The sequence below is a fragment of the Neoarius graeffei genome, chromosome 11 (genome assembly GCF_027579695.1).
Source record: "Neoarius graeffei isolate fNeoGra1 chromosome 11, fNeoGra1.pri, whole genome shotgun sequence".
In the NCBI taxonomy this organism is placed as follows: Eukaryota; Metazoa; Chordata; class Actinopteri; order Siluriformes; family Ariidae; genus Neoarius; species Neoarius graeffei.
Window position 1 is genome coordinate 69,688,313 of NC_083579.1, and position 144,179 is coordinate 69,832,491.

General features: G+C 40.9%; 1 protein-coding gene across 7 annotated transcripts; it reads left to right on the forward strand.

The window, feature by feature from the left end:
- The first annotated feature begins 11,771 nt into the window (after nt 1-11,771).
- LOC132894607 (hippocalcin-like protein 1) lies at nt 11,772-107,398 on the forward strand. 7 transcript variants are annotated; one of them, XM_060934671.1, is made up of 5 exons: nt 12,016-12,087; nt 12,246-12,307; nt 95,819-96,368; nt 101,235-101,340; nt 103,667-107,398. In XM_060934671.1, exons 3-5 carry the CDS (start codon nt 95,991-95,993, stop codon nt 103,762-103,764), a joined length of 582 nt encoding a protein of 193 aa, XP_060790654.1. In that variant the 5' UTR covers nt 12,016-12,087; nt 12,246-12,307; nt 95,819-95,990; the 3' UTR covers nt 103,765-107,398. The 7 variants fall into 7 exon arrangements, 6 of the variants coding, with proteins under 6 accessions (XP_060790661.1, XP_060790654.1, XP_060790659.1 ...); XR_009655661.1 differs by having other exon boundaries at nt 12,017-12,307; nt 103,667-103,819; nt 106,080-107,398; XM_060934678.1 differs by lacking the exons at nt 12,016-12,087; nt 12,246-12,307 and adding an exon at nt 11,772-11,814 and having other exon boundaries at nt 95,857-96,368.
- The last annotated feature ends 36,781 nt before the right edge of the window (nt 107,399-144,179 follow it).

Here is a 144,179-nt window from a genome sequence, read left to right on the forward strand (position 1 = left end):
ATTCCTCTTGCCAAGAAAAAAATACATACTAAAGACACACACACACAAAAAAAATACTCTTAATTGTCGCACTCCAGTGGCAACAAAAAACAAAGCTTGGTACCTTTATTTCTGACAGTGTTAGGGTTTTGCTGGGATTCGAACCTGGTTCGTTGGTGTGATAATCCAGCAAACCCCCACTAGGCCACCAGGGGGATGACTCAAATGCAGAGGCGTAAGGCGGAAGTAGAAAAAGAATCAAAAGGTTTATTTAAACTATATACACTATATACAGGGCAAAACAAAAGACAAAAAAAAACCAAAGAGTATAATCCAAAAGAAAAGCAAAGTGCAAAAATACAAAAGCTAAGAAGATCAAAAAACACAGTACAAAGGAAACTGGAGATAAACATAACAGCACAAAGACTCCGTGACAAGAGGACTGAACTCAGGGGTATAAATAGACAAACTAATTAAGGACACAGGTGAAGATAATTAGGCAATTAACACAAACTCAAAACACAGGAACAGTGGCGGCCTCTAGAGGCCAAAATGAACACGACATGAAAAGGAAATAACAGCGGCCTCTAGAGGCCAAAACAGTCCTAGTCCTAACAGACAGTGAGATGTATCGCACCCGCCGTCTGGATCCAAATTAGCAATAACTTGACATCAATCAGACAGAACATTTCAAGGAAATTGAAAAGCAAACTTTTTTTTAATAATGCATTCCAAATGGTAAGGAAATACTTTACCATGATATCGTACCTCACAATCCAGTAACACTCAAATGACAACATGCAAACGAGTCCCTTATTACTTAAATTAGGAAGCTCTACCACTTTCACGACAACTACAAGCTTTCAACGCTGATGGACTACAAAATAACACTTCTTAATATTCCCTTCTTCTTACGAGAGAGATGGCTGCTCATCAAAGTCATCTGAGATCTAGCCCTTTCTTGCCCCACTGAAGTGTGGGAAAAGGAGCATGAACAGATGCTTTGTGGAGCAGATCGCTTTCCTTTCCCTCATCAATGGCAGACTTATGCTCGCCTGGTCCAGGGTTTCAGAGCTTCTGCCAACTCTCAAAGGAGCTTTCATGTCTCCGACTGATGAAAAGAACGGAAGCCAACAGATCTTCGTCCTTGATTTGATGTAGTCTTAAGTAAACAAACTGCATGTCCTTGGAGGAAAGTGAAGCCTGTTTCACACTCACTTCTTGCACAGATATCTCAAAGATAAAAGATGTTTTTTATTTCGGAAAGATTACACTTCTTTGGCTAATTCAACTGTCCCGAACAAGATACTACAAGATTGGCATTTTAAAATGTCACTAAATCAGCTCCTTACACACTCTTAACTAATTACAACTACATTTTGAGCAAAATAGCTAAAAGCATATACCGTACCGTAGCTGTTGCACATCGTGTCCTGGCTTTGTTTTCACACTATTAGTTGATATTAGACCACTGTGTATTGTAAGCAACATCCATTAAAGTCCAGTGAATATTAATTTCCATCATCCCTATCTCTGAGCTTTGTTTTTCATCACATTTATACTTATTCTACATGCTTTAACATCTACTGAAGTGTATGCAGTAGTGCATAACCCTATCACAGCACTCTATTGCCATCTGGTGTACCTGCTTTAGAAATGTCATTATTTATTTATAATGCAAGGTGATTGGCTGTTCGGATCTTTTCAAGCAAACTACAGTATATTGCGTACAGTAGTTATATTTAGAAGAATGACAATCTTCCTTCATTGAGATACCTGAAGTGAGCCGCAGCATCTTTTTTTTTTTTTAACTCCTGCTCATGCAGCACTGGGCAGTTGAACGCAATGCACTTGGAGGGAAGCATGTCTCTATGTACATGTTGTCTTTGGCTTGTGTCACTCTGATCGACAGGAAAGAAGATACAGTAAGACCATCCCTCCTATCTACAGATTAAATAATTATGCTCTTTTCTGGTCAGGAATGGTTTTGATATCTCCTGACTATGGTTGTTCTTGGTAACAGTGGGATCATACAGTGGATATAAAAAGTGTACACAACCCATTAAAATGATAGGTTTTTCTGATGTAAAAAAATGAGACCACGATAAATGATTTCAAGACTTTTCCCACCTTCAATGTGACCTACAACCTGTAAAATTCAATTGAAAAATCTGTTAGGGGGAAAAACATCTCATCTCATCTCATCTCATCTCATTATCTCTAGCCGCTTTATCCTGTTCTACAGGGTCGCAGGCAAGCTGGAGCCTATCCCAGCTGAGTACGGGCGAAAGGCGGGGTACACCCTGGACAAGTCGCCAGGTCATCACAGGGCTGACACATACCGGTAGACACAGAAAACCATTCACACTCACATTCACACCTACGGTCAATTTAGAGTCACCAGTTAACCTAACCTGCATGTCTTTGGACTGTGGGGGAAACCGGAGCACCCTGAGGAAACCCACACAGACACGGGGAGAACATGCAAACTCCACACAGAAAGGCCCTCGTCGGCCATGGGGCTCGAACCTGGACCTTTTTGCTGTGAGGTGACAGCGCTAACCACTACATCACCGTGCCGCCCGGGGAAAAACATTAAAAAAAAAAAAAACGTACAATAAGCTGGTTGCATAAGTGTGCACACCCTTAAACTAATACTTTGTTGAAGCACCTTTTGATTTAATTACAGCATTCAGTCTTTTTGGGTCAGAGTCTATCAGCCTGCCACATTTGGCAATATTTGCCCACTCTTCCTTGCAAAAGCGCTCCAAATCTGTCAGATTGCGAGGGCATCTCTTGTGCACAGCCCTCTTCAGGTCACCCCACAGATTTTCAATTGGATTTAGGTCTGGGCTCCGGCTGGGCCATTCCAAAACTTTTTTTGGGGTCATTGTCATGCTGAAAGATGAAATTCTTCATCTTCAGCTTTCTAGCAGATACCTGAAGGTTTCGGGCCAAAATTGGCTGGTATTTAAAACTGATCATAATTCCCTCCACCTTGATTAAAGCCGCTGTTCCAGCTGAAGTAAAACAACCCCAAAACATGATGCTGCCACCACCATGCTTTACCATGAGTATGGTGTTCTTTTCATGATGCACAGTGTTGTTTTTGCGCCAAACATACCTTTTGGAATTGTGGCCAAAAAGTTCAACCTTGGTTTCATCAGACCATAAAACATTTTCCCACATGCTTTTGGGAGAGTTTTTTTTTATAGTTTGTTTGTCCACCCCCGGTGACAAATCCGCCCCAAGTATCTCAAGTCTCTGGATGTTGTGGGGCTGTCTTGGCTGACATGCCTTTGCAACATCGCGTGGCGGTCAGGGACAGTACCTCTGGAGTGGCAGACTGGGGTGGTGGTCTCTCTTTTTAAGAAAGGGGACCGGAGAGTGTGCTCCAGTTATAGGGGACTCACACTTCTCAGCCTCCCAGGGAAGGTTTACTCCAGGGTACTGGAGAGGAGAATTCGGCCAATAGTCGAACCTCGGATTCAGGAGGAACAATGCAGTTTTCGTCCTGGTCGCGGAACACTGGACCAGCTCTATACCCTTCATAGGGTGCTCGAGGGTTCATGGGAGTTTGCCCAACCAGTCCACATGTGCTTTGTGGATCTGGAGAAGGCATTCGACCGTGTCCCTCATGGTATTCTGTGGGGGGTGCTTCGGGAGTATGGGGTTTGGGGCTCTTTGCTAAGGGCTGTCTGGTCCCTGTATGAACGGAGCAGGAGTCTGGTTCGCATTGCCAGCAGTAAGTCAGACCTGTTCCCAGTGCATGTTGGACTCCGGCAGGGCTGCCCTTTGTCACCGGTTCTGTTCATAATCTTTATGGATAGAATTTCTAGGCGCAGCCAGGGGTCAGAAGGAATCCTGTTTGGGAACCACAGGATTTCATCTCTGCTTTTTGCAGATGATGTTGTCCTGTTGGCTTCTTCAAACCAGGACCTTCAGCATGCACTGGGGCGGTTTGCAGTCGAGTGTGAAGCGGCTGGGATGAGAATCAGCACCTCCAAGTCAGAGGCCATGGTTCTCGACCGGAAAAGGGTGGCTTGCCCTCTCCAGGTTGGTGGAGAAGTCCTGCCTCAAGTGGAGGAGTTTAAGTATCTCGGGATCTTGTTCACGAGTGAGGGAAGGATAGAGCGTGAGATCGACAGGCAGATCGGTGCAGCCTCCGCAGTGATGCGGTCACTTTACCAGCCCGTCGTGGTGAAGAAGGAGCTGAGCCAAAAGGTGAAGCTCTTGATTTACCAGTCGATCTACGTTCCGACTCTCACCTATGGTCATGCGCTTTGGGTAATGACCGAAAGAACAAGATCGCGGATACAAGCGGCCAAAATGAGTTTCCTTCGCAGGGTGGCTGGGCGCTCCCTTAGAGATAGGGTGAGAAGCACAGTCACTCGGGAGGAGCTCAGAGTAGAGCCGCTGCTCCTCCACATCGAGAGGAATCAGCTGAGGTGGCTCAGGCATCTCTTTCGGATGCCTCCTGGACGCCTCCCTGGGGAGGTGTTCCAGGCATGTCCCCCCGGGAGGAGGCCCCGGGGAAGACCCAGGACACGCTGGAGGGACTATGTCCCTCGGCTGGCCTGGGAACGCCTCAGTGTTCTTCCCGAGGAGCTGGCCGAGGTGTCTGGGGAAAGGGAAGTTTGGGCTTCCATGCTCAGACTGCTGCCTCCGTGACCCGGCCCCGGATAAGTGGAAGAAGACGAGACGAGACGAGACGAGACGAGATGAGTTTGTTTGTTTTTGCAAAATTTAGCTGGGCCTGGATGTTTTTCTTTGACCCTACCTCATAGTCCAGACATGGAGAATACGTGAGATTGTTGTCACATGTAGTACACAACCAGTACAGGCCAGAAATTCCTGCAGCTCCTTCAGTGTTGCTGTAGGCCTCTTGGCAGCCTCCTTGACCAGTTTTCGTCTTGTCTTTTCATCAATTTTGGAAGGATGTCCAGTTCTCGGTAATGTCACTGTTGTCCCATATTTTCTCCACTTCTTGATGACTGTCTTCACTGTGTTCCATGGTATATCTAATGCTATGGAAATTTTTCTGTACCCTTCTCCTGACTGATACCTTTCAACAATGAGATCCCTTTGATGCTTTGTAAGCTCTCTGTGAACCATGACTTTTGCTGAAGGATGCAACTGAGTAAATGTCTGAACTTTATTTGGGGTTAATCAGAGTCATTTTAATTGATGGCAGGTGTGAACCCCAAAAGACTGAATGCTGTAATTAAATCAAAAGGTGCTTCAACAAAGTATTAGTTAAAGGGTGTGCGCACATATGCAACCAGCTTATTGTACGTTTTTTATTTTTAATGTTTTTCCCATAACAGATTTGTTTGTTTTTCAGTTGAATTGTACAGGTTATAGGTCACATTAAAGGTGGGAGAAGTTTTGAAATTATTTATCGTGGTCTCGGGGTTTTTTTTACATCAGAAAAAACTATCATTTTAATGGGGTGTGTACACTTTTTATATCCACTGTAAAAGGTGGCCAATGTTTTATTTATCCTAGTTTTGTCAAATGAAACAGTGTATATTAGTATATGTAGCATGATTTTATTTTCAACTATAAAGGAAGCATTACTAAAGCAAAATCATAAGTCATTTTATTACCAGGGTGGGCTTCTGAGTTCAAAGCAGCAAACTTGACTGGCACACCACCATGCTTCAGAAATAAAATGGTATGACTCATTCACAGTTCCTTTCTCAACACTTTAATCATTCCATCACTCTGGTCCATGACTTTACAGCTTTATTGTGGCCTTTTCATTCTGAGAAATTCTGTTTCTGTGTTGTCCATGTTTCCATTCCTTGTGGACTCCACAGTTCTTTAGTTCATATTGTAGTATGTTTGGAGATTGGTATAATGTATATTTTGGGGTTGGGACGGTGGCAGATTTGATGCCTCCAGTATCCCCGGTATGATTCTGAGCTCTGGTTACTGTTTGTGCATCTCAGGAGATGTCTTGTGGGTTCTGGGGGTTACACCCACCTCCCAAAACATGCCAATTAATCGAAATTGCCCCTAGAGCTAGATGTGAATGAGTGCTGGGTGTGAATGCAGTGGATTAGCATCTCATCCAAGGATGGCTTGCACACAGTGTGACTTGTATCGGTTCCAAATCCACCATAGCCTTGACCAGGATAAAGCACTTACTAAAGATGAATAAATGAATGTTTAGGAGCATTGGGGGCTGTGTGGGAGCAAACATATGGACTATCTGGGTGTCCTTGAAGACTGGATTGAAAAATATTTGAGATATCTTTGCTTACTTCCAGGAGAATGTTTTTAGTTTGTCCAAAAGTTTTTCTTCATGAAAGAAGCTCTTCTCCAAATATTCACTCTCCTTTTTTTATCTCCTGCCAAGTTCATTGGTGTGTTTTGTGCTTTTTAAAATGTTGATTTTAACAGGAAGCACGGTGGTGTAGTGGATAGCACTGTCGCCTCACAGCAAGAAGGTTCTGAGTTCGAGCCCAGGGTCCGACGGGGGCCTTTCTGTGTGGAATTTGTATGTTCTCCCCGTGTCTGCGTGGGTTTCCTCCAGGTGTTCCGGTTTCCCCCACAGTCCAAAGACATGCAGGTTAGGCTAATTGGTGGCTCTAAATTGACCGTAGGTGTGAATGTGAGTGTGAATGGTTGTGTGTCTCTATGCGTCAGCCCTGCAATGATCTAGCGACTTGTCCAGGGTGTACCCTGCCTCTCACCCATAGTCAGCTGGGATAGGCTCCAGCTTGCCCACGACCCTGCACAGGATAAGCGGGTATGGATAATAGATGAATGATTGATTTTAACAGGTCAAATGCTAAGAATGTATTCATTTCATTCATTACATTTCTAATTTCTTCCTCATATTAGGAGATAGTAACAACAGACCCTAGATGCAAATGTCACACAAACAACTCTAGACCCATTGTTAGTTTTGTTGCTTATGTTCAATTACAGGACTAATGTCGCAGGTGCACATTAAAATATGCCAAATAAAGTTGACATTCTGCATTATAACAAAACAACAAGCTCAATTATTTAAAGACTACTTGTTTATGAGAGATCTTGCTGAACATCACCACCACTTTTTTAAAATTAAGTTTTCACAGAAAACTTTATTTCAGCCATGAAAAGTTCAGGACCCTTTATTCTCCCACACTAATGATCTCATATTGGGCGAGTGTTGTAATGAATTCTCCAGTGCCCAGAGAACAGAACAGCGTGGTTGGTGTGGTGACAGCCTTTCAGGCAATACTTTGCACACACTCTCTCCTGAGAAACATTATATAACATGCTTTATCCTATTTTCCACCATATGACTTTAATAGAAGTTTCAAGTAACAGTTTAAGAGGTTCTTTTGTGTTTTTGGTGTCAGGGAGGGCCTCTTCTTAGAGCTTCTGGAAAGAAACACTTTTTTTTCTTTGTGTGTGTGTGTGTGTGTGTGTTTTCTCTAAATCCTAATCTCAAATGGTAGCTTCTGCTATCTTTTTTATCACAGTTTTGAATGTGAATATTTGTAACTTAATTTACTAACAGTATTACAGTATATTTACTTCATATAGAAGAAGAAGAGCTTTATTCATCACATGTACACTTGTGAAACTCCTCTCTGCAATTAACCCATGAAGCAGTGACACACACATGTGAACAATGAGCACACACACATACGCAGAGCAGTGGGCAGTGATGCTACAGCGCCTGGGGAGTAGCTGGGGGTTAGGGGCCTCGCTCAAGGGCACAGCAGCCGAAGGCTACCCATGTTAACCTAACCGCATGCCTGTGAACTGCGAGGGAAGCCAGAGCACCCGGAGGAAACCCATGCTGAGATGGGCAGAACATGCAAACTCCACACAGAAAGGCCCCCATCGGCTGCTGGGCTTGAACCCAGACCCTTCTTGCTTTGAGGTGACAGTGCTAACCACTACACCACCATGCTGCTGGCACATAAATATGTATAACTATAATATTTATGTACTGTATCTATGCTAAATGATGTATAAAATCATAATCATCTTCAATAACTGTTTTATCCTAGTTTTGGTGGATCAGAAGCCTATCCTGGAAACACGAGGTGCAGGGCAAGAATACACCCCGGACTGGACGCCAATGTTCTCGCTGATGCACTGGGATTTCATCTAGGGTGAATTCTCCTGCATTGAGCTCAGTATTTCCAGGATCGGCTCCAGATCCTCCATAAGTGGATATGAACGGTGGTGTAGTGGTTAGCACTGTCGCCTCACAGCAAGAAGGTTCTGGGTTTGAGCCCAGCGGCCGGCGGGGGCCTTTCTGTGTGGAGTTTGCATGTTCTCCCCGTGTCTGCGTGGGTTTCCTTTGGGTGCTCTGGTTTCCCCCACAGTTCAAAGACATGCAGTTAGGTTAACGTGGGGCGCCCTTGGGCTGAAGTACTCTTGAGCAAGGTACTTAACCCCTGACTGCTCCCCGGGCGCTGTAGTGTGGCTGCCCACTGCTCTGTGTGTGTGTGTGTGTGTGTGTGTGTGTGTGTGTGTGTGTGTGTGTGTGTGTGTGTGTGTGCGCGCGTGTGTGTTCACTGCTTCAGATGGGTTAAATGCAGAGGATGAATCTCACTGTGCTTGAAGTGTGCATGTGACAAATAAAGGTTTCTTCTTTCTTCTTCTTGAAAAGTGGTTAGTGAAGATGAAAGATCCTGGTAGGGGTCATGGTGGATCTGGAGTATATCCCAGGAACACACACACACTAGGGTGCATCAGTTGCCCTCACTTTCATAAAATCTGATGCATTTTTGTTTGGGTGTTCCTTTTCACCAATAAAGACATCCTGTAAAATTTTTTGACCATATTCAAAAGTCTAATGGTGGCACCATGAGGTTCATTTTTTTGCCAAAAAACGCTTATTTTATGTTTTCGCGGAAGGTTTGAATCACAATGTTGGACTCCATTTATTGATTTCTTGTGACCCACCCAGAGATCATGTGAAGAACCTTTGCAAGGGATTGAGAAGCATTAATGTGATTCATAATACATTTGTATTGTTTAAAAGTAGTTGAACAATGATTCAACGAACAGCTAAAACTCAAACTGTGCTTGATAATATATTTAGAATATGTACTAAAAATGTGGATCTCAAACTGGAAAACTTCATAGGTGAAGACTCATGGCTGTTCTTTGCAGCTTTTGATATATTTGATGATCATCTGCTCTCAACACCAGTGTCACAATGGGATGGCTTGGCATCTTACCAGAGGACAAAGGCAACACTCACAAACTTCATTGTGACAAATGATGTGGCAGAGCGTGGGGTTAAACTAGCCCATGAGAAAGTTGGTTCTGCCACAAGAGAAGAAAGATTCCAGAACAGTGTGCAAGTTGTAGCAAAAGACAGAGTAATGGTTCCAAATCTGAGACGGCCACATAGGAAATAGACATTGAGAATTTGCTTCTTAACATTTCACTTGTATCTTCAGTTGTCTTGAAAACAGGTAATCCTGCATCATTACCGTATAACTTTAATAGGGGCTAGCATAGGCGGCAAGCTTAAAACCAGGGTTATAACATTGATAGACAATGCTAGTGACACCCTAAAATAAACCTCCAAATATTTTTAGACATTCTAGCAGGGCTTTGAACCAGAATTTTTTTCCTATTGGTTCGTTCCGAACAGAAATGGAATTTTAACGTTTCCGGTTTTGGGTTCCACCATTAAATAGACGTTCCCGAACCGGTTAGAACAAAAAAAATTCGTTCCCGGAACGGTTAATTACGTTCCCTGTCAGCTGTTTAACAAATGGCTATAAAATTATGTCTCTGTCTCATCCAGCTTAAGCCAAATGTAGGCTAATTCTATTACAACCTTCATTAAATAAGACAAGAAATAATTCAAAACAATTATTATTTCAAATGTTGGCGATTTGGATTCTCAGTATGTCTTCCCATCTACACAAACAGAAAAAGTGCCAAAAATGAAAGATAATTCGTTTAGTGTGTTACCAAAGGCTAGTCAGGCCCTATACAGGGCTTTCTACAAGCGCCGGCTGCCGGCCATACAGCCGACTACACAATTAAGTCCAGCCGGCTACTTTAATGACTATTATTTTTGTAGCCCACAGGTTCTACATATTAATTTTCGATTTTAATAAAATTAAATGTTTATCTAACGAACTGACAATAATGTCAAACTGAACCGCACTCATTTAAGTTGTGATTCGCGCTGTTTGTACCGATAATAACCACAAATTCCCCGCCGACTTTGCTGATCCGCGGCCCCGACATGCGGTGTGCGCGTGCGCGCACTCGGCGGAGGCAGTAGTGTGCGTGCGCGTGCACTCGGCGGAGTTTATTTTGTGTTTAACACCCCCCCCGGCTGGCTACTTATTTGTCATGGCTGGCTAGTATGAGCCTTAGTGGAAAGCCCTGTATGCACTGATAGGCTAACAGAGGTTAACGTCATTTAATGTTCGCAAGCCTCTCATTAACGTGGACAAATATATTGATATCGTGTTTGAAATTGATGTTTTTGAATAACGATAGACTGCAATATTTACCTCTTATTTAAGATGTGGAGACGTGATAGTAGTCCACCCTCCCACTCTCTCCATTCAGTCAGCGAACGTCACACAGGAAGTGAACCCCAGCGGGTCATAGAAACTTGCGCAGGAGAAGAATGACTTTTTTATTTGTAGGCTACGGAAACTTTGAGGAACGAAATAAAAACCGGTATTGACCGGTTACCATTATTTTTAATAAGCATTTCTGTTCCGGAACATAAAAAATAATAAAGTTTCTGGTTTCGTTTCTGTTCCATGTGAAATAGAAAAAGTTCCCGGTTTTCGTTTTCATTCCTTGAACCGGTTCAAAGCCCTGCATTCTAGACATACTGTCTACAGTATTTAAGATATTTGGTATACTCTAATAAGGTGCCATAATGTTTCATGAAAAGTGATCGAAATTTTGTCATAAAAGTCATAAAATAGCAGCTTTTTCCATAACTTTGAGCTCCTGGTGCCATTAAACTTTTGAATTTTGTCAAAATATTTCACCCAGTGGGTGTAGTGGTTAGCGCTGTCGCCTCACAGCAAGAAGGTCCTGGGTTCGAGCCCCGGGGCCGGCGAGGGCCTTTCTGTGTGGAGTTTGCATGTTCTCCCCGTGTCTGCGTGGGTTTCCTCCGGGTGCTCCGGTTTCCCCCACAGTCCAAAGACATGCAGGTTAGGTTAACTGGTGACTCTAAATTGACCGTAGGTGTGAATGTGAGTGTGAATGGTTGTCTGTGTCTATGTGTCAGCCCTGTGATGACCTGGCGACTTGTTCAGGGTGTACCCCGCCTTTCGCCCGTAGTCAGCTGGGATAGGCTCCAGCTTGCCTGCGACCCTGTAGAAGGATAAAGCGGCTAAAGATAATGAGATGAGATGAGATGAGATGAGAGATTTCACCCAGTGTGTTTTCTTACCAAAAGGAACATATAAACAAAAATGCATCATGATCGGAGGAACTTTTCATTTTTAGGGGGCAACTGATGCACCCTAACACACACTTATTCACACCTAGGGGTATTTTAGTGTAGCCAATTCACCTGCATGTATGTTTTTGTTTTTGGGAGATTGGATCAAATCCCTTGGAGGAAAACCTGGAGGAAATGGAGACAGACATGGGGAGAACATGCTAAACTCATGCAGCTGTGAGGTGGCAGTGTTACCTGCTGTGCCACCATCCAGCAGTTTCTATAGCCAAATTATGTCATACTTGTACTGCTGGTACAGTAATTTTTTTTTTTTTGAAAATGTAAAGTTAAAAGCAGATGCCATGATACACGGCAAACCATGATACTGGGCTGGACAGTTATAATAAGATGAGTTTCCATAGTAATGAGTCTGCAGTCGGGTGAGTAAATGCAGTCAGGAAGCCCATCTGTTGTTTATTATGGGATCCCCTTTGAGGAAGCTTGTTGATGCTCCCAGATCTCTCTTCATCAAACTAATTAAAGTCGTATCTTATGAAGATGATGATGAAGAGGATGATGGTATGACTCATATTCTCCGCCTCTAACTCATGTGGCGTCCGTTTAAACTTGTTGAGTCCAGTGTTCGAGGCAGTGCCGTGAAACCAGCAGCAGTGAGGCGCAGTCAGATCTTTTATCACAGCCCCTGTCCGTTTGTAAGTAGTTCAGACCGCCGCGATTATTATTATTCTTATTATTATTTTCCACGCTTCTATGGCTTTGCACTTTGTTGGACTTTTCGTATACCACTTACACATGTGCCCACGCCTGGTGTAGTAAAAGAGAGGCGGCCCGTTTTGTGTGTTTGCAAAAGGTTTTCACTGTTTTCATCGATTTGCATCTGTTAAACAAAAAGGATCATCCAGAGGGGAGCTGGTGAGTACGTACTGAACTAATTCGATATCATTTTACTCGACTTAATACGATATATTTGTTCCTGCAACAAACTGTTTCCCTGCTCTATGGAAGCCCGTTTACAGCACCATAATAATGAGAAGGTTTCTCATAAGACTGACTTAATATCTCATAATAATGGCTTACTATCTCAAAATACTGACTTAATATCTCATAATAATGATATAATGTCATAAGACTGACTTAATATCTCATAATACTGACTTAATGTCATAAGACTGACTTAATATCTCATAATAATGGCTTACTATCTCATAATACTGACTTAATATCTCATAATAATGATTTAATGTCATAAGACTGACTTAATATCTCATAATAATGATTTAATGTCATAAGACTGACTTAATATCTCATAATAATGGCTTACTATCTCATAATACTGAATTAATATCTCATAATAAGGACTTAATGTCATAAGACTGACTTAATATCTCATAATAATGGCTTACTATCTCATAATACTGAATTAATATCTCATAATAAGGACTTAATGTCATAAGACTGACTTAATATCTCATAATAAGGACTTAATGTCATAAGACTGACTTAATATCTTATAATAATGTCTTACTATCTCATAATACTGACTTAATATCTCATAATAAGGACTTAATGTCATAATACTGACTTAATATCTCATAATAATGGCTTACTATCTCATAATACTAACTTAATATCTCATAATAAGAACTTAATGTCATAAGAAAGACTTAATATCTCATAATAAGGACTTAATGTCATAAGACTGACTTAATATCTTATAATAATGGCTTACTATCTCATAATACTGAATTAATATCTCCTAATAAGGACTTAATGTCATAAGCCTGACTTAATATCTCATAATAATGGCTTACTATCTCATAATACTGACTTAATATCTCATAAAAAGGACTTAATGTCATAAGGCTGACTTAATATCTCATAATAAGGACTTAATGTCATAAGACTGACTTAATATCTCATAATACGGACTTAATGTCATAAGGCTGAGTTAATATCTCATAATAATGGCTTACTATCTCATAATACTAACTTAATATCTCATAATAAGGACTTAATGTCATAAGACTGACTTAATATCTCATAATACGGACTTAATGTCATAAGGCTGACTTAATATCTCATAATAATGGCTTACTATCTCATAATACTGACTTAATATCTCATAATAAGGACTTAATGTCATAAGACTGACTTAATATCTCATAATAAGGACTTAATGTCATAAGACTGACTTAATATCTTATAATAATGTCTTACTATCTCATAATACTGACTTAATATCTCATAATAAGGACTTAATGCCATAAGACTGACTTAATATCTCATAATAAGGACTTAATGTCATAAGACTGACTTAATATCTCATAATAATGGCTTACTATCTCATAATACTGACTTAATATCTCATAATAAGGACTTAATGTCATAAGACTGACTTAATATCTTATAATAATGGCTTACTATCTCATAATACTGAATTAATATCTCCTAATAAGGACTTAATGTCATAAGACTGACTTAATATCTCATAATAATGGCTTACTATCTCATAATACTGACTTAATATCTCATAAAAAGGACTTAATGTCATAAGGCTGACTTAATATCTCATAATAAGGACTTAATGTCATAAGACTGACTTAATATCTCATAATACGGACTTAATGTCATAAGGCTGAGTTAATATCTCATAATAATGGCTTACTATCTCATAATACTAACTTAATATCTCATAATAAGGACTTAATGTCATAAGACTGACTTAATATCTCATAATAATGGCTTACTATCTCATAATACTAACTTAATATCTCATAATAAGGACTTAATGTCATAAGACTGACTTAATATCTTATAATAATGTCTTACTATCTCATAATACTGACTTAATATCTCATAACAAGGACTTAATGCCATAAGACTGACTTAATATCTCATAATAAGGACTTAATGTCATAAGGCTGACTTAATATCTCATAATAATGGCTTACTATCTCATAATACTGACTTAATATCTCATAATAAGGACTTAATGTCATAAGACTGACTTAATATCTTATAATAATGGCTTACTATCTCATAATACTGAATTAATATCTCATAATAAGGACTTAATGCCATAAGACTGACTTAATATCTCATAATAAGGACTTAATGTCATAAGGCTGACTTAATATCTAATAATAATGGCTTACTATCTCATAATACTGTCTTAATATCTCATAATAAGGACTTAATGTCATAAGACTGACTTAATATCTTATAATAATGGCTTACTATCTCATAATACTGAATTAATATCTCATAATAAGGACTTAATGTCATAAGGCTGACTTAATATCTCATAATAAGGACTTAATGTCATAAGACTGACAATATCTTATAATAAGGACTTAATGTCATAAGACTGACTTAATATCTCATAATACGGACTTAATGTCATAAGGCTGACTTAATATCTCATAATAATGGCTTACTATCTCATAATACTGACTTAATATCTCATAATAAGGACTTAATGTCATAAGACTGACTTAATATCTCATAATAAGGACTTAATGTCATAAGGCTGACTTAATATCTAATAATAATGGCTTACTATCTCATAATACTGTCTTAATATCTCATAATAAGGACTTAATGTCATAAGACTGACTTAATATCTTATAATAATGGCTTACTATCTCATAATACTGAATTAATATCTCATAATAAGGACTTAATGTCATAAGACTGACTTAATATCTTATAATAATGGCTTACTATCTCATAATACTGAATTAATATCTCATAATAAGGACTTAATGTCATAAGACTGACTTAATATCTCATAATAATGGCTTACTATCTCATAATACTGACTTAATATCTCATAAAAAGGACTTAATGTCATAAGGCTGACTTAATATCTCATAATAAGGACTTAATGTCATAAGACTGACAATATCTCATAATAAGGACTTAATGTCATAAGACTGACTTAATATCTCATAATACGGACTTAATGTCATAAGGCTGACTTAATATCTCATAATAATGGCTTACTATCTCATAATACTGACTTAATATCTCATAATAAGGACTTAATGTCATAAGACTGACTTAATATCTCATAATAAGGACTTAATGTCATAAGACTGACTTAATATCTTATAATAATGTCTTACTATCTCATAATACTGACTTAATATCTCATAATAAGGACTTAATGCCATAAGACTGACTTAATATCTCATAATAAGGACTTAATGTCATAAGACTGACTTAATATCTCATAATAATGGCTTACTATCTCATAATACTGACTTAATATCTCATAATAAGGACTTAATGTCATAAGACTGACTTAATATCTTATAATAATGGCTTACTATCTCATAATACTGAATTAATGTCATAAGACTGACTTAATATCTCATAATAATGGCTTACTATCTCATAATACTGACTTAATATCTCATAAAAAGGACTTAATGTCATAAGGCTGACTTAATATCTCATAATAAGGACTTAATGTCATAAGACTGACTTAATATCTCATAATACGGACTTAATGTCATAAGGCTGAGTTAATATCTCATAATAATGGCTTACTATCTCATAATACTAACTTAATATCTCATAATAAGGACTTAATGTCATAAGACTGACAATATCTTATAATAAGGACTTAATGTCATAAGACTGACTTAATATCTCATAATACGGACTTAATGTCATAAGGCTGACTTAATATCTCATAATAATGGCTTACTATCTCATAATACTGACTTAATATCTCATAATAAGGACTTAATGTCATAAGACTGACTTAATATCTCATAATTAGGACTTAATGTCATAAGACTGACTTAATATCTCATAATAATGGCTTACTATCTCATAATACTGACTTAATATGTCATAATAAGGACTTAATGTCATAAGACTGACTTAATATCTCATAATAAGGACTTAATGTCATAAGGCTGACTTAATATCTCATAATAATGGCTTACTATCTCATAATACTGACTTAATATCTCATAATAAGGACTTAATGTCATAAGACTGACTTAATATCTCATAATAAGGACTTAATGTCATAAGACTGACTTAATATCTCATAATAATGGCTTACTATCTCATAATACTGACTTAATATCTCATAATAAGGACTTAATGTCATAAGACTGACTTAATATCTCATAGTAATGACTTAATGTCATAAGGCTGACTTAATATCTCATAATAATGGCTTACTATCTCATAATACTGACTTAATATCTCATAATAAGGACTTAATGTCATAAGACTGACTTAATATCTCATAATAAGGACTTAATCTCATAATACTGACTTAATATCTCATAATAAGGACTTAATGTCATAAGACTGACTTAATATCTCATAATAAGGACTTAATGTCATAAGGCTGACTTAATATATCATAAGACTGTATATATCATAAGACTGGCTTACTATCTCATAATACTGACTTAATATCTCATAATAATGGCTTACTATCTCATAATACTGACTTAATATCTCATAATAAGGACTTAGTGTCATAAGACTGATGTAATATCTCATAATAAGGACTTAATGTCATAAGGCTGACTTAATATCTCATAATAAGGACTTAGTGTCATAAGACTGATGTAATATCTCATAATAAGGACTTAATGTCATAAGGCTGACTTAATATCTCATAATAATGGCTTACTATTTCATAATACTGACTTAATATCTCATAATAAGGACTTAATGCCATAAGACTGACTTAATATCTCATAATAAGGACTTAATGTCATAACACTGACTTAATATCTCATAATAAGGACTTAATGTCATAACACTGACTTAACATCTCATAATAAGGACTTAATGTCATAAGGCTGACTTAATATCTCATAATAATGGCTTATTATCTCATAATACTGACTTAAGCTGGGCATACACTGTGCGATTTTTTCAATCGCGGTATTCAGCTGCTGCTCACACTGCACGAGTGAATCGCAGGGGTAAACAGCACGCAGCTTACGATTCCTGTTCTCACACTATACGATTCGATGCTTGGATGTGATGCTCAGATCCGATGCTCAGGATTTCAAACAGGTTTGATTTTCATCCAATCGATCAGGAGGAGGTCGTGAAGTGTTAATTGCTTGTCGTTACCCCATGTATACTACATGATCCAAGACGCACGATTGAGCCAAAACTCGGCCCGATCTCCAAAATAGTCGCACAAGTGAAAATCGTGTCAAAATCGGGCCAAAAATCGCACAGTGTATGGGCACTGTTAATATCTCATAATAAGGACTTAATATCATAAGACTGACTTAATATCTCATAATAATGGCTTACTATTTCAGAATACTGACTTAATATCTCATAATAAGGACTTAATGTCATAATACTGACTTAATATCTCATAATAAGGACTTAATGTCATAACACTGACTTAATATCTCATAATAAGGACTTACTATCTCATAATACTGACTTAATATCTCATAATAAGGACTTAATGTCATAAGACTGACTTAATATCTCATAATAAGGACTTATAATCTCATAATAAGGACTTAGTATGTCATAAGACTGACTTAATATCTCATAATAATGGCTTACTATTCTTATGGTTGCTGGAGGTGAAGTTTGGATCCAGAAGCAGAAAAACGCACAACAGACAGTAATCCAATAAATAAGGTGATTTAATCCAGGGAAAAAAAGGGCATGGCAAAAAGGTAGCAAAACAGGACAAAAACACAAATGGCAAAAATAGTCTGGGTAACAAGAAACAAAAACCTGACAAAAACACGAGACAGGTAAGGACAAAAACACTAAAGCAAAAAACCATGAACAAGAAAAAACCCTTGGTGCAAAAATCATGAACTAGAAAAATAGCTAGCGGGAAAACCATGAAAAGCATGAACGGCACAGAAACTGCTAGAGAAAACAAGACGATCTGGCAAATTCAGAGTCTGAGAACGGCCTTTAAATAAGCAGCGGTGAAAACCAGGAAGTGAGTTCAGGTGGGATAGAATTCCTGTCCCGGGTCCGGATTGGCGCTGGTGTGGGAGATCCGTAATCTGGATGTCCGGGGCGGAGCATGACAGTACCCCCCCCCCCCCCCCCCTCCCCCCAACGAGCGCCTCCAGACGCTTTAGGAAGAGCGTCGGGGTGTTGCTGGTGGACCTTTGAGATGAGGGTTGGGTCCAAGATGAACCTGGCAGGGACCCAACCTCTCTCCTTGGGACCGTAATCTTCCCAGTCCACCAGGTACTGGAGTCTTCTGCCTCGCCACCGCACCTTCAGCAGCTTTTTGACTGTGTAGGCTTCGCCGCCATCAATGAGCCTGGGAGGAGGAGGGGGTTTGGAGGGTGGGGACAAAGAGCTAGAGACCAGAGGTTTAAGCTGTGACACGTGGAACGTGGGGTGGATACGTCGCATGGTGAGTGGTAGTGCCAGTCTGACGGAACATGGATTGATTACCTTACTGATGAGGAAGGATCCTAGGTACCTGGGAGCCAGCTTGCAGGAGACGGTTCTGAGTGGCAGGTGGCGTGTGGAGAGCATGACTCGTTGCCCCACCTGATAAGTGGGTGCCTTAGAGCGGCGTTTGTTGGCCTGCCTCTTGGATGCTATGGTGGCGCAAATGAGTCTTCTCCGGACCAATGCCCACGTCCTCTTGCAGTGGTATATGAAGATCTGGGCTGAGGGTACGGCGACCTCCTGCTCTTGGTTGGGGAAGAGTGGTGGTTGGTAACCTAGGGAGCACTGGAAGGGTGAGAGGCCTGTGGCAGATGAAGGAAGAGTGTTATGAGCATATTCGACCCAAGGTAAGTACTTACTCCAAGAACCGGCATTCCTGGATGCCATGCACCTGAGTGCCACCTCCAAATCTTGGTTCACTCATTCCGCCTGGCCATTGGTTTGAGGATGGAACCCTGAGGAGAGACTACAGGAGGCCCCAATGAGTTTGCAGAAGGCCCTCCAGAACTGCGCAGTGAACTGAGGACCCCGGTCGGAGACGATGTCTGTGGGGAGTCCGTGTAGGCGGAAAATGTGAAGGATGAGTAATTCGGCAGTTTCTTTAGCTGTTGGAAGCTTGGGCAGAGGGATGAAATGGACTGACTTGGAGAACTGGTTGATAACTGTGAGGATGCACGTGTTGCAGCCTGAGTTGGGGAGTCCTGTGACGAAGTCCATGCAGGGCGATGTGAGACCAGGGTCGATGAGGAGTTGCGAGGGTTCTTAGCAAGCCAGCAGGGGGTCGATTGGCTGTCTTGTTCAGGGCAAAAAAGGTGCGAAACAGATATACAGATACACAATATTAGATGTTTGCAGTTTACCATATAATACAACCAGTTTATTTACAGCAGCATTAAAAACACCTTTCTTCACAGTGCAGTCACGGTAATGTCATAAGACTGACTTAATATCTCATAATAATGGCTTATTATCTCATAATACTAACTTAATATCTCATAATAAGGACTTAATGTCATAATACAGACTTAATATCTCATAATACTGACTTAATGTCATAAGACTGACTTAATATCTCATAATAATGGCTTAATGTCATAATAATGACTTCATATCTCTTAATGCTGATTCACTGTCATAATAATGACTTAATATCTCATAATAATGACTTAATATACCTTAATGCTGATTCAGTGTCATAATAATGACTTAATATCTCATAATAATGACTTAATATCTCATAATAATGACTTAATATCTCTTAATGCCGATTTAATGTCATAATAATGCCTTAATATCTCATAATGACTTAATGTCTCATAATCCTGATTCAGTGTCATAATAATGACTTAATATCTCTTAATGTTGATTTAATGTCATAATAATGACTTAATATCTCATAATGCTGATATAATGTCATAATACTGACTTAAGGTCTCATAATAATGACTTAATATCTCATAATGCTGATTCAATGTCATAATAATGATTTAATATCTCATAACAATGACTTAATATATCATAATAATGACTTAATATCTCATAATAATGAGATCCCTTTTTCATAATAATTATTTTTCAGACCCTCGTCATACTTATTCGGAATTAGCAGGAATCAAGCAGAATCAGCCGGAATGAAAATTTTTTCAAAATTCGTGCCACATTCGGGCGGGAATTTCAAACTGACCAACATTCTTACAGCTTTGTAAGAATGCCGTTTGAATACTTAGAATGCGCTTCGAACCCGCCTCGAATGATTCTTGCATATTCCGGGTGTATTAGCTTTCGAATGCAGTTCAAATGTAGTTGAAACAGAGTAGGAATACCTAGAATGCTGTTAGAATGCAGTAAGGCAAGGCAAGGCAAGTTTATTTATATAGCACATTTCATACACAGTGGCAGTTCAATGTGCTTTACAGAAGTAAAAGCAGAACAGTAAACAATAGAAAATAAAATTACATAAAATAATTGGGGAAGAAAAATAATAAGAATTAAACAATAGGAGAGGGCGGCACGGTGGTGTAGTGGTTAGCGCTGTCGCCTCACAGCAAGAAGGTCCTGGGTTCGAGCCCCGGGGCCGGCGAGGGCCTTTCTGTGTGTAGTTTGCATGTTCTCCCCGTGTCCGCGTGGGTTTCCTCCGGGTGCTCCGGTTTCCCCCACAGTCCAAAGACATGCAGGTTAGGTTAACTGGTGACTCTAAATTGACCGTAGGTGTGAATGTGAGTGTGAATGGTTGTCTGTGTCTATGTGTCAGCCCTGTGATGACCTGGCGACTTGTCCAGGGTGTACCCCGCCTTTCGCCCATAGTCAGCTGGGATAGGCTCCAGCTTGCCTGCGACCCTGTAGAAGGATAAAGCGGCTAGAGATAATGAGATGAGATGAGATGAGACAATAGGAGAAATAAAATAATAAAATGAAATAAAGTTCAAAAAAGGAATCAGCCTCGAAAATAATTATTATTATGGGTTTAACTCATAAAGCGTGCTCTTCCCGTGGCTCTTCCACGAGGATCACCAAAAATCGTCCCGCAGACAAAATCTACGAGGATCACCAAATAAAATCGTCCCGCAGACAAAATCTACGAGGATCACCAAAAATCGTCCCGCAGACAAAATCTACGTGGATCACATAAAGCGCGCTCTTCCCGTGGCTCTTCCACGAGGATCACCAAAAATCGTCCCGCAGACACAATCTACGAGGATCACCAAATAAAATCGTCCCGCAGACAAAATCTACGAGGATCACCAAAAATCGTCCCGCAGACAGAATCTACGAGGATCACAGTAACAAAGAATTAAAGTAAAAGTAAAATCATTAAAATCCAAGATTAAAAAGAAATTAAAATAAAGAAAGTAAAATCATTAAAATTAAAATAAATTATGTTAAAGGAAATTAATTACTTAGGTAAAAATTAATTAAAAAGTAAGAATATTAAGAATGCACTTCAAATGCCGTTCGAGTGCGGTTAAATTGCTGCCCGAATACCACCCGAAGTCTGGTCGGAAGGTGCCTCGAATGATGTACGAATTCACCTCAAATGCAGTCAGAATTTTTAGAATGCACTTCAAATATACTGGAATATATGAAGAATTTTTATTCCGACGGCATTCTGGTTCATTCCGCCTCTAGTGTGACTACCCTATCATAATTATGACTTATCTCATAAATATGACTTAGTATCTCATAATAATGACTTAATATCTCATAATAATTAGAAATTTTCCTCATAATTATGACTTTCTATCTCGTAATACTGAGATCCCTATCTCATAATAATTATTTCTCATAATTATGACTTAAGTTCTCACAATGACTTAATATCTCTTAATAATGAAATATTTTCCTCATTCTTATGACTTTCTATTCATAATAATGATATCCCTTTCTCATAATAATTATTTCTCATAATTATGACTTTGTATCTCATAATTATGACATCAGTTCTCATAATAATGGCTTAATATCTCATAATAATTAGTTTTTTTCTTCATAATTATGACTTTCTCTCTCATAACAATGAGATCCCTATCTCATAATAATTATTCCTTTACTTCTCATAACAATATCCAGCCACTGGGGGTGCATAAGCGTACTCTTGGTGCCGGTCCCAAGCCTGGATAAATTGGAGAGGGTTGCGTCAGGATGGGCATCCGGTGTAAAACTGTGCCAAATCTAACATGCGGAATGAAAAGAGAGATACCATACCGGATCGGTCGGGCCCGGGTTAACAACGACCACCTCTGGTACTGTTGGTCAACAGGGTGCCGGTGGAAAGTGTGCTACTGTTGCGCCAAAAAGGAGAAGGAGAAAGAGAGTGGGGAGGCGTGTTAGGAGAGAGCATGAAAGATGGAAGGGAAGGAGCTTAGAATTGAGGGTAGGAACACTGAATGTGGGAACACTGACTGGCAGAGCGAGAGAGTTAGCAGGTATGATGGAAAGAAGGAAGTTGGACATTTTGTGTGTGCAGGAGACGAGGTGGAAAGGAAGCAAGGCCAAGAACATTGGAGATGGATGCAAGTTGTTTTATTATGGAGTGGATGGAAAGAGAAATGGTGTTGGTATTGTTTTGAGGGGAGAGTTGGTCAACAGTGTGATTGATGTGAAGAGGGTGTCAGATAGAGTGATAGGCATGAAGTTGGAGATTCAAGGAGTGGTAATCAATGTTGTGTGTGCGTACACCCCACAGGTTGGATGTGAGAATGAAGAGAAAGAGTCTTTCTGGGAAAAGATGGATGAAGTGGTAGAAAGTATACCGAGGGAGGAGTGCGTGCTGACAGGAGCAGATTTCAGCGGACATGTTGGTGAAGGAAACAGAGGAGATGAGGATGTGATGGGCAGATATGGTGTAAGAGAGAGAAATGTGGAAGGGCAAATGGTGGTTGATTTTTCAAAGAGGATGAAATTGGCAATAGTCAATACATACTTCGAGAAGAAAGAGCAGCACAGGGTGACGTTTAAGAGTGGAGGAAGATCTACACAGGTGGACTACATACTCTGCAGAAGGGGTAACCTGAAGGAGATTGGAGACTGTAAAGTGATGGCAGGGGAGAGTGTAGCTAGATAACATCAAGTGGTCGTGTGCAGGATGAGCTTGAAAGTGAAAAAGAGGAAGCGTGAAATAGTGGAGCCGAAGATTAAGTGGCAGAAACTAAAAGAGGTTGAACATCAGAAGGAGTTTAGGGAAGAAATGAGACGAGCATTGAGTGGTCATGGAAGTCTGCTGGAAGATTGGAATACTACTGCTGTACTAGTAAGAGAGGCAGCAAGGAAGGTGCTAGGGTGGTCATCAGGAAGGAGGAAGGAAGACAAGGAGACATGGTGGTGGAACAAAGAAGTGCAGGAAATTATAAAAGAGAAGAGGCTAGCAAAGAAGAATTGGGACGAGCAGAGAGACGAGGAAAGCAGGTGGTTATACAGAGAGACGAGACAGAAGGCAAAAAGAGCTGTAGCGAAGGCGAAAGCAGATGCATACCAGGAGTTGTATGAAAGACTGGAGACCAAAGAAGGCAAGAAAGACCTGTACAGACTAGGGCTGGGTATCACCAGATACCTCACGATACGATACTATGGCGATATTTTGCCCACGATAACGATAATATCACGGTACAGCGATTCTGCGATAATCGATATATTGCAAGAAATTTCAACCACATCACGATATCTGTGTCACTGAAGAAAATCAGAATTTATTGACCACTGTAAAATTACATTTCACATACATAACTACACACTCTTGCCAGACATATATTTGTCTCTATTCCACTGCTGGCAAAACCAAGAGTTGCTTCACTACAACATACAGAAAATTCCCATTTCTGTGCTAGTATTATCAACTTTTCTGTAAGCATGGACGCATCAGTGCTGCTTAACAAGCAGAATCAAATTGTTTTATGAAAACTTAAAACTTGCACTGCAGACTGCACATACATTTCAGTGCTAACACTAATATCAATTTGTTCTTTGTAAAGTTGAGAACATATACCTGAGAACATTTAACTTGTGCTTATTTTGCAGGAACAACACACTGTCTGAAACACATTGAAAAGTGCAGTGGGCATCTTAGTCTCCCTGAGCACAATTATGAAACACAGTGCAGTGTGGGTCAGTGTCCACACACTGAAACTGAACTGAAACCTCAGTGAATCACGTTTCTTCTGAACTTTGAGTAAATACTCAAAATAAAATGCAGTGTCTCACACACACTAAAATTGAAAATACAAGATAAAGTGCAGCTTCTTGCCTTTGGCCTTAAATGACAAAATTAAGTTCACAGTTACAGTAAGTCACACATCACTGAAGTAGACGGGAGGACTTTGGCGCTGTCCAGTGTAGTTTGCTTCGGGTCGGGTTTCGGCGGCTCCGGCTGAGCTAATATGTCGGGGTGGTGTCGTGCTAAGTAAGTTCGCAAGTTTATTGTGTTACCTGAATATCTAATTGGAGCGAAACAGGTTTTGCAAAGTGTGTACTCTTTGTCCGGCTCACTGTTTTTTCTCCTTTCCTTTGGAATCCAAAGTGCCTCCAAACATCTGCCTTAAAGTTCGGCGGCGTCTCTAGGTTTACGTTAACAGCCATGCTTGCTTGGGTTTTTTTTTTCCTCACTGCAACCGCCAGGGAAAAAAGAGAAGATGAAGAGTGCCTTGCAGTGAGGGAGCGGCACAGCGACACCTCGCGGAGCGGAGGTGCGGAAGTCGTACTGGATTTACAACCCGTCTGAAACATGATTTATTATTTGAAAAAATATCGATATTCAAATTTTGAGTATCGATATTGAATCGGAAGACAAAGTATCGCGATATATCGCCGTATCGATATTTTTGCACACCCCTAGTACAGACTAGCTAGGCAGAGAAACAGGGAAGCGAGGGATGTACAGCAGGTAAGAGTGATGAAAGATGTAAATGGAAATGTGCTGACAAACAAAGAAAGTGTATTAAAAAGGTGGAAAGAGTACTTTGAGGATTTATTAAATGAGGAGAATCCCTTCTCATTTAATAAATTTAAAGTTGGTGAATTCAAGTACCTGGGGTCAACTGTGCAGGAAAATGGGGGCTGTGATAGTGAGGTGAGAAAGAGAGTGCAGGCAGGAGAAGGATTTCGGGAGTCATTTGTGATAGGAAAGTCCCAGCAAAAGTGAAAGGTAAGCTGTATAAGACAGTCGTGAGACCAGCTGTGATGTACGGATTGGAGACCGTACCCTTAACAAAGAGACAGGAGGCAAAGTTGGAGGTGGCAGAGTTGAGGATGTTAAGGTTTGCAATGGGAGTGACAAGGTTGGACAGGATAAGGAACAAGTACATCAGAGGGACAGCACATGTAGATAGCTTGGGAATTAAGCTAAGAGAGATGAGACTGAGATGGTATAGGCACATCCTGAGAAGAGATGCAGAGTATGTTGAAAGGAGAATGTTGAGGATGGAGCTGCCAGGCAAACGAAAACGAGGAAGGCCAAAGAGGAGATACATGGATGTGGTGAGAGAGGACATGAAAGTGGCAGGTGTGGTAGAGAAGGATGCGGAAGACAGGGAGCAATGGAGACGAAAGATCCGCTGTGGCGACCCCTAATCGGGAGCAGCCAAAAGAAGAAGAAGAAGAAGACTTCTCATAACAATGACTTACTGTCTCGTAACAATGAGATATTTTTTCTCATTATGACTTTCTATCTCTTAATAATTACTTCTCATAATTATGACTTAAGTTCTCTTCATAATGACTTACTACCTCAGTAATATCAAATCATAAATTTGATAATAAAGAGATAATGAGATGAGATGAGATGAGATGAGATGAAGTCATTATTATGATATGTCATAATTATGAGATATGTTCTGTTTATTATGACATACTATGTGACTGTGATCATAGTAAATGAACGATGTGTTCTTTTTTTTTTCCACCCAAGTGGTGGAAAAAGGCTTCCATACCCTGCTGATCAGTAGTGAAGGATAAACTTTCTTGTAGCACATTAGCGAGGAAACTACTGCTGAGTTGGAGACAGCTACTCATGTTTTCAACTTTCATTCCTCTGAATCGCATACATGTTGTTTTTCAAATGTTAAGCTGCATCCAACAAATGATTTCGTCTAATTTACCTGTTGGTAATGTCGTTATATTAGATGCTTCACATATTTAAATTAATTTACAGAATATATGGAATTGTGGAATATGTACTTTAGAGAGCTTTAACAACAGCTTGAGTACTTTTATGTATATTCCATATTTTCCTTAAGGACCTAATTTGTTTAAAACATCCTTCCAACTTGCTAGGCTTAGTGCTTAATCTCTGCTTATTCTAACCTCTTTTTGGAAGTTGATTATTCCTGATAAATCCTTGTCGCTTGATCAATTTTTAATGAAACAGGTTTGTCAAGGGCGGCACGGTGGTGTAGTGGTTAGCGCTGTCGCCTCACAGCAAGAGGGTCCTGGGTTCGAGCCCCGGGGCCGGCGAGGGCCTTTCTGTGTGGAGTTTGCATGTTCTCCCCGTGTCCGGGTGGGTTTCCTCCGGGTGCTCCGGTTTACCCCACAGTCCAAAGACATGCAGGTTAGGTTAACTGGTGACTCTAAATTGACCGTAGGTGTGAATGTGAGTGTGAATGGTTGTCTGTGTCTATGTGTCAGCCCTGTGATGACCTGGTGACTTGTCCAGGGTGTACCCCGCCTTTCGCCCGTAGTCAGCTGGGATAGGCTCCAGCTTGCCTGTGACCCTGTAGAAGGATAAAGCGGCTAGAGATAATGAGATGAGATGAGGTTTGTCAATTATTTGTTTGTGTGAACTGTTCAGTTACTGTGTCATTATTAAAACCTTTAGGATAGTCAGTGAAAGAAGAAACATATCTGTGAAAGGCAAAACACGTAATTAAAAGGAAACCAGCAGGTTGTGGATGTGTCACTTTCTTTAAAGGTACACTGGAATAGTAAATACTGAAATTTGGCAAGCAAGTGTGGCATGTGCCAAAGGCAACAAAAAAGATTCACAAGAGACAGTGACAGGAATAGTGCGAGGAAACAGTGTTATTTATATGCAGATTTATTTAACGAGTCTTCCAGGGTAAGAGGTAGATGGTCATAAAGTGCAATATGTGCATGTACATTGTGTGCAAGGTAGTCTGTACCCAAATTGCATTCTCAGTGATGAGACAGATGCTTTGTGGAAAGTATCTGATGCTGAAGCACTCCGTGTTTGTGCTCATGCTGCGATAGTATTTTCCAGATCACAGCAAAGAGAACAGACTGTGATGTGGATGATTGTGTTCCTCACTTCGTCCTTGCAACGCTTGTTGTAAATGTCCTGCAATGACGGAACGGCCACCGCATTGTGATTATGACCAGCTAACATGATCATAAATTAAATTGTCATTTTTAAAGGACAACTGAAGGCAATTTTTTTTATTATCAAAATTCTATTTATCTCATTTTATTAAATATAGGAATGCATTTTTGATCACTATTTTGTCACTGCTATAGCAAGTTATGAGTGTTTGAAATATGCTCTGTAATATATCAGTCCATATGTCAAAGCAACGGCCGTAAACGAGATTCGTTGAGACCTGTGCGAGACATCGTAGGACGGAAGTAAAACGTACAGTGGAAATCAAAGTGACCGACATCTGCCAACGTTGTCAAAAGACGCGTGCGCCCTCTTTCGAATGCTGATGTAATCAAGCCGGAAGTTTTGTTTGTTTTGATAGCAATCAGGAAAGTTTGAAAAAAGTAGGCAGTAATCCTCATTTCAACTCGTTTTTGTGCAATATTTTGTTGGGAAAACAATTTTCAAAATGGCGGCACTGACACCTGGCTGACACTTCACGTTTCGAATTCTCGCACAAGTCTCGTGAGGATTGCGCAGATAAGCAACGCCTGCCGTGGACCAAACAAACTAGATTCAACACGGCTAAAAACCGAATAGGCCGATAAGTATAATATTTAATTGCAATTAGTTGCCAATATGAGTCATGATATAAGGTTACTAAAACCGAAAACGTAAATGAATAACACGTTAATTAAGAAATAAAGCAAGTTTAAAAATGACTTCAGTTCTCCTTTAATACTTGGTGGTAAATCCTTTGCAGTCAGTGACTGCCTGAAATATGGAACCCAATACCATTTCTTCCCTGGTGAGGCTTTTCCAGGCCTTTACTGCAGCTGCCTTCTTGGGGTGTTTTGCCTTCAGTTTTGCCAAGTGAAATGCATGCTTAATTGGATTCAGATCAGGTCAGATTGAATCAGCTATTGCAGTACATTTCATTTGCAAAGAAGCCTTTATTTGTCACATGTGCATTCCAGCACAATGAAATTCTTTTCTTTGCATTTTCCCTAACAAGATACAGTAGAAAGCCATGATATGGCACCCCTGGAGCAAAGAGAGTCTTGCTGAAATGCCCAACAGCTTGGTGCTTGTTGGGAGCTTGGCAGTGCTTGGGCTTGAACCCCTGACCTTCTGATCAGTAACCCAGAGCCTTAACCATTGAGTCATGACTGCCAAGCTCTAATAACCATTGAGTCATTCCTTTGCCTTAAAAGTTTTGCATTGCTTTCAAAGTATGCTCTGAGTCATTGTCCATCTGCACTGGACGATCTTTTGAAGCATTTTCCTGAGCAGATAATATAACCCTTTACACTTTAGATTTCACCCTGGTGATTTTGTTAGCGGTCATATCATCAATGAATACAAGGAAGCAAATTCCACTGCCAATCAAACATACTTACACCATAAGATGAGGTGGTATGATTCAGATCATGGGCAGTTCCTTCTGTTTCTCTTCTCTTCCCATCATTCTGGTGCAAGTTTCTCTGTCTTATCAGTTGTTCCAGAATAATATGGGCTATTTTTTTTGACAAACTCTAATCTGGTCTTTCTGTTTTCGATGATTACCAATGGTTTACATCTTGTGGTAAACCCTCTGTAGTTACTCTGGTGAAGTCTTCTCTTGATTGGGACACAAATATGTTTACCTCCTGTAGGGTGTACTTAATCTGGCCAACTGCTGTGAAAAGGGGGGCCCGTTCACCCAATGTGTATGTACATACCCTCAAATTTGTGAATGCTGCACTTTGTATGTAGAAACTTTGCACTTTCATATTCATTATTCAATTTCAGGTCTAATATTTGTAATATGTGTGTGTGCGCATATATTACGTGTGGGGGTGTGGGTATGGGTGGCACGGTGGTGTAGTGGTTAGCGCTGTCGCCTCACAGCAAGAAGGTTCTGGGTTCGAGCCCAGTGGCCGATGAGGACCTTTCTGTGTGGAGTTTGCATGTTCTGCCCATGGCCGTGTGGGTTTCCTCTGGGTGCTCTGGTTTCCCCCACAGTCCAAAGACATGCAGGTTAGGCTAATTGGTGGCTCTAAATTGACCGTAGGTGTGAATGGTTGTCTGTGTCTATGTGTCAGCCCTGTGATGACCTGGCGACTTGTCCAGGGTGTACCCTGCCTCTCACCCATAGTCACCTGGGATAGGCTCCAGCTTGCCTGCGACCCTGTAGAACAGGATAAGCGGCTACAGATAATGGATGAATGTGTGTGTGTGTGTGTATTATGTATATATGCGCATATATATATATATATATATATATATATATATATATATATATATATATATTTGTAATATGTGTGTGGTAGGCAGGCAAAATAACCAGAACTTTGTCAATGTCCAAATATTTATGGATCTGACTATATTCATTCACCCATTATCCGTAACCGCTTATCCTGTTCAGGGTCGCGAGCAAGCTGGAGTCTATCCCAGCTGACTATGGGCGAAAGGCGGGGTACACCCTGGACAAGTCGCCAGGTCATTGCAGGGCTGACACATAGAGACAAACAACCATTCACACTCACATTCACACCTACGGTCAATTTAGAGCCACCAGTTAACCTAACCTGCATGCCTTTGCACTGTGGGGGAAACCGGAGCACCCGGAGGAAACCCACATGGACACGGGGAGAACATGCAAACTCTGCACAGAAAGGCCCTCGCCGGCCACGGGGCTCGAACCCGGACCTTCTTGCTGTGAGGCGACAGTGCTAACCACTACACCACCGTGTCGCCTGGATCTGACTATAATTGTAAACCTTTTTAGAAATGCTATTTGAAATGAATTTATGAATGATTTCAAAATAAAACAGTACAGCAATCCTATATGATTTTTAAAATCTCACTGGTTATTCAGAATAACCAGTGAGATTTAAAAAATCATATAGGATTGCTGTACTGTTTTATTTTATTTATTTTATCATATAGGATTGCTGTTCATGTTATTTATTTTACATATTATGAAAGATAAAACCCTTCTTTCTATTTGAATTAATGAGATCATGAATTGCTAAAAATGGATGCGCTCATTTACTGGGAACGAGGATTACCTTCATGGAGGAATATTTTTTAGGAGCAAGTGTTACAGCAGTATCAGTCCTGTTATGCATCGCAGAGTTTTGATACAGGCATTTATTTTATTTAATACTTTGTACATTTACTTTTGCTCAGTTTTACAGTTGGCCAGAGTGGGAGGAACACTTTATATAACTTATAGTTCTTTCTTTTGCTTTTTATGGCAGTAATGTTAGAAGTGAAAGTGGCATCCAATAAAAAAGAGAACCATTATGACTTCAGTCCCATTTTAGATATAGAACATTATGACTAAATTTCCTGTGCATATGCATGAATAGGGGTACTTTTCCATGTCAGCCTGCAATCATAGCTATCCATAAGGTTTCAGAAAGATGTTAGGTTCCTGTAATGTGGAATTAGATGTGTCAGTATGTGTGCAAGTGATAGTAGCTGTAAAAAATTAGCATGAGAAAGTGAGCAGAGGAATGATGGATTGTAAGAGAAAGAAATATGACTATGAAATTGGTGGGATCACTTTGGCTGTCAAATATAAAACAGAAAAATGTGCCCTGGTTTGTCTCCTAACAAATTTTCACTGATTCGCCGACATCTTTCCCTACAGTGGCGAGGTGAATGTTAGTTGAGTCCATGGGAAGGGATGGAGTGGCAGATAATGGGTAGATAAGATGCTGAGAGAGATTTTCTGTGAATGAACAGATGTGCAAAAGCCTTTTAAGGTCTGAGAGCTTTCATGAAATGCTCATACCCATGTGGTCACACCTTCTGGACAGGGATGAATTTCAAAATTATTAAATCCCGACACAAATGGGCTAATTTCTCATCCCAGTAGCTTTAGTCCTACATCAAACCAGTAGAAGTCATTAGCGTATTGCCAAATGAGGCGTATGTGCTTGGTTAATTATCTTTGGCATAAAGTTTGCTTGTTACAAAACATTCAGCCCTCACCAACTGAGAATATCAGCCCTCATCACTGTTGAAGACACCATTGCACATTACCTTTGCAGTCAGGATTTTGCTTTGTTTATTTTATGTGAAATGGAGTAGAGATAAAGTGCCATTAACCATGCTGTCATAGTAAATTTCACTGTTAATTAAAATGTTTCATACCACAATACTGTTGAATTCTCCAATCTGATTGAGCAGATGGTGCATTTTGTGTGATTAACTGTTGATAGCTGTTATAATGTACAGTGGTGCTTGAAAGGTTGTGAACCCTTTAGAATTTTCGATATTTCTGCATAAATATGACCTAAAACATCATCAGATTTTCACACAAGTCCTAAAAGTAGATCAAAAGAACCCAGTTAAACAACTGAGATAAAAATATTATACTTGGTCATTTATTTTTGAGGAAAATGATCCAATATTACATATCTGTGAGTGGACTCATGAACATTAACGTTAGCCAATGTGAGAGAGGCCTTCAGTTGCTTAGAAGTTACCCTGGGGTCCTTTGTGACCTCGCTTTGTTACGTGCCTTGCTCTTGGAGTGATCTTTGTTGGTCGGCCACTCCTGGGGAGGATAACAGTGGTCTTGAATTTCCTCCATTTGTACACAATCGGTCTGACTGTGGATTGGTGGAGTCCAAAATCTTTAGAGATGGTTTTGTAACCTTTTCCAGCCTGATGAGCAGCAACAACGCTTTTTCTGAGGTTCTCAGAAATCTCCTTTGTTCGTGCCATGATACACTTCCACAAACATGTGTTGTGAAGATCAGACTTTGATAGATCCCTGTTCTTTAAATAAAACAGGGTGCCCACTCACACCTGATTGTCATCCCATTGATTGAAAACACCTGACTCTAATTTCACCTTCAAATTAACTGCTAATCCTAGAGGTTCACATACTTTTGCCACTCACAGATATGTAATATTGGATCATTTTCCTCAATAAATAAATGACCAAGTATAATATTTTTGTCTCGTTTGTTTAACTGGGTTCTCTTTATCTACTTTTAGGACTTGTGTGAAAATCTGATGATGTTTTAGGTCATATTTATGCAGAAATATAGAAAATTCTAAAGGGCTCACAAACTTTCAAGCACCACTGTAAGTGATAACTGGAACTAGCTTGTTTCACAGGCTTTCCACAACATTAAAGGTAGTTATAACATAAAACATAAAAGGTATGCTGCGTCATTCTTTAATAAATACAAAATTGTAACCATTAGTAAATTACTGTCGTGTAAGAGGAATAAATCACCATGGGATGTGTAGCACACAATGCTCAAAGATGAGTCCATGTACGAAACATCTTGCCCCAGAGGCAAGTTAATAGAAATTTCAGAGAGACAAAAAGCAAGAGAGTGTCTTATGAGCACAGATGAAAATAACTGAATAATATCCTGGGAGGAAAAAAGGTCAGTAAGCTCTTCTATCAGGCAGGCAGAACAGAACAGGTCACAGTCGTGACAAATACTCACTGGACGGTACCAATAATTCAATAAGAAGTGTCAAAGCAAATTCAACTGTCGTAAAAATAAATTCACCGTTTGGTTATTCAAATCAAAATGTGTCTATGAAATGACAAAATACCTATTAAAACTACATCTGGCATAAGATCTAAAGACACCAAAGCAGTCAGGTTTCCTCAGAGACATGAGTCCTAATTGGTATTAGGACTTGTGAATGTATTAAATCATTTATCATTTACAAAATAAAGTCCAGTCCAAGTTTTTATCATAAAAATTACCTTAGTTTTATAAGGTTCTATCTGCATTTCATTATTCACCCAGATAGAACCTTATAATATGAAGGTCTAATATTATAAGGTCTAATATTATATTATAATAATCTACTAGGGCAGCACGGTGTAGTGTAGTGGTTAGCACTCTCGCCTCACAGCAAGAAGGTTCTGGGTTTGAGCCAAATGGCCGACGGAGGTCTTTCTGTGTGGAGTTTGCATGTTCTCCCCATGTCTGTGCAGGTTTCCTCCGGGTGCTCTGGTTTCCCCCACCGTCCAAAGACATGCAGGTTAGGCTAATTGGTGGCTCTAAATTGACCGTAGGTGTGAATGTGAGTGTGAATGGTTGTTTGTCTATATGTGTCAGCCCTGCAATGATATGGCAACTTGTCCAGGGTGTACCCCGCCTCTCGCCCATAGTCAGCTGGGATAGGCTCCAGCTTGCCCACGACCCTGCACAGGATAAGCGGATACAGATTATATATATATATATATATATATATATATATATATATATATATATGGCCCTAGAATGTCTTAGAATGGCCACTAACACATTTCGTAACAATTGTAAATAACCAATACAGTAGTTCTTCGGTAACGGAATTACATTCACAGCAAAATGTGGTAACCTTTTTAGTTGCAGTACTCAAGATAATGGTATTAAATAAAAATTTCACATTGTATGGGGTATCTTTCGACTCTAAAAAAACAGAAAAATTGGCTATCTTTAACTCTAAATGCAAAATCTTTTATGAGGAAAGAAAAGTCAGTAAGGGAATTGCGTCAGGAAAAAACTGAACTTTCATTTCTTAAATATCAAACCAAGATTTCTCTGAAGTGGCATTGCTATAATTGGGGTGATGATTTTTAAATATGGTTTTCAGTACATTTTGCCTTGGATTCCATACTTTAGCAATATCACTGAGCTGACAAGTTAAGTGTCAGCTCAGTGATAATTTCATAATTTTGGCTTCTCTGCTGAAGAATTGGCCAATACCCAGTGCAGTCTCAATCCTACAGTGGTGTAGCTGGGGGGGCCTGGGGGGCCCATGACCCCCCCCCTTTGTCGGACCATACATTTTTTCGATAGCCGCATAAGAATATTAGAAAAGCGGCCACTGTAATTTTTCTAACTTCTTTTTTTTTAACTAGATTGTCACCTCAGCCTCATTAGGGTTTCTATAACCTTGTATGGACATCCTGTGGTCTGGGTGCGAAAACCCAGTTTGTCTGAGTGTGTGCGGGAGAGGCGGATGTAATTGCAGATATGTTAAATAATACACAGTGCGATATGAGCATAAAGTGCGTGAAACACACACAACAGGCAAACCGTCCGAAACGGCAGGCAAAGTCGTAATCGAGGGAACAGGCAGGAGGTCAGTCGAGGCGCGGACAGAATATCAGAGGCAAAACTGTACAAGATCAAGGGACAAGAAACAGGAGTCAAAAAAACAGGAGGTCAACAAGGACAGGGAACAAGGCTCTGTAAGGCACACTAGACATGGTGTAATACTTTGCATCATCCTTGCATGGGCGCAGTCCTTAAATAGTCCAAACATAGTTCACTGATTAAAGACACGTGTTCTTTGTTAACGGCGCGCGTGCCGGAGCTCGTTAGGTGCGCACAGCCTGAAGCGCGCCTTCAGGTGCACGAGCCAAGGCGCGCAGGACTGATACAGTTCTGCGCAAGCATAACACGATCGCACTAGAAAGCATGGTCAAGCTGCCAGTGTAGCTGCGGTCTTTTTAGTTGCGAATTACGAGTATTTCCTCTTGTGTTAATAATTCGCCATATCAAAACAAGCGAAACTTTCCTCCTTCTTTCGACGTGAAGAGAGGTAAGCAATTTATTATATATATTTTTTCCGTCAAAGTTGCATTTTGCGGCTTCGAAGCTAAGTTTTAGTGCCGTTTCTAGAACACAACATCAAGAAAACATGGAAGAAACAGCAATAATGGAAGAGACGGTTTCTAAGCTACCTAAAACTAGCAATGGTAATTATTTTTGTTACATAATGTACTCAGGCTGCCAGTCAGTGTGTGACCCCCCCTTTGAAAAATCCTAGCTATGCCCCATCCTATGTACTCCTATCGCATTCAACAGGGAATGAAGATGAACATTTCCATTTGGGTTGTGTTTTTATTGCTGTTAATATAAATGCTTTTCTTATTGTACTGGTGTATTGTGCAGTTTGGGTTGACATCAGTTAATAACACTTTAAAACAACTTCCTTCATGTAAGTGTCATGAAAAATGCCCACATCATGCTTGGGGAAATGTTAGAGGCAGGAAATTTTGTGTGTGTGTGTGTGTGTGTTGTTTAATGATTAAGCAGCCTGCACGTCTGCAGTGTGTGGAGGACTACAGTGAACTTCTGGACAAGGAGAGTCTGTGTCAGGCCTGCTCTGTGTGGGGGAAATGACATTTATCCCACTGAGCCAGAAACACGCTATTCTCTATCAGCCTGTCATGCAAGGGCAAAGTTTTTGTTTCCTTTGAGTGTACTGATATACTGGCCAAATAAAATGCTAAAGAACTGTTGTATAAATCCAGATCCACATTAACAAAAGACTAGGGATGTAACCAAATACAAATACATTATTCAGACTGAACAGATAATCCCTGTGTCTGAAACCACTCACTACTCACTATATAGTGGACCATATAGCGAATTCGCCATTTTGTAGTGCTGTCTGAATGCATAGTGAGAATTATTACACCCTATATAGTGCACTCATAGTATCCCACAATGCATCGCAAAAAGTAATGTACAACTGATGGTCACTAACCAAGCAATATATCCCATCATGCATTGTGGTCGCATTGAAAATAAAAAAAGTGCGTTGGGGTGAATGGACGGAGGAAGAAACACATTATAAACGGATATTCAAGTACAATTAAAAATACTACGAGAATAGAAAAACGCTAAAATAGAATAAGAGATAAAATACAAGAATAAAAGTTAGAGTGCAGAGCGAGGAATTAATCAAAAGCCTCAAATTTGATTTAATAAAAGGCAGCGGCAAAGAAGAAAGAAAGAAAGAAAGAAAGAAAGAAAGAAAGAAAGAAAGAAAGTATTCAGCCTTGGTTTAAAAGAACTGAAAGCTGCAGGTACTTTGTATTTATTAATGTAGGAAATGCGCTTAGTATAATATGGATTTATTACAAAAACACATGCATGTATTTATTATTTTGAAAAACCACCAGCCGACTGATCTGGCACGTTTTAATTGTGTGACAGTAATGACGTAAATAACGGTGCGACGGAGTAGTGTCTGAAAGTGTTTTTTCATTTTACCAATGAGCTCACGGTATAGTCCTCTATAAAGTAATTCCCTATATAGTGAGTAGGGAGTAGTGAATGAGTGAGTGATTTCGGAAACAGGGTTTGTCTACTCGACAGCTACATATACAGATAGGAATTGGAAGTAGACCATTGGTGTGTTGTTGTTGTTGTTGTTGTTGTTGTTGTTGTTGTTGTTGTAAAATAGAAAAATACCAGGAAGGTGATGGAACCAAATATTGTGAACATTGCTGAGGCTGAGGAACTGTCAGAGCCAGGATCACACAGTGATGCCATTTCTAAATCTTGTTTAGAAATTTGTGTTCCCATGGACTTAGTCATAGGGTTCATATTTAATTTCAAAAAAATAATAAAATCAAGATTAAGGCCATGCCGACTTCAGGTTTAAATCCGAATACAGATAACTGATATCTGGAGTGCTAAACAGATACAAATAATGCTATTGCATTGTATGCCTATTATGGACATACAATCCTGATTCCAAAAAAGTTGGGACAAAGTACAAATTGTAAATAAAACCAGAATGCAATAATTTACAAATCTCTAAAACTGATATTGTATTCACAATAGAACATAGACAGCATATCAAATGTCGAAAGTGAGACATTTTGAAATTTCATGCCAAAGATTGGCTCATTTGAAATTTCATGACAGCAACACATCTCAAAAAAGTTGGGACAGGGGCAATAAGAGGCTGGAAAAGTTAAAGGTACAAAAAAAGGAACAGCTGGAGGACCAAATTGCAACTCATTAGGTCAATTGGCAATAGGTCATTAATATGACTGGGTATAAAAAGAGCATCTTGGAGTGGCAGCGGCTCTCAGAAGTAAAGATGGGAAGAGGATCACCAATCCCCCTAATTCTGCGCCAACAAATAGTGGTGCAATATCAGAAAGGAGTTCGACAGTGTAAAATTGCAAAGAGTTTGAACATATCATCATCTACAGTGCATAATATCAAAAGATTCAGAGAATCTGGAAGAATCTCTGTGCGTAAGGGTCAAGGCCGGAAAACCATACTGGGTGCCCATAATCTTCGGGCCCTTAGCCGGCACTGCATCACATACAGGCATGCTTCTGTATTGGAAATCACAAAATGGGCTCAGGAATATTTCCAGAGAACATTATCTGTGAACACAATTCACCGTGCCATCCGCCGTTGCCAGCTAAAACTCTATAGTTCAAAGAAGAAGCCGTATCTAAACACGATCCAGAAGTGCAGATGTCTTCTCTGGGCCAAGGCTCATTTAAAATGGACTGTGGCAAAGTGGAAAACTGTTCTGTGGTCAGACGAATCAAAATGTCAAGTTCTTTATGGAAATCAGGGACGCCGTGTCATTCGGACTAAAGAGGAGAAGGATGACCCAAGTTGTTATCAGCGCTCAGTTCAGAAGCCTGCATCTCTGATGGTATGGGGTTGCATTAGTGTGTGTGTGGCATGGGCAGCTTACACATCTGGAAAGACACCATCAATGCTGAAAGGTATATCCAGGTTCTAGAGCAACATATGCTCCCATCCAGACGACGTCTCTTTCAGGGAAGACCTTGCATTTTCCAACATGACAATGCCAAACCACATACTGCATCAATTACAGCATCATGGCTGCGTAGAAGAAGGGTCCGGGTACTGAACTGGCCAGCCTGCAGTCCAGATCTTTCACCCATAGAAAACATTTGGCGCATCATAAAACGGAAGATACGACAAAAAAGACCTAAGACAGTTGAGCAACTAGAATCCTACATTAGGCAAGAATGGGTTAACATTCCTATCCCTAAACTTGAGCAACTTGTCTCCTCAGTCCCCAGACGTTTACAGACTGTTGTAAAGAGAAAAGGGGATGTCTCACAGTGGTAAACATGGCCTTGTCCCAACTTTTTTGAGATGTGTTGTTGTCATGAAATTTAAAATCACCTAATTTTTCTCTTTAAATGATGCATTTTCTCAGTTTAAACATTTGATATGTCATCTATGTTCTATTCTGAATAAAATATGGAATTTTGAAACTTCCACATCATTGCATTCCGTTTTTATTTACAATTTGTACTTTGTCCCAACTTTTTTGGAATCGGGGTTGTATATCTATTGGTTCATGGGAACAACACAAACTGGAAAGATAATGAAAGAAATGAAAGAAAAATGGGTGTAGTTAAAAAAGAAAAATTCTTAAACTCGAAGTCATTTAACACATTGATTGAGCAGTTACTATCCAAGAATTATAGGAAGCCACACATCATGCCACAATGTCACAAGGAAGCCACACATCATGCACACATACACACACGTACACCAGACTGTTTCACACTTCACACAGGAAATCTTCCATGCTTAAACAAGGCGTCACTCTTCCTCTGTCAGGGTTTCCGTGCAGTCATTTATAGAAAGGGAGCTTCTCTACGCTGCTCTGGCAGGAAACAGGGATCAGACATGGCTGATTTTTCAGGCAGTGCTGGAAATGGTGGGTGGATTTTTCTGAGGTGTTGATCAGCTAACGAGTCGCTCCATGTGTCAAGCTGTTTGCATGACTGTTGTTTTGTGAATAAACAATTGAATGAATGTAACCTAATTACAGCAATGGCACTATTACTTTACATATTTTACACAGCAATAGAGCATGTTTTTTTTTTTTTAAGGAACTGAACTGTACTGAAATGAGGATCACCATATTCATTGAAAATCTGGTTTTAATCTTACCAAAAGGAGGGTGAGTCATCAGTAATTATATGAGATGAGCTGTACTTTAATTAACTGTGCAGGTCAAGATCAGCTAATGGTCTGGTTAAGACCCTGCATAAAATAATGCTGAAAGGTCTTGAAGTTCTTAATTGCAATACTTTAAATAGTAGTTTGAAGATGGAGAAAAATGTTTGACAGAGCACACATTTATTAGTCTGAAACCCAATATTTTGTGCAGTCATGGTCGTGGCGTGGTGCTGGTTATTGTTAATGATTTCTGTTGTGGGTCGCCTCAGTATCTTGAAATCTTGATGCGCTGTTGCTCAAAGCCTTGGTGGCTTGCATAATCAATTCAGGCTAACAATGCAGAGCATTGCCACCTGCCACATCAGTGTGAACAGGTAAAAATGTAGACTAGACAGGGCGTTCATGATCCCTTAAAGGAACAGTCCACCATACTTCCATAATGAAATATGTTCTTCTCTGAATTGAGACGAGCTGATCCGTACCTCTCCGAGCTTTGCGCGACCTCCCAGTCAGTCAGACGCGCTGTTACTCCTGTTAGCAATGTAGCTAGGCTCAGCATGGCCAATGGTATTTTTTGGGGCTGTAGTTAGATGCGACCAAACTCGTCCACGTTTTTCCTGTTTACATAGGTTTATATGACCAGTGACATGAAACAAAGTTCAGTTACACAAATTGAAACGTGGCGATTTTCTATGCTATGGAAAGTCCGCACTATAATGACAGGCGTACTAACACCTTCTGTGCGCTTCGACAGCGCATTGATACCTTCACTCCTCTTCGGGCACGGCCAGACGGGCGAATGCCCTGGTCTGTCCGCCCTGTCTAAAAAAATGGTACAACTCAAGCCCCATGGTAAAATTGGGACTTTGTCATTTTTCCGCATGAGGCCCATGGTAAAACCACACTTCCAGGAGGGGCTGCCGTCTGCCTCCCAAGCCAGCCGAGAGCGCTCCTCGTCGGGCACGGCCAGGCGGGCGAATGCCCTGGTCCGTCCACCCTGTCTAAAAAAAAATGGTACAACTCCTGAGTGAAGGTATCAATGCGCTGTCGAAGCGCGCAGAAGGTGTTAGTACGCCTGTCATTATAGTGCAGACTTTCCATAGCATAGAAAATCGCCACATTTCAATTTGTGTAACTGAACTTTGTTTCATGTCACTGGTCATATAAACCTATGTAAACAGGAAAAACGTGGAAGAGTTTGGTCGCATCTAACTACAGCCCCAAAAAATACCACTGGCCATGCTGAGCATAGCTACATTGCTAACAGGAGTGACAGCGCGTCTGACTGACTGGGAGGTCGCACAAAGCTCGGAGAGGCACGGATCAGCTCGTCTCAATTCAGAGAAGAACATATTTCATTATGGAAGTACGGTGGACTGTTCCTTTAAAGGGGAACTGAAGTCATTTTTAAACTTGCTTTATTTCTTAATTAGTGTGTTATTCAATAACGTTTTCGGTTTTACTAACCTTATATCGTGACTCATATTGGCATATTATACTTACTGGCCTTTTCGATTTTTAGCCATGTTGAATGTAGTTCGTTTGGTCCACGGCAGGCGTCGCTTATCCACGCGATCTTCATGAGACTTGTGCGAGACTTCAAACGTGAAGTGTCAACACCGCCATTTTGAAAACTGTTTGCACAGCGGCCCGATCGCCATATCATTCCAATTTAGATTAATTTTGAGATTTGCCAGCTTCATCAGTGATGGAGATTATTCCATACGACTTCAAACCAGGGCGGCACGGTGGTGTAGTGGTTAGCGCTGTCACCTCACAGCAAGAAGGTCCTGGTTCGAGCCCCGTGGCCGGCGAGGGCCTTTCTGTGCGGAGTTTGCATGTTCTCCCTGTGTCCGCGTGGGTTTCCTCCGGGTGCTCCGGTTTCCCCCACAGTCCAAAGACATGCAGGTTAGGTTAACTGGTGACTCTAAATTGACCGTAGATGTGAGTGTGAATGGTTGTCTATGTGTCAGCTCTGTGATGACCTGGCGACTTGTCCAGGGTGTACCCCGCCTTTCGCCCGTAGTCAGCTGGGATAGGCTCCAGCTTGCCTGCGACCATGTAGAACAGGATAAAGTGGCTAGAGATAATGAGATGAGAATGAGACTTCAAACCAACGTGGAGTACAGAAGAGTTGGAAAGACAACAGGATAAGGACTAGTCTGTCGTGGTGGTATTTACGTCGTACAGTTAAAACGTGCCAGATCAGGCGGCTGGTGGGTTTTCAAAATAATAAATACATATTGTACTGAGCGCATTTCCCACATAATCCTCACTAAGGTTTCGGACAGCACTACAAAATGGCATCCCCACTATATAATGCCCTATATAGTGAATAGGAGCGATTTTGGACACAGGGAAAACTTCCGGCTTGATTACGTCAGCATTCGAAGGAGGGCGCGCGCGTCTTTTGACAACATTGACAGATGTTGGTCACTTTGATTTTCGCTGTATGTTTTACTTCCGTCCTACGATGTCTCACACAGGTCTCAGCAAATCTCGTTTACGGCCATTGCTTTGACATATGGACTGATATATTACAGAGCATATTTCAAACACCCATAACTTGCTATAGCAGTGAGAAAATAACTGTCAGAAATGCATTCCTGCATTTTATAAAATAAGATAAATAGAATTTTGATAATAAAAAATTTGCCTTCAGTTCCCCTTTAAGGTTTACATGTTCTAGATACTGACTTCCTTAAAGCAAGACAGCTTTTCGATTTCATAAAATCGGTGAAATTTAGTTCCCTCTGAAATTTGGTCATTATGATATCTGTTTATTTCTGTAATATCTAAAAAAAACCACACACACAGGCCATTCGGTGGCTGTGAAGTTATTTAATTTGAGGGGATTAAAGCAAATAATGTGAATGAAATTGCTCACTGCATGCAGTCAAGCAGACAGAGGAAGCCTGTGCGCGCATACACAGGCTTACTTTCTTCTTCTTTTGGGTTTTACGACAGCTGGCATCCACAGTGGTGCATTACTGCCATCTACAGGTTTACCTTTGACCATGCACTGACAGTTCCATCATTCTGTCGCTAAACGAACAGCTGATCACACCGAGGTGCCCACTGACCACCGATATTTATTAGTTTGGTCCTGCATTTCCTTTCCTTCACATATAACATAACGTCTTTTCTTCTCACTTTCTGTTACTGTAATCAGTCTTTCATGTTTCATTCGCACACTCACGTCCGCCGTTGTTCTCTTCTGTTTCAAATTTGTTTCCCACAATGCCTTGTATGAACGGGGAAAGCCCACCACGTGATGCAGTGATGTATGACATAGTATCTTGAATTGGGTCATGGTGAAGCAGGAAAAAATAGAGGAGAATTTAGGGCCACATGGCTTGAAATTCATTAATTGTTCTATTTAAAAAAGCTAATAAAATTGGAAGTCTGTGATTTGAATTCAATAGCTTTTGGTCCACTAAACAAAAATAATTTGGTGTCGGGGAAAATTCTTTTTATGACCTACACTTGAAAAATCTGAAATGCAGTCTACCTTCAAAGGTGATTTATTCAAGTTGTCCCTGTTTGGCCTTATTAAACACCAGGGTTGGTGGTTAATAAAGAACACCACCATTAGGTCAGTGCTCCAGCTGATATCTTAGTGCACAAGAGTAAAATACAAGGGAATCGCATTTCTCATAGACTTTGTTGGAAATGGTCATTATTCTTAAAGTCCATATGGCAGTACTTGCTATAATAAATATTCAGTACCATAAGGTACTTATATATAGCCTTTATCCCCAACATGCACCTATACATAACTTTATGTAAAAATATAATTCTGTTTTTAGCCAACATTCACGCTAGAAGAAACGAGGGAAAAACTATGTATGAATGTCTTGTCTACATGACAAGCCACCATGGGTGGCATGGTGGTGTAGTGGTTAGCATTGTCACCTCACAGAAAGAAGGTTCTGGGTTTGAGCCCAGTGGCTGATGGGGGCCTTTCTGTGTGGAGTTTGCATGTTCTCCCCATGTCTGCGTGGGTTTCCTCTGGGTGCTCTGGTTTCCCCCACAGTCCAAAGACATGCACGTTAGGCTAATTGGTGGCTCTAAATTGACTGTAGGTGTGAATGGTTGTTTGTCTCTCTGTGTCAGCCCTGCGATAACCTGGTGACTTGTCCAGGGTGTACCCCGCCTCTCACCCATAGTCAGCTGGAATAGGCTCCTGCAACCCTGTACAGAATAAGCGACTACAGATAATGGATGGATGGATGTTATAAGCAGTTTTCCTGGTAAAGATTTTAGCTCGGGAACTAGCTAATCTTACTTAAACAGTCATCAGGGTAGCCAACAAGCAATATGTTACAATAGTCCAATCTAGATGTTTTTCAGCATCTTGCTGAGTTAAGATCAACCAGCATCTAGCTGCCTGCCAAGGCTGTCCATTAAAATGTTATGGTCAGTAGTGTCTAATACTGTGTGTAGTGTCAATGTTACTACATATCAAAATGTTATTAAATAGCAGCTCATTTCAGTCATTAAGCTACAGCATAGAACACTTTAATGTCTGCTAAAATTCAAACTCTATGAAAGCTATAGTTACGAAAGTTTAAAAGGCTGTAACAACTTTGATATTTGTGGACAGGATATTTGTCTATATGACCACAGTGGCAATGCAGGTTTATAGTAATCTTAAAATCACATCATTTTATTTGTATAGCACCTTTAACAACAGACATTTTTGCAAACCAGTTTTACAGAAAAATAAAGACTTTAAACATATGAGCTAATTTTATCCCTAATAAATTTATTTATCCCTGATGAGCAAGGAAAAACTCCCTCAGACGACACAAGGAAGAAACCTTAAGAGGAACCAAACTCAAAATGGAACCCATCTTCATCTGGGTGATAACAGATAGATAGCGTGATTATTAATAATTTGCTTCTATAAGTGTGTCCTATATGGTCAAAAAGTACAACTGTGTAACCAGGAAATTCATTATAGCTTTGACATGAAGTCTATTTTGTTGAAGTTATCAGCTGATCATTGATGGAAACTTGAGTGCAAGACTGTTCATGACAACTGCAGTCCTAAAGTTAGCAAGTCAGCTGTAGTCCTCAGAAATAAATGTATTACTGTAAGTGTCCAGAGCGACTTCCAAGTGTGTCTTTCAACTGTCCATATGGGGCCGTCCTCCATAGGAGAGATGTGATGAGACTCCAGCCAGATATTCACAACAGATATTTCCATGTTTTATATATATATATATATATATATATATATATATATATATATATATATGGTGCATATACGGTGGCCCAGTGGTTATCACTGTCATCTTTCAGCAAGAAGGTTCTGGGTTTGAACGTCACAGCTGACTGGGGCCTTTCTTTGTGGAGTTTGTGTGGGTTTACTCTAGTTTCCACCCACAGTCCAAAGATATCTGGATTACATCAACTGGCCATAAATTGCGCATATGTATGAATGTGAGTGCAAATGCCTGTTCGTCTCTGTGTTAGTACTGTGATAGATTGGTGTACCCTGCCTCTCACCTGAAGTCAGCTGAGATTGGCTCCAGCTCACCTGTGACCCAAAATGGATAAGAAAATGAATGAAATAAGTACAGTACCAGTAAAAAGTCTGGACACACCTCCTTAAAGTTTTTTCTGTATTTTGACAACAACCCTGATTCCAAAAAAGTTGGGACAAAGTACAAATTGTAAATAAAAACGGAATGCAATAATGTGGAAGTTTCAAAATTCCATATTTTATTCAGAATAGAACATAGATGACATATCAAATGTTTAAACTGAGAAAATGTATCATTTAAAGAGAAAAATTAGGTGATTTTAAATTTCATGACAGCAACACATCTCAAAAAAGTTGGGACAAGGCCATGTTTACCACTGTGAGACATCCCCTTTTCTCTTTACAACAGTCTGTAAACGTCTGGGGACTGAGGAGACAAGTTGCTCAAGTTTAGGGATAGGAATGTTAACCCATTCTTGTCTAATGTAGGATTCTAGTGGCTCAACTGTCTTAGGTCTTTTTTGTCGTATCTTCCGTTTTATGATGCGCCAAATGTTTTCTATGGGTGAAAGATCTGGACTGCAGGCTAGCCAGTTCAGTACCCGGACCCTTCTTCTACGCAGCCATGATGCTGTAATTGATGCAGTATGTGGTTTGGCATTGTCATGTTGGAAAATGCAAGGTCTTCCCTGAAAGAAACGTCGTCTGGATGGGAGCATATGTTGCTCTAGAACCTGGATATACCTTTCAGCATTGATGGTGTCTTTCCAGATGTGTAAGCTGCCCATGCCACACGCACTAATGCAACCCCATACCATCAGAGATGCAGGCTTCTGAACTGAGCGCTGATAACAACTTGGGTCGTCCTTCTCCTCTTTAGTCCGAATGACACGGCGTCCCTGATTTCCATAAAGAACTTCAAATTTTGATTCGTCTGACCACAGAACAGTTTTCCACTTTGCCACAGTCCATTTTAAATGAGCCTTGGCCCAGAGAAGACGTCTGCACTTCTGGATCATGTTTAGATACGGCTTCTTCTTTGAACTATAGAGTTTTAGCTGGCAACGGCGGATGGCACGGTGAATTGTGTTCACAGATAATGTTCTCTGGAAATATTCCTGAGCCCATTTTGTGATTTCCAATACAGACGCATGCCTGTATGTGATGCAGTGCCGTCTAAGGGCCCTTGACCCTTACGCACAGAGATTCTTCCAGATTCTCTGAATCTTTTGATGATATTATGCACTGTAGATGATGATATGTTCAAACACTTTGCAATTTTACACTGTCGAACTCCTTTCTGATATTGCTCCACTATTTGTCGGCGCAGAATTAGGGGGATTGGTGATCCTCTTCCTATCTTTACTTCTGAGAGCTGCTGCCACTCCAAGATGCTCTTTTTATACCCAGTCATGTTAATGACCTATTGCCAATTGACCTAATGAGTTGCAATTTGGTCCTCCAGCTGTTCCTTTTTTGTACCTTTAACTTTTCCAGCCTCTTATTGCCCCGTCCCAACTTTTTTGAGATGTGTTGCTGTCATGAAATTTCATATGAGCCAATATTTGGCATGAAATTTCAAAATATCTCACTTTCAACATTTGATATGTTGTCTATGTTCTATTGTGAATACAATATCAATTTTTGAGATTTGTAAATTATTGCATTCCGTTTTTATTTACAATTTGTACTTTGTCCCAACTTTTTTGGAATCGGGGTTGTATTTTCTACATTGTACAACAATACTGAAGACATCAAAACTATGAAATAACATCTGGAACATATATGGAATTATGTGGTAAAAAAAAAAGTGTTGAAAATCTCATCTCATCTCATCTCATTATCTCTAGCCGCTTTATCCTTCTACAGGGTCGCAGGCAAGCTGGAGCCTATCCCAGCTGACTACGGGCGAAAGGCGGGGTACACCCTGGACAAGTCGCCAGGTCATCACAGGGCTGACACATAGACACAGACAACCATTCACACTCACATTCACACCTACGGTCAATTTAGAGTCACCAGTTAACCTAACCTGCATGTCTTTGGACTGTGGGGGAAACCGGAGCACCCGGAGGAAACCCACGCGGACACGGGGAGAACATGCAAACTCCACACAGAAAGGCCCTCGCCGGACCCAGGGTTCGAACCCAGGACCTTCTTGCTGTGAGGCGACAGCGCTAACCACTACACCACCGTGCCGCAGTGTTGAAAATATGTAAAAAAAAAAAAAAAAGTTGTTATCTACTTCAGCACTGGAAGCTGCAGATCTGTTGAACAGTGATTATACGTAAGATAAGCTTGGAGCCAAATGAAATTATATATACTGTACCAGTCAAAAGTTTGTACACACCTACTTATTCATAGATTTTTCTGTATTATAACTATTTTCTGCATTGTTGAACAATAGTGAAGACATTAAAACTATGAAATACGGTGGTGCTTGAAAGTTTGTGTACCCTTTATAATGTTCTATATTTCTGCATAAATATGACCTAAAACATCATCAGGTTTTCACACAAGTCCAAAAGTTGATAAAGAGATCCCAGTTAAACAAATGAGACAACAATACTTGGTCATTTATTTCGTGAGGAAAATGATCCAGTATTACATATCTGTGAGTGGCAAAAGTATGTGAAGCTTTGCTTTCAGTATCTGGTGTGACCCCCTTGTGCAGCAATAACTGCAACTAAACATTTCCGGTAACTGTTGATCAGTCCTGCACACCGGCTTGGAGGAATTTTAGCCCATTCCTCCGTACAGAACAGTTTCAATTCTGGGATATTGGTGGGTTTCCTCACATAAACTACTTGCTTCAGGTCCTTCCACAACATTTCGATTGGATTAAGGTCAGGACTTTGACTTGGCCATTCCAAAACATTAACTTTACTCTTTTTTAACCATTCTTTGGTAGAACGACTTGTGTGCTTAGGGTCATTGTCTTGCTGCATGACCCACCTTCTCTTGAGATTCAGTTCATGGACAGATGTCCTCACATTTTCCTTTAGAATTCACTGGTATAATTCAGAATTCATTGTTCCATCAATGATAGCAAGCCATCCTGGCCCAGATGCAGCAAAACAGGCCCAAACCATGATTCTACCACCACCATGTTTCACAGATGGGATAAGGTTCTTGTGCTGGAATGCAGTGTTTTCCTTTCTCCAAACACAACGCTTCTCATGTAAACCAAAAAGTTCTATTTTAGTCTCATCCGTCCACAAAACATTTTTCCAGTAGCCTTCTGGCTTGTCCATGTGATCTTTAGCAAACTGCAGACGAGCAGCAATGTTCTTCTTGGAGAGCAGTGGCTTTCTCCTTGCAACCCTGCCATGCACACCATTGTTGTTCAGTGTTCTCCTGACGGTGGACTCATGAACATTAACATTAGCCAATGTGAGAGAGGCCTTCAGTTGCTTAGAAGTTACCCTGGGGTCCTTTGTGACCTCGCTGACTATTACACGCCTTGCTCTTGGAGTGATCCTTGTTGGTCTACCACTTCTGGGGAGGATAACAATGGTCTTGAATTTCCTCCATTTGTACACAATCTGTCTGACTGTGGATTGGTGGAGTCCAAAGTCTTTAGAGATGGTTTTGTAACCTTTTCCAGCCTGATGAGCATCAACAACGCTTTTTCTGAGGTCCTCAGAAATCTCCTTTGTTCGTGCCATGATACACTTCCACAAACATGTGTTGTGAAGATCACTTTGATAGATCCCTGTTCTTTAAATCAAACAGGGTGCCCACTCACACCTGATTGTCATCCCATTGATTGAAAACACCTGACTCTAATTTCACCTTCAAATGAACTGCTAATCCTAGAGGTTCACATACTTTTGCCACTCACAAATATGTAATATTGGATCATTTTCCTCAAGAAATAAATGACCAAGTATAAAATTTTTGTCTCATTTGTTTAACTGGGTTCTCTTTATCTACTTTTAGGACTTGTGTGAAAATTTGATGATGTTTTAGGTCATATTTATGTAGAAATATAGAAAATTCTAAAGGGTTCACAAACTTTCAAGCACCACTGTGTGTATATATATATATATATATATATATATATATATATATATATATATATATATATATGAAACTAGTGATTGTGAGCACCAGTGTAAAATAGGGAAAAAAGTAACACATTAGTTGAGATGTTGCTTCTGGTTTAAAACGGGATTAATCTACAAACTTGAAGTACCTGATAGATGAGATTAATATTTGGTGCACACCTGTTACTCTGTTTTTCATAACACACAGGATGTTCCAACTAGCACACAAAACTCTCATTGTGTATTCTTCTGCACCCAAGATCAACTTCTTGCTTGGCAATGCTCTGAACTTTTGTCTCTGTCTATGCTTATTTGCTGTTATGTCTTAACCAATTTTCGAAGAATATATGCATTCCTTTGTTCATATTGACCAATTATGTTTGCCTCAACACACCCTTATGTGTAAATATATACTCATGGTTGACTAAACTGAGAAACATCTCTGAATGTGGTCTGTGTGTCAGTTATGTTACTCCCAGGCCTGTGAGGAAACCAGTCGTTGAGCGGCAGACACACAAGGATTCTTAATCCAATCTTCTATTCTCAAAACTTGGATGCACACAGTTACAGAATCTAACACTGGTTTTTGTCCATTGTAGGTTAAGTGTCCATTACAGTATATGGCCAAACGTTCCTGACCATCACACTTATGAGTTTGTGGGACATCCCATTCCAAAACCATGGGCATTAATGTGACTCTGAGGGCACTGATGTTGAATGAGAAGGACTGGCTGGTAAATCATTCAGATTCATCGTAAAAGTGTTCTTTAGGGTTGTGGTCAGGGCTCTCTCAGGGCTAATGGGGTCCACTAATCCTCCACACCAAACTTGTTAAACCATGTCTTTATGGGCTTCGCACTGTGCGCAGTCTTTGCACAGTCATGCTGCAACAAGAAAGGGCTTTCCCTAAACTGTTGCCACAAAGTTGGACGCAACTTGAAATTTTCTAAAATGTCTTTCTATGTTGTGTAATAAGCATTCTCCTTCACTGGAACTAAGGGAACTTCACTGGAACCAAACCCTGAAAAGCAACTCCAGACCATTATCCCTCCTCCACCTTTACTCAAACTTTACTGCTGGCATTTCAGGAGGTATTGTTCTCCTGGCATCCACCAAACCCAGATTCATCCATCAGGCTATCAGATAGTGAAACGTGATTCATCACTCCAGAGAACATGTTTCCACTGTGCCAGAGTCCAGCAGATGCATGCTTTACACCACTCCAGCTGATGCTTGGCATTGTGCACAGTGATCTTAGGCTTGTGTACAGCTGCTCAGCCATGGAAAGCTACTGATGCACAATTCTTGTGCTCATGTTGCTTCCATTGGCAGCTTGGAGCTCTGTCGTGAGTGTTTATTAAAAAGAGAATAGGTGGTTTTTACATGCTTCAGCACTCAGCAGCCCTGCTCGGTGAGTTTGTGTGGTATACCACTTTGTGGGAGAGCTGTTGTTGCTCCTAGAAGCTTATGCAACTTAAAGTTGACCAGCGTAGATCTAGCAGGGCAGAAATTTCACAAACTGACTTGTGGCAAAGGTGGCATTTTCTGATAGTGCTATGTTTTAAAATAAGTGAGCTCTTCAGTATGACCCATTCTATTACCAGTGTCTTTGCATGGCTATGTGTTTAATTTTATGTACCTGTTAGCAATGGGTGTGGTTAATATTTGGGACTAATCTATCCTTTGTTCCTTGAGCATTCTATCTGGCTGCCCACGTCTATCCATATTTTAGTCTATTTTAGTCCCTATGCAAGAGGCGGCACGGTGGTGTAGTGGTTAGTACTGTCACCTCACAGCAAGAAGGTTCTGGGTTTGAGCTCAGTGGCCAATGGGGGCCTTTCTGTATGGAGTTTGCATGTTCTCCCCGTGTCTGTGTGGGCTTCCTCTGGGTGCTCCAGTTTCCCCGATAGTCCAAAGACATGCAGGTTAGGCTAATTGGTGGCTCTAAATTGACCGTAGGTGTGAATGTGAATGTGAGTCTGTATGTGTCAGTCCTGCGATGATCTGGCAACTTGTCCAGGGTGTACCCCGCCTCTCGCCCATAGTCAGCTGGGATAGGCTCCAGCTTGCCCGTGACCCTGCACAGGATAAGCGGTTACGGATAATGGGATAATGCATGGATGGATAATTCCTATGCACATCTCTGTCTTGCACACCAAAACCATGTTGCTCATTATATGAAAACACCACCAGATGCAGCAGTTCTCTTTCTTTTTTTAACATTCCCTTGCTGCTTTCACGTTGATGTATGCCATAATAAACACCTGAATAATAATTTCAGTATTTAATATCCTGTATGGGGGGGCGGCGCGGTGGTGTAGTGGTTAGCACTGTCACCTCACAGCAAGAAGGTCCGGGTTCGAGCCCCGTGGCCGGCGAGGGCCTTTCTGTGTGGAGTTTGCATGTTCTCCCCGTGTCCGCGTGGGTTTCCTCCGGGTGCTCCGGTTTCCCCCACAGTCCAAAGACATGCAGGTTAGGTTAACTGGTGACTCTAAATTGACCGTAGGTGTGAATGTGAGTGTGAATGGTTGTCTGTGTCTATGTGTCAGCCCTGTGATGACCTGGCGACTTGTCCAGGGTGTACCCCGCCTTTCGCCCGTAGTCAGCTGGGATAGGCTCCAGCTTGCCTGCGACCCTGTAGAAGGATAAAGCGGTTAGAGATAATGAGATGAGATGAGATATCCTGTATGTGCCTACATTCTCTAGCAGTTCATGGATGGTGTTGTCTTAGCAATTAGAAAGTACAAAACACTAAACTCAGACATGCTACTAATTGACATCTGTTGCTTTTTTGTGTTATGCTTCTGATATTGCATTGAAATTATTTGTGACTTTTAATTCTGAGGATAGCAACAATTCATAAACAGCAAAATACATTTTCTCCTCACTATTGTTCACATTCAATTCACTGTAAGAATTCTGGATTGCTGACTATATCCTGCATGTGTGTGTTGTTCGTATCCACCATGCAGTGTAGTCCTGAGGCCTGGTCAGGTTACTCTTACTCCATTGTGGGTTGACCTGGATGAGTGAATACCTGAGGATATGCATTAGTGATGAGAGCTTTGACTGAGTTGTAGCTTTATTCTCTCTCTCTTCTCTCTCTCTCTCTCTCTCTCTCTCTCTCTGAGACCAGATGGTGTGAAAGAAATTGCTAAAGGGGATTGGGAGTAGGGGGGAATGAAGCCATTGTTGTTTGATGTGAACATATGGCTGGTAGCATCCAGTTCTTGTAACCATGTTGATGAATGGTTGCTATTCAGTGGAATGCATCCCTGTTAGTTCATCAAAATGTGTATGCAATTTCCTTCTCTTTTGTAATATAATAATATAATGATACATTTCAGGTCAAATGAATGCAAATCAATTACTTGATACCCTATGGTGCAATTGCCTTTTGGCTGCAGATCAGTTTCTGCAGCTTAATCGAGTCTACAGTATTTCTGAGTTGTGAAGGGGAAAAAAGTGGCTAGTGTTTGTACATACGTGGGCTCTTTTCACAGTCTTTTGTAATAGTTTAAGGTGTCAAAAGTTTTCTTTTCACACACAGCAGTCACCTTTCCTTTTTTTTTTTAATAAATACACCTCTACAGAGTTTCTCCGCTGAAGGTCACACGTGGTGGATTAAGAGTGAGAGGCTCAGCGGGAGAAAGAGAGAGGAGCTGACAGCTTGGGTTCCTCTCGCGTGGTGTAACAGCCTGTGTGTGGGAAGGAGTTCACTGCCACAATGAAAACACCACTGAGTTATTATAGGCCAAAAACCAGAGGAATCCAGAAATGATAAAATGAGATAAGAATGAGGCAGACATGGGTGAACATCTTGGCAGAGATGCTCTTGTGGAGGTTTTATCCAAATTTCAAACAGTAGTATGAAGGAATACAGTAAAAAGAGTCCAGAGTGGTGCAAACATCTTCAATGTAGCCGTTACATTTTCGATTATGACTTCTTGCTACGGAAAGGACCCAGAACATAAAAGATATGTATTTTATTCAGGGAGCAGTTACTTTTGCTTTGCACTGACTTTATCCAGGTGAACTTTGACCTGTGACTTTGGTAGCTATTCTATTGTGAGTCACTAGAAACCAACTAGAAGTCTGGTCTGTGGTCTCTTTGGGTTGGTAAAGAAATGGAGAGCCTGCTAATTATCTCATCTCATCTCATCATCTGTAGCCGCTTTATCCTGTTCTACAGGGTCGCAGGCAAGCTGGAGCCTATCCCAGCTGACTACGGGCGAAAGGCGGGGTACACCCTGGACAAGTCGCCAGGTCATCACAGGGCTGACACACAGACAACCATTCACACTCACATCTACGGTCAATTTAGAGTCACCAGTTAACCTAACCTGCATGTCTTTGGACTGTGGGGGAAACCAGAGCACCCGGAGGAAACCCACGCGGACACGGGGAGAACATGCAAACTCCACACAGAAAGGCCCTCGCCGGCCCCGGGGCTCGAACCCAGAACCTTCTTGCTGTGAGGCGATAGCGCTAACCACTACACCACCGTGCCGCCCCCTGCTAATTATTATTATTATTCGGCAGTCCATCGTTACGATGATGACTGTGAAGTCATGATTTAAAAAAAAAAAAATATATATATATATATATATATATATATATATATATATGCTTGGCATGCTCATTTGTGGGCTACAAAACCCGCTTTCGAGCGACAGTATCGTTCGCATCTTTCACACTTGAAAGATGTGGTCAATGGGGAGTTTGAGTGTCTGATTTTATGTCTTTCCAAGTACTTTTCCTCTCTAGCCATTTCCTCCTCTTTGATGGCCCTCACAGTAACAGAATGCCAATGGCTTCTGTCCATAGCTTCACGTTCCCATGTTGAGTGACAAATGCTACTAGTCTTCATATGACACTTCAGCACATCTTTGAAGCGAAGTTTTGGGCGACCACACTTCCTTGTTCCACAACTTAACTCACCATAGAATACCAATTTTGGTATACGCGTGTTAGGCATCCTTTGCACATGACCCACCCACCAAAGCTGGGATGCTGTTATAATAGCTTCAACACTAACGGTTTTGGCTCGTCTGAGAACTTCCACATCAGGGATTTTATCTTGCCATTTTATATGGAGCAGTTGCCTTAGATGACATAGCTAAGTTCTCGTCAGCTTTATGATGTGTCTGCGATAAAGGCTCATGCACTCTACTGAATATAACATTATTATGATTATTGGCTTTATGAAATAGTGGTTATGCGAGTTTTTTTTCCTCGCCGTTTTCTCACTGTTGTTTGGCGCACATCTGAAAACATCTGTTTCGAGCAATGATATATGCTAAGGCTTTGTAGTAAAATTTTTATTTTTTCTTTCTGCCTGCTAGGAGATCTTAAAGGAACAGTCCACCGTGCTTCCATAATGAAATATGCTCTTATCTGAATTGAGACGAGCTGCTCCGTACCTCTCCGAGCTTTGCGTGACCTCCCAGTCAGTCAGACGCAGTCAGACGCGCTGTCACTCCTGTTAGCAATGTAGCTAGGCTCAGCATGGCCAATGGTATTTTTTGGGGCTGTAGTTAGATGCGACCAAACTCTTCCACGTTTTTCCTGTTTACATAGGTTTATATGACCAGTGATATGAAACAAGTTCAGTTACACAAATTGAAACGTAGCGATTTTCTATGCTATGGAAAGTCCGCACTATGACAGGCGTACTAACACCTTCTGTGCGCTTCGGCAGCGCATTGATACGGAGCTCAGATATCAATGTGCTGCCGAAGCGCGCAGAAGGTGTTAGTACGCCTGTCATTATAGTGCGGACTTTCCATAGCATAGAAAATCGCTACGTTTCAATTTGTGTAACTGAACTTGTTTCATATCACTGGTCATATAAACCTATGTAAACAGGAAAAACGTGGAAGAGTTTGGTCGCATCTAACTACAGCCCCAAAAAATACCATTGGCCATACTGAGCCTAGCTACATTGCTAACAGTACTTTGTTATTGTTCACCTCTGTGTATTACTACTGCAATTGTAGTTAATATACACAAACCCCATTTCCAGAGAAGTTGGGATATTTTCTAGAATGCAATAACAACAAAAATCTGTGATTTGTTAATTCACGTGAACCTTTATTTAACTGACAAAAATACAAAGAAAAGATTTTCAATAGTTTTACTGACCAACTTAATTGTATTTTGTAAATATGAACAAAGTTAGAATTTTATGCCTGGAGCACATTCAAAAAAACTTGGGGAGAGACATTATTACCATTGTGTTACATCATTTTTCCTTTTAATAACACTTTTTTATAATACATAGGGCCAAATTACTCAATTCTGATTGGTCAATCAAGGAGGGCTTTTTTCCTTAACACGGGGCCGTATTTCTGAAATGCTATTGGCTAGTTCGTTGCTTGGTTACTGTTACAAAAATTAGCAAATTTTGTCAACAAAATGGCTGACTCTGCTGACTTAGCAATGCCGCGTTTCACTATATTTGACGAAGAAATGATAAACCAATTGAAAGCTGCAAGCGAAAATGAAAATACCAAAAAAAGTATGAATTTTTGGCTTTCCGTGTTTAAGAAACGGGCCGCAGAAAGACAAATAAACGACTCTCTAGTGGCACATGAATGCTGTGGGTTAGACATGGTGCTATCGCAGTTTTATGCAGAAGTGAGGAAAGAAAATGGGGAAAACTACAAACCAGACTCTCTTAAAGTAATGCAGCCAGCATTGGATCGGCATCTGAGACAAGAGAAATATCCTGGATCAATCCTGAAAGATGTTACTTTTCAAGAATCACGACAAGTCCTCGAGGGAAAAGCGAGAGATTTGCGAAAACAAGGAATGCTTTAGAAACTGATTCAAACGTGCAAGGTAGTCTTGCGCCCTGATTGGTTCAGAAAACGTGAATGACAAATGTTGTGAACTTGAATGGCTTCCGAAGTATGAATTTGGCCCTATATATTATAAACAAGTAATCGTATGGTTCTTCGTAAAATTAAGGATCAATTTCGCTCGTGATTTCAAAGTTTTGAAAACTTCGAAATCACTCGTGAAATTAATCCTTAATTTTACTCGGCCCCATACGATTACCTATACTAATTGTATGAGATCTGATGATACTAAATGTTGCAGTTTTGCAGTTGGAATTTTTGTCCATTCTTGCTTGATACAAGACTTTGGCTGCTCACCAGTCCATGGTCACCGTTGTCTGATTCTCCTCTTCATTCTCAAAAGGAGACAGATCTGGACTGGCAGCAGGCCAGTCAAGCATACGCACTCTGTGTCTATGAAGCCCTGCTGTTGTAGCCCATGCAGAATGAGGCTTGGCATTGTTCTGCTCAAATAAGCATGGACTTATTTGAAGAGACATCGCCTTGATTGCAACATATGTCTCACTAAAATCCCATTATATGCCTCCATGTAAATGGTACTTTCACACACATGCAACTCACTCATGCCTTGGGCACTGACACCTCACCATATCATCACAGATACTGGCTTTTGTACCTCTCTTGGCACGGAGAACTCGACGTCCGGTTTTCCTGAAAACAAGCTGAAATGTGGACTCATCTGACCACAGCACATGTTTCCACTGTCTTTTGGTTCATCTAAGATGAGTTCAGGCCCAGAGAAATCAGTAACTTTTCTGCATACAATTGATGAACGGCTTCCTCCTTGCGTAATATAGTTTCAGGTTGAATTTCTGGATGCAGCGGCGGACTGTGTTAAGTGAAAACAGTTTTCCAAAGTATTCCCTAGCTCATGTGGTTATATTTGTCACATTAGCATGATGGTTTCTCTGGCAGTGCCGCCTGAGGACTTGAAGGTCACACACAACAGTGGTTTCCGACCTTGCCCTTTACGCACTGAGATGTCTCCGAATTCCCTGAATCTTTTCACAATATTATGTATTGTAGCTTTTGAAAGACCTAACTTCTCTGCAATCTTGCATTGAGAAATGCTGTTTTTGAATTCACTTTCAATTCTCTCATGAATTTTGGCACAAAGGAATGAGCCACGACCCATCCCTGCTTGCAAAGACTGAGCCTTTGGTGCTGCTCTTTTTATATCCAATCATGTTACCAATTAACCTGCTTATTATGGAGTCTTCCAAAATGGTGTTACTTGAATATCCGATAAACTTTTCAGTCTTATTTTGCCTCTGTCCCAACTTTTTTTTGAGTGTGCTCCAGGCATAAAATTCTTCTTTGTTTATATTTACAAAATACAATTAAGTTGGTCAGTAAAACTATTGAAAACCTTTTCTTTGTACTTTTATCAGTTAAATAAAGGTTCATGTGAATTAAAGGTAGAACCGCCTTTCAGATTTTTCACGTTTAGGTCATGAAAAGAATTTTCCCCGACACCCAAATATTTTTTTTAGTAGACCGAAAGCTACTGAATTCGAATCACAGACATCCGACTTTATTACTTTTTTTCCTAAAAGAACAATTAAGGACTTTATCTCCACATGGCCCTAAATTCTCCGCCATTTTTTTTCTTGCTTCACCGTGACCTCATTCAAGATACTACATCATGCATGACGTGGTGGGCTTTCCCCGTTCACGCAAGGCATTGTGGGAAACAAATTTGAAACAGAAGAGAACAACGGCGGACGTGAGTGTGCGAATAAAACGTGAAAGACCGAATACAGTAACGGAAAGCGAGAAAAAAAGATGTTATGTTATATGTGAAGGAAAGGAAACGCAGGACCAAACTAATAAATATCGGCAGTCAGCGAGCACCTCGGTGTGATCAGCTGTTCGTTTAGCGACAGAATGATGGAACTGTCGTGCACGCTCAAAGGTAAACCTATAGATGGCAGTAATGCAACACTGGATGCCAGCTGCTGTAAAACCCAAAAGATGAAGAAGACGACAACGACGACAACTCAGGTAAACCTGTGCATGCACACACGGACTTCCTCTGTCTGTGTGAAGCGAGCGATTTAATGCACATTATTTGCTAGGAAATCTCCTCAAATTAAATAACTTCCCAGCCGCAGAATGGCCTGTTGTTTTTTTTAAGACATTACAAAAATAAACATATATCACGATGACGAAATTTCAGAGGGAACTAATTTTCACCGATTTTATGAACTCAAAAGGCCGTCTACTTTTAACAAATCATAGATTTTTGTTTTTATTGCATTTTGGAAAATATCCCAACTTTTCTGGAAATGGGGTTTGTATCTCAAGAGAGACTGAAGGTTGTCACATTTTTCATCACTACTCTACTTTCAGTAAGTTTTGGCAAGCACTCCTGTGCAACATTCCTGAGGTTGATATATCAGTTTCTTGTCTAGGTCTACAACTTGTTTTGCTCTTGCAGTGTTAAAGGAGAGCTGAAGTCATTTTTAAACTTGCTTTATTTCTTAATTAACATGTTATTCAATTACGTTTTCAGTTTTAGTAACCTTATATCGTGACTCGTGTTGGCAACTAATTACAATTAAATATTATACTTATCGGCCTATTCGTTTTTTAGCCATGTTGAATCTAGTTTGTTTGGTCCACGGCAGGCGTCGCTTATCCGCGCGATCTTCACGAGACTTGTGTGAGACTTCGAAACGTGAAGTGTCAGCCAGGTGTCAGTGCCGCCATTTTGAAAACTGCTTTCCCAACAAAATATTGCACAAAAACGAGTTGAAATGACGATTAATGCCTACTTTTTTCAAACTTTCCTGATTGCTATCAAAACAAACAAAACTTCCGGCTTGATTACATCAGCATTCGAAAGAGGGCGCGCGCGTCTTTTGACAACGTTGGCAGATATTGGTCACTTTGACTTCCGCTGTACGTTTTACTCCCGTCCTACGATGTCTCGCACAGGTCTCAACGAATCTTGTTTACGACCGTTGCTTTGACGTATGGACTGATATATTACAGAGCATATTTCAAACACTCAGAACTTGCTATAGCAGTGACAAAATAGCTATCAAAAATACATTCCTATATTTAATAAAATGAGCTAAATAGACTTTTGATAATAAAAAATTTGCCTTCAGTTCCCCTTTAATAGTAATACATACAGCATAGAATTCAGCCATGCTGTGTTTATGGGAGCTGTGTGCAATAGTGTAGGGGTTTTTTTTTCATTGGTTTTAAGTAAAAACAGGCATGCACTTCCCACACCTCCACTGAAACACAGCATTTTTTCACACTGTCAGACTTGTGGGAGTAGAAGGTCTATCTGCAATCTCTAGAGCCTAGTGTCTTCTGCTGTAGTAACATTTTAATAACTCTATATTTAGAACTGAAGAAAGCCCACTCTAGAAAAGAAAAGCAGGAAAAACTTCACACTCCATAAATCCTTTGCGATTTACAACCCCGATTCCAAAAAAGTTGGGACAAAGTACAAATTGTAAATAAAAACGGAATGCATATGATGTGGAAGTTTCAAAATTCCATATTTTATTCAGAATAGAACATAGCTGACATATCAAATGTTTAAACTGAGAAAATGTATAATTTAAAGAGAAAAATTAGGTGATTTTAAATTTCATGACAACACATCTCAAAAAAGTTGGGACAAGGCCATGTTTACCACTGAGACACATCCCCTTTTCTCTTTACAACAGTCTGTAAACGTCTGGGGACTGAAGAGACAAGTTACTCAAGTTTAGGGATAGGAATGTTAACCCATTCTTGTCTAATGTAGGATTCTAGTTGCTCAACTGTCTTAGGTCTTTTTTGTCGTATCTTCCGTTTTATGACGCGCCAAATGTTTTCTATGGGTGAAAGATCTGAACTGCAGGCTGGCCAGTTCAGTACCCGGACCCTTCTTCTACGCAGCCATGATGCTGTAATTGATGCAGTATGTGGTTTGGCATTGTCATGTTGGAAAATGCAAGGTCTTCCCTGAAAGAGACGTCGTCTGGATGGGAGCATATGTTGCTCTAGAACCTGGATATACCTTTCAGCATTGATGGTGTCTTTCCAGATGTGTAAGCTGCCCATGCCACATGCACTAATGCAACCCCATACCATCAGAGATGCAGGCTTCTGAACTGAGCGCTGATAACAACTTGGGTCATCCTTCTCCTCTTTAGTCCGAATGACACGGCGTCCCTGATTTCCATAAAGAACTTCAAATTTTGATTCGTCTGACCACAGAACAGTTTTCCACTTTGCCACAGTCCATTTTAAATGAGCCTTGGCCCAGAGAAGACGTCTGCGCTTCTGGATCATGTTTAGATACGGTTTCTTCTTTGAACTATAGAGTTTTAGCTGGCAACGGCGGATGGCACGGTGAATTGTGTTCACAGATAATGTTCTCTGGAAATATTCCTGAGCCCGTTTTGTGATTTCCAATACAGAAGCATGCCTGTATGTGATGCAGTGCCGTCTAAGGCCCCGAAGATCACGGGCACCCAGTATGGTTTTCCGGCCTTGACCCTTACACACAGAGATTCTTCCAGATTCTCTGAATCTTTTGATGATATTATGCACTGTAGATGATGATATGTTCAAACTCTTTGCAATTTTACACTGTCGAACTCCTTTCTGATATTGCTCCACTATTTGTCGGCGCAGAATTAGGGGGATTGGTGATCCTCTTCCCATCTTTACTTCTGAGAGCCGCTGCCACTCCAAGATGCTCTTTTTATACCCAGTCATGTTAATGGCCTATTGCCAATTGACCTAATGAGTTGCAATTTGGTCCTCCAGCTGTTCCTTTTTTGTACCTTTAACTTTTCCAGCCTCTTATTGCCCCTGTCCCAACTTTTTTGAGATGTGTTGCTGTCATGAAATTTCAAATGAGCCAATATTTGGCATGAAATTTCAAAATGTCTCACTTTCAACATTTGATATGTTGTCTATGTTCTATTGTAAATACAATATCAGTTTTTGAGATTTGTAAATTATTGCATTCTGTTTTTATTTACAATTTGTTTTTTGTCCCAACTTTTTTGGAATCGGGGTTGTATTAACTTGAGTATTAGCTAATAATCTGCTTATGAAACTTTGTAAAGGTGTAGTATTGTACATGACTACTACTACATTGTAAACTTATTTATTAATTAATAATGATTTACTTTCACCTCGATTCTGAGATCGTGTATCTATGAATATTTCTGTCGGCCTCCTCTTTGAGGTATTGTGATCGCTTCTTAATAACGTCTTCCTTCCCTGGAGGAGTCAGTGGTTTAAGCTAAGTCAACAGCCGGAAGAGGTATAGTCTATTGTTAATCATAAACCCACAGGATATTTGGGTTGGGCATTTTTTCCCCACATCCTGTTGTTCTTCTCCATTGTTCCTTTCTAAATCAGGACGAGGGCAATGAGATAAGTTCATAAAGACTAAACTAGATCCATTAAACACATTTTTATTTATTTATTTCATCACTTGGTTTGTGATGGGAACAGGGTCATCAAGGAAAGCGCTAACATTTTCTCAGTTGACATTCATTAAAGCAGATTGTCATGCAGTAGCGGCATGGATCTCCAGGGACCTCAAGATTTGATCAGCTTTTGATTTAGGGTGTGATGATGCAGTGATGTGCATCATAAAGTGCATCTTGATGCATTTCATTATTTCCTCCTGTCCCCTACATCATGATTTGTTTCCCTCTTGACAGTATTCTGTGTATATATTTTCACCCATCACAAAAAAATATATATATTTTCAGATACAGCTGTCAAAATGACTGTCACTTAATTTTTTTTTCTAAAATTAACAGAGCGGTGGCTACAATTATTGACACCTTAACGATCTTTTGGCCGTTGCAAAAGTATAAAAGACTTTCAATACGTAAATTGTGCATGAATAATTACTCAAACTTCCACAGGAAAAAAATGAGTTGATTCCTGATTACTTAGTGTATCAGATCACGTGACACTGTTCTACAGTTATCAACACTGTTCCACAATTATCGACATCTAGATGATTATTTATTTAAAAAAAAAATCAGTAGCCTATGTGGTATTAAGTTAACAAAACGTAATTTTTATTTAAAATTTGTTTTACATAGACTTATATTTAGTACAAAATATCTTTTATATAAATATATTGATGTCGGTGTTTACGTAAATGAGGAAGTAATTCTAATGTTTGTAAACAAACGAACTGATAATGTTTAACCTGCTTCAGAAAATCTTTCTGTTCCACTTTCTAAGTATTTTCGTAGATCACATTTTGTTCATCATTCATTGTTGTTTGTATTAATTTCTAGTTTTGTAGTTTACCAATAAATATCAACAGGCAATTGACATTGTAACTCCATGAAAATCCAAGTCAAAGGTCGCATGTCATTCCTCAAACCGAAATATAAAATGTCTCCTGATATTGTAATATGTGGTAGATATTTACAACAAACTGCAAAAAATATATATATTTTCTGAATGGAATAGAAAAATCTGAATATTTCAAGCATGTAATTTTTTATATGCTAGGAATTTAATTCTGGTCTAATTCTCATCTCATCTCATTATCTCTAGCCGCTTTATCCTTCTACAGGGTCGCAGGCAAGCTGGAGCCTATCCCAGCTGACTACGGGCGAAAGGCGGGGTACACCCTGGACAAGTCGCCAGGTCATCACAGGGCTGACACATAGACACAGACAACCATTCACACTCACATTCACACCTACGGTCAATTTAGAGTCACCAGTTAACCTAACCTGCATGTCTTTGGACTGTGGGGGAAACCGGAGCACCCGGAGGAAACCCACGCGGACACGGGGAGAACATGCAAACTCCGCACAGAAAGGCCCTCGCCGGCCCCGGGGCTCGAACCCAGGACCTTCTTGCTGTGAGGCGACAGCGCTAACCACTACACCACCGTGCCGCCTGGTCTAATTCTATTTACTGCAATCCAATTCCAAATACTCTATAAACATTCCATTCTGTTATGAATGAGGAAAAAAATATTATAAATCACAGCACTTTTTTTGAAGTACTTCATCTACTTCAGCAATGTTACACAAAGATCGATCCATAACAGTTGTAAATGTCCCTTAATCCCACAGGGTGTCGATAATGGTGGACACCGGTGAAAGTGATCACTATTATCGACACCTCACGTGACTTCTCAAACGGTTTTAGATACAAAATGGCGGCTGTCAAATGAAAGAGTAAGAAACAAACTAGGTTTCGACAAGGAGATCATGAAATATCGGTAAATTTGATCAGTAAAAACATGTCCATGATCTTTTCACCATGCTTACCTGTGATGATAACGTCCGGGTTTTCCTCAAATTGCTGATCGTGCTGAAAAAATTCCATCTCGGCTAACAAGCTGTGTCATCAGACGACAAGATCAAAGGGTGAGGGCGGGTCTTCCGGTTGATTAATTAACCAATAATAACCTTTGTAACTGAAACTCACTTTTGTAAAATTGTTTTTTATTGTTAAATCTGAAAAGGTATCGATAATTGTAGCCGCTGCTCTAAAAGGTATTGCTGGCTGTTTAGTAATATTGATATTTTTCATACATTTCTATCTATAAATGCTTGTACTGTGTTACTGTAATGCAGAGTTGTTCAAGAGGGCATGATGATGCATCAGCTAATTGCTTCCCCCCGTTTCCAATCCACAATAAATCCATTTGGGACTGAAAGGAGAACTGAGGGCAAATTTTTTATTATCAAAATTCTGTTTATCTCATTTTATTAAATATAGGAATGCGTTTTTGATGGCTATTTTGTCACTGCTATAGCAAGTTATGAGCGTTTGAAATATGCTATGTAATATATCCAGGGCCGCTGACAGCTTTGGCTGGGCCCGGGACAAAATGCTCTGAATGGGCCCCCCCTTATCCCAGTCTCTACTCACTCCAACCCTTAAATGACAGGTATTCAAAAACCATTCAACTGGTCAACAACCATTTCATTTTAGCATTTCAACATTTTTACAGTTTTAACATTTCCTTAGTCTGCAACTATTCAGGTGTGAAATGCAATGCGCCGGACTTTTGTTGTGCGTGCGTGCGTACTGTCCAGTGTGAAAAGCAGAGAAGAACACACCGCTCGAGAAACGGCGGGATATGATTGCGGGCTAATGTGAATATTCTTAGCTTCAATCAGATATATGAAACACAATGTTATTAAGCCGTTGTGGTTATGAAATGATTCAATGCCCTGTGCGTTTGATATGGTGTTCAGTGTGACTTGCTCTCCCCTCGTTTGTAACATGAATTGCATGCCGCGCGTGCCTTGGTTGGGGTTACTTTACGGGGCTGGAAAAAGTTGGCTGTGTCTTACCCAGTGATGGGAATAACGGCGTTAGAAATAAACGGCGTTACTAACGGCGTTACTTTTTTTAGTAACGAGTAATTTAACTAATTACTTTTTACATCGTTATAACGCCGTTCCCGTTACTTACAATAAAATACTATGCGTTACATTATTAAAGCTGTTCTCATCTGGCACGCTGCTCGTTCAGCCTTTCTTTACTCTGCTTTCGTGTGGGGCGGGGAGACATGAGACAACGGCACAGTAAGCCAATCAGAGTAGATTTGGACAACATACGTAGGTAGGCCACGCCTACTGCGCGCTCTTTCAATCGGAAGACCCAGCGATGGCGAGCGGTCAGCCCAGCACTGCGCTTTCACATTGGAAATACAGCCATTACTTTTCATTACTTGAAATAAAAGGCAAGAGTGTTTACATGCAATGCACATTATGTCGAGGAACAAAGCGTTTGTCCTCGTCAGTGGCCAGTAATTAGTAACATAATTTTAATAACTACAAAAATATATTAAATTTGATAGATGTCTTATCTCACATTGTCCCACAAAAATATTAATATAGTGTAGATAACATTACTAATTGGTTCTGTTAAGTGTCCATTTCAGTCATTAAACACATTTAACATTCACTTTTATTATGATTACACTAATTGAATTTGATTTTTTTTTGAGGGGGAACAAAAGGAATAATTACTTTCCCTGGTAATTAGTTACTTTTATGACAAAGTAACTCCGTTACTAACTCAGTTACTTTTTGGGAAAAGTAACTAGTAACTATAACCAGGGCTTTGAACCAGAATATTTTCCTATTGGTTCGTTCCGAACAGAAACGGAATTTTAACGTTTCCGGTTTTGGGTTCCACCATTAAATAGACGTTCCCGAACCGGTTAGAACAAAAAAATTTCGTTCCCGGAACGGTTAATTACGTTCCCTGTCAGCTGTTTAACAAATGGCTATAAAATTATGTCTCTGTCTCATCCAGCTTAAGCCAAATGTAGGCTAATTCTATTACAACCTTCATTAAATAAGACAAGAAATAATTCAAAACAATTATTATTTCAAATGTTGGCGATTTGGATTCTCAGTATGTCTTCCTATCTACACAAACAGAAAAAGTGCCAAAAATGAAAGAGAATTCGTTTAGTGTGTTACCAAAGGCTAGTCAGGCCCTATGGAGGGCTACCGCATGACGTCACCGTGCCGCGAGATTTTGTTAGGTGCCATATTGGAAGACCAAGTACACATCTATGCAAGTACATACATACATAAAACAAACTACACCTGAAATGTAGTCAGGGCCGGTTCTGCCCTAATCTGGACCCGGGTGCAACATCGCGCAAACCCCCCCCCAAAAAAAAACAAAACAAAAAAAACACCAGTCTAAATCAGGACAACCATCACATAACTATAACTATAAACATTTTATATCAACTATTTTAACTAAATGGGCTATAATAAATAAGCCTGCAGGCAGCCACGGCGGGCTGCCTCAGAAAAGGAACCATTCAATGACACAACTGAAAGCCTGCAGCCACGGCGGGCTGCCTTAAAAAGTAACCATTTGTCCTACCTTAAAACTCGTTTTGCATTTTCTGCCTCCTTTTTTGTATTTTCGACCCTCCGTTTATTTTCTTTCCTTTTCTGAAAACCCGATTTGTGTCCCGACATTTTGTTCTGCTACCAACAAACTAACTCGTCAGGTCTCGTCTCTCGAGCCTGCGATGATTCCCGTGGGAAGGGCAACAATTGATACATTTTTACAAACAGCCAATAGGGAGGTTGCAACGTTCAGGCTCTTCTTTGCTCAGACACTCAGTAATGCACTTACTCACTTATTATCACGTGGAGACGTGATAGCAGTCCACCTTCCCGCTCTCTCCATTCAGTCAGCGAACGTCACACAGGAAGTGAACCCCAGCGGGTCATAGAAACTTGCGCAGGAGAAGAATGACTTTTATTTGTAGGCTACGGAAACTTTGAGGAACGAAATAAAAACCGGTATTAACCGGTTACCATTATTTTTAATAAGCGTTTCTGTTCCGGAACATAAAAAAATAATAAAGTTTCTGGTTTCGTTTCTGTTCCATGTGAAATAGAAAAAGTTTCCGGTTTTCGTTTTCGTTCCTTGAACCGGTTCAAAGCCCTGACTATAACTAATTACTTTTTGAAAGTAACGTGCCCAACACTGGTCTTACCTGGCTCAGCTGCCCCACTGCCTTTGCTAGTACCTGCTGCATCATCCGAATCTTTTTTTAAATATTTATGCAGTGAGCCCCTGAGTCTCTTGGTTTCTTCCTCTCTTTTTCTCTTTTCTTTTCTTTTCTGTGCTCCTGACTTGTGCATGTTGGCAAATGGCACGCACGCTGATTGTCGAAGCGCTATGATCGAACGATGTCGTTTTTTCCCCTTAATCAAAGAGTCAGACCAAACCATTTTTGCATTAGGGCTGGTAGGGGGTTCTTGACGCCTTTTTCAAAGACAATAAAGGCAAAAGATCTAGAAATCATTTATTGAATGCAAATATAGCACATTTATTCCCCAAATCAACACATTTTGAAATGAAATAAAATAATCGCAACTTCATGAGAGCCCAGTTCTGCCCCCCCCATTCCTGGGCCCGGGACAACATACCCGTTTGTCCCCCCCGTCGGCGGGCCTGAATATATCAGTCCATATGTCAAAGAAATGGCCGTAAATGAGATTCGTTGAGACCTGTGCGAGACATCGTAGCACGGGAGTAAAACGTATAGCGGAAATCAAAGTGACCAACATCTGCCAACGTTGTCAAAAGACGCACGCACCCTCTTTCGAATGCTGATGTAACCAAGCTGGAAGTTTTGTTTGTTTTGATAGCAATCAGGAAAGTTTGAAAAAAGTAGGCAGTACCCTGGTGAAAAATAAATGTACTTTATTGTATTTAAAGTATATTCATATTTTCAATAGTATATTGAAAACGTACTTGCACAAATTGTACTTTTTGTAAATATATAAAAAGTATACTAACATCATGCTTTCACGCTAACACTTTTAACACACTTTAAAATAATTATACTATATTACATATACTATTTTATACTATATTAATTATACTATATTACACTTTATAGAAATATATTATACTAAAATATACTTTAAGTGAAAGTTATGTGTAATTTAGCACATAATAGTACATTAAATACACTTCAAGTTGCACTTTTCTACAATTTAATTACAATTAAAATATATTTAGTACAAAATTAGTTGTTCCAAAATAGCATGCCTCAAGTTAACTAATCATAAACACACTTGAAGTATATTGATGATTAGTGTGGCTTCAAGTACACAAAAGTATGCTAAATTTTAGTACACTTAGCACATTTATTTTTCACCAGGGTAATCCTCATTTAAACTCGTTTTTGTGCAATATTTCGTTGGAAAAACAATTTTAAAAATGGTAGCACTGACACCTGGCTGACACTTCACGTTTTGAAGTCTCGCACAAGTCTCTTGAAGATCGCATGGATAAGTGACGCCTACCATGGACCAAACGAACTAAATTCAACATGGCTAAAAACCGAATAGGCCGATAAGTATAATATTTAATTGCAATTAGTTGCCAATACGAGTCACGATATACAGTAAGGTTACTAAAACCGAAAACATAATTGAATAACACGTTAATTAAGAAATAAAGCATGTGTAAAAATGACTTCAGTTCTCCTTGAAAGGTTTATGTGTAACTTGGATGTCATTTCATGCATACTGATCTGGCTGAATTGTGGTTTGGTTCGCTACTCCCTGAGTTACCCCACACCTATTAGTGTCATCAGCTTGAAGAGCTCTTGACAGCATGGAGCTGCGCTTTGTGCAATTAACTCCATTCCCTTGGATAAGTCTCTTCCTCTGATCAATATTCACTTGTTCTCCCTCTTCATTTTGCCAGACAGGGGATCAGTATGCTCCAGAGGGGCTTTGGCTTGTTCTCTGGCAGATTTTAACACTCCCATCTTCGGTCTGTCAGCTTCCAAATATCTAGTTCACTGAATTTTATAATCCATCTTTCACCATCAGTTTGAATGGCTAGTATGGTAGATGCAGCATGAAAACAGGTGATGCAAACAGGTAAACACAGCACACCATGTCATGGATCTAGAAACTCTATGAACAATAAGAGTGTAGCTGAAGGTGTAATGAGAGGGATTACTGTCCCTGATGTAAGCATTGCATGTGTATGAAGGTGTACAGTATTTGGTTTAGCGATGGCAGCTGGCAGATATTTCTCTCACTATTCGATGAAAGAGTAGTGTACTGTATGTCAGATCTTGGCACATTACTTTCATGCAACATCTGCTTTTGGAACCTGTGTATGCGTGTGTGTGTGTGTGTGTGTGTGTGCGTCCATCAGGTATCAGCTTACCCGATTCAGCTATCAGCTACGATTCTTTGTATTGACTGTGTCCGTGCCCATAATTTAAAGACGTCACTAACATGCAGTGTATGAATGCCATCACCATGCTCATGCACACTGAAGAGGTTGATGTTTCTCATTGTGCTGGTTGTCATGGAGATCTTACTGTATCTGTCTGAGGGGTGGTAATAGTTGAAACGTTCTTTGTTATATGTGCTATTAATTATACCACAGTGCTACTGAATTCTCTCTTCTGATTGGTCAGAAGGAGTTGATTTAATCTTCTAGAACAGTAGCTCTGATAGGCAAAACAAATTTCAGGACTTGCAGTTATCTGAAAAAAAAGTGACCTTTGGGTCTTATCATATTATCCTGTTGTTGATAATTTTCATCCAGCTCCATGCTCCATCATTACTTCCACCAACTTTGTTGGAGGAGGTTATGGTTTCACCTCCATTTGTTTGTTTGTCTGTTCCCAACGTAACTCAGAAAGTAGTGAACGGATTTTGATGAAATTTTGAGGAACTCTGGGTCATGATTAGATTTTGATGCAAATCCAGGTATGTATGCGGATCCAGGAGTTTTTTTGTCTGTTCCCAACATAACTCAAAAGGTACTGAATGGATTTTGATGAAATTTGGTGTACAGCTTTAGTATTATTCTAGGATCAGGTGATTTGATTTTGATGTTGATACTATGTGGCTTGGCCAAGGTATACACTCTGCCTAGTGCCCTTCTAGTTTTATTCCTTAAGTACAGTATGATATCTCTAATTTTTCACTGGATCATGATGAGCTGAATCACCCAAGAGTTTCAAGTATAATCCTTACCACTTTGAAGACTTTCACTATCAACAATACTGTGTGTTTCCGTTGCTGTGAAAATTGTCAAGTATAGCTCCCATAAGAATATTAGATGGTGTTAATTTAAAGCAGGTCGCTTTAAGAATGAGTGCATCCAAGTTTAACCATTCCTATAAAGCAGGGGTGTCAAACCTGATCCATAAAGGGCCTTGTGGCTGCAGGTTTTCATTCCAGCCATGCAGCAGCACACCTGACTTGGCTCATTCAATCAACTGAACTGTCTTCACACAGTCAAATACTTGCAGCCACACCCACCCTTGATTAAAGGGTGGGTGTGTCAGTTGATTGAATAAGCCAAATCAGGGTGCTGCTGCATGGCTGGAATGAAAACCTGCAGCCACATGGCCCTTTATGGATCAGGTTTGACACCCCTGCTATAAAGGCTCATTGATGCACATGGAGCACGAAGGTTAGCCCATATGGTCCAATCCCACAGAAGTGCTACTGTAGCACAAACTGCTGAAAAAGTTAACGCTGGCTAAAACAGAAAGGTCTCAGCATTAACGTTTTCAGCAGTTTGTGCTACAGTTGCTCTTCTGTGGGATTGGACTATATGGGCTAAGCTTCATTTCCAATGCAAATCAATGAACCTTCATAGGAATGACTAAACTTGGATGCACATATTCTTAAAGCAACCTGCTTTAAATTAACACCATCTAATATTCTTATGGGAGCTATTCTTGACCATTTTCACAGCAACGGAAACACACAGTATGGTTGATAGTGAAAGTCTTCAAAGTGGTAAAGATTATACTTGGAACTCTTGGGTGATTCAGCTTATCATGGCTATCCAATGAAAAAATAGATATATTGTACTGTACTTAAGGAATAAAACTAGAAGGGCACTAGGTAAAGTGTATATCTTGGCCAAGCCACATAGTATCAACATCAAAATCAAATCACCTGATCCTAGGATAATACTAAAGCTGTACACCAAATTTCATCAAAACCTGTTCACTACCTTTTGAGTTATGCTGGGAACAGACAAAAAAACTCCTGGATCCACATACATATCTGGATTTGCATCAAGCCTTGGCCACTCATAACCCTGTCACTGGTTCATCGGTTGCCCTTCCTTGGATCACTTTTGGTAGGTACTAACCACTGCATACCATCAACACCCCACAAGATTTGCCATTTTGGAGATTCTCAGACCCAGACATCTAGCCATCACAATTTGGTTCTTGTCAAAGTCGCTCAGATCCTTACGCTTGTCCATTTTTCCTGCTTCCAACACATCAACTTCAAGAACTGACTGTTCTCTTGCTCCCTAATATATCCCACCCCTTGACAGGTTCCATCGTAATGAGAAAATCAACATTATTCACTTCACCCGTCAATGTTTTTAATTTTATGGCTGCTTAGTGTACATTTGCTACTATCTGGTTAGCTAATGCTCCTATGATATATTACTGACCTCCAACTTAGTGAAACTTCAGTCTGCGCTTCAGTTTTCCCTGTGTGTGAAGAGATATTGATTTTTCTTTTCATTCCTCAGGCAACAGCACTATTTATGGACAGAAAGTCATGAGTGAAAGTTTTCAGTTTTTGACTGACAGTGCTTCCCTTAGGCTACTTTCTCCAGTTCAGCTAAACTAGACTTTTCTAGGTTTTTTGCTAATGTTTAATAGAGCAGTTTGAATCATTTTAATGCAAACTTACAGTAAGAAGGAAAAAAGAAACAAGCAAAAAAAAAAATCATGGCTGGAGTCTATCCCAGGAATGCTGGGCTCAAGTCTGGAGGATTAACTTCAGATGGGGTGCCAATCCCTCGCAGTGCACCAAGCACACACAAGTTCATTCACACCGAGGGATAATTTAACGTGGTCAATCCGTCTACCTGTATATTCTTTGACAGTGAAAGGAAACCAGAAAACCTGGAGGAAACGCATGTGACAGTAACCTGAACTCAGGATCGAACCCAGGAGCTGCTTTAGAGCTGTGGAGCTGTGAGATGTCAGTGCAACATGCCACCATGTTGCCCTTCTATTATAGTTGCATATTGTGGCATATTTCACACAGTTGTTTTGTTGTGAGTTGTAGTGTTGGAGGCATATAAGCAGTATGTTGATATAAGATTTGTGTTGTTTGATTTACTGGATAATCCTGCAGTGTGGCAGTAGAGAGGCTCTATCCACTGCTCACCCATGTGCTGTTGCAATGCCTTTTTTTTTTTTTTAGCTGTTTGGTAATTATTTTTTTTCCAACTTTATTTATGATTTTGCGGCAGCACTGTACACAAAAGGCAATGTTCACGATACATTCTTGGCTGACCGTTTTTCACCCTTTTTAAAAATAACAAACATTAATTATAACAGAAAAAAACAAATAATAAATGAATAATTAGTTATACAATTAAATTAAGTAATAGTAATTAAAAAAAATTAAATTAAACAAGACAGCAGACCAACACTATCAATAGTAGACAGCAACAGCCCTCTTTCATTCATGCACTGATGGACAATTTATACTGATCCATAAATTTAAGAAATGGCTGCCATGTTTTATCAAATTTTATAGTCGACCCAGCAAGTGTGCACCTCATTTTTTCTAGATGTAAAAACTTCATCAACTCTGTTAACCACTGATCATGAGAGGGAGGACACTCTTGTTTCCACCTCAAGAGGATGAGGCGCCTTGCTAACAGGGACGCAAAGGCCACCGCCTGAGAATAATTTTTCGAAAGGGAAATTTCAGGTGGTAGCACCCCAAATAGGGCAGTCAATGTATTGGGAGCAAGATTGACTGTAAATACCTTTGAGAATGTCTGAAAGATTGATGACCAATAATTATTAAGATTAGGGCATGACCAGAAAGTATGCACTAGTGAACCAATATCAGATTTACATACAACGATTGCAGAGTGGGTCAGTTCCTGGGTAAATCTTTGCTAATTTTTCCTTTGAAAAGTGCAGACGATGAAGAATTTTAAATTGAATAAGTCCATGCCTAGCACAGATGGAAGATGAGTGCACCCTTCGAAGTATATTTTCCCAAAGGTCATCAGTAATATTCAATGCCAGATCATTTTCCCAGTGAGATTTTATTATATTTAGGGACGTGGACTGCAAATCTAGCAACATGTTGTAAATTTCTCTAATGGCCCCTCTCTTACGTATATTTATTTTCAAAATTGTATCCAAAGTTGTTACTTCTGGAATATTTGGAAATGAAGGGTATCTACTACTTATGAAATGCCGGATTTGTAGATATCGGAAAAAATGTGTTCTGGGAATATTATAGAGTTCATTTAGTTGCGAGAATGAGGCAAAGATTCCATCAACAAAGAGATCCTTCACCATATTTAAGCCATTGTTGCTCCAAATCTTAAAGGCAGAGTCAACCATAGATGGCGGAAACATGTGATTTGAATACAGTGGGGTGCAACTCGACATTGTGTGTAAACCAAACTTTTTCCGACACTGCACTAATATTTTAAGAGAGTCATACAGTACAGGATTACTTTTATATTGCTGTAATTCCAGGGGAAGTGCCGTACTCAACAGAGCTGATAGGGATGTTTTCCCACAGGAGGATGATTCAATATGAATCCATGAAGCAGTCTCAGAAGTTGAGTTCTTAAGCCAATAGAGAATGTTGCGCATATTTGCTGCCCAGTAATAAAACTGAAAATTTGGTAAAGCAAGACCACCTGATGACCTCAATCTTTGCATGAATTCTTTGCGGATCCGTGGGGGTTTACCATTCCAAACAAACGTTGAAATTGTTTTGTCAAGATCCATAAAAAACTTTTTGGGTATGAACAGTGGGATACACTGAAAAAGGTAAAGAAACTTTGGCAGTACGCTCATTTTTACAGAATTGACACGACCGATCAACGATAATGGTAAAGTGTTCCATCTCTGCAAGTCTGTTTTTATATTATCAAGCATTGACAAGAAGTTTTCTTCGTAGAGTAGTTTATATTCTCGAGTAACCCTGACACCTAGGTAAGTCAAATAATCGGTTTTCACTCTAAAATCAAAATTTGTAAAGGAGATACTATCTGCTTTTGAGTTAATTCTTAACAACTCACTCTTATGTATATTTATTTTGTACCCCGAGATCCTACCATAAAGATTGAATATGTTAAAAGCATAAGGAAGAGAACCCAAAGGGTCAGATAGATACAACAAAAGGTCATCCGCGTATAAAGATAATTTGTGTTCCTGACCTGCCCTATGAACACCCATGATTCGCCTCTCTGCTCGTAACTTGATTGCCAGAGGTTCAATGGATAGGACAAAGAGAAGAGGCGACAGAGGACAGCCTTGCTGTGTGCCACGGTGGAGCGGGAAGTAGGAGGAAAACAATGAGTTTGTCCTAACACGTGCCATGGGCGAGGAATAAAGTAATTGCACCCATGAAATAAATGTAGGTCCAAAGCCAAATTTTTCAAGAACATAAAACAAATAGTCCCACTCCATCCGGTCAAAGGCCTTTTCGGCATCAAGTGATAGGGCCACCTCTGGAGTAGATGTTGACTGGGTATGTAAAATATTGAAAAATTTACGTAAATTGAAAAAACCATATCTCCCCTTAATAAACCCAGTTTGGTCAGATGAGATCAAGGTTGGCAAACATCCCTCAAGACGTAGAGCAAGTAGTTTGGATAGAATCTTAAAGTCCACATTTAATAGAGATATTGGTCGATATGAGGAGCATTCGAGTGGGTCCTTATTCGGTTTCAACAACAAAGAAATAGTTGCCTGCCGAAGCGTAGGGGGGAGAGATTTCAAATTTAAAGACTCTAGATACATGTCCCTCAAGAGAGGGGAGAGGTTATCTTTACTTAAAAAATTCGACTGGGAAGCCATCCGGTCCTGGAGACTTCCCACTCTGCAACGAACCAATGGCTGTCTTGACCTCCTCAAGAGTTATTAATTCATCGAGCCGAGTCTTGGACGCTGGTTTCAAGGTTGGGACATGTATATTCTCAAAAAACTGCTCAAATAGTTCGGGTGATTGTAAAGATTCAGACTGATAGAGATCAGAATAAAATGATTGAAAACACTGATTTATTTTAGTAGGATCAGTGGAAACCTGTACGTTTTGGGTCTTTATTTCGGATATTAACTGAGCAGATTCCGATTTGCGCAACTGATGTGCTAAAAGTTTAGACGCCTTTTCCCCATGCTCATACCACATCATTCTAGATTTATTAATCATACGTTCAGCCTGCTGTGTAGAGATCAAATTAAACTCCGTTTGTAGGATCAGACGTTTTTGATATAACTCTGGGGATGGGGCTATTGAATGCTGATTATCCACATGTGATATTAAATTAGCCAATTCACTAATACGGTTTTGTTTCTGCTTTTTTTTTGTAAGAACAGTATGATATTATATGCCCTCGCAAATATGCTTTTAAACTTTCCCAAATTGTTGCATAGGTCACATCAGGGGTAATATTTAGTTCTAGGAAAACATCAATTTGTGTAGTAATATGTTGGACAAATAACTCATCTGACAATAGCAAAGGATCAAGTCTCCAAGAATACGTAAACGGTACATTAGGAAAACATAAACTCAAAGTTAACGGACTGTGATCAGATATTATGCCGTCATACCTACAAGATTTAACAAATGGAATAAGTTTTTTATCTAAGAAATAATAGTCTATGCGCGAGTATGTTTGGTGCACCGGAGAGAAGAAGGAGTAATGTTTGGTGGAAGGCTTAAGATGTTGCCAAATATCTACAATGCCATACGTATGCAGATAGGACTTTAAAGTTTGGGTAGATTTAGAAAGTGAGATGTTTTTGGCAGAGGAACGATCTATCATCGGGTCCATAACCATATTCATGTCACCTCCAAGTAGTATATGGTGGGTGTCAACTTGAGGTAGAGCGTGAAGAAAATCATCAAAAAACTTCCAATTATCCCAGTTAGGGGCATACACATTCGCCAAAATAAGCGGAATATTGAACAATGAGCCAACTACAATTATATATCTACCATTAGAATCAGATATTGTGTTAGAAACAATAAATGGAGTGGTTTTATCAATAAGAATAGCTGTGCCTCTTGCTTTGGCATTGAAATTTGAATGAAATACTTGCCCAACCCAGTTTCTTTTTAATTTTAAATGATGTGAAGTTTTGAGGTGCGTTTCCTGCAGAAAGACTATATTAGCTCTAAGGTGACGTAAATGAGAATATACCTTATTACATTTAATTGGATTATTCAATCCTTTCACATTCCAAGATACAAAATTAACACGGCAGCCATTACCCACAAGGGAAGTTGTGTTATCAGAGGATGTCGCCATCAAACTGTCCAAATTTGTAAATTTTTCACATGAGAATCTGCTTTCCTGTCATACCGGGCATAAAAAAAGAAAAGAAAGTTAGCTGCTGTTTGAAATGTTGCACATGAGGAGACTTCCGGGTAATGGAGCCGAGTGGACGCGGTTAAGTGAGCTCCTTGGAAATGTGATGGAAATCGTTATCTTTTAGATGAGTACACACTCAATGTCTATTTTTAATACACTAGGTTAATCTAGAGTGCATTACTTTCTTGGTCACCGGTTGTCTAATCGGATTTTTTGCGACGTTAAATTTTTCTTTGTCAACAACCATGCCGAATGCTGCTAAGCGCCTAGCTGCCAGCTCTAAAGACACTGGACATTGCACACAAGGCCAGGATAGCCAGCCTGACGCTCCTCTAAACGTTACGACTCTTACCGACCAGCTGAACATATTGAAGGCTGATATTTTTGGGAAAATTGAGTCAGTAGTCGGTTCACTGAGAACGGAGATATCGGCTGTGCGTGAAGAATTGACTTCCACCACCAGCGCTCTGCAAATTTCAGTGGACTCTCATGCTAATAGACTAGCCGAAGTGGAGAACAGTGCTGTGTTTTGTGGTGATTCTGTACGTGATTTACACACCGCCGTCGCCACTCTGACCAGTGAGGTGTCGTCCTTGAAAACAAAATGTGAGGAGCTGGAAAGCAGGTCTAGACGGAATAATATCAGAGTAATTGGCCTGAAGGAGGGCGCCGAGGGTCCTCATGCAGCTGGCTGGCTAGCTAAATGGCTACACGACACTCTGAATCTTAGCTTTGAACCTGCCATTGATCGTGCTCATAGAGCCCTCCGTAGACAACAGAGTGAGGCACCGCGGCCGATGATTATACGATTGCTTTACCAGCGGGACAGAGCCGCCCTACTTCTAAAAGCTAGGGAGATGGGCGACTCACTGAAGTATGATGGCAAACGGGTACATCTTTTCCCCGACCTCACGAATGCTCAACTTAAGAAGCGCGAGGAGTTTACCAACGTCAAACGCCTGCTTCGTGGGAATTCGGGGGTCAAAGACTATGGATGCGGTTATCCCGGTAACCTGAAAATTACTCTACTGGACGGCAAGCAGCACAAATTCGAGACACCTGCGGCAGCTCTACACTTTATCCAGCAGCATGGATTGATCCAAGAAAAGCCAACTGAACCGAACGACGGCGTCGCATCTATTGACCAGGTAGTGGAAATGGACTAACCGTGCCAAAGACATAGCCCTATGTTTGAAGGTGGGCAAGCGTGTGAGGTGCCCATCACAGGCTTTGTTTTTCCTAAAAAGAATGTTGACTGTTATCTCGTTTACAAACTGACCTCTATTTCACTATTGCTTGCTCACTTAGGCCATGCAACTATTTTCTTTTTTGTGTCCATTGGCAACTTCAGCCCAGCAGACATCTGAACCGTAACAAATGTGTAGTACTCACTCATCACTCTTTATGATAGTTACCATCTCATGTTCCTGTTGAAGCGTTAGCTTCTTGAAGTTCCGGAAGATAAGACGTTAAAATCTGCAGCTTGTTTGGGAAGCTGTATCTGGCTTTTGATTGTGCTTAGCCTCATTTCTTTTATGTATATATATATATATTTTTTTTTTTGTCTTCTTGTTTTTGTTTGGTTGTATGTTTGCCCCCCTCTCCCCTCCCTACTGTGGTCTTATCATGCCTGCTCTCATCTGGCAGGCTCATCTACTCTTCTCTCTTGCATATGTGGTATGACAGCTAGTGGTTCTGTCCCCCAGGGAGGTGACCTCTCTGTTGTTAGCTGGAATGTTAAGGGTTTAAATTCTCCAGTCAAATGCAGTAAGGTATTGAATCACCTACATAGCCTGCGTGCAATGGTTGCCCTTTTACAGGAAACTCATTTAGGGTCCTTGGAACACAGCAAATTACGACGTAAATGGGTTGGGCAACTATACCATTCTCATTTCCCTAGCAAAGCAAGGGGAACAGCTATTATAATTCATAAAGCTGTCCCATTTAAAGTGTTACATACTGTGGCTGACCCTAATGGGCGCTTTGTTTTTGTTTCAGGCACCTTGTATAATACGCCAGTGGTTTTTGCTAGTATATACGCACCCAATTGGGATAATGATCATTTTTTCCAGAAGCTTTTCTCTATGATTCCCGACCTCCAGTCTCATTATCTAATACTAGGTGGTGACTTCAACTGCTGTTTAAATACTTCTCTGGACCGCTCTTCCAATAGAGCTATTCGCGACTCAAAATCAGCTCATGTGATCCAATCTTTTATGAAGGAATATGGTGTTAGTGATCCTTGGCGGTTTCTACATCCTCAGGCTAAAAAGTTTTCTTTTTTCTCTCCAGTACACCACTCATTTTCTCGCATTGACTTTTTTCTTTTAGACAAGAGGCTACTTTCTCACACGCGTACAGTATCTTATAATCCCATTGTAATTTCAGATCATTCACCAGTGTCTTTAGTGCTGTCTTTCCCTGAGAAGCCCAACACCCGTGTCCCTTGGCGTTTCAACCCACTATTTCTTTCAGATGAGGCGTTTGTTAATTTTATATCAGCCCAGATAGATATGTTTGTGTCCACTAATGTTTCTCCAGGGGTTTCTGCTTCACTTATTTGGGAAACTTTCAAGGCATTCATTAGAGGACAAATTATAGGCTTTTGTGGATTTCAGGGGAAGCAGCAAAGGGAACGCCAGGCTCAGCTTCTTGCTGATATAGCAAAGCTTGATGATGACTATGCTTCTTGCCCAACACCAGAGGTATTTAAAAGACTTATAACCTTAAAATCTGAGTTTGATATTTTAGCTACAGAACAGGCGGAATCCAAACTACTTAAATTGAGACATTCTCTGTATGAGAGCGGGGAGAGACCATCCAAGCTATTGGCATACCAACTGCGTCAGGCCTCCACATCTAATCTAATAACAAGAATAGCTACCCCAACAGGCATTGTTACTGACCCTCTAGAAATCAATAAAGCCTTCAAAGACTTCTACAGTACCCTTTATACACCGGAACATAACACAGACCCCCAGTCATTGACGTCTTTTTTTGATAAAATAAATGCTGATATGCCTACCATTACTGACTCCCAGAAAGAGACCCTTGACCAAACTCTCACAGTAAACGAAATAAAAAAAGCAATCTCTGCTATGCAGTCTGGAAAGTCCCCAGGATTGGACGGTCTCCCAATAGAATTTTATAAAAAGTTTTCCACCAAAATAGAACCTCTTTTACTAAACATGTTTAATGAATCCTTATTAACTGGCACACTGCCCCCCTCTCTCAGACAAGCTTCCATCTCATTAATACTGAAGAAGAATAAAGACCCAGATGACTGTGAATCTTACCGGCCTATATCATTACTAAATGCAGATGTAAAAATTCTAGCTAAGGCTCTCTCTCTTAGATTGGAATCTGTTCTCCCCTCCATTATACACCCAGATCAAACGGGATTCATCAAAAACAGACATTCTTTTTTTAATATACGACGTCTCTTTAATATTATTTATGATAACAATAATTCCCAGTGTCCTGAGGTGGTCGTGTCAATGGACGCGTCTAAGGCCTTTGACAGAGTCCAGTGGGACTATCTTTTTATCTGTCTTTCCAGATTTGGCATTGGTGAGGGTTTTATTTCATGGGTGCGGCTCCTCTATTCTTCTCCTCTGGCATCAGTACATACAAATGGTAACTTCTCTGACTGTTTCCCTCTTTATAGAGGCACTAGACAGGGCTGCCCTCTCTCCCCTCTCCTATTTGCCATGGCAATTGAGCCGCTAGCTGTTGCGCTGCGTAGCCTTGAGACATTTAAGGGAATAGCCCGCTATGGCATACAACAAAAAGTGTCATTATTTGCTGACGACCTTCTCTTATATGTTTCTAATCCACTAGAGTGTATGCCACATATTCTTGAGATGTTAACACACTTTGGGACACTATCTGGATATAAACTCAATGTTGATAAAAGTGAAGTCTTTCCTATTGGCCAAAAAAAACCCTTGAGCTCAGGGACACAGTTACCCTTCAAAATGGCAAAAAATGGGTTTAAATACCTGGGTGTAGCAATATCCCCTAAATTTAACGATCTCCTTAAAGTGAACTTAGAAACACTATTTTCACGTGTTAAGGAAGACCTTAAGCGCTGGTCATTGCTACCTTTGTCTCTAGCTGGTAGAATTAACTCAGTAAAAATGAATGTCCTCCCCAAATTTCTATACCTCTTTCAGTCCATTCCCATGTTTATCCCTAAATCTTTCTTTCACCGTTTGGATATGGCAATATCACAGTTTATTTGGGGAAAAAAGGTTCCAAGGCTGCGTAAGGCAGTACTACAAAAACCTAAAGATAAGGGAGGTATGGCTTTACCTAATTTTTTATTTTACTATTGGGCAGCCAATCTTGACATTATTAAGTACTGGATGCGTGCAGACCCTGAGGAATCCCCTGTTTGGTGCTGGCTGGAGACGCTTTCAAGTACACCTGACACTCTATATGCACTGATAACTTGCTCCCCCTTACTTAAAAAAACAAACCGTGGAAAGAATGCGCTTGTCACATCCACATTGCGTATTTGGAGACAGTTCTGTAATCATGTAGGAGTAAAAACTCCATCTCTACTTATGCCACTTAGCTACAACCCCCTGTTCCCTCCTTCTATGGAGCATGGTAGTTTCAGTCTATGGCACCAGAAGGGCTTAACCACAGTTAAAGACCTATTTGTGGATGGTTTATTTGCTACATTTGAACAACTAGTTGAGAAATTCGCACTTCCCCGCACACAATTTTTTAGGTACTTACAAGTAAGACACTTTTATAGGAAAATATACACAGACTTTCCTAACATACCTCCTGATATCTCTATTGACAAGTTTTTTAAGATGCCTCTCTTTCCAAAAGGGCTGATTTCTATATTATATACAACTATACTATCTCTCTGTTCCTCCTCTGATCAAACCTTACTGGAACTCTGGTCCCAGGACTTGGGAATGGATTTGACAATGGTCTGGGATTGGATCCTTGGTCGTGTCCATTCGTCTTCAGTGTGTGCTAGACACGGAGTGATTCAGTGCAAACTCCTACACCGTGTATATTGGACTAAGGCTAGACTGTCCCGTGTTTATCCTAACACTGATCCATTTTGTGATAGATGTCGCCAACATCGTGGCACTTTGGTACATATGTTTTGGACATGTCCCTCTTTACATACATTTTGGTGTTCTATTTTCTCTTCTGTCTCAGATGTACTGCAAATAGAATTAGAACCTTGCCCTATACCAGCCTTGTTTGGAGTCCTCCCAGACACCATCAAGTTATCTTTATCTAAATTAGACTTCGCTGCTTTTATGTTTCTTATTGCTAGGAGGCTAATTTTGATTTACTGGAAAGCCAAGCATCCTCCTTCGCACTCCCTTTGGATAAGGGAAGTGCTATTCTTTTCAAAACTTGAGAAAATTAGACACTTAAGGAGAGGAGCTGTGTCCAAATTCTATAAAATCTGGGAGCCTTTTCTTGCCCATGTTGAATCCTTAGACCTGACACTGCCAGATGCGTTGTAATTCACCTGCTCTTACATCTTCCACAATGTACTATTGACCTAAGACCACCCCCCCTCCCCTTTCTGTTGGTGCTCTCTCTAGAGCGATGTATGTATGTGTGTGTATATATGTATGTATGTGTGTGTATATATATTTTTTTTTTTCCTGTGTGTGTCTGTTTCTTTTGTGTTCTCTCCCTTCTCTTCTATTGTCTTTGTTAGGCTTGTTTTTTTTTTTTTTTTTTAATTTATCATTTTATTTTATGTTTAAGCACAACATAAGCTCAGGTGGGTGGGTGGGTGGGTTGGAGGGGGATTTGTGGATCTTGTTTATTATATTGTCTATCATAGTTAATGTTTTACTTTCCATACCGGATTGTATTATTTCAACTGTATCTCTTGAATGTATTAAGAAAACTTTCAAAATAAACCATGGGAAGTGAAATGTTGCACATAAAAAATAAAAGCAAAAATACTGACTAAAAACAAGAACAAAAAAAAAAAAAAAAAAGGCAAACAAATCCCCCCCACCCTCCTCCCCCACCCCTGTGTTGTCCCCAACTGACAGACACAAGATACCCGAAGCTTGCCCACTTCCAATGAGACTCCAACACACCAGTATCAACCAGTCCCTTGCTGAAAATGGGTCTAAAACAATTTGCACAGTTGTAATATATACTTTACCCTTAGCAACCGTGGACCCGCCAGCCCAGGTAACACAAGCACCATTACTTTCACTTGTCTTTACCAAACCTGGCATCAATAAAGTCTTTCACGCTCTTGGGATTGTCAAACACCCTCGTTTCCCCTTCATAGGAGACACGAAGCCTAGCCGGGTAAAGAAGACCGTAGCAGACACCTTCTTGCTTCCGAAGCACCCCTTTCACCTCGTTAAAGGCAGCACGGCGTCTGGTTAGGTCCGCGCTGAAATCCAGAAAAATGAGCAGCTGTTTTCTGCGGTAGTCCAGTCGGTGCTTCTCTCTGGCGAGACGTTGTATCCGCTCTTTCTCCTGGTAATAATGAAAACAAACGATGAATGGACGCGGTCTTCCCCCCTCGGATGGTATAGGACCCAGGGTCCGGTGGGCTCTGTCCAGGACCGGGGGTTTGTCCAGGCCATCAGAACCACCGAACACCTCGTGTAGCAGACCGGCAACGAATCTTGTTGGATTCCCTTGCTCCATTCCCTCAGGTATGCCTAAAATGCGAAGATTGCTTCTCCTTGCTCTATTCTCCAGGTCATCCATCCTAGCCAAAACTTTCTCATACTTGTTGCTCAACTCCGTATAGTTGGTCTCCATGGTTACCAGGTGAGTGTCCAGCTCGGTCAAGCCCTTGTCATGGTCGTTCAACTTTTCTCCGTACTCATCAAGCCTGTTGTTAATAGGCGCAACAGCCCGTATGATTTCTTGCCGTAAACCATCGTTTTCCTCTTTAATAACCTCCTTAACAATGTCACGGAAGGCTTGAAGAGTACTCGTATCAATAATAACCTTGCTAGTCGTAGTAGCTTCTAGCCCTGGAGCATTAGCTTGTGTAGCTGTTTTGCTAGCATCCGAGAGGCTAGTTTGAGTTTTGGCGATTTTTGGAGGCATTTTACTGGAGAAAAATCCACGGACCTTCAAAAATAACCGGGTTCCTCTTCCACACGCCAAGCACGTATTGTCTTGCGTCGGTTGTGCAAATTATTCAGTATTTTTTACAAAATTGTCGAGACCTCGTGATTCGCACATCTACCTCATCATGCGCCCCTAGCGGTCCTGTTACAATGCCTTTGGCCTTGAATCAAATATTTGGAAAGTTACTTTTTCTTTTTGATATGTTCTTTGGCTTTCTGGGGTGGCACGGTGGTGTAGTGGTTAGCACTGTCGCCTCACAGCAAGAAGGTTCTGGATTTGAGCCCAGTAGCCGACGGGGGCCTTTCTGTGTGGAGTTTGCATGTTCTCCCCGTGTCCGCGTGGGTTTCCTCCGGGTGCTCCGGTTTCCCCCACAGTCCAAAGACATGCAGGTTAGGTTAACTGGTGACTCTAAATTGACCGTAGGTGTGAATGTGAGTGTGAATGGTTGTCTGTGTCTATGTGTCAGCCCTGTGATGACCTGGCGACTTGTCCAGGGTGTACCCCGCCTTTCGCCCGTAGTCAGCTGGGATAGGCTCCAGCTTGCCTGCGACCCTGTAGAAGGATAAAGCGGCTAGAGATGATGAGATGAGATGTTCTTTGGCTTTCTGGGGTGGCACGGTGGTGTAGTGGTTAGCACTGTCGCCTCACAGCAAGAAGGTTCTGGATTTGAGCCCAGTAGCCGACGGGGGCCTTTCTGTGTGGAGTTTGCATGTTCTCCCCGTGTCTGCGTGGGTTTCCTCTGGGTGCTCTGGTTTCCCCACAGTCCAAAGACATGCAGTTAGGCTAACTGGTTACTCTAAATTGTCCATTGATCAAGCTTGGAGAGGGATGGGCTCTGCCAAGTTTCAATGCCCTAGACACTAGGGCTGGGTATCACCAGATACCTCACGATACGATACTATGGCGATATTTTGCCCACGATAACGATAATATCACGGTACAGCGATTCTGCGATAATCGATGTATTGCAAGAAATTTCAACCACATCACGATATCTGTGTCACTGAAGAAAATCAGAATTTATTGACCACTGTAAAATTACATTTCACATACATAACTACACACTCTTGCCAGACATATATTTGTCTCTATTCCACTGCTGGCAAAACCAAGAGTTGCTTCACTACAACATACAGAAAATTCCCATTTCTGTGCTGGTATTCTCAACTTTTTTGTAAGCATGGACACATCAGTGCTGCTTAACAAGCAAAATCAAATTGTTTTATGAAAACTTAAAACTTGCACTGCAGACTGCACATACATTTCAGTGCTAACACTAATATCAATTTGTTCTTTGTAAACTTGAGAACATATACCTGAGAACATTTAACTTGTGCTTATTTTGCAGGAACAACACACTGTCTGAAACACATTGAAAAGTGCAGTGGGCATCTTAGTCTCCCTGAGTACAATTATGAAACAAAGTGCAGTGTGGGTCAGTGTCCACACACTGAAACTGAACTGAAACCTCAGTGAATCATGTTTCTTCTGAACTTAGAGTAAATACTCAAAATAAAATGCAGTGTCTCACACACACTAAAATTGTTAGGACTAGGACTGTTTTGGCCTCTAGAGGCCGCTGTTATTTCCTTTTCATGTCGTGTTTATTTTGGCCTCTAGAGGCCGCCACTGTTCCTGTGTTTTGTGTTTGTGTTAATTGCCTAATTATCTTCACCTGTGTCCTTAATTAGTTTGTCTATTTATACCCCTGAGTTCAGTCCTCTTGTCACGGAGTCTTTGTGCTGTTATGTTTATCTCCAGTTTCCTTTGTACTGTGTTTTTTGATCTTCTTAGCTTTTGTATTTTTGCACTTTGCTTTTCTTTTGGATTATACTCTTTGGTTTTTTTTTTTTGTCTTTTGTTTTGCCCTGTATATAGTGTATATAGTTTAAATAAACCTTTTGATTCTTTTTCTACTTCCGCCTCACGCCTCTGCATTTGAGTCATCCCCCTGGTGGCCTAGTGGGGGTTTGCTGGATTATCACACCAACGAACCAGGTTCGAATCCCAGCAAAACCCTAACAGAAAGACTCCGTCATGACCGACTCAGCAGAGGCTGCTTCAACTGTCTACCTGGCCAACCTTCAGGGAATTATGGCAGCTTTGACACGCTTCGGAGCGACCGTGGACGCTCATGGACGTACGCTCACCAGCCAACGTGAGGCCCTCGCTCGCCACGAGGAACTGCTTCAGCAAATTGGGAAAACCCTGGCACAGCTGACATCTCTGCCTGCATCTCCTGCCCCTGATCCAGTTCCTGCTCCTGATCCAGCTCCCACTCCTGCTCCAGTGCCTCCTGCAATGCTGCCTTCTTCACCTCGCGAACCCAGCCTTCCTGCACCACAGAGGTATGACGGCAAGCACAGTGAGTGCCGAGAGTTCCTTACCCAGTGTCAACTCACCTTTGAGCTTCAGCCTACCACCTACACTACGGATCGCCGCAAGATTGCCTTTGTGATCACCTTATTAGCTGGTAAGGCGCGAGCCTGGGCTACTGCTATCTGGCAAAGACAGGGACCTGAGTGCTTTGATTTCCAGCTGTTTTCTGAAGAGATGCTTCGGGTCTTCGATCAGGCAGACATCAGTACCGACGCAGCCCGAAAGCTCATGTCCATCCGGCAAGGAGGAAGCGTCGCAGATTACGCCATCTCGTTCCGAACACTCGCAGCAGTAAGTGGATGGAACGAGACTGCCCTGGTGTCAGCCTTCCACCATGGTCTGTCTGACCCCATCAAGGACGGTCTGGCCTCTATTGGATGCCCAAGTGACCTCGAAACCCTCATCTCACATGCTATTCGTCTGGACAACAGGATGAGAGAACGCCACCAAGCCTTGAGCCCCCCCAGCCTCCCTACCTCTACCTGGAGACCGTCTACCTCCTTCAGTGACTGTCCAGAACCCATGCAAGTGGGTCGTACTCGCCTCTCCGCATCTGAGAGGGAGCGCAGAAGGAGGGACAAGTGCTGCATCTACTGTGGCAAGCCTGGTCACTTCCGAGCATCATGTCCCGAACTCTTGGGAAAAGGACCGCCCCGTCCAGCCGAGGGAGGGTTGTGACGGGGCCTACCCTCTCTCCCGGACTCCCTGGCCAAGGAATCTACATCCCGGTCTCCATCTCCTGGGGTGAGTCTGTCCACTCTTGTCAAGCTTTGATAGACTCAGGGGCGGCTGGGAACTTTATGGATATTCACTTCGCCCAAAGCATCAATATTCCGACTGCACCTCTTGAAGTCCCACTGTCTGTGTCTGCCCTCGATGGCCAAGCGTTAGGTGATGGAAGAGTCACCCAAGTTACTTCTCCAGTTTTCCTCCAGTCTCAAGGTCACAAGGAAGAAATATCCCTGCACCTGATTCCTTCACCTGAGTTCCCAGTTATTCTAGGCCTTCCTTGGCTTACTCGCCACAACCCTCGCATAGACTGGGTAACAAGCCAGGTTGTGGAATGGGGCCCTGCATGCCATGCCTCTTGTCTGCTCTCTAGCTCTCCTGTGTCTCCTGCCGAGCCCCCTGATCTCACCGAGTTATCTCAAGTTCCCACAGAGTACTGGGATCTCAAGGAGGTATTCAGCAAGAGCAGGGCCGCCGTTCTTCCTCCGCACCGGGCCTACGACTGTGCCATCGACTTGCTCCCTGGGACTACCCCTCCTCGTGGCAGACTGTTTTCACTCTCTCAGCCAGAACGCAAGGCCATGGAGGAATACCTCAAAGATGCCCTGGTCTCTGGGTTTATTCGACCCTCCACTTCACCTGCTGGAGCCGGCTTCTTCTTTGTCGGCAAGAAGGATGGGGGGCTCCGACCATGTATTGATTACAGGGGCCTGAATAAGATCACTGTGCGCAACCGATATCCCCTTCCGCTGATGTCCACAGCTTTCGACCTGCTCCAAGGCGCCACCGTCTTCACCAAGTTGGACCTACGGAACGCATACCACCTCATCCGTATCCGACAGGGAGACGAGTGGAAGACTGCCTTTAACACCCCGTCTGGGCACTACGAATACCAGGTGATGCCCTTCGGACTCACCAACGCACCAGCTGTTTTTCAGGCCCTAATCAACGACGTCTTAAGGGACATGATTAACCTATACGTTTTTGTCTACCTCGACGACATCCTTATCTTTTCCAAGACCGTGCAGGAGCACCGCCACCATGTCCGCCAGGTTCTCCAGAGGCTGCTACAGAACAATCTGTTCGCCAAGGCCCAGAAATGCGAATTTCATGTTCCCGAGGTCTCCTTTCTGGGATTTATTGTACGGACAGGCCAACTCCAAATGGACCCTGCCAAGACCCTGGCCGTCCGGGATTGGCCTACTCCCAAGTCCGTTAAGGAGGTTCAGCGGTTCTTAGGATTCGCTAACTTCTACCGCAAGTTCATCAGGAACTTCAGTTCTGTGGCAGCACCCATGTCAGACCTCACCAAAGGGACAGGTGGATCTTATGGCTGGTCTCCTCAGGCAGAAAAGGCGTTCAAAGACCTCAAGGACCGCTTCTGCACGGCACCCATTCTGGTTCTCCCGGACACCTCCCAACCATTCATCGTGGAGGTGGACGCCTCGGACAGTGGTGTCGGCGCGGTGCTCTCTCAACGTTCGGAAGGAAAGCTGCACCCCTGCGCTTACTTCTCCCACCGCCTGAGTCCTGCTGAGTCCCGGTACGATGTGGGGGATCGAGAACTGCTAGCGGTCAAACTGGCCCTTGAGGAGTGGAGGCACTGGCTGGAGGGAGCACAACATCCATTCCTGGTTTGGACTGACCACAAGAACCTGGAGTACCTCCAGCAAGCCAAGAGACTGAACCCTCGACAGGCTAGGTGGGCCCTGTTTTTCAGTCGGTTTGACTTCACCCTCTCATACCGCCCCGGCTCCAAGAACACCAAACCTGACGCACTGTCCAGACTGTTCTCTGCCACTAACAGGGAGAATGAAGTCGGGCCTATTATCCCTGTGTCCCGGATTGTGGCCCCTGTCCGCTGGGGTATTGAGGAGGCTGTCCGACGAGCCCAACGCCAGGACCCCGGTCCTGGGATGGGGCCACCAGGCCTCTTGTACGTCCCACATCAAGCCCGGGCCAAGGTTCTCCAGTGGGGTCACTCTTCCCCTCTCACCGCCCACCCGGGAGCTCGGAGGACCCTGGACTTCCTGAAAAGACGCTTCTGGTGGCCTAACATGGAGAAGGAAGTAAGGTCATTTGTCCTGTCCTGTGAGGTTTGCACCAGAACCAAGAACCCACGACAGCGTCCCCAGGGTCTCCTGCATCCTCTGACCATTCCCCGGCGTCCCTGGTCCCACGTAGCAGTCGACTTTATCACGGGTCTCCCTGAGTCACAAGGTAACACGGTCATTTTGGTCTTAGTTGACAGATTCTCCAAGGCCTGCCGCTTCATACCACTGTGCAAACTCCCCTCTGCTCTTGAAACTGCGAAACTTTTGTTTAATCATGTCTTCCGAGTCTTTGGTCTTCCACAGGACATCGTCTCAGACCGAGGGCCCCAGTTCTCCTCCCGAGTGTGGCACGGGTTCTGCAAGGTCATCGGAGCCACTGCCAGCCTCTCCTCTGGGTTTCACCCACAGTCCAATGGTCAGACGGAGAGGCTCAACCAGGACCTGGAAACCACCCTGCGAGGCCTGGCTATGGATAACCCGACATCGTGGAGCACCTGGCTGCCATGGGCGGAGTACGCCCACAACACCCTGCAGTCATCGGCCACCAAGCTGTCGCCATTCCAGTGCCAATTCGGGTTCCAGCCACCTCTGTTCCCGGACCAGGAGGAGGACGCGGGGGTGCCCTCGGTCAACCAATATGTGAGACGGTGTCGCAAGACCTGGAGCAAGGTCAGGAAGACCCTCATACAGACCTCCAGAACCAACCAGACTCAGGCCAACCGCCATAGAAGACCTGCACACGCTTTCCGCCCTGGGCAGCGTGTTTGGCTGTCCACTAAGGACCTTCCACTGCGGGTGGAGAACCGCAAGCTTGCTCCTCGCTACATTGGCCCCTTCAAGGTGGTGCGCAGGGTGAACCCTGTCTCCTACCGGCTCCAGTTGCCCCGGACTCTGAGGATCAACCCCACTTTCCATGTTTCCCTGTTACGGCCCGTACTGACGTCTACGTATGCCCCTGCCCCTAGGAACCCCCCACCCCCCCGCATCTTCCAGGGGCAGACTGTGTTCACTGTGAATCGCCTGCTTGACTCCCGCCGGGTCCGCGGCGGGTTGCAATATCTGGTGGACTGGGAGGGCTATGGTCCTGAGGAGCGCTGCTGGGTTCCTGCTCGGGATGTCCTTGATAAAGAACTATGTCGGGACTTCCATTCGGCCCATCCGGATCGCCCTGGGAACGTCAGGAGACGCTCCTAGAGGGGGGGGTCCTGTTAGGACTAGGACTGTTTTGGCCTCTAGAGGCCGCTGTTATTTCCTTTTCATGTCGTGTTTATTTTGGCCTCTAGAGGCCGCCACTGTTCCTGTGTTTTGTGTTTGTGTTAATTGCCTAATTATCTTCACCTGTGTCCTTAATTAGTTTGTCTATTTATACCCCTGAGTTCAGTCCTCTTGTCACGGAGTCTTTGTGCTGTTATGTTTATCTCCAGTTTCCTTTGTACTGTGTTTTTTGATCTTCTTAGCTTTTGTATTTTTGCACTTTGCTTTTCTTTTGGATTATACTCTTTGGTTTTTTTTTTTGTCTTTTGTTTTGCCCTGTATATAGTGTATATAGTTTAAATAAACCTTTTGATTCTTTTTCTACTTCCGCCTCACGCCTCTGCATTTGAGTCATCCCCCTGGTGGCCTAGTGGGGGTTTGCTGGATTATCACACCAACGAACCAGGTTCGAATCCCAGCAAAACCCTAACAAAAATTGAAAATGCAAGATAAAGTGCAGCTTCTTGCCTTTGGCCTTAAATGACAAAATTAAGTTCACAGTTACAGTAAGTCACACATCACTGAAGTAGACGGGAGGACTTTGGCGCTGTCCAGTGTAGTTTGCTTCGGGTCGGGTTTCAGCGGCTCCGGCTGAGCTAATATGTCGGGGTGGTGTCGTGCTAAGTAAGTTCGCAAGTTTGTTGTGTTACCTGAATATCTAATTGGAGCGAAACAGGTTTTGCAGAGTGCATACTCTTTGTCCGGCTCACTGTTTTTTCTCCTTTCCTTTGGAATCCAAAGTGCCTCCAAACATCTGCCTTAAAGTTCGGCGGCGTCTCTAGGTTTATGTTAACAGCCATGCTTGCTTGTTTTTTTTTCCTCACTGCAACCGCCGGGGAAAAAAGATAAGATGAAGAGTGCCTTGCAGTGAGGGAGCGGCACAGCGACACCTCGCGGAGCGGAGGTGCGGAAGTCGTACTGGATTTACAACCCGTCTGAAACATGATTTATTATTTGAAAAAATATCGATATTCAAATTTTGAGTATCGATATTGAATCGGAAGACAAAGTATCGCGATATATCGCCGTATCTATATTTTTGCACACCCCTACTAGACACACCAATGATGAACTCTTAAAATGTCGTGCCCCTATGGCCCTTGCTGGCAATGGGACGAAGAGGATGGGTTCAGTGAATAATTCTTTTTTTTCCTTGAACCCACCCACCCCATTCCCACCCATCATCATTCATTCATTCAGCTTTACCCCCAGTACCTCCAAGGGCTCACAGAGCATAGGGCCTATAAAATGACTGACAGGAAGTCTATCCAAATACAAACAATTGTTACGGACCGAAAGTAAGATTTCCAAATGGGTTTTCTCAGCCACTGAATCCACCTGTGCTGATGCCATTGCTTAAACCATTATTTTTTAAAATCGTGTTTTACATGTTTTCCAGATTATTTGTCCAAGTATGCAAAGAATTTACCATTGCACATTTGATGTCTGTTAAAAGGGATAGTGCTTGGAGGCATAGTTTTGTGTTTGGTTCTCATTTTTTCATATCCTAACATGATATGAGAGAGGACCTGCTTTTTCTCTGGTAAAATTTGACATGTTACAGAAAAAATATTCATTCAAATTTATGTGACTCATTGATCCTTAATGTGTGTGTTGTAGTGTCACAAATTGTGACCCAAGTATTAGAAGTTTCCATCTGCGTGAAGAGATTTCGAATAAAAGTTTTGACATTTCAGCTAGCAAAACCCCAAAACACTAAATTTTACATTTACAGCTCTACATAGTTTACACTTCACCTTTATGATTGCCTGAGAGTTTAGAAAGTGTAAAGTCCCTTTTGAATATGGGCCAGACATACAGTGCTGCTTGAAAGTTTGTCAACCCTTTAGAATTTTCTATATTTCTGCATAAATATGACCTAAAACATCGTCAGATTTTCACACAAGTCCTAAAAGTAGATAAAGAGAACCCAGTTAAACAAATGAGACCAAAACATTATACTTGGTCATTTATTTATTGAGGAAAATGATCCAATATTACATATTTGTGAGTGGCAAAAGTATGTGAACCTGTAGGATTAGCAGTTAATTTGAAGGTGAAATTAGAGTCAGGTGTTTTTAATCAATGGGATGACAATCAGGTGTGAGTGGGCACCCTGTTTTATTTAAAGAACAGAGATCTATCAAAATCTGATCTTCACAACACGTTTGTGGAAGTGTATCATGGCACGAACAAAGGAGATTTCTGAGGATCTCAGAAAAAGCATTGTTGATGCTCATCAGCCTGGAAAAGGTCACAAAACCATCTCTAAAGAATTTGGACTCCACCAATCCACAGTCAGACAGATTGTGTACAAATGGGAGAAATTCAAGACCATTGTTACCCTCCCCAGGAGTGGTCGACCAACAAGGATCACTCCAAGAGCAAGGCGTGTAATAGTCGGCGAGGTCACAAAGGACCCCAGGGTAACTTCTAAGCAACTGAAGGCCTCTCTCACATTGGCTAATGTTAATGTTCATGAGTCCACCATCAGGAGAACACTGAACAACAATATAGTGTGCATGGCAGGGTTGCAAGGAGAAAGTCACTGCTCTCCAAAAAGAACATTGCTGCTCGTCTGCAGTTTGCTCAAGATCACGTGGACAAGCCAGAAGGCTATTGGAAAAATGTTTTGTGGACGGATGAGACCAAAATAGAACTTTTTGGTTTAAATGAGAAGTGTTATGTTTGGAGAAAGGAAAACACTGCATTCCAGCATAAGAACCTTATCCCATCTGTGAAACAGGTGGTGGTAGTGAAACCTGTGAAACATGGTGGTGGTAGTATCATGGTTTGGGCCTGTTTTGCTGCATCTGGGCCAGGACGGCTTGCCATCATTGATGGAACAATGAATTCTGAATTATACCTGCGAATTCTAAAGGAAAATGTCAGGACATCTGTCCATGAACTGAGGCTACATCCACACGACAACGGCAACGAGATTTTATTAAAAAAAATATCGCGTCCACATGGGCAACGGATCAGTAAAATATCAGGTACATATGGCAACGCAACGCTTGCTGAAAACGATGCAATACACATGCCACACCTCTACGTGCGCTGTAAGACAGTCCCATCGGAGACACCAGAACAAGAGAAGAAGTAGGACGCATGCGCATAAACCCCTTCTTCTACCTGGCGTGAAGCACTCTCAGGAACAAACACACAACAAGAAGAAGAAGATGGCTGCGACTACGCGAGGAAATCGTGCCTTCTGTGTGTACAAATTAGTTTTATTAGTGTGCATAGTTTTATATAACTTAATTTTCTTATTGTGTGTGAACATTTTGAAAAGCATTTTTATATAATTTATATAACTTTTTATATTGTGTGTGAACATTTTGAAAAGCAGTCTTATCCAATAAAAAAAAAAGAAATTCAAGAAATGGTTCAGTTACTTGTTTATTTAAAAGAAAAGCTGTATACAAAAGTGAATGCAATGCAGTGGTTCATACAAAACAGCGAGAGTGCTGCTTGTTCTAGTCATGTGGTTGTGACGTCATCGTAAACAAATCCGTTCTACTCATCCAGACGACTTCGCAACAGCGCCGTTGCCAGATTTTTCCACTCTGGAACCCGTTCTCAAAAAATATCGTTGTGGGGCACCCAAAACGCCGGTGCCATGTGGACGCCAGGCCGAAACGATAAACAATTTTATCAGATTCACCTGAATCCGTTGCCGTGTGGGCAGCCTCTGAATCTCAAGAGAAGGTGGGTCATGCAGCAAGACAACGACCCTAAGCACACAAGTCGTTCTACCAAAGAATGGTTAAAGAAGAATAAAGTTAATGTTTTGGAATGGCCAAGTCAAAGTCCTGACCTTAATCCAATCGAAATGTCATGGAAGGACCTGAAGTGAGCAGTTCATGTGAGGAAACCCACCAACATCCCAGAGTTGAAGCTGTTCTGTATGGAGGAATGGGCTAAAATTCCTCCAAGCCGGTGTGCAGGACTGATCAACAGTTACAGGAAACATTTAGTTGCAGTTATTGCTGCACAAGGGGGTCACACCAGATACTGAAAGCAAAGGTTCACATACTTTTGCCACTCACAGATATGTAATATTGGATCATTTTCCTCAATAAATAAATAAATGACCAAGTATAATATTTTGGTCTCATTTGTTTAACTGGGTTCTCTTTATCTACTTTTAGGACTTGTGTGAAAATCTGATGATGTTTTAGATCATATTTATGCAGAAATATAGAAAATTCTAAAGGGTTCACAAACTTTTAAGCACCACTGTAGACAGAACTTTATTATTCTCATCTCATCTCATTATCTCTAGCCGCTTTATCCTTCTACAGGGTCGCAGGCAAGCTGGAGCCTATCCCAGCTGACTACGGGCGAAAGGCGGGGTACACCCTGGACAAGTCGCCAGGTCATCACAGGGCTGACACATAGACACAGACAACCATTCACACTCACATTCACACCTACGCTCAATTTAGAGTCACCAGTTAACCTAACCTGCATGTCTTTGGACTGTGGGGGAAACCGGAGCACCCGAAGGAAACCCACGCGGACACGGGGAGAACATGCAAACTCCGCACAGAAAGGCCCTCGCCGGCCACGGGGCTCGAACCCAGACCTTCTTGCTGTGAGGCGACAGCGCTAACCACTACACCACCGTGCCGCCCCACTTTATTATTCTGTACAATCAAATTCTGTTTAGATTTATAAGCTTTTACTTGGCAGTTTCTTATTAAGCAATCTTGGTACAGCTGTGTAGTGGTTAGCACTGTCGCCTTACAGCAAGAAGGTTCTGGATTTGAGCCCAGTGGCCAATGGGGGCCTTTCTGTGTGGAGTTTGCATGTTCTCCCCGTGTCTGTGTGGGTTTCCTCCAGGTGCTCTGGTTTCCCCCATAGTCCAAAGACATGCAGTTAGGCTAACTGGTTACTCTAAATTGTCCATTGATCAAGCTTGGAGAGGGATGGGCTCTCCCAAGTTTCAATGCCCTAGACATACCAATGATGAACTGTTAAAATGTCGTCAGTGGTGCCCCTATGGCCCTTGCTGGCAATGGGAAGAAGAAGGGTTTTTGCAAACTTTTTTTTTTTGCATAGTCAGGCAATGCACTGGGTAGTGTTACCACCTCACATTTCCAGGGTCCCTTGTTTAATCCTGAGCTCAGGTGACTGTTGGTACATGTTATCCCTGTGTTCATGTGGGTTTCATCAGGCTTCTACAGTTTCCTTACACTGTCTAAAATCATCCTAGTAGGTGGATTTGTTATGCTTACTTACTTGCCCCTAGTTGTGAATGACATGAATGCCCATGGCGATTGGTGGGCGTGACATCTGGTGTGAATTCTCCCACCTGGCACCTAGTGTTCCTGGGATAGACTCCAGCACAGTCCTGACCAGGATAAAACAGTTACCGAAGATGAATGAATGATGACATACAGTGCTGCTAAATAAATTTTATCACATACAAACAGTGCAACACTAACACAAGCCAGAAGGTGTCTCTATCATCATTGCCATGATTATGAATTTGTTTCACCTGTTATAAATATTAACATTTTCAGCATACTTTACAAAATATCGACTGGTTGTTTTGACCTTTGGCCTTTTTCATGACCCATGTGCCTTTTTTTTTTAACCTGCTTTGCACTGTTTTGAACTTAGATTGTTTCTTGCACTTTGATTCCCGCTCTGTGTTTTCACCATTGTTTTCTAGTTACCCAGCTACCCCTGTGTACCCAAAAACCTTTGCACATACAGTGCATCCATTAAATCCAGCCAAGTCCTCGTTGTTACATGAAACAGGAAATGGATGTTTTTGATAGCGATGAAAGCGAGGCCTTTGGGATGCATATAATTTCATCACAGTGGGGATAGCAATTTGGAACAAGGCTGCAGTCATCAAGCCTATTTAAACAAAGCTAGTCACCTCTTAGAGCTTATTTTCATGCTTACCACAGTACATTGTTTTTCACGACAGCTGACACTTAAAGGTAAGATGCAGCATTTCAGCACAAGGGAACAGGAAGCCTTAAATCAAATTAAGGAAAAAGTAATTAATTAAATCTAATCTCTTATAGTACTCTGACAATAAATTAACTTGGATGCTTTTAAATACCCCCCCCCAACACACACACACACACACACACACACACACTATTATTATTATTAAAACTTTAGCTAATTAATTATTTAAATATTTGAATTTACATTAACAAATTTAAAGTGTTATGTACTGATTTTATGAGTAAACTCTTTCCAAATTTCCATCACGCCTGCTTATATAATGCTAATCATAATTACATGACAAGAAAAAAAAACCCTGCTTTGTTCCTGAATGGGCACATTAAGGCTTTGTTTCTCTCTCCTTTGTGTTCAGTATTTTCATGTTGTTGTTTTTTTAATCAGTTATGGAGATTGGATATTAAATTTTTTTTTACAAAATATTTAATTAGCATCGCATTATGCTTTCATGCATTCTGACAAACTGTTTGCTGTAGCCTTTGCTGTTATTTCCAAACTCAAAGCTCTGTGCAATATTGCACTCATTTGGCATTGTAATCCATCTGCAGTGTTAAATGTAGCGATGAATGAAAACGAATAGCAGATTCTGGCATTGGTAGGAAGAAAGAGCTGTCTTTTTGTACCAGCCACTAAGACTTTATCTTCTTATTCCACATGATAAGCTCTCTTACTGTCTCTCTGCTCACTGATCATTGGACAGTGTGAGGTGTGAGGAGATAAGAGGAAGAAGACGGAGAAGAGAAGCCTGAACACAGTAGAGCACTGTGGAGAGAGAGGGAGAGAGAAAAAGGAGAGAAGAGAAAGGCCTGAGAGGCATTCATTTATTTGGGCGTCATGGGGAAACAGAACAGCAAGCTGCGGCCGGAGGTGCTCAACGATCTGCGTGAGAACACTGAGTTCAGTGAGCATGAGCTGCAGGAGTGGTATAAGGGCTTCCTAAAGGACTGCCCTACAGGTCACCTCACTGTGGACGAGTTCAAAAAAATCTATGCCAATTTTTTTCCATACGGAGACGCCTCCAAATTTGCCGAGCATGTCTTCCGAACATTCGACATTAATGGTGATGGGACTATCGACTTCAGAGAGTTCATCATCGCACTGAGTGTCACGTCACGTGGGAAACTGGAGCAGAAGCTGAAGTGGGCCTTTAGTATGTACGACCTGGATGGCAATGGCTACATCAGCCGAGCGGAGATGCTGGAAATCGTACAGGTGAGAGAGGACCTGCTTTTTCTCTTGTAAAGTTTGACATGCTACAGAAATAACATTCATTTAAAGGAGAACTGAAGGCAAATTTATTATCAAAAGTCTGTTTATCTCATTTTATTAAATATAGGAATTCATTTTTGATAGCTATTTTGTCGCTGCTATAGCAAGTTATGGGTGTTTTAAATTTGCTCTGTAATATATCAGTCCATATGTCAAAGCAATGGCCGTAAACGAGATTCGTTGAGACCTGTGCGAGACATCATAGGACGGAAATAAAACGTACAGCGGAAATCAAAGTGACCAACATCTGCCAACGTTGTCAAAAGACGCGCGCGCCCTCTTTTGAACGCTGACGTAATCAAGCCGGAAGTTTTGTTTGTTTTGATAGCAATCAGGAAAGTTTGAAAAAATTAGGCTCAGTAATCATTATTTAAACTTGCTTTTGTGCAATATTTAGTTTGGAAAACAGTTTTCAAAATGGCGGCACTGACACCTGGCTGACACTTCACATTTTGAAGTCTCGCATACAGTAAGTCTCGCACAAGTCTCGTGAAGATCGCGTGGATAAGCGACGCCTGCCATGTACCAAACAAACTAGATTCAACATGGCTAAAAACCGAATAGGCCGATAAGTATAATATTTAATTGCAATTAGTTGCCAATACGAGTCAAGATGTACAGTCTTCTTCTTCTTTCGGCTGCTCCCGATTAGGGGTCGCCACAGCGGATCTTTCGTCTCCATTGCTCCCTGTCTTCCGCATCCTTCTCTACCACACCTGCCACTTTCATGTCCTCTCTCACCACATCCATGTATCTCCTCTTTGGCCTTCCTCGTTTTCATTTGCCTGGCAGCTCCATCCTCAACATTCTCCTTCCAACATGCTCTGCATCTCTTCTCAGGATGTGCCCGTAACATCTCCGTCTCATCTCTCTTAGCTTAATTCCCAAGCTCTCCACATGTGCTGTCCCTCTGATGTGCTCGTTCCTTATCCTGTCCAACCTCGTCACTCCCATCGCAAACCTTAACATCCTCAACTCCCCCACCTCCGACTTTGCCTCCTGTCTCTTCGTTAAGGGTACGGTCTCCAATCCGTACATCACAGCTGGTCTCACTACTGTCTTATACATCTTACTTTTCACGAGTCAAGATGTACAGTAAGGTTACTAAAACCGAAAACGTAATTGAATAACATGTAAATTAAGAAATAAAGCAAGTTTAAAAATGATTTCAGTTCTCCTTTAAATTTGTGTGAATCTTTCATTGATCCTTAATGTGTGTGTTGTAGTGTCACAAGTTGTGACCCAAGTATTAGAAGTTTCCATCTGGGTGAAGAGATTTCGAATCAAAGTTTTGACATTCCGACTAGCAAAACCCCAAAACACTAAATTTTACATTTACAGCTCCACGTAGTTTACACTTCACTGTTATGATTGCCTGCGAATTTAAAACGTGTAAAGTCCATTTTGAATATGGGCCAGACATAGACAGAACTTTATTATTCTGTAAAATCAAATACTGTTTAGATTTATAAGTTTCTACTTGGCAGTTTCTTATTAAGCAATCTCTTGATCTTATTAAATAATGAATAAAGTATCCTCCACTGATGAGGTTTATATGTGGTTAAGTAATTTTTGACCAAAATTCCAGATAAAACCTTATAATACTGAAGTCACAAATTTAAGACATTGAGCTATAAAGTCAAAGGAAAGACGACATTTTAAAAATACTTTTGATCAATATTTGTGTCTGAATGTTCTCACATATGGTCCAGAACTGGGCAAAAGTCTTCGGCACCAAATAGATGTTTATTTTATGACTTCACTGTTGGGTCAATAAGTAAGCAAGTATGATAGTCAACGTCTCCAGATGAACTCTGGCAGAGATGCTGAGGAAAAATTACCAGCTAATTTGCTTATAAAACTGCACAATGTGTGCCTGAAACTACTGATGCATTTTTAAAGGTAGACTGCCTTTCAGATTTTTCAAGATTAGGTCATAAAAAGAATTTTCCCCAACACCTAATTATTTTTGTTTAGTGGACCGAAAGCTACTGAATTTGAATCACAGACTTCCAATTTTATTTTATTTTTTTTAAATATAACAATTAATGAATTTAGTGGCACATGGCCTTAAATTCTCCGCTATTTTTTCCTGCTTCACCATAACCCAATTCGAGATACTACGTCATGCATCACGTGGTGGGCTTTCCCCGTTTGCACAAGGCATTGTGGGATACAAACGTGAAACACGGAAGACGCGAGTGTGCGAATGAAACGTGAAAGACGGACTACAGTAACGGAAAATGAGTAGAAAAGACGTTATGTGAAGGAAAGGAAACGCAGGACCAAACTAATAAATATCGGCGGTCAGCGAACACCTTGGTGTGATCAGCTGTTCGTTTAGCGACAGAATGATGTAATTGTCAGTGCACGCTCAAAGGTAAACCTGTAGATGCGCATGCGGATTTTCTCTCTCTGCTTGACTGCACGAAGCAAACGATTTCATGCACAGTATTTGCTCGGGAATCCCCTCAAATTAAATAACTTCCCAGCCACAGAATGGCCTGATATTTTATGGGATATTACAGAAATAAACATATATCACAATGACCACATTTCAGAGGGAACTAAATTTCATTGATTTTATGAAATCGAAAGGCCGTCTAGCTTTAAAAACAAAGGGCTGTCACACCAAATATCATTTACTTTAATGCTATTTCCTGTACTTTATTAAAGATTTTAAACATAGAAAACATGTAACTTAATTTTTGCTTTGCAGTTTTTGTTGCACAGGACTGTATATTACATTACAATACAAAGGTCTTAAATTAATCAGTGATATCAATAAAAATAAAATATTTAACATTCATCACATTATTTTGTATTCATATATTCTGAAAAACTGAGTGCTCGTATGGTGTTTGTTTTTTTTTTAACATCCTTCATACTAGATGTCCCTGAGCTCCTGCCATCAAAAATTTCTAAAATCAGTATCTGGGGATTCATATAGTACGCTGCATATTATACATTTTATTCACTGTTTTATGTTGCTTTTCCTCTGGGACACATGTAAGAAGCTTTACTGAGCCAGAAAATGAATAACATAGAAATGATAAACATGTAGAAAGAAAATTTGAAAGGATGCTTACAGGAGTCATGAATACTAAGGAACCAGTCTGAAATATTTCCAATTATTCTAGCCTACTGGATATGAGCAATCGCGCGCTTTGATTGGCTACTCTATTACTAGGATATCAGCTCATATACTGTGAGTAGAGAAAAACAAAATGGCGGCGCTTGTTGCTGAACCAACCGAGGATGAAATAAAAACTCTGCTTGAAAACAAAACCCAAAAAATTGTTATCAAGTATTTAAAAGAAACAGAAATAGCTAAAAGAATATAGGTTTTTTCCCCCCCAATATCACCTGTTCCACACTCCAGCCCAGTCGGTGGCAGTAATGCACCTTTAAAGTGCCATTCCACCATTGGATGTATTCTTTGGCATAAAATACAATATATTTTGACAACATATATAAATGGTATCACTAGATAGAGAAATCTTTTAGCTTCAAAATGATATATCAAACATAATTTTTTGACAACGACAAGTATATTAATTTTGCGACCAAAGTCACCTACCCTTTTAATTTCCGCGTGTGATGTCATCGGCAGGTTCCCCTTCTTGTGTACCACGTGACGTGTGACGTGGCACATATTATCAGCAGTGGCGGATAAAACGCGATAAAAATAATACCAATAAATCTAGCTAATACCAATAAATCTAGCTAACTGAAAGATTAACTCAAAATTTTTAGCAATTTTTTTGGCCCCCATATACGAGGAGAAATGACTCTCTCACTTTGAGGGTTTCCTGGTCTAAAAATAGACCGACACGTGGTTCACAAGAAGGGGAACCTGCCGATGACATCGCGTTTCACTACCGCACGGAAATTAAAAGGGTAGGTGACTTTGGTCGCAAAATTAATATACTTGTCGTTGTCAAAAAATTATGTTTGATATATCACGTTGAAGCTAAAAGATTTCTCTGTCTAGTCATGTTGTCATAAAATATATTGTAGTTTATGCCAAAGAATACATCCAATGGTGGAATGGCACTTTAAGTTGGCTTGCCAACCACCAGAAAACCCTGAAGAAGAAGAAGATGCAGAGGAAGAAGAAAATCCAAAATATTGTTTAAAAAGCAATAAAATATGGAATAAAAGTATTTGATGGCAAGAATTTACCTTTTTAATTTTTCAAGAATTATTATTATCACATTTTTCACAAATTGCTCCTGTCATTTTGCGGTTTGTTTACATTCTAAGCGGAAATTATTTTGTCGGACGTTTTGTATAAAGTTTTTATTTGTCGAATTTGCAAAAAAATTAAAATGCTCTGTTTCTCAAAATCCAGTGAACGTGGGTAGAATAAAACAGCCATTCCACTCAATCTCATCATACATGGCTTATAGCCAGCTTGGTGCTACGTGCCTCGTCGCCTATCAGCTCATGTATGACTTGATTTTGTGGAATAACTGTTAAATATTCATGAGATATAATGATGTAAATAAGGTAGAAGACATGGATGATTGTAACAGATATAAGAATCCTATGATGAGTTGTTTTGACTTCTAGAGATTATGAGTGAGAATACATTGAAAACGCCTGCACTAATTAGTTAGTATATCATCTGTAAAGATTTTCTAGCTCTTATTTTTCACAACCGTTCATAATGTTACAGAATTCTGAGCGATTTGAGAACGTCTCAGTTTTAAAAACAGGTACTAAATCATAGTAAACAGCAACCCATATATCTTCATTTATTTTATTAGCTTACACATTAGGTAACATGTTTACTTTTTCCTTTAGGCAATCTATAAAATGGTTTCATCTGTAATGAAGATGCCAGAGGACGAGTCCACACCAGAGAAGAGAACTGATAAGATTTTCAGACAGATGGACACCAATAAAGACGGTAAAAATAGGAAAAAATTCAACACATATAAGCTTGAATTTTATTATTCCCACTGTACTGCCCTCCATCTTACCTCCAATCCTCAGAGAGAATCTGTTCATTAGCTTGTCAGTGGTTGAATGAAGATTTAGCTCAGCATCCTGCTGTGGTATAGTGCTTAATGCCCTGTAGTGCCATAACTACATACAGTATGTCCAAATTGTTTTCATAAATATTTCAAATTGAATCTCACGTTGCTGAAGCTGAGGGTTTAAAAAAGTTTGCAAGAATAACAAATCAGATAGCTTTTTTTTTGGGGGGGGGGGCGCATGGTACTGCAGTGGTTAGCGCTGTTGCCTCAGCAAGAAGGTTCTGGGTTCGAGCCCAGCAGCCGATGAGGGCCTTTCTGTGTGGAGTTTGCATGTTCTCCCCGTGTCTGCGTGGGTTTCCTCCGGGTGCTCCGGTTTCCCCCACAGTTTAAAGACATGCAGGTTAGGCTAATTGGTGGCTCTAAATTGACCGCAGGTGTGAACATGAATGTGAATGGTTGTCTGTGTCTATCAGTGTGTTTACATGCACATAGAGAAAATCGAATTTCTGCCGTTGCTCGACTGAAATCGAAGTTCTAAATGGCATGGAAACACCTTAGCTAGGCTGAAATTGAACCGAACTTGATTTCTCGTAATTGAGCTACACGACCTAGATTATGCGATTTTTGCCGAGCTACTTAGTGCATGTATACCCTATCGAGCTACGTAGTCCAGCTACTTACTTCAGCACTGCCCCTTCCGGAGGTGACGAGTGACGAGACCACAAGCGGGAAACACAACAGCCTTGGTCGAAAAAAAAAAAAAAAAAAACAGCCTTGGTCGGCATGACACTTCACCTTAGCCGCCCACTTTATTAGGAACACTTCTGTTCGTACATACAAACTACAAACACTCTTCTTGTGAACACGGAACTGATAACTTTGTTTACACTCTTGAATAGCTCTTCTTCATGACGACAACCGGAAGTGTACCAACACGATGGGGCGTGTAGCGCCACCTGCGGCTCGGGTGCACAATGTACCTCACACAATAGCTCGATTTCCTTGTGTGCATGTAGGATTGGATTTCTCTGGCACCCCTGCTGGGACCCTTTGCTCGATTACCGACAGCAGCTCGATTTGGATGTGCATGTAAACGTACTGTATGTGTCAGCCCTGTGATGATCTGGCGACTTGTCCAGGGTGTACCCCGCCTCTCGCCCATCGTCAGGTGGGATAGGCTCCAGCTTGCCTGCGACCCTGCACAGGATAAGCGGATAATGGATGGATGTTTTGGGTTTTTTTGTAATGCACCATTACCATTGATTCTTTTCCTATAACAGCACACCTCATTGTGATTTATGCCTTACATAACTAAGGCATAATGTTCATGGTTAAAGGAGAGCTGAAGTCATTTTTAAACTTGCTTAATTTCTTAATTAACGTGTTATTCAATTACATTTTCAGTTTTAGTAACCTTATATCGTGACTCGTATTGGCAACTAATTGCAATTAAATATTATACTTATCGGCCTATGCGGTTTTTAGTCATGTTGAATTTAGTTCGTTTGGTCCACGGCAGGCGTCGCTTATCCGCGCAGTCTTCACGAGACTTGCGCGAGACTTCGAAACGTGAAGTGTCAGCCAGGTGTCAGTGCCGCCATTTTGAAAACTGTTTTCCCAGTGAAATATTGCACAAAAACGAGTTTAAATGAGGATTACGGCCTACTTTTTTCAAACTTTCCTGATTGCTATCAAAACAAACAAAACTTCTGGCTTGATTACGTCAGCATTCGAAAGAGGGCGCGCGCGTCTTTTGACAACATCGGCAGATGTTAGTCACTTTGATTTCCACTGTACGTTTTACTTCCGTCCTACGATGTCTCGCACAGGTCTCAACGAATCTCGTTTACACCCATTGCTTTGACATATGGACTGATATATTACAGCATATTTCAAACACTCGTAACTTGCTATAGCAGTGACAAAATAGCTATCAAAAATGCATTCTGATATTTAATAAAATGAGATAAATAGAACTTTGATAATAAAAAAATTGCCTTCAGCTCTCCTTTAAAGACTGGGGTGTATTATTTTGGCCAAATTTGATGGGATTATTTGAATGCATCAAAAAACCTCCAGACATAGTCACTAATCTGGTGCATCTGAGAGCAACCAGGCTATAAACTCAGATAATATAACAGTGATTAATTATGTCTTGTTTGCATATTGTAGCTTTGTACAGGGCCATTATTGCTGAGTGACTATTTAGTAGCACTTCCCTATCATTAACGCTCATGTCCTCCTGTGCTATTACAGGAAAGATTTCTCTGGAGGAGTTTATTAAAGGTGCCAGGAGCGACCCCTCAATTGTCCGCCTCCTTCAGTGTGACCCGAGCAGCGCCAGTCAGTTCTGAGCGGAGCAACCACAGTGCACTCTAATAGTGTTCACTCGAATCCAGAGTGAACATGGTGAGTGTTTGTGTAAGCGTAAGAATGTGATTGTTGTAGTTATCATCACATTTACTTATTTGTCTGTGGCATTAGGGACCAATTTTGAAATGTGAATGCTAAGTGGAAGCCAGTGAGCACTTATATCAGTCCTACTACCAGTCACTTTGACTAAAAACTACCACTGGTTATGGACTGGGAATATAGTGTTGTTTATATATTGTGTATGTGTGTATTATAACAGAAGGTCATAATGGGAAATGGTTAGCGAAAAGTAGTACTGTTTAGGATTATGTTCATTTTGATGAGCAGTGAATAATCAGCCCTGAAAGTAAAGGCCTGGTTTGCTAACATTTTTAATAAAGAAGCTAATTTGTGTGTGTAATCTACTAAACTGCACACTGAGCTGATGGGTATTTTATGGGTGATTTACAAAGAGTTATTGCATAAAATGATTTTCTGTTGATGGCTGAGGTGAGTTCGGATCTCAGACAGACTCCCAGGAACATAAGTATGAAAACTAGATGTCGTATTAGCCGCTGTTGCAAACTACTTTCATACGTCAATGTCCCCATTAAATCATCACGGGTCAGAATCAGTCACAAACCAATGCAAGACTATAAAGAGGTGCAAATCTACCCTGGCAAATATCAAACAAAAATTTGCTTTGCTACAGACAGGTAATATAAATGCAAATATCCATGCATGCTGATTTACCATAGCTACTAGAAACTCGGGCAAAACATTGGGATGTAGATGAAACATAAATGTACAATGAGACAGAAGTGATCATAAACCAACACCTGTCTGTCTTCAGCAAGCATTTTACTGCTACTGATACTTTTAAATCTCCTAACACCGATTAAAAACTATTATAATAGGCTTATAATAAATCAGATTAGAGATTCCAGGAGTTACTTTTTAAATCCACATGACCCACCAGGAACCAGGACGTACAAGATAATATAAAAATCACAAAGTATAAGCTTCATGTAACAATAACAGTTTAAAAATGTTGCTTATAAATTCATAACATAATGTAAGCTAAAACAAAAGCAATCTCAAGCTAGCTTAGTTATATCATGATGAACCCAGCACTCAAACACAAATCCAACTGCAAAACTAATCTTATTAAACTTGACATGACCTAGCAAATATTAAGTCCATTAACTCTACTGTATTCTGTTCTGTTTTCACTTGGTCTCAATTACATACTTAGCCAAAGAGAAGCTAAGTAAGGAATAATGTACAGCGAGCCGGTCATTATAACGAAATAAGCTATAATGACCAGCTCACTGTACATTATACCACTTATTACTAGGCTACTTACTAAATAAATCAATTATTTGACATGAAATATTGATTTTAAATTATTTTATTGATTTAAAAATTATTATTTTTATGCTTCTGCTAAAAAGTAGTCCGTTAGATTCTACAGTTGGATCTGTGCCCATAGCAACATAAAATCTGTAGCCTTCTTAAGATTACTTAGTATTATAATTCATGTTAAACTGAACATTTCTGTTGATGGTGTTTTCTGATGGAGTAACCTTTTTTGCCACAGGGTGTCGCAAATGAGCAGGCATTGTTAACTTTATTATTAAAGCAGCAAAATTGACTGGACTTCTTTCTGCAGATTGATGTGATTAGACTTAGTCCTCTAGAGTCTATGATCCGAACTATGTCTATAGAGGACTTTTACATGACGTTATCGCAGCTGCGGATTTGTTTACGCAGCCATATTGCCAGGCAAGCTTTGTGTTTGCCAGTGACCGGCACAAGTGTATGTGAGTAATTATAAGCCAAATTCAGTACATCTGCAGATAAACTTGTAAAAGAACAATGCCAGAGACCTGTAGTGCTTTTGGATGTAATAACAGATGTGGACATAGGCCTGGTTTAACTTTTTTACCGCTTCCTGGCGAACCCAGTAAGATGAGGAAAAATAGCGAGCTGCAGTTAAACAGGAAGACTGGATGATAAAACATCCCTGTGTGTGTGTGTGTGTGTGTGTGTGTGTGTGTGTGTGTGTGTGTAGAACATTTTATATCAGGTTATTGTGAGAGCTCTGTGCAACGTTAAAATGTAGATCTGGATGTAGGCTTTGAACTCGATATATTTTATTAGACCTAATACTTGACTAGACTAGCAGCATGTTTGTTATGTACTGATAATGTAGACGAGGCTAAACACCATCAAATATGCTAGATCTAGGCCCTGGCTTGTTTATTACTATTAGAAATCCATGTTTGAGCTTACCTTTGTCTTTCTTTGTCTTCAGGAATTTCCCATAACATTCCGGTATGCACGAAACCTGCCTTGAAATATTGGTAGGCATCTGTACTTTTGTTTGCCTTTAGCATCTCTCCAATGTATTTAGAAGTCCCAAATACTAAATAGTTCAGGGTGTCATAGTGCCCCAAATTCGGTAGCTGGTTTGCTGTACACTTTTCAAGTGGAATAAATACATTTGTGGGTAAATTAAGAAGAAGTCGTCTTTACTTTTGTGCACGCACACAGAGAGAGCGAGAGAGAGAGAGCAGTGTGTGGAATAAATAATAAATAAATACATTTGTGGGTAAATTATATGGATCAGTGATGCCTGCATGTTTCAGCTTTTGGATGTAACATGATCTGCTGATATATATAATTTCAGAGAGATTGTACTGACTGCAGTCATCTCAATTTTCTTCATTACCTGTCATGGCTATGGTTCTTTGTTTGCCTGGCAATATGGCGGATGCTACATGATAAACAAAAATCTGTGATGTCAGTGAAAGTCCTCTGTAGCAACCGTCTGTTACTCATAGCAGCGTGCTGCTATTCAGAAATAAAAGACATAATCACAGAATGCCGTCACTGACCAATCAGAATCGAGTATTCAATCAAGTCATGGAATAAACAGTAATAAAATATGTTTCTCCTGTTAAAAAAATTTTTTGTTCTCTTAATTTGAGGTGTCAGTGATTCTTATATCTAAATGTTGCATAGTGTGCTGGGTTACCAAAACTTTTCATAGCTGCTCTAATCTCACTTCCATGACAAAAACCTGGAAATCTGGCCTCCGGAAAGTTGTCTCTGCCAAGAGGGGTGAAATGTAACCCAAAATGACATCTGGATTTCTTGTATCATAGCTCAGAACAGTAAACACACATGTATCATTGCCATGGATATGTACAGTATAATTGTACAAGCAGGTATAGAGCTGGTTAAAGGCAGTGATGTAGTTGATACTGGAGGTACAAATGTGACTTTGGCAGTATTTTCAGTCAGTGAGACATATGCTGTGTGTGAAATCTCAGATTGATTCCTTTCATACAATGCCTTGCAGAAGTATCTACCCCCTTTGAATGAGGGGAGAGTTTAAGAATAAATCCAATAGAATGATTAAGTTCTAAATGCTGAATGATATCAAGACATCTTGTTTTAATTTTCAGGTATAACTTTTTTTTTAATTCATTATTTTACATGTTAAGTTGGAGAGTGCTTTGTGCATGTTCATAAAATTTTGGCTGAAAATGCAAATGTTTTTATAGAATCAGATTTTTTTCACATTATTCAGCTTGCAATGTGGAATGGTCTTATTTAAACTGGTTTTTATTTTAGGGTATACAATTTGCTGTGTTTCTATTTCTAACTGTTTTATAAATTAATTTAATTTTTTTATATTAGCAGCATTTTTGTGCACATTAATGGACTTCTGCTTGACAGGTTTCTAATATTTTGTTCATGGATATATTCACCAGCATGTATTAGTGTATGAGTGATTGTTCTTTTATACAAAGCAATGATTTGATCATGTTTGTGTCAGACACTTAGTGGTGCATGTATTATGGCAATTTTTACATGAACACATAAATATTGTAACTGAAATGGCTGTATATTGATATTGATGTTTTGTATATGACCTTCTTAATGATGCAGTTTAGGACACCACTATGGAATATTGTGAAGCTGAATGTGAATGCATTTGTTTCTCTATTTCTCTGACAGTAACAGTACTCTGCCATTCACAAATTGATGCATTATAACAGTGTGCCACATACTATATCTCCCTTCATTCTTGTTGGATAATGAGTTTTCATGATGTAGATTATACATATGCAACTTCATGATTTTCCTTTTTCCGTCACCATAGAAACTGTGGCTTGATTTGTAAAATGCTGCTTGACTGAGATAGTTATGGAGATGCATCTGACCTTGTTACTGGCCTTTTCCCAAGCCTTGTAAAAACACCATCAGGAACATGTCAAATTAAGTGTTACTGGAAGCATTAAGTAAACACTTCTAGCATAAACAGAACCAGAATGAAGGCAAATCAAGTCAGAATTAATAATGAACGTAGCATTTTAAATCCCTCCATGACAGATATGGCATGAAACTAGTGAGCCTTGACATTTTGTGTTCAAAGATGTTGCTCATGGTTATAACAGATGTCTTGCAGTATTTATAACGGGAACTGTAACCGTGCTGTTAATAGAAAATCTCTGAAGTGTTACTGTGATCGTTCTTCTTTTGTTTCCATTAAAAGCTTGTGCTTCCTTCTTGGATTGAATTAGTGACTCTTTTTCATAATAGTTCTTTGAACAGTCTAGCTCACGGAGTCAGGGTTTAATTTGGACTTTTTCCATTATTAACCCATAGAGGAAATGCAGATTCATGAACAAATCAAGCAGGACAACTTTGACAATTCTGATGTTTTTCGAGTCGAGTTTATTTTTATAGCGATTTTAACAATATTGTCGCAAAGCAGCTTTACAGAAAATTAACGACTTTAAACATGAGCTAATTTTATCCCTAATCTATCCCCAATGACCAAGCCTGTGGTGACGGTGGCAAGGAAAAACTCCCTCAGACGGCACGAGGAAGAAACCTCGAAAGGAACCGGACTCAAAAAGGAACCCATCCTCATTTGGGTGATAACAGACAACGTGATTATAAATAACTTGCTTCTATAGCTGTGTCCTATATAATCACAAAGTATAACTGTGTAACCAGGAAAATCATTATAGTTTTAACATGAAGTCTGTTTTGTTGAAGTTATAAACTGTTCATTGATGGAAACTTGAGTGCAAAACTGTTCATGACAACTGCAGTCCTGAAGTTAGCAAGTCAACTGAAGTCCTCAGACATAAAAGCATTACTGTAAGTGTCCAGAGCGTCTTCCAAGTGCGACTTTCGACTGTCCATATGGGGCCGTCCTCTACAGGAGCAACATGATGAGACTCCAGCCAGATGATTTTATTTCTTTTGGTAGGATGCATGTTTGAATGCATGTTGAAGCCACAGCCTATTTTATTATATAATCGAGGGGAAAAAATATCATTTATCTACATCTGTAGGTATAATGTACAGAATCAAGAAAGCTCTCTATAGCAAAGAGTTTCATTTTGCTTCTTGTGCAGTGGTCCAGTGCAATTTCACCATAGAAATGAAAGGCTGGATAAACCTTTCCCTCTCACTGCTTTTTTAAAGCATGTGTAAAAAGCTTTGACCCAGTGCATTCTCTTTCTCTCGTTCCCTTTTGGAATGACATAGCTGCATATGTATTCCCCGAACAGCAAGGTGCATGCCATATAAACAACAGTTATTAGTGCCTAATTAGCCAAGGTGCACTGTTGAATGCATCCTGCCTGGATCTCCTTGGGTGTTTAACTCCCATGGTGAAGTGGAGGAGGGAATATTGCCCAAGTCTGGAGAGCAGAAGTTCACACACTAGAGACACCTGTCTAAAGGATCTGATGGTGGTGTTGCTGTTAAATTAATTGATTTAAAATAATTAAATGAGAAAAGTGCAGTCGATGGAAATGGAATAAATTGAAGCAACTTCACAAGCTGACATGGAGCAATGAGTCATGAAAATGTGAGAGGAAAAGCAGTGGAAGCACACTGTTATGAAAGTAATGAGCAAGCTAGGAGAACATTCAAAACACAGACAACTGGAATTCAGAATTACTGGAAGCGCCTTATGAAGTGAACAACATTATGCAAGCACTTAATGTTCGAAGCCAATGGAAGGAAAAATCCATGGCGTTTTTTCATGCTACAGTAAGTTGTCACTGCAATTCACAGTGTTCTTCTCCAGTTAGAGTGAGACTTGCATGGGGAAACATTGCCACCTAATGGCAGAGTGGATTTTCCACACAGGAGAATCATTTATCTTCATTCATTTCTTCAATAATAATAATAATAGGGCGGCACGGTGGTGTAGTGGTTAGCGCTGTCACCTCACAGCAAGAAGGTCCGGGTTCGAGCCCCGTGGCCAGCGAGGGCCTTTCTGTGTGGAGTTTGCATGTTCTCCCCGTGTCCGCGTGGGTTTCCTCCGGGTGCTCCGGTTTCCCCCACAGTCCAAAGACATGCAGGTTAGGTTAACTGGTGACTCTAAATTGACCGTAGGTGTGAATGTGAGTGTGAATGGTTGTCTGTGTCTATGTGTCAGCCCTGTGATGATCTGGCGACTTGTCCAGGGTGTACCCCGCCTTTCGCCCGTAGTCAGCTGGGATAGGCTCCAGCTTGCCTGTGACCCTGTAGAACAGGATAAAGCAGCTAGAGATAATGATTAGAGAGAGAGAGAGACAGAGACAAGCACATCCACAGAGTATCATCCACAATTACTGGCACCCTTGTGTGGGGAAAAAATGCACTTTTTGGTGAAGTAGCTTCAACTCACACTGAAAAAATGAGAAAATCCAACCTTTAATTGAAATAAATGTATTTAGAGAAAAACAAATCCCTCATCAAGAAATAATTTTTTCAACAAAAACACGTGCCACATATTTGAATTAAAGGTTTAATTAAATTAAATTTTAATTAAACTTTCCTCAGGTTTTGTGTATCTCTCTCTCTCTCTCTCTCTCTCTCTCTCTCTCTCTCTCTCACACACACACACACACACACACACACACAATGTGCATGTGTGTTAAAAATATAAGATGCTCTGGCCAATGGATGATGTGAAAAACACCATAAGTGTATCATGTAAGGAATAATATTGATAGGAAAGTTAAAGGGAAATACTCAGTGACAGTGTTGTGATGAGGCATAAGCTAAGTAGAGTTACTGTTGCCATCCAAATGTTGGTTTTCCAGGTACATCATATCCTGAAGCATTTTATTTCTCTTATACCACAGCAATTTGCCAACAATTACATTTTTTTATTTATTAATGAATGACACTTCATGCTTTTTTCGCCATTTATAGTTGCATGTTGTGAAATGTCCCTGAAACAAATTAGTTCCTGTTATCACTTACGGCATCGTAGCTATGAGCACTCATTTGCTCACCAACTTCCCTTTTTTCTCTCCTTCATGAAGTTAATAGGGTGGTAGAAAATGTATTGACCGTTACAAAGAGCTGACACTAGGAACTCCTTCCATAAGTGGTAAATAAAAATCTCATTCACTACATCAACTACTCTCCATCTTTGTTAAATACTAACAAGTTTGTATATGTTTTATATTAGTCCTAGTTTATGTAGATCATTCGCCATTCCAAGCCAAGTCCCTGAGTCATTATTCTAGAAATAATGTTTGAAAGAGTGCATTAATATAAATCTTGCAGCCAGAACTACTGTCAGAGCTGCTTTTATAGAAAATTAATCAACACCTAAGGATCAATCAGATTCAAAAATTCAACACTGCTGTCGTATGAAATATGATGATCCAAACTGAATCACAATTGTTAAAAATTACCAGGTACAAATAACCAGGTGCATATGGTCATGTTCGAAAAAAGAGTGCTGGAGATGGAGTTGCCAGGTAGAAGGAAAAAAGGATGACCAAAGGTGAGATTTATGGGTGTGGTGAAGGAGGGCATGGGGATGGTTGGTGCTACACAAAAAGATACGTAGGACAGGAGGACATGGAGGGGCATTATCCGCTGTGGTGATCCGTAATGGAAACAGCCAAAAAAAGAAGAAGAAGAAGAAGATATGGTCATGTTATTAAGAAAATGAATGGTCAATTATGAAAATGCTGGCTTTTCTAAATTCCAGATTTTAAAATGATTATCATAAATGCATCATAGTTGTCAGGCGGCATGATGGTGTAGTGGTTTGCACTATCGCCTCACAGCAAGAAGGTTCTGGGTTTGAGCCCAGTGGCCAACGGGGGCATTTCTGTGTGGAGTTTGCATGTTCTCCCCGTGTCTGTGTGGGTTTCCTCTGGGTGCTCCAGTTTCCCCCACAGTCCAAAGATATGGAGGTTAGGCTAATTGGTGGCTCTAAATTGACCGTAGATGTGAGTGTGAATGGTTGTTTGTCTCTATGTGTCAGCCCTGTGATGACCTGGCAACTTGTCCAGGATGTACCCCACCTCTTGCTTGGCTCCAGCTTGCCTGCGACCCTGCACAGGATAAGCGGCTACAGGTAATGGATGGATGTTGAGTCTTGTGAGCTCTTTGTCAATGATGGCCTTCTTTCTGGTGTCATCCACCTCATGGAGGTCATCTGAGATTCCTGTAAACATGGTGCACATATTCCAGCTGACTAATCGAAGAGCTGGAGTCTTCTTTGATTTCTTATTGCATTTGTCTGGTGCGAGGTTTCCATCTGCTTGTCATGTCTGAAGCATTACACTAAGCCCCAGGCACCCACTGGAGCAGGCAGATCATGGGAGGCTGACACCTTACTGAACAGGGGCTGCCCAGCTTGAAGTGGGTGGTAGTCGACTGGTGGGACTTTGATGATTCCTCCCACTGTCAGAGCTGACCTATAGTGCCCCTTCTCTATGCCAATCAGGAGGGGCTTATAAGCCATAGACTGCCAGCTCCCGTGTTGTATCCTCACCGGAGTGAGGCTGGAGCGTCCTCTCCAGGATGCATGCCTGGGCTTGATGTGAGGAGGTCCTGGGTTGCCCAATTGTCAGAATCCCCCTCTCAGCCTTACTGGTAGGGTCCAAAGGAATGTTGAGCATGGCATTTGGCATCAGTTTAGCTGCAGGAGCTGCCAGAGAGCAACAAGTAGGCCATCCAGCCGCCTTCAGGGCTCCACTCCAGATTTTCTGTCAGGGTTTACTCCCTTAGCCTTAGTCTCTTCTGAGATGAGCACAAGGCAGTGATGCTATTTATGCAGAGCTGGGGATCTGGTTTGTGGGCACCAGGGCATGTCCACACACTGGTGGGCCTGCATGCCGCACATCTGGGGGCCAGATCTCCTTTGAGTCCCTCGTAGATTCTGCCTGAGTCCGTAAGGTGCTCAGTTACTGTGTGTCGCCCACCAAGGATAATCCTTGGCTACTTGGAGGCACTACATAGGGCTTGCTGATGGAGAGGCTATGTACTGACAGAGAGAGACTTACACACTCGGCTCTCCTTTTCACAAAGCTGCAAGTAGCAGTGATAACCAGCAGTGAGGACTGAAAGCGAGAGGTGATAAGCACACAGATGCTAGCCATCACACTAGGCGCATCATATCAACCATTGTGACATGAAAGGACATAACATTTAGAAATTAAAAGATAAAGAAAAATGGAAAGAAGTCATTTTGTGCATCGGCAATATTTTAGGCACATTCACCATAGACCAATTAAAATTTTTGAATGCAATGATATGCAAGTCCTTTTTGACCCGTATTCAACTGAATACAACACAAAGACAAGATATTTAATGTTCACACTGATTAACTTTTTGTAAATATACACTCATTCTGAATTTGATGGCTGCAACACATTCCAAAAAAAAGTTGGGACAGGGGCATGTTTACCACTGTGTTACATCACCTTGTGTTTTAACAACACTCAGTAAGTGTTTGGGAACTGAGGTTACTAAATGTTGAAGTTTTGAAGGTGAAATTCTTTCCCATTCTTACTTGATTTACTTCATTTGCTCAAATCGGCTGTGTATGAATTCTGATACACTTCAGAGTCAAAATGAACCGCTATGCACATATTTGACCACCAGGTGTCACTCATGTTCACCATGTAGAAAAGCTTTGAGTAATGAACCTTTTTTCGACACACTTGAAAATGAAACTTCAGTCCTTCAGAAAGGTTTGTTTTACCATCACTAGAAAAAAGAGTTTACAAGAGAGGAGCTGAGTCCTGGAGGATCTGGAAAGATATGGACAGGATACCGTGAATCCAACTTGCTGTAACATTAACTATTAGATGGTACGTAGGACTGAAGGAGAGCATCACTATATTGTTTAAAACTATGTTTTCATATGCGGATTTGCATATTGATTTTCACAATTCCACAGCAGTGAAGACTGGCACAGGACAGTAATCAAAGTTATCTACACCAAGTACCACACCGCCTTACCATAATTTCCCTCATTCTCCTCTCCTACTTTAGTCATACAAACAGGAAATATACATTTCTGACACTTCAAAATTCTTGATTACTGTCATGTGTGTAATGACTATTGTAATTATTTCTGAAACGTACATTATGTTCAAGGAGTACAAAAACAAGCAAGACATGGTTTTATTGAGGATTTATTTATAAAAACAAATAAAATCAAAAACACTTTAAAAAGTTTCCATAGGAAAGAAATATGAATGTAATCCCATCTCTTTCATATCCATTTCCAAATGCATCATGGTCATAAATAATGCTACTTTTAAGTATTATTTTCATGATTATCATCTTACCACCATACCAACAAAAATGCTCTTTTAAAAGAAAAGATACAAGAGATGCAAAATGTGTATGGTTTCTGTGAATGGTCAGAAGAGGCCAACCCCCCCACCCACCTACAAAAAAAAAAAAAATCCTGTGATCCATTGTAGTGGTTAAATATATGCAAACTGCATTGCACTGATGGTGCAATTCACTGGATGTTTCAGAGTGTGGGTCGTAAAGCTAATAAACCACCACTGAACACAGCAAATGGAAAGACGACAATGTTCTTCTCTAGTTAAGTAACTATATAAAAAGGAAGCAAGGACATAATATGTATAATTTAAAAAAATAAAGAAAAATAGAAACAAGTCAATTTGTGCATCTGCAATATTTTAGACACATGCACCATGGACCAATTACAAGTATTACATTACATTTATGGTATTAAGCAGACGCTGTTATCCAGAGTGACATATTACATACCCAGAGCAGCCTGGGAAGCAGTTGGGGGTTCAGTGCCTTGCTCAAGGGCACTTCAGCCATTCCTGCTGGTCCAGGGAATCGAACCAGTGACTTTTTGGTCCCAATTTATTGTATATTATTTATTTGACTTCACAGTCAAAATGAACTGCTATGCACATATTTAACCACCAGGTGTCACTCATGTTCACCATGTAGAAAAGCTTTGAGTAATGAACCTTTTTTCGACACACTTGAAAATGAAACTTCAGTCCTTCAGAAAGGTTTGTTTTACCATCACTACAAAAGAGTTTACAAGAGAGGAGCTGAGTCCTGGAGGATCTGGAAAGATATGGACAGGATACCATGAATCCAACTTGCTGTAACATAAACTATTAGATCAGGGGTCACCAAACTTTTTTCTCTGGGGGCCACATTGTCATTCCTGACTGTGATGGGGGGGTCGGGTCAGCTATATAACATCGAATTGTATGACCCAGACAAATATGACCACCAGCAGGCCTCATTGTGTAGTAGAGATTACTAGCCTGGCACAGCCATCCCCACTACTATATCCACACTACTATATCAACACTTGATTCCTGGCACATATTTGTTTAACTTTACTAGTGGTTTGCAAAAGTAGTAATCGAGTCTTCACACTTTGTTTTAATTTGAACTACCACAGATATTCCATTTATTTATTTTCTAATAAAAATAACATCAAAGCTGTCAAGGTAAGAAACATCTGCCTAGTTGAGGTGATTGACACTGGCAAAGGTGAATGGAAAATTATAAATTGTAGGTAGGCCTGTTGCTATTATTAATAATAATTGTGTGCAGCACTTAATAAAGGTCAAATAAATAGGCCTATAAAATAAATACATTTAAAAAAAACAGTGAAATTATAATATGAGCAATAGATCAATAGATCACAGCAGTTGTGCTGTGTCCTGCATGTCATTGCTCTCATCCATGGCCAAAGCAAAAAACTCGAATTCTGACGCTCTCTCATTCAGCTGGTCATACACGTTGTCCCCCAAATCTTCGGTTCGCCTGGTCATAGTAGGTGCGGAGAGACTCACCGCGTTGAGCGCATCCTTCTTGTCGGGACACACCTCCTCGGCCACAGCAAGCATGCATACTTTAACAAAGTCCCCATCAGTAAACGGCTTTCCATGGGTAGCTAGTAGCCGAGCTACCTTATAGCTAGCTCGGACAGCAGCCTGGTTGATCTGCGTTTGGCGAAGGAATACATTCTGTTGTGCAGCCAGTCCGCATTTCATCCTCCGAATCCTGTCTTCTCTCGTTTGCCCTCGCAAACTAGCATACTCTTTGTGGCGGGTTTCGTAGTGACGACGCAGATTATATTCTTTGAAAACCGACACACTTTCTTTACATACAAGACAAACTGCACGGTCCTTACACTGAACGAAAAAATAATTGGTGGTCCACTGTTCTTGAAAAACTCTGCACTCTCTGTCAGCTTTTCGCTTACTGCTAGCCATTTTGCTGTCCTGAACACTGACAGTTCTCTGCGCGTGCGCTGTCTGTAACTGCTTGATCGTGAGCATGTGACGAAAATTTGGAAAATATGAATAGTTCATTTTATAACTAAATATCAATTTTAATTGATAAAATAAACAAAATACAAGATGCAGACATGTTGTTATTTGCCAAAAAGCAATTTAAAAAAAAATAGGCCATGACCACTTTTGGGGATTGCGTCATAGGGCCGGTTCAAGTGGTGGGGGGCAGAGGGGCTGGGGGGCCGGTCAAAGGGGGGTGGCGGGCCGTAGTTTGATGACCCCTGTATTAGATGGTACATACAGTTCCCAAACGTTTGGGAACTGAGGACACTAAGTGTTGAGGTTTTGAAAGTGAAATTCTTTCCCCATTCTTGCTTGATTTACTTCAGTTGCTCAAACAGTGGGTGTATGAATTCTAATGACCGAATAGTTAGAGAAGCAGCTTTGGGACCAAAAAGCTGCCAGTTTGAGTCCCTGGACCAACAGGAATGGCTGAAGCTCTCTTGAGCAAGACATCTAACCACCAACTGCTTCCCAGGCTGCTCTGGGTATACTGTATGTCACTCTGGATAAGAGCATCTGCTAAATGTCATTAATGTAATTAATTATATACTTCACAGTCAAAATGAGCTGTCGTGCACATATTTGACCACCAGGTGTCACTCATGTTCAAGTAGAAAAGCTTCACGTAATTAACCTTTCTTTTGACACACTTATCAATGAAACTGACTTCATGTTAAAACTGTTAATGTTATAATTATGTTGTCTGTTGTCGCCCAGGTGGGGATGGGTTCCCTTTTGAGTCTGGTTCCTCTCGAGGTTTCTTCCTCATGTCGTCTGAGGGAGTTTTTCCTTGCCACCGTCACCGCGGGCTTAAATTAGATTAGATAGAACTTTATCGATCCCTTTGGGAGGGTTCCCTCAGGGAAATTAAAATTCCAGCAGCGTCATTACAGGATAAACAGAGAACAGAAAAGAGAAAACTTCTAGATAAATTAAGTATTTACATACACAAATATAAAAAAAGAATAAGATATGGGAAAAGAAGAAAGAAAAAGAAGTCCAGCAGGAGAGGTATTGCACATTATATTGCACATTGTCCAATATTGCTTTTTGTCAGGCTAGGCTAGGGTACTGCTCCTTCCCGTCCTCTGTCCTCCTGTTACCCCTCCTACCCCCCAGAGAGGAGTTGTACAGTCTGATGGCGTGAGGGACAAAGGAGTTTTTAAGTCTGTTAGTCCTGCACTTGGGAAGGAGCATTCTGTCACTGAACAGGCTCCTCTGGTTGCTGATGACGGTGTGCAGAGGGTGATTGGCATCGTCCATGATGTTCAGTAGTTTGTCCATAGTCCTCTTCTCTGCCGCCGTCACCAGAGAGTCCAGCTTGACTCTCTAGGCTTGATCATTGGGGAGAGATTGGGGATGAAAGTGGCTTATGTTTGGGGTCATTCAAATTCTGTAAAGCTGCTTTGCTACAATGTCTATTGTTAAAAGTGCTATAGAAATAAACTTGACTTGACACTTGAAAATGAAGCTTCAGTCCTTCAGAAAGGTTCATTTTACCATTGCTAGAAAAGAGTTTACAAGCAAGGAGCTGAGTCCTGGATGATCTGGAGAGATATGGACAGGATACCGTGAATCCAACTTGCTGTAACATTAACTACTAGATGGTATGTAGGGCTGAAGGAAAAAGCATCACTATTATTGAAAACTATGTTTTCATATGCTGATTTGCATATCGGCGGCATGGCGGTGTACACTGTCACCTCACAGCAAGAAGGTTCCGAGTTCGAGCCCAGTGGCCGACAGGGGCCTTTCTGTGTGGAGTTTGCATGTTCTCCCTGTGTTTCCGTGGGTTTCCTCTGGGTATTCCGGTTTCCCCCACAGTCCAAAGACATGCAGGTTAGGCTAATCAGTGGCTCTAAATTGACCGTAGGTGTGAATGTGAATGGTTGTTTGTCTCTGTGTCAGCCCTGCGATGATCTGGTGACCTGTCCAGGGTGTACCCCGCCTTTCGCCCGTAGTCAGCTGGGATAGGCTCCAGCTTGCCTGTGACCCTGTAGAACAGGATAAGCAGCTACAGATAATGGATGGATACCCTGAACTACAGCTCCCAAGACACACAGCACCTGCTGTCTCCAGCCTCCTGAATCTTAGCTGTCTCTCGTTTCCTTGATCACCTGTTCCTCTATTTAAGCTCCCTAAAACTTGCACTCCAGTGTGAAGTATTGCCCTGCTAGCTCAGTTCATACCAAGCCTTGTATCTTTTCTGACTGCCTCTCATATTTCTGACCCTTTGCTATTTCTTCCAAGTTTTCGCTCTTTGTCTTCCCTTCTCTACGTTGTTCACTGATCGCCTGACCCTCGCTAGTTTACTGACTCCGATTCTTGTCTGTTAGGGTCCACCCAGTCGGAAACGGTCAACTTATTTCTTAGGACCCCCGCCCTCGTACCACCCAGACGTCTGGGACGGAACACTGCAAAAAAACAGAGAACCAGAGATTGGTTTCACTACTGTTTAATTGCAGTATTCTTGCCAAAGATGAAAGATTACAAACACCTTTCATAACAAATTATAATCTCTCTAAACTGGTGAAAACACCAGTTTAGAGATACTTACAAAAGGTTTTGTGTGACTTTTGAGGTGGAAGGGGGTACCCTTGTCTGAATCTATGGCATTTGAAACCCCATAACTATAACAATGATTATTGATTTCTTATTTTATTGTTATTTTATTGTTGGTCTTTTTTACTGTCCAGTGTCCTTGGGTACCTTGAAAGGCACTTATAAATAAAATGTATCATTATTGTTATTATTACAACTAGGTATTAAAACGAGTGACTACCTTCGTGTTCTCTCGAAAACGGGGGAAAAAAAAAAAAACTTCTACCCATTTAGAGAATTTGTCCACAATCAAGATGACAAATCAAATGAGAAAGGAAGAGCGTATATCTCATGCAGAATATCAGGCTGATATTGATTGAACACAATAACCACAGAGGTATGATAAATATCATAAATTATAAAAAACAAGAACCGTTTAGAACAAGAACCACCAACAAAGAGTACGTCCCCCATCCCTAGAGGGCTGGAGGAGAGATCAGACCTGATACTAGTAGTATGTACGATTTTTTGACAGACAATATCAACGTCATCCCAAGTATCAACCCGAGAATTAAGGAGGTGTGCGAGAGTGTGACCTACATTATCAAAAGAGGATGTGACATGAATTTCGAGATTGTTATTAGAACAGAGAATAAACAGTCATATGTTAATTTAATTATCTATTAAATTACTGATAAATTAATTTAATGGGTCTGTAAATTTTGCAACACCTGTTTAACTTGATGTGACGAGTGCAAGATCAGTGGGTGAGACAAAACCAATTTTTCCGCATCTAAAACCATCAAAGCACATGCGGAGACAGCCCCCAGGTAAGCCTTGAGCAACAATGTCTAATGTTTGGATAAAAACGCACAATGATGCATTCCCCCCCCCATGCTCCCCAGAGGCTGTGCCTTGGTGTTCACAGGCATAGAGGTGGAAGGGCTTGAAGTGATCGAAGGGTGCTTTTGAGAGAGTGATAAGCGACCACCACAGCGTTAGTCCAGGTCAAATGATGTTGCAGTGGATCGTGATGAGAGATTGCAGAACGGAGAAGCTTGTCATATAAAGAGCAGTCAGGGATCCATTTTCTGACCCAGAAAAGACATCAGTGCATATTTAGTTGCAGGGCGTTTTGTGTCTAGAATGACAGCCTTGAGAAAGTTCAAAACTTCAAAAGTTCAAATACTCAAGTATCCATACAATATTGCAGCTTGGTTCTGGAAACCTTAAAAGCCCTTATGCGCCAGATGTTGGAGCAGGCGCAAGTGTCAGTGTCTTGGCAGATTTCTGGTGACTCAGCAGATACCAGAACACACAGACCACAGAGTCCTGAGGGAGGGAGAAAGTCACAGAGTGCGTTATGAATTACAGCTGGAAAAAAAAAAAAAAGCAGGAAAGTCAAAGTAACCTTGAGTCCAAACGCTCTCTCCTCATGTGCGTGGAAAAAGGCAGAACAGAGATCATTAATGGAAAAACAGCAATGAGGAGCAGGAACCTGTGACATTACAGAAGAAACAATCAATTCATTAATCTTACGTAAATCTTGTGTAAAGTGTCTCACCACGCCTTGCTCGAGAAGAGACTGTAGGATGACATCCAGAGAGAGAGGTACTGCTTAACATAAACAGGATGCATATGAATATTGAATCATATTTTGTGTAGTTTCATGTCAATTTAAGTTCCAGGTTGCAGTGCAACAAAATGCGGAAAGGTTCAAGGACAATGAATACTTATACAAGCCAATGTATCATAATCATGATAAATAACATTTTTTTCTTAATGGTTAAATAAAGATAAACCCAAGTCTCCGATTTATAAACACCACTGGAAGAAAAAAAAATTCTCAACATTCTTCAGGTAAACGTTTGTTAACTCTGTTTCTTGCTGAAAAAAAAATATGGTTAATTAATACATTAAAAGCCTATCCATTCCATACCCTCTGTGGTTTTTAAAAAGCAAAAGTATGGAGGTTTAAAACTCAGCAAACAATTAATCAGAGCATTTCATATCTCATCATCTCTAGCCGCTTTATCCTTCTACAGGGTCGCAGGCCAGCTGGAGCCTATCCCAGCTGACTATGGGCGAGAGGCAGGGTACGCCCTGGACAAGTCGCCAGGTCATCACAGGGCTGACACAGACAACCATTCACACTCACATTCACACCTACAGTCAATTTAGAGTCACCAGTTAACCTAACCTGCATGTCTTTGGACTGTGGGGGAAACCGGAGCACCCGGAGGAAACCCACGCGGCATTTCATATCAATAGTTCAAAATTAGGAGGAACATGTTTAAGCTTAGCCTCAAAAGTAGCAATAAGTTTAAAGAAAGAAAAGGAGATAAAAAAAACCAGGGCAAATTGAAATGACAATTTCACTGAATGTAATTTGAATAAAATTGAATAGCTGATAAGCACTTTTTGTTGGATTCGATATGTGACACTCAAAATACAATTTTTAATTCAATTAACAGTCTCATCTCATTATCTCTAGCCGCTTTATCCTTCTACAGGGTCGCGGGCAAGCTGGAGCCTATCCCAGCTGACTACGGGCGAGAGGCAGGGTACACCCTGGACAAGTCGCCAGGTCATCACAGGGCTGACACATAGACACAGACAACCATTCACACTCACATTCACACCTACGGTCAATTTAGAGTCACCAGTTAACCTAACCTGCATGTCTTTGGACTGTGGGGGAAACCGGAGCACCCGGAGGAAACCCACGCGGACACGGGGAGAACATGCGAACTCCACACAGAAAGGCCCTCGCCGGCCCCGGGGCTCGAACCCAGGACCTTCTTGCTGTGAGGCGACAGCGCTAACCACTACACCACCGTGCCGCCCTCAATTAACAGTATTAATGAGAATTGGTTGTCTTGGACATTGACTATGTATATGGAATTTACCTAATATAAAGAGATTACTTATTAAATTTATTATTGTGAGAAAGTGCCAAAAATAATGATTTTCTCTGCCCATTGCAGATTTCTGTGGCTGTCCTTGCCTGCTGTTCTTGCATGAGTTGTTTGTTTATATTATAGCTAGCTGTAACGGTCTGGGAGTCTTATCTCCCAGAAAGAGACAGAGAGACAGAGAGACTATAGAGATGGAACAATTATTCAAAATATTATATTTTATAATAAATATTATGATGACAATTATTCAAAAAATGTCAAAAATGAAGTAAAAAGCGGGTTAGCTCGCTGTTGAACTAATTTCATGCTTCCCAGACAAGTCCACATTTCGCTAAAACACGTTAGAAACAGGAGTATATAGGATATTTAAAGGTTAGAATTACATATGATTAATAAAAATACCACTACACGATCAGTTTAAAATGTTTTAGATCAACATTAAACATTAGGTTAAACATTAAACTTTTCGGCATTTCCATTCACACGTAGGGTAAATATATTTGATGCCTTTTATTATGCCTTTAAACAGGAAGTGGTATAATACTCAATTTTAAAAATGATTCCTGATAAATATCTTCAAATCTGAAAGTGATATTTGATTTGGCTGAATTAATCAAACTCTAAGCCTTAAATATATTTCTTCTGTTTTTACCATGTCTGTTTAATTTAAGTGAATGTTTTAAAAATGGTTTTTGTGTTGTATTTGCTTGTACAGTTATTTCATTATTTAAAGGTCTGAACGCATAGAATTACTGCCCAAATCTGATGAGACGAGAGTTTTGCCCTAAAGAGCTGCTTTTTCTTTTATCCAGTGCGCATGCCCAGTTCACAAGCATTATGGGAACTGGAGTTCATCACAATTTTGAAAACTTCGTATTCATTTATAAGATCTAGACATGAAACTGCATTAATGGCTGCACTATTAATTATTAAAAAACACATTAATAGTCTTGTAGACTGCTCAGGGACCTGTTCAGAGATCACCTCGCAGACCACTCGTGACTTTCCTGATAACTTTCCAGTTACAAGTTTCGGACTATCAACACAATGAATATAAAATACAGATGATCTACTCACCAAACGCTGAAACTAATTGATTAAGAAGCAGATTTTTCCTCTGATGAGTCCATTCTGTGTTAAGGGAAGAGGATCTCTTCTCTTGGATTTCTAACAGTGATGAGATTCACAAACGATTCGGATCTTTTTCGGGACGAAACAAGTGACTCGATCAAGCGAATCGATACAGACGCATGGACTGCATTTGTTTGAGTTCATGCACACGTAATGGTTTGAGGAAAGTTCATACTTTAATTTCATGCAGCATGAGAGTGTGATTGTTTACAATTTGAAAGCAGGAATACAAATAAGGTTTCCGTAGTTTCTGAGTCAAGAATCAAGTAAATTGACTCACACGCATGCGAGTTTGTTCTAAAGAATCGATTCAGTGAAGTTTTCGTTGAGATTAAAATGCACAATATACAGAATATCCGTATTTTATACGGATTTGATTCAATAAACAGTATACGGCCGTACGAATAAAGTTATACGGATTCTTTTTAACAAAAAAAAAAACCTTCAATGTTTATTTAGAGCTATAATCAATTCCCACGATGATAAGAGCACATAACATTTACACTTTTTTTTGTCAAACATTGAAGCTTTGTATTCATTCTTAAAGCTTATTATTAATATTGAATAAAAAGTAACTGGGATATATCATTGTTAATTATCATTCAAATTTTAGGTAAACCATTTTAATTTGCATCTTATAAGGATTTTATAAGGGAAATAAGGATTTTGGAAGTTGGTTATACAGGTTTGATTGACCAAAGGTTGAGATTCACTGTTCATGTCCAGAGTACTGATTTGTTGTTTCATTATTTTGTGCATATCCAGTAATGCCTTATATAAATGCTATAACAATTAAAGATACATTACACAGCTCCTAGAGATTGCAAATACCTGAATGAGGATAAATCAAAAACTGAGCCGGCCAAATTGTCTAGAATTTGTGTAGAATGCTAAACCACAGCAATTCATCCAATCCCGTGGGTTTTTTCTCAGGGGTCCGGGTACCTTAATACAATACAATTTTTCCCCCCATGGTGGCATGAAGGAATCAGTCCCGAGATTAATTAGGGTAATTATTATGGGTTTAACATAAAAAGCACGCTCTTCCCATGACAGCTCCTTCACTTCACGAGGGTCACCTTCCCGTAAACAAGTTACGAGGATAGCCTTCCCGTGTTTTTACACGAGGTTTAACCAATCTTCCCATGGCTCTTCCATGAGGTTCGCCAAAAAACATCCGTAAACAAAAGTCTACGAGGATCCCCAAAATAAAAACTTCCCGTGCCTCTACACGAGGATTACCAATAACATAACCAAAATAATAAACAACTGGGTTTTTCTTTTTCTATTACTACCAACCAGGCGGAAGTCTAACCAATCAAATTAATCAATTAAAATAATTTACTCACCTGATTGGGAGTAATCCCCGTATGGGCCACCAAATTTGTTAGGGTCCACCCAGTCAGAAATGGTCAATCGGTCAACTTATTTCTCGGGACCCCTGCCCTCGTACCACCCAGACGTCTGGGACGGAACACCGCAAAAAAACAGAGAACCAGAGATCGGTTTCACTGCTGTTTAATCGCAGTATTCTTGCCAAAGATGAAAGATTACAAACACCTTTTATAACAAATCTCTAAATGGCTATTGTGTCTGTCGAATGTGTGTGTGTGTGTGTGTGTGTGTGTGTGTGACCTCAGAGAGGGGTGTGTGTCTATGGGAGGGTGTGAGTAATGCCGCTTTTCCACTACAAACGCGGCTGAGTCGGGCTGAGCAGGGCTGTTGGAGTTGCATTTCGACTACAACCGCGCTGAACCGTGCTGGCTGGAAGTGGGTGGACACATTGGGTGGAGTTAGCGAAAGTGGGTGGACGTCGTTAAGCAGTGCAAACAGTGACATCAGTGAGTTTTTAAGCGGTAGTCTCACGACCCGAATAGTAAACAATAAACATGGAGGACATGGAGTCGTTAGTGTTGCTGGTCTTGGTGCTGTGGCTTGTTGTCACCGACAACGCGGACAGATACTGGCAAGAGCGTATAGATGAGGCGAGGCGCATAAGGCTTCAGAAATTCTCGTAATTCGTAATTATTCTTCTTCCGGGTTTGCGGTGTTTACAGATCCCAGCGCGCTCGCGGAGCGTGTGAGGACACTCCTCCTCACCAATCAGTGCACAGGGGAGTGTCTGCTCACGCCCCCAACCTCACTCGGCTCACTTTGGCTCGCTTCAGCCCCACTCCAAAACCGTGCGAGTTTTAGGGGCTAAGCAGGTCTGAAGCGAGCTGAGTCGTGCTGGTTTTTGGTAGTCGAAACGCGAGCCGTGTCGGGCTGAAGTGAGCTGAAGCGAGCTGAAGTGAGCTGAAAAAGGGTAGTGGAAAAGGGCCATAAGTGACATCATTTTGATATCTGTGTCTGTGTGAGAGAGCAGGTCACATTTTAATTACATCACTGTTCTGATGGAATGTTCAGATGTATGTGTGGTTGACTTGCGAGCAAGTGAGCAGCTTGATCTTGGGGCAGGTCACAATCATAAAATAACATTTCTGATCATATGACATGATAGCAAAGATCATTGCTATCGCACATACGGAATTTTTCAAAGATATAGGTTATAAGAAAGTAAACAAAAAAAAGAACAAACCTAAACAAAGAATTATACGAAAAACATATATCAAAATAAACAAAATGTTTTGAAACAATGTCCAGCCGAGACAGAAGGTCATTTTAACTGAACCAAAGTTAATCCTTAATTTATCACCATTTTAATAAATTACTGCCTTCTTGGTCAAGAATAATACTTATATAAACCTAACACTGTCTCTTGTCTTGGCTTTGTTGACAGTCTGCACTCCACTCTCCTCCGCACATACATCTGTAAGTGCCTGAATTCTAACAGGATACTTTGCCAACATGGATGTAGCGGAGGATACAAAACAGACTGCTCTGAACATGCAGGGGCGTTTGCTGGGAGAACATCAACAGATGCTTGCCAAGCTCAACACTAGGATGACATAGCTCACAACTGTGATGTCGGAGGCCCTCCTAGCATGCCCGGAGTCTCCTCCTAGTCCAGTGTTGCAACTCCCCACTCCGGAGAAGTTCGCTGGAGATGCCATCACATGTAAAGGTTTTCTACTTCAATGTTCTATGTATTTTGCCACCATGCCAAACTTATCTGATGAGCATAAAATCGCTATCCTTTCTGACTGGTAAATTGCTCCGCTGGGCAACTACTATTTGGAACAAGGGTGGTGAGCCAACTACTTCCTATGAGCATTTCTTCTCCCTATTCAAAAGAGTTTTTGACCATTAACCAGAGGGGATTGAGGTTGGTGAGAGTCAACTCACCAGCTCTCAAGGCTCTCAAAGTGTTGCTGAATATGCCCTGGAATTCAGGACATTGGCGGCTGCCAGTGGATGGAACAATCAAGCCCTTAAGGCAGTTTTTTGCCAAGGTCTGCACCCTGAGATCATCAGTGAACTGGCCTGCAGAGATGAGAACCTCACCCTGGATTCCCACATTGACTTGGCAATTCGTCTCGACCAACTGCTAAAACGCCGACCCTCTCTCCACGAAAGCACCAGGTCTGTGTAGCCTTCTGAGGGCAGCTCACTCATGGTGTCACGCACTAGGCTAACCTGTGCTGAGCGTGCGAGACAACATAAGGAGGGCTTATGCTTTTACTGCGGGAGCGCCAAGCATAACATCCGGCACTGTCCAGTCCGTGAATCTCCAGCAGAGACTCCAGCAAAGTCTACGTTACCGGTGAGAGAATCTGACTAAATCCTTTAAGATTCCAGTATTACTAAAGACAGCATCCTCTACCTATGTCCTTTCTGCTTTTATTGACTCGGGGCAGAGGGGAACTTTATTAGCAGCACCATCGTACAGAAGCTCAACCTGCCTACCACCCCTCTGCACAGCACACTCAGCATTACGGCCATTGATGCCATAGGTGATTCTCCTATGCCTTACCGATTACTGATTCTCTAAGGCACTTAAACTCATCCCATTGCCAGGCATCCCCACAGCTTCTCAAACTGCAGAAATGTTGTTTCAACAAATCTTCAGGTGCTATGGCATCCCCGAGGACATAGTCAGCGACCAGGGCTCCCAGTTCATTTCATGCTTTTGGACAAGCTTCATGGAATGGTTGGGAGTATCTGTGAGTCTCACATCAAGCTATCACCCCCAGTCTAACGGTCAAGTAGAAAGAACAAATCAGGAGATCAATTGTTTCCTGAGGATCTACTACATGCGTAACCAGGGGGACTGGGCATGCTTCCTTCCTTGGGCTGAGTATGCACAGAACTTGCTCAAACACTCAGTTACCCAGTTAACACCGTTCCAGTGCATACTCTGCTACCAACCACCCTTGTTCCCCTGGGATGACACACCCTGCCAAGTACAAGCCACCAACAACTGGTTCACATGCAGTCAAACCATCTGGGAGGAGGTCCATCAGCATCTAGAATCAGTGTGCACCAAGTACAAGGAATATGCAGATAAGCATAGAGGTGAGACTCCAAACTTTTCCCTGGGTGACAGAGTATGGGTGGCCACAAAGAACTTGAGAGAACCCAACACCTGTAGAAAACTCCAGCCACACTACATTGGGCCATTTAAAGTGGTGTGCCGCATTAATGATGTATCATACCATCTTGAACTTCCCACTCACGGCTGAGTATCTCCCACCTTCCATGTATCACAGCTAAAACCTGCTATCCCGGGGCCCCTTGCCAGCAACACACCAGTCCAGGAGCGCACTACACTCGATCTAGAGGGAGAACCCATCTACCAGGTTAATAAGATCCTTGACTCAAGATGAAGAGGAGGCCAAGTCGAGTACCTGGTAGATTGGGAAGGACATGGACCCGAGGAACAAAGTTGGGTCAGGGCCAAGGACATTCTAGATCCTCTTCTAAAACATGAATTTCATGCCCAATATCCCAACAAACCAGCACCCAGAGGTACGTAGGGGTCATCCAAGAAAGAATGTAGCTCCCAGAGGTAGCTCCTTGGGGTGGGGGGGTGGAGTGTTGTAGAATCAGCCAGGATCAGCAATTATCCTCACGCCACAGTCTGCAGGAAATTGAAATAGTTTTATTGAACCACGAGGCCAAAAATTTGCGATGCTGTGTAAAGCGTAAATAAAAACAGAAAATATGCAAATCATTTGACATGTATTCAACTGAATACAACACAGACAAGATATTTAATGTACAAATTGATGAATGTTTTGTAAATATATACTCATTCTGAATTTGTTGCCTCTAACACATTCCAAAAAATGTTGGGACAGGGGCATGTTTATCACTGTGTTACATCTCATTGTGTTTTAACAACACTCAGTAAGCGTTTGGGAACTGAGGACACAAAGTGTTGAAGTTTTGAAAGTGAAATTCTTTCCCCATTCTTGCTTGATTTACTTCAGTTGCTCAAACAGTGGGTGTATGAATTCTAATGACCGAAGAGTTAGAGAAGCAGCTTTGGGACCAAAAAGCTGCCAGTTTGAGTCCCTGGACCAACAGGACAGGCTGAAGCTCTCTTGAGCAAGACATCTAACCACCAACTGCTTCCCAGGCTGCTCTGGGTATGCTGTATGTCACTCTGGATAAGAGCATCTGCTAAATGTCATTAATGTAATTAATTATATACTTCACAGTCAAAATGAGCTGTCGTGCACATTTGACCACCAGGTGTCACTCATGTTCATGTAGAAAAGCTTCACGTAATTAACCTTTTTTTGATACACTTATCAATGAAACTGACTTCATGTTAAAACTGTTAATGTTATAATTATGTTGTCTGTTATCACCCAGGTGGGGATGGGTTCCCTTTTGAGTCTGGTTCCTCTCGAGGTTTCTTCCTCATGTTGTCTGAGGGAGTTTTTCCTTGCCACCGTCGCCACGGGCTTAAATTAGATTAGATAGAACTTTATTGATCCCTTTGGGAGGGCTCCCTCAGGGAAATTAAAATTCCAGCAGCATCATTACAGGATAAACAGAGAATAGAAAAGAGAAAACTTCTAGATAAATTAGGTATTTACATACACAAATATAAAAAAAAAAGAAGATATGGGAAAAGAAGAAAGAAAAAGAAGTCCAGCAGGAGAGGTATTGCACATTTATATTGCACATTGTCCAGTATTGCTTTTTGTCAGGCTAGGCTACTGCTCCTTCCCGTCCTCTGTCCTCCTGTTACCCCTCAAAGAGGAGTTGTACAGTCTGATGGTGTGAGGGACAATGTCTTAAGTCTGTGTTTATGTCTGTTAGTCCTGCACTTGGGAAGGAGCATTCTGTTACTGAACAGGCTCCTCTGGTTGCTGATGACGGTGTGCAGAGGGTGATTGGCATCGTCCATGATGTTCAGTAGTTTGTCCATAGTCCTCTTCTCTGCCACCGTCACCAGAGAGTCCAGCTTGACTCTCTGGGCTTGATCATTGGGGAGAGATTGGGGATGAAAGTGGCTTATGTTTGGGGTCATTCAAATTCTGTAAAGCTGCTTTGCTACAATGTCTATTGTTAAAAGTGCTATAGAAATAAACTTGACACGACACTTGAAAATGAAGCTTCAGTCCTTCAGAAAGGTTCATTTTACCATTGCTAGAAAAGAGTATACAAGCAAGGGGCTGGGTCCTGGAGGATCTGGAGAGATATGGACAGGATACCATGAATCCAACTTGCTTTAGCATTATGGTACTTAGGACTGAAGGAAAAAGCATCACTGTTTTATTTAAAATTGTTTTCATTTGCTGATTTGCATATTGATTTTCAAAATTCCACAGCAATGAAGACTGACACAGGAATCCTCCCAAAGTTATCTATGTCAACTATCACATCAAATCACCACAATCTGCCTCATTCTTTTCTCTTACTTTGGTCATACAAACAGGAAATATACATTCCTGGCCTTTCAAAATTCTTGACTACTGTCAAGTTGTGTCAGTTTTGTTTGGTTATTTCTGTGCAGTTTCCCCAACTTGAGTAAAGGATTGTGGCATCTGGTGGAGGTTTAGGGTAACTGGACTTCACTCAAAGGATTCGACAAGACAACTGTTTCCATTTCCTCTTTTCATTAAAGTTCAAGGCACATCCATAAAATTGCAATGGCAGGTAGATGGTAGAAACAGTTAACAGGTCTTTAGCTCTTTAAATCTTTAGTTCCCTCTTTAGCTCTTAGCACTTTTCCTTTAGCTTTGTCTTTAATTCTCTCTTTAGGTGAAAACCTTTGAAAATATAAAAACATACAACAATTATTAACAGTTAAAATGCAAAATACGCATGTAGAAATGCACTATGCAAATATGCCTTAAATACTTATGCAAAATAGACAAGAATAAATATTTTAAACTACAAAATATGACTGTAGAAAAAATGAGACTTAACTACTTAGTATACACATTAAAATTACAAGGAAATAAACTACCAGAAGAACCAATACAACCACACAAGCCATAGCAGTACGCTCAATTTGGCCATTCACAGCTACTTTAAGTAGCCCACAAATCTACTGCAACTACCAATACCATATAATGCAGATAAATATTGCAATGAAGGAATCTGTGCCCAGGTTTATACTTAACCACACAAACAAACAATAAGACGCCAACAATGGCGTACAAACACTACACTGCGTGTATTCAAATAGAAAGCCCAACACTGTTGCACAGCCACACATTGTCAAAGCAAATACCAACCAAACACAGAGATGCAGCACAATAAACAATTTCAACATTAAGTAAAGCAGAACAAAATACAAATGCTTACTGGCTGCCTCTCCAGTTTCCCAAATGCCACATTTGCACAGTGTTAGCTCAAGTAGGTAGAAGCACAACAGTTTTAAAGCAATTCTTACTAATCTCCCACCACCCCACAACAAGTAGGTAGAAGCACAACAGTTTTAAAGCAATTCTTACTAGTCTCCCACCACCCCACAACTAATCAGCTGATTAACACACCTATGAGCCTTCAGTTTGCAGCTCACACTCAGCTGCAACGAGCCCAGCTGCAATTGATAATCAGCTAACTAGCAATGCTTGTTCCAGCCAATCAGCTGAGTTGCAGTGATCTCACTTTCAAGCACACACTTTTTTCCAGTTTTCTAAACACATTTTTCCCCTGTGTTTCCCAAATGTAAACAAACACCATTAAAAACCAGTTTGACTTTACAACTACTCTTATGTGTGTAAAGACTATTGTAATTATCTCTGAAACGTACACTATGTTCAATGAGGACAAAACAAGCAAGACCATAGAATGTAAAAATAGATGGACAACACCTCTGTGACGTCACTCTAAAGAGTGGATTTGAAGCTCAAATAAGGAAGGTACGTATGTGGCCATCTTGGCAGCGCCTGACTCCGCCTAACTCCCAGCTAGTCCATAAATGGAGAAAGGGGCGGGGATAGTGAAGCCTGGCCGCTGGAATAGTACGGCTTGAGCACGCCTACTAACCTTGAAGTTAATAAGCTAGCTATGCAAGCTAGCCAATGAACTATTGGCTAAATAAAAGAAGCCACTCGATAAGATGCAGACCATAACCACAACAGCTGGTTTAAAAAAATAATAATAATAAAAAAATCACCAGGCGTGTAACCGTCCGATAAACATATTTGATCAAGGAGTGTCATCTTTTCAATCTTAATAATTGTTAATCAAAGCAACATTAGCAATAATATTTTCCCCTGATAGCTTAGATAACTAGTGTTCGCTTGATTAATAGCTAGCTTGCTAGCTAGGAGTGGCTGGGGTTGATAGCAGTGACTGATAGATGGTCAGTCTATGATGGTCACATAGCACAATGTATTTGATATGAAACAATTGATCAAACCCGCGATTTAGTTCAGAGATATGTCTCTTGGTGAGCGAATGACTATTGCTACACAAATCTTCATGCGGAATAGATATTGTTTCTATGTCAAACTCCAGAATGTATTTTTTTTTTCTTTTTAGTCGCTCAAGCTGTCAAATTTTCAGTCTGAGCCTAATTTACTGAAGGGGAGGCCACGATAAACTTAATCGGCAGTGACTACATCAAAAATATTGAAAGAAAAGTACAATCTAATAAAGAAAATTAAAGTAACTTAGAGGTGTAGTAATCTGTAAAAGTTGTTTGCATGGAAAAACTCTTAGACGAAAATAGACAAGGCACCATAAATTGTTCAAGTTCAAAGTGCTTATTGTCATATGCACAGTAAGGACGTGTCCTCTTGCACAATGAAATTCTTAGTTTGCTGTCCACCATGAATGCCAATTGCAAATAAATAAATAGGCGGAAGAAGTAATACAAAGTAAAGGCAATATAGTGCAAAAAGAAAAGCAAAAGCAACAAAAACAAAAAAACCACCCAGTATAGTACAAAATAAAGGTAAATCTAGTGCAAAATAGGTAGTGTAATACAAAAATAAGGTGTAGCAGCAGAAGGGCAGTAATGTGCAAATATGTGCAAACAATGTAACCAGATGTAAACAGTCAAGGAACAGCAGCAAAAAGGGCAGTAATGTGCAAACAAATGTAAACAGTCAAGGACAGTTTGCAGGGAGGTAGTCCATGGTTATAGACTCCTGTCAAATGTTCAGGAGTCTGATGGCGGTGGGAAAGAGAGTTCTTTAGTCTGACAGTCTTACATTTCACACTTCTGTACCTCCGGCTTGAGGGTAGAAGTGTGAACAGTCCGTGTTGGGGGTGGGTGGGGTCTTTGAGGATGGAGGCAGCTCTCCTGTTTTAAAATTCTGTAAAATTATTTACAGAAACCCATCACCTGCGGTGAATTTGGCTTGAGTTCTGAGGTAATGTAATGATAGCTAGCAGCTAACAAGATGATGCAAACCCAGCTGTCACTCAAATCAGTCCCGCCCCAATTATACATAAATATATGGCTCAATATTTGAGTTATAGAAAAAAATTCACCCCCTGTACAGTTGTCATGATGGGGGAAACTAGCTACAGAAACATAAACGGGGTTTTTTGTTTGTATGTTTTTTGTTTAAACAATATGTGGATTGTCCCACCAGAGAAAATAAAACATTGGACTTATTATATGCAAATGTAAAGGATTCCTACAGTTCTACTGCCCTTCCCCCCTGGGCAGATCCAATCACAGTCTGGTCTTGCTCACCCCCACCTACATACTCATTGTACAGCGGCAACCAGTGACCAAAAAGACTGTGTGGTGCTGGTCACCTGAAGCCACAGATCTTCTACAGGGGTGCTTTGAGGTCACAGATTGGAATGTGCTCTGTGAGCCCCATGAAAATGACATCAACTCCATGACTGACTGTATAACAGAGTACATCACCTTTTGTGTTGATAGCATAGTACCTGCAAAGACGGTGAGGTGCTTTGCCAGCAATAAACCTTGGGTCACGAGTGACCTGAAAGGACTGCTTAATAAGAAAAAAAGAGCTTTCAGGGAGGGTGACCGAGAGACGCTCAGGAGTGTGCAGAGGGAGCTGAAGGTGTGGCTGAGAGAGAGCAAGGAGGCATACAGGAGGAAGTTGGAAAGCAAGCTCCAGCAGAACAACATGCGAGACGTGTGGAGTGGGATGAGGAACATCACTGGGTTTAAGGTGAAGGGGAGTCAAGCTGAGGGTGGCTTCAGCAGGGCCAATGAGCTGAACACGTTTTTCAACAGGTTCAGTGCGGGGCCCCTGTCTATCTTCCCTGCCTCCCCTAGCTCTACAGGCCCCACTTTCTCCACTTCCACACAGAGGCTTCCCTCACATGCCACCTCAGCAAACAGGACTGCTGAAACCCATTGCTCCTCCCCACACCCCCAGATTCCATCATCATGGCAGACAATGCTGCCCCCTCCTCCTCCTCCCTCTCCTCCTTTAGCCCTCCCACCTGTATGTCTGTCACCAGCAACCAGGTGAAAAGGCAGCTGGTAAAACTCAACTTGCTCAGTGAACGTAATAAAATTATGGAAAGTATTTCCACCCAAGTAAAATGCATTAACTTAGCCAGAAACAATTTTGTTGAGTGACCTAAATGTCAACCGTTACATGTTAGACTTGGGTTCATGTAACAGACACCCATGTTGGTTTTTTTGAGTGCACCTGAACAAGGCTACAGGTCCAGATGGCATCAGCCCCAGGGTCCTGAAGTCCTGTGCAGACTAGCTGTGCTGGATTTTACAGCACCTGTTCAATCTTAGCCTTGGGCAGGGGAAGGTGCCTGTGCTGTGGAAGACATCCTGCCTTGTTCCGGTCCCAAAGAAGCTCGTTCCATCAGCCCTTAATGACTATAGACCGGTTGCCTTGACATCGCACATTATGAAGGTGCTGGAGAGACTGGTCTTGGCCCATCTAAGATCACAGGTGACCCCCTCCCTGGACCCCTTACAGTTTGCCTACTGTCCTAAGGTGGGGGTGGAGGATGCCATCATTTACCTGCTCCAGAGAGCTCACTCTCACCTGGACAGATCAGGCAGCACTGTGAGAATCATGTTTTTTTATTTCTCCAGTGCTTTTAACACAATCCAGCCTGTGCTGCTGGGTGAAAAGCTGCAGAGGATGCAGGTGGACACTGCCATCACCTCCTGGATTATGGACTACTTCACAGATAGGCCACAGTTTGTGTGGCTTGGGGGCTGTGTGTCTGAGCGGGTAGTCAGCAGTACAGGAGCACCTCAGGGGACTGTTTTATCCCCCTTCCTCTTCACACTCAGTTCTCAGATGATTCTGCATTGGTGGAGTGTGTCGGGGGGGGGGGACACAGAATACCGGCAACTGGTGGAATGCTTTGTGGAGTGGTGTGGTAACAACCACCTGCTTTTAAATGTGGCCAAGACCAAGGAGATGGTGGTGGACTTTAGAAGGACCAGGGCTAAGCTAAACACCATTTCCATCCTGGGGGAAGAGGTAGAGGTGGTAGAGAGCTATAAATATCTGGGGGTTCACATAGACAATAAACTGGACTGGAAGCACAATACCGAGGCTGTCTACAAGAAGGGTCAGAGTAGGCTCTATTTCTTGAGGAGGCTTAGGTATTTTAATGTGTGTACTAAGATGTTGCAAATGTTTCATCAGTCTGTGGTGGCAAGTGCAATTTTCTTTGTCATCTGCTGGGGTAGCAGTATCAGGGCCAGTGACTCTAATAGACTGAACAAGTTAATTAGAAAGGCAGGCTCTGTGCTGGGGACTACTCTGGAACCCCTAGAATTGGTGGTGGAAAGGAGGATGCTACAGAAATTGTTACACATTATGGACAATACCTCACATCCCCTATACAGTACACTGGCAAAGCAACAACGTGTTTTTAGTGGGAGGCTTTGCCAACTCAGTTGTAGTAAGGACAGATATAGGAGGACTTTCCTACCCACAGCAATAGCACTTTATAATGACTCCCCTCTGAGCAGAGAGAGAAGAATAATTTTTCAAGAATAATCTTGTAATCTTAAATCTTGAGATGCAATGCACTTAAGTCTCCCTGGTTGGGAGGGCTTCTTTTCTATACGTATGCATATTCTGGTTTATGGACTACTCTATTGCAATGTGTTGATTAATGTCTTATCAGGCAGTTACAGTCTCACTTTGGCACTTAGATGGGCATTATGCCTTGACAACTACCTCAGGCTATGTCTTGTGGGTGAAAGTATTTTTTGTATGTACTTGCTGTATGTTTTTAAGGTTGCTGAAACAATGGAATTTCCCTTTGGGATGATTAAAGTCAGTCTATCTATCTATCTATCTATCTATCGATCGATCGATCGATCGATCGATCGATCAATCGATCGATAGATACAGTGGTGCTTGAAAGTTTGTGAACCCTTTAGAATTTTCTATATTTCTGCATAAATATGACCTAAAACATCATCAGATTTTCACACAAGTCCTAAAAGTAGATAAAGAGAACCCAGTTAAACAAATGAGACAAAAATATTATACTTGGTCATTTATTTATTGAGGAAAATTATCCAATATTTCATATCTGTGAGTGGCAAAAGTATGCGAACCTTTGCTTTCAATATCTGGTGTGACCCCCCCCCTTGTGCAGCAATAACTGCAACTAAATGTTTGCGGTAACTGTTGATCAGTCCTGCACACCGGCTTGGAGGAATTTTAGCCCATTCCTCCATACAGAACAGCTTCAACTCTGGGATGTTGGTGGGTTTCCTCACATGAACTGCTCGCTTCAGGTCCTTCCACAACATTTCGATTGGATTAAGGTCAGGACTTTGACTTGGCCATTCCAAAACATTCACTTTATTCTTCTTTAACCATTCTTTGGTAGAACCACTTGTGTGCTTAGGGTCGTTGTCTTGCTGCATGACCCAGCTTCTCTTGAGATTCAGTTCATGGACAGATGTCCGGACATTTTCCTTTAGAATTTGCTGGTATAATTCAGAATTCATTGTTCCATCAATGATGGCAAGCCGTCCTGGCCCAGATGCAGCAAAACAGGCCCAAACCATGATGCTACCATCACCATATTTCACAGATGGGATAAGGTTCTTATGCTGGAATGCAGTGTTTTCCTTTCTCTAAACATAACACTTCTCATTTAAACCAAAAAGTTCTATTTTGGTCTCATCCATCCACAAAACATTTTTCCAATAGCCTTCTGGCTTGTCCACGTGATCTTTAGCAAACTGCAGATGAGCAGCAATGTTCTTTTTGGAGAGCAGTGGCTTTCTCCTTGCAACCCTGCCATGCACACCATTTTTTGTTCAGTGTTCTCCTGATGGTGGACTCATGAACATTAACATTAGCCAATGTGAGAAAGGCCTTCAGTTGCTTAGAAGTTACCCTGGGGTCCTTTGTGACCTCGCCGACTATTACACACCTTGCTCTTGAAGGGATCTTTGTTGGTCGACCACTCCTGGGGAGGGTAACAATGGTCTTGAATTTCCTCCATTTGTACACAATCTGTCTGACTGTGGATTGGTGGAGTCCAAACTCTTTAGAGATGGTTTTGTAACCTTTTCGAGCCTGATGTGCATCAACAACGCTTTTTCTGAGGTCCTCAGAAACCTCCTTTGTTTGTGCCATGGTACACTTCCACAAACGTGTTGTGAAGATCAGACTTTGATAGATCCCTGTTGTTTAAATAAAACAGGGTGCCCACTCACACCTGATTGTCATCCCATTGATTGAAAACACCTGACTCTAATTTCACCTTCAAATTAACTGCTAATCCGAGAGGTTCACATACTTTTGCCACTCACAGATATGTAATATTGGATCATTTTCCTCAATAAATAAATGACCAAGTATAATATTTCTGTCTCATTTGTTTAACTGGGTTCTCTTTATCTACTTTTAGGACTTGTGTGAAAATCTGATGATGTTTTAGATCATTTTTATGCAGAAATATAGAAAATTCTAAAGTGTTCACAAACTTTCAAGCACCACTGTAGATACTATATTACACACGACACAGTTAGTGTACAGAGAGTGCAATGAGGTCGTTTATTTATTGTACATTGTGTCTTGTCTGTAAATAATCTGCACATTATCTGCATGTCATGTACTGTTTATATTGTCAATATTGTAGATAGGGTGCAACCCTGGTTGTAACCAGGGTGCAAGGAGTCCTTAATGATTTTCTCTGCCCACTTCCCAGTTTGTGAAATGTACAAATCATGGACACTGAGCAGGGGAGCACCGATGATCCTTTCTGCTGACCTTACTGTTCACTGCAGTTTGTTCCTGTCCTGTTTTGTGGCTGCTCCGAACCAGACCGTGATGGATGTGCACAGGATGGAGTCAGTGACAGCGGTACAGAACTGTGTCTGCAGCTCCTGTGACAGACCATACTTTCTGAGTTGCCACAGAAAGTACATCATCTGCTGGACTTTTTTAAGGATGGAGTTGATGTTGGATTCCCACTTCAAGTCAGGTGAAATGGTAGTTCCCAGGAACTTAAAGGTCTCCACATTTGACACAGGACTGCTGGATATTCTGAGGGGTAGCATTGCAAATGGGTGTCTCCTGAATCCCAATATCATCTCCACCATCTTGAGCATGTTTAGCTCCAAGTTATTCTGACTGCACCAGAGCACCTACCATTTGACCTCCTGGTTGAACAAGGGCTAATCTCTGATGATTTGCCATGGTCTGTTCTCTTGATAATGGCATTGCTCCTTGCAGAATGGGTCAAAATTCCAGAATTCAATTCATTAATCTATGACTGAAAAGGTGCTCAAAAGTTACCTCCAGTATTCTAGCACTTTACAAGCAGCACATCAAAAGCAATTTAAAAACTGTGATTAGAAAGACTTTCAAGGAAATATCAGTTTAATAAATTTAAAATAAAACAACAAAACTTTGTTACTCTATTTGTTCATTTAGTGCTGGAAAGCAAATACATTTACTTACTTGGACAGAAAGAGATGGAATTATCAAATGTCAGAGGTTCAGCAGACCCAAGGTGGCTCCCCAGTGAAGTTAAATCCTTTCAGATAAGCCTCAAGGCCAGGGCCAGTGTGTGATTTGCTCAAGCGAGTGATCTGAAATGAAGAAGCACTGAGAGTCAGTTTCAAGCTTTCAGCAGTCAGGGTTATTACATGATTATAAATGCATCAAGACGACATAGATTATTAATGGATGTTATTTTGAAATATTACTTTTTGATTATTGATACAGAAAACCATAATATGGACATTAAGCTTGCCAAAAAAGGGAAAAAAGAGATGGGGAGAAGAAATATCCTTTCTTTTAATGGTAATCCAACCCATACATGGCCAAACACTGGTAAAATAAGTGTCGGCTCAGGAACTAAACCCAATCCCACCACAGTGCACTATATAGGGAATAGAAGTCATCATGCCACATTTTGGGATCGACCCTCAGTCAGCAGGACTCTCAGTGGTCCCCACTGATCTCTACGTAAAAAATCTGGAGAGCTCACTGGCAAGTCAGGTGACATGATCTGGCCACCATATTACCAGATCGGTACGATCGTATCTCTGCCAAGGAAGCTACACAAAACTGGACATGTTATTCATCTAATTGTTGAGAAAATTGCAAGGACAATGCCTGCATGTGCAGCAGTGAACTGTACCAATCGTCATGTCAAAGTTTGTGGACAGACATTTCACCTGTGAGCACCGATATTGTATAATTTTTCACAGGTTTTACATGTTTGTGCACAGTGCCATTTGTGTGTGTGTGTTTGTGTCAGTGTGTGAATTGTTGATTTTTGTGGGGGTGTATGTTTTAATCATAATGTACAGTATTCAATACATTTTATCATCATGGATACATTCAAGAAGATTACTGCAGATTATTATTATTATTATTATTATTATTATTATTATTATTATTATTATTATTATTCAACCAAACAGAAAATACATAGACAATACATACATAACAGAGAAGAAAACAAAGTGTACATTACAACATGAGAGAACAGTTTTGGTTTACACAGAGATGGAGACAGCATGTGGGTCAGGGTCCACAAAAGTAATGTAATTTCCTGTTGCCCAGAGGCATGTGAACCCTCATATACTGTTCCAGACCAGCAATTTAAATAAATAAATAAATAAATAAATACATTTGCTTATTTTTATGCAGAGAATGAAAAATGAAATGAAACTAATCATGCAAATAATGGATGGAACAGAGAGTTACATGTAGATATTACAAATTAACTATTTAGAAACAGATTGATTGATACTAATCCGTAGCTATACTTACAAATTACGTATAATCAATCAATCATCTAATAATAATACAATTAAACAAGTCTTAAATTAATTACAATATCCTGCATAATTATAGCAAAGCAATAAATTATTCTAATACTCTTTATTCAAAAATATTTCCATACAAATTAATATTTCCGAAACATGAAAAATTTTTGACATACATTTCAAGAAAGCCTAAATAACATTAGACAGTATCTACAGTGGTGCTTGAAAGTTTGTGAACCCTTTAGAATTTTCTATATTCCTGCATAAATATGACCTAAAACATCATCAGATTTTCACACAAGTCCTAAAAGTAGATAAAGAGAACCCAGTTAAACAAATGAGACAAACAATATTATACTTGGTCATTTATTTATTTATTGAGGAAAATCATCCAATATTACATATTTGTGAGTGGCAAAAGTATGTGAACCTTTGCTTTCAGTATCTGGTGTGACCCCCTTGTGTAGCAATAAATGCAACTAAATGTTTCCGGTAACTGTTGATCAGTCCTGCACACCGGCTTGGAGGAATTTTAGTCCATTCCTCCGTACAGAACAGCTTCAACTCTGGGATGTTGATGGGTTTCCTCACATGAACTGCTCGCTTCAGGTCCTTCCACAACATTTCGATTGGATTAAGGTCAAGACTTTGACTTGGCCATTCCAAAACATTAACTTTATACGTCTTTAACCATTCTTTGGTAGAACAACTTGTGTGCTTAGGGTCGTTGTCTTGCTGCATGACCTACCTTCTCTTGAGATTCAGTTCATGGACAGATGTCCTGACATTTTCCTTTAGGATTCGCTGGTATAATTCAGAATTAATTGATGGCAAGCCGTCCTGGCCCAGATGCAGCAAAACAGGCCCAAACTCTGATACTACTACCACCACCATGTTTCACAGATGGGATAAGGTTCTTATGTTGGAATGCAGTGTTTTCCTTTCTCCAAACATAATGCTTCTCATTTAAACCAAAAAGTTCTATTTTGGTCTCATCCTGGGGTTCTATTTTGGTTACCCTGGGGTCCTTTGTGACCTCGCCGACTATTACACACCTTGTTCTTGGAGTGATCTTTGTTGGTCGACCACTCCTGGGGAGGGTAACAATGGTCTTGAATTTCCTCCATTTGTACACAGTCTGTCTGACTGTGGATTGGTGGAGTCCAAACTCTTTAGAGATGGTTTTGTAACCTTTTCCAGCCTGATGAGCATCAACAACGCTTTTCTGAGGTCCTCAGAAATCTCCTTTGTTCGTGCCATGAGACACTTCCACAAACGTGTTGTGAAGTTCAGACTTTGATAGACCCCTGTTCTTTAAATAAAACAGGGTGCCTACTCACACCTGATTGTCATCCCATTGATTGAAAACACCTGACTCCAATTTCACCTTCAAATTAACTGCTAATCCTAGGGGTTCACATACTTTTGCCACTCACAGATATGTAATATTGGATCATTTTCCTCAATAAATAAATGACCAAGTATAATATTTTTGTCTCATTTGTTTAATTGGGTTCTCTTTATCTACTTTGAGGACTTCTGTGAAAATCTGATGATGTTTTAGGTCATATTTATGCAGAGATATCAAAAATTCTAAAGGGTTCACAAACTTTCAAGCACGACTGTATTTATAAATATATCAAACAAAAATAAGATCAATGTAGCAATTCAATCTTATAAAAAAAGCCAGTGTGTATTAAAGAAAATGAGACATGAGACATTAGTGTGAGCACTGAGGAATAATCTATGTTATTAAACTCTATCAGGATCGATTCACGTGTGATGTGAAATATATGACCAATAAATACTGTTAAGACATGACTGTGAGAATGAAGTGAAAATGGCAAATAACATGAGAAAATAATCCTGTTTCAACAACTGTCCAAAATAGAAAGGAAGAAAAAACATACGGAAGAGAAAGGTACACTGTATAAGAGAAACTGAAATAATCTTCGTAAAAAAATAATTATAGTAGAAAAAGAGCTGTTCCAAAAAAATTATCACTCAACTAGAAAAACAGGGGCAGGGTTAACAATGAAGGGGAGCGCTATAAAGATATGTAAAGAATGTGGGTAAAGTTGAGAAAATAAGAGGTGGTAATGAGAGGAATAAAGCCAGGAAATATTTTTATTGGGGAAAACTTGATCGGATATTATGGTTTATCACGTAAGCCAAGAAAGAAAGAAAGAAAGAAAGAAAGAAAGAAAGAACAACTTTATTCATCACACACTTGTGAACTTTCCTCTCTGCATTTAACCCATCTGAAGCAATGAACACACACATGCACACATGTGAGCAATGAGCACACACACATACCCAGAGCAGTGGGCAGCCATGCTAACAGCGCCCGGGGAGCAGTTGGGAGTTAGGTGCCTCACTCAAGGGCACCTCAGCCCAAGGCCGTCCCATATTAACCTAACCGCATGTCTTTGAACTGTGGGGGAAACCGGAGCACCCGGAGGAAACCCACGCAGACACAGGGAGAACATGCAAACTCCACACAGAAAGGCCCTCACCAGCTGCTAGGGTCGAACCCAGAACCTTCTTGCTGTGAGGCAACCGTGCTAACCACTACACCACCGTGCCACCCAAGTACACACGATGGGTGTGGTAAAATGGCCACTTGGATTGGATGGCACTCTTCACTCATCTATACAGCACATATTGGCCAATGAGCTATCCAGTGTTTTTATGTAGAGATCAGTGGTGGTCCCTCAATAGGCAAGGAGCTACAGTTTGTAGACCAATGAGAGAAGTGCTACGCAGGCAGAGGCCGTGGAGAGGCTGTAGCCGCAAATGCAGCTTTCAATACCCATACTCCTCCATTTCAAAGGTAAAAAGGTTTACTTAAAGCTCATTTGCCACAGCGTTTATACAAATGAACACACTTGCTGAAATCCATCCTCACTTTTACAACCTTTTGCCTCATATAAATGCGACTCACTTAGGACTGAAGGAAAAAGCATCGTTGTATTATTTAAAAGTATATTTTCATAGGGGTGGCACTGTCACCTCACAGCAAGAAGGTTCTGGGTTTGAGCCCAGCAGCTGACGAGGGCCTTTCTGTGCGGAGTTTGCATGTTCTCCCCGTGTCTGCATGGGTTTCCTCTGGGTGCTCCGGTTTCCCCCCCAGTCTAAAGATATGCAGGTTAGGCTCAGAGGTGGACAAAGTACCCAACTTCATTACTTAAGTCAAAGTACAGATCCCACTGGTCAAATGTTACCCTGATACAAGTGAAAGTTCTCATCTCATCTCATCATCTGTAGCCGCTTTATCCTGTTCTACAGGGTCGCAGGCAAGCTGGAGCCTATCCCAGCTGACTACGGGCGAAAGGCGGGGTACACCCTGGACAAGTCGCCAGGTCATCACAGGGCTGACACATAGACACAGACAACCATTCACACTCACATTCACACCTACGGTCAATTTAGTCACCAGTTAACCTAACCTGCATGTCTTTGGACTGTGGGGGAAACCGGAGCACCCGGAGGAAACCCACGCGGACACGGGGAAAACATGCAAACTCCGCACAGAAAGGCCCTCGCCGGCCACGGGGCTCGAACCCGGACCTTCTTGCTGTGAGGCGACAGCGCTAACCACTACACCACCGTGCCGCCCTACAAGTGAAAGTTGTCCAGTCAAATTTTTTACTTAAGTTAAAGTACTGAAGTACTTGCTTTTAAAAAAATATTTAAGTATTAAAAGTACATTTTCTGTCAACGCATTGTTATATTATTGCTACAACGCTTACAAAGCCTAATGCTGCTATAAAGGACAGAAATGTGAATTCACAAAATGAATACATGCTGTGACATCATGGTGGTTTAGCGTTAAGCTAGCTAGTCAGTGAAGCTCCACCTGACATGCCAGCAAACTCTTTTCAAACTCGAAATCATATTGGGTAGCTAACGCCACAAGAAAAAAAGAGATTTCTACATTTTGTTTATTTGGCAAGATTATGCTAAAACATTTTTCTGAAAGGACTTCAGATAAGTTAACGCTATTTATGTTGGCATAACTCTGTTTTTACATGCTAACTAACAGTGTCCAAGTTAACTAGCTGTGTGTTAACGTTAGCCGTGGACAAGGCGATGGCAACTTGGTGGGAAAATCCATAGAAAGTCATTTGACTAACCAGACTGCATAGCCATGTTTGCAACGTTATCGCTATCTCTAAAAGCACAGACAACTTCACTGCAAGCTTTCTCTTGGAATAAAACATTTACAGACCCTAATATTCTTCTGCAGGTTGGACGGCGAGTTTTTGGAGGCCGTGATGTGGTTCGTTTTCAGCAAACAAAGCAAACATTTAAAACAAAACATATCTTTAATCCTTTCAGAAAACTGAAACATGGGTTCATGGGCCATGGGTGCGTACATTCCCCAGAAGACCCGCCTCATTCCATTCTGCCATCAACTGATCATGTTCAAATAATGCTGCTGAGAAATCATTGAGCTTGATTTTATACAGTCTGTGGACGTGACGTGACCCTAGTGATTACCGATAGACTGTCTGAGTGTCACCTGGTGAAAAAAACAATTACGTTTTAGAAAACAAAAGACAAAACATCCACTTTCAAAGCCGCTTCATAATAACGAG

Coding starts and splice junctions, on each gene's coding strand:
- LOC132894607 (XM_060934678.1), top strand. CDS start 95,991: ATGGGGAAACAGAACAGCAAGCTGCGGCCGGAGGTGCTCAACGATCTG. Junction 96,369..101,234: donor AGATGCTGGAAATCGTACAG/GTGAGAGAGGAC, acceptor TTTTTCCTTTAG/GCAATCTATAAAATGGTTTC. Junction 101,341..103,666: donor GATGGACACCAATAAAGACG/GTAAAAATAGGA, acceptor GTGCTATTACAG/GAAAGATTTCTCTGGAGGAG.